Raw genomic sequence first — 138416 nt, forward strand, 5'->3', positions numbered from 1 at the left:
TCTGTCGTCATGGTAATTTCCCTCGCCAACATCTTCCACTTTTAGAATGTGCTGCTTCTCACTAATATTCAGGCAAACTCACAATTCTCTTGCCTTGCCCTTTGATATGCTAAAATGCTTAGGCACATATACCTCCAAAATGAAAAAAAAATCACCATAAACGTTTTCTTAAAATAATGTTATGATAAATACCATTGAAAGGCATTGGAAGAAAAGAATAGATGAACAATATGCTTTTGTGATTACCATGCATGTTTTAAAGAAAACTCAAAAAAGTAAAATAACACCACACTCTACTTTTCTATGTGTATAATGAGATAAACACAGGATTACTTTTCTTACTATTTTTCAAATATAATGTAACTCTTGGACTACATTAAATAATATAATAAGAGTTAAGTTTTGGCCAATCTGCAGAAGGACTAACAACCAGAATAAGGACCCATCTCTTCCCAACCCTGCATGCCCTCTTATCCTTTTATGAACCCTTTATATGCCCCATGCCCCCAATAATTTCTTATATGTATGTATAAAACATGTGGCAATGTGACCCTTTTATGAACTCTGGCCAGCTCTTCCTGACTCAGGTGCCACAAGCTGTCCCGGGTCTGCATTTTGTTGAATAGACTCAAGCATTTCACAATATAGACAATAGCTTGATGGCCCCTTTTCTTAAGCCTCGGAGGATCAGGCCACTTAAGAATTGGGTAACCTTTTGGACACTTTAACCACTCATAACAAAGGATATTTCCCCTCTGCGAGGAGAAGGGGACGTCGCCATCCCACCAACAATGATGTTCCCCATCTCAGAAGAATGGATCCACAAGATCCCATCACGAAACCAGTATCGCGGAACTTTTGAACAATGGACTGACTCTGAGGAGCCAGACAGAAATGTTATTTCAAAACTGTATATCAATAGCCAAGTCGGGCTTGAGGGCTTACAGCAATCGCCTAGGGCGCTTTTCAATAGGATCCTATATGAACCACTCACAATCCCATCATTTAGCAACTATTTTCCTTTGTTTTTTCTATTGCCATGCCTCCTTTCACATCATTGGCTGAGCAGCCAAAGCGGGGCTCAGGCTGTCATTGGACAAGCTGCACCAGATCCTGGCCACTCCTCTCAGCTTGCTGACGTTAGGGCTCCCCCCTGACCAATCTGGGGGGAGGGCAAGGGAAATTCAGAGTGGGAAAAGTATAAAATGTGTCATTTTTATGCTGGGACATGGCAGCTCCTCAGCAGATTACTGCATCCGTCATCCTTTTCCAGCTGTAACAGAAATAAATACCTCGATGGCTTCTGCTCCAACTTAGTGAGATTTTTTCTGGAATATTGGCTTCTCTTTTCTTACCAGGCTAAACCCACAGTGGCTTGGATCTCACTAGCCATTCTAAAGTGCTCGACAACATATACACGCGCACACACACACATACTAGGCTTGTCTGATCAAGAAAAAAATTGGTTCTAAACTCGCTTCGTTTCCAGGGGGCGAATTTCTGAGGACTTCCGAAATTTAAGATTTCAAAATTTTGAAATTTACGAAATTTCATTAATTACGAATTGATTCGTTAATGGCGGATGCAATTGCGCAATGCGCTAAAAACACCTCCAAACGGGACAGGGGGAACTTCTGAAGCATCCCTCTCCCTCTGTTGCTGACTGTTGGTGATAAAACTTACAACTAACAGAAACAAATTAAAATAAATTCAGGATTAAATTAAAATACATTAAGTTAGTAAAAATACAAATTAAAATCACTTAAAATTAATAAAATAATAAAATAATAAAATAAATAATAAAATAAAATAATAAAATAATAAAATAAGTAATAAGATAATAAAATATCTCCAGGAGGAGGAGGAGGAGGATGGGGAGGAAAGGTAACGCTGGCACCTTTTCTCTCCTTCTTTCCCGTCTTAATAATTACGAAATAATTATGAAATAATTATGCAAATTTGGAAAAATTGTTTTGATTCTTAATTACTCTTCACACTATTCCTGCATGGCTTGATATTGGATCGTAAGCTAATTTAAATATGAATTAATAACGACTTTAGAAACTAACGAACAAGATCAAACAAGCCTAATAGATACATTTACATATACATACACACATATAATGAGATATCTTAGAGATGGGACTCAAGTCTAAAATATGAAATGCCTTTATCTTTCATGAACACTTTATTGCTTGAAAATGATTTTATACAATATTTGTACTAATTCCAAGCATGAAACAAAGTTTGCTGTTAGAACACAGCCATAAAGCCTGGAAAGCACACAACACCCCAAAGTTTGCATGCATCCAACCACCTGAAACCAAAGTTGACCTTATCACGTGGACAGTTTTTGGAGTATTCTGGATTCCAGACAAGGGATGTTCAATCTGTATTAAATAGAGGGAGGTATTTCTCCTTCGGACAGTGCCATGGCAGGTTACAATGTTAGATGTGATTTTGTGTTTATTTTTATTTTCTGTTTAAGAATTTCTGCAGTCTTAATGAACAGGTTTCAATGAACTATATACCTTTTCCTTCACATCTTCTTTTCGTTTTCTTAAATAATAATCATAAGCTGCTCTGGGAACCTCTTATGGATAAAAGGGCTTCCTACTGACCAGAAAATAATGGCTTCAGATGCTCTGCTGTTATTAATTGCATCTTAATGAGCAGCTCTTCACAGCATGGAAAGTTACTGAATCTCTAAAGTCAGCACAATTAAATATATTACCCTACAACACAAGCCAGTTTATTTGATTTTTTGTCCTCCCTTTCAATTCAATAGGACCCCCAAGGCAATTTACACCAATTAATAATACATCGTCCTCATTGGGACCATGTCTATGACCTCAAAGCACACTGTAGCCAAACCAGTCCTTATTTAAGGGAATGCAACCATCCACATTTTCTTTTTCCACCCTCAGACAGATGTTCTTACTGTAGGTTTCATCCTCTCTTCCTTGAGATTTCAGACGTTTTGACCTGTGCAAGGGCAAGAAAGGAAAGTGCTCAGCAACCGCAATAGATGTGAAGTGATGATAGTGGGATATTCTGTTGCCTGGGTCTGTGAGTCTTAGTTCATCCTCATTGCAAGGGCAGATTTTTTCAGCCTTCAAGGGCAAAGAAGGAGATTGCAGGTAGAAGAGGAGCATGCTTCTCAAATGATAAGGTGGCAATCCTGATTCTAAATAACACATATTTTCTTGCTTTGATAAGGGTAATTCAAAACACGTGCTTAAGATACCATATATCAGGGGTCCTCAAACTAGGCCCAGGGGGCAGATACGGCCCTCCAAGATCATTTACCCGGCCCTCGGTCAGGGTCAACCTAAGTCTGAATTGACATAAAAGCACACAACAACAATCCTATCTCATCAGTCAAAAGCAGGCCCACACTTCCCACTGAAATACTAATAAGTTTGTATTTGTTGAAATTGTTATTCATTTTAATTATTGTATTGTTTTTAAGTGTTTCTTTTTTTGCACTACAAATAAGATATGTGCAGTGTGCATAGGAATTCATTCATTAAAAAAAATATAATCTGGCTCTCCAACAGTTTGAGGGACTGTGACCTGGCCCTCTGTTTAAAAAGTTTAGTTTGAGGACACCTGCCATATATACTCATGTATAGGTCGACCTCGTGGTTTAAGGTCAGCTGTTCTTACCCTAGATCAGTGTTTGTCATTAGCAATGTACTGAATGGGCGCAAATAAATTGAAACTTGTATTGTCGAAGGCTTTCATGGCCAAAATCACTGGGGTGATGTATGGTTTCCAGGCTGTGTTCGAGCAGCATTTTCTCCTGATGTTTTGCCTGCATCTGTGGCTGGCATCTTCAGAGGATCCTTTGTGGAGCGAAAAAGTGGGGTATGAATAATAATAATCGTTGTGGGCTTTGCACTCAAGACTTGTAGCTTGAACCAATACTTCAGGAGGCTCCTTCTTTGGGTTTTTAAACAGAGGCCGGATGGACATCTGTCGGGGGTGCTTTGAATGCGATTTTTCTGCTTCTTGGCAGGGGGTTGGACTGGATAGCCCATGAGGTCTCTTCCAACTCTATCATATGATTCATATACTAGCAAAATATGAGAAATCAGCAATGTTCACAACCAGTGTACAAGGAACTAGAGCGACAACATATATAGTGGTTGCTGGAGCATTAGCCGATGACCCTGGAAACCACAGTTCAAATTCCCATTCAGCCCTGAAAGCCCACTAAATGGCAAGTCACATTCTCTCTGCCTCAATGGAAAGCAAAAGGCAAAAATACCTCTGAACAAGTCAAGACTGACATTTTCTGAAAGGAAACAACCAGGGTTTGAATCCCCACTCAGCCTTGGAAAGCCTGCTTTTCTCCCAATAGCACTTAGTACTTTTTTCAAGTACTTTTTTCATTATTTCAGTACTCCTGTATACATTTTTCTGTATCGCTATGTAATTTAGCCCACCTTCTTCTGAGGCGCTTTCCAGGGGCGTGGCTAAGAGGGGTGAGCGGGGCTCCTGCTCAAGAGCGCGGGGCAGAGCCTCTTCCCTGGTTCAAGATGCAGGGCTGGGAGGGGGAGGTGGGCAGGATTACTAGTTCTGAGGTAGGGCTGAGCTTCTATCTGTCCTGTGGCGCCTGCCAGGACACAGGGGGCGGGGCTAGGTGAGGGGCGGGGCTACCACTTGTCAGGAGCACTCGCCTGGATACAGAGCTGGGATGGGAAGGGTGGGCGGGGTTAGAAATGGTGTGGGCGGGGCTTCTTTTCAAGGGCGCCGAGACAGAGCTGAGATTCTACCCTGGTCCTGCGACACTTGCCAGGACGAAGGGGGCGAGAAGGGGATGGGCGGGGCTTAGTGGGCGGGGCCACTTTCCAAGGGCGCCTAGGCGAGGCAGTCTCTTTGGCCCTGCTAAGGCACGGGGGCGGGGCTAGGGGAGAGGGCGGGGCTCCCACCTCTTACGGCTGGCGTGGGCGGGGCCTCCCTCCAAGAGCCCGAAACAGGGCGCTTGTCCTGAGGCGCCTGTTAGGAGAAAGGGGCGGGACTAGAAGAGGGGGCGTGGCCTCCCTCTAAGAGCCCGAGACAGGACTGAGCCTCTCCTGAGGAGCCTGTTAGGAGGCGGGGCTAGAGGAGGAGGCGGGGCCTGCTTCTAAGAGCCCGGGTTAGGGCTGAGCCTGTACCTCTCCTGAGGCGCCTGTTAGGAGAAAGTGGGCGGGTCTAGAGGAGGGGGCGGGGCCTGCTTCCAAGAGTACGAGACAGGGTTGAGCCTTTCTCCTGAGGCGCTTGTTAGAGCATAGGGGGCGGGGCTAGAGTAGAGGGCGGAGCCTCCTTCCAAGAGACCAAGACAGGGCTGAGCCTCTACCCCTCTCCTGAGGCGGCGCGTGCTAGGACACAGGAGGCGGGGCCAAGGGAGGGGGCGGAGCTTCCTTCCACGAGCCCGAGATAGGACTGAGCCTCTCTCCTGAGGTGCTTGATAGGACATAGGGGGCGGGGCTAGGATAGGGGGCGGGGCCTCCTTCCAAGAGCCCGAGTCAGGGCTGACCCTCTACCTCTCTCTCGAGGCGCCTGTTAGAACACAGGGGGCGTGGCTAGTGGTTGGGGCGGGCTTTCGCCCAAGTTTGCTGTCCTGAGGCATCTGAGCCTTTCCTCCAAGGCTGGGAGACGAGGGGGTAGGCGGGGCTAAGAGGAATGGGCGTGGCCTCTTTCCGAGCGCGCCTATGCGAGGCAGAGTGGCCCGCAGGGGGCGTGGCTTCCACCTGCCAGGGCTGGGTGGGCGTGTCTCCCGCCCCGGGTCCCTCATGGCTGGGCGGGGAGTGGGCGTGGCCCGCACCTGCTGGGGCGAGGAGGACGTGGCTTCCTGTCAAGGCTGCCGGCGCCGCCAGTCATTCAGTCCTGCTTGGAGCTCATCCTGCAGGCAGCGCGGGCGGGAGGGGGGCGCCTGGGAGAGCTCCATCCGAGCCCAGCGCTTCCTTCCAGGCGGGAGGAGGAGGAGGAGGAGGAGGAAGGGAGACGGACGGGCAGAGCAGCTCCTTTCCCTTCCATCGGGGCGGCCGTGCCTCATGCCCGCCTCCTGCCCGAGCCCGGAGAGGGAGCGCGCGTTTGGGTAAGTGAATCCAGGTAGTCCAATGGGATTTAGAAGTTAGTTGTGGTTCTCAGGCAGAAGTCCTACATTGAGTGAGTGTGCAAAATAAGAATCAAGGAGCTGCTCAGAAGTTTTTTTTTAAGTGCTTCAGATATGCAGGATAAGTAAGTCCTCCTGAGTCTGCTCTGAAGTGAGAATAGTTTACTAGGAAAAGGGCACAGTGGTGGGTCTGAGGGATTAATTGAGCAAGGAGAGGCTTAGAGCATAATTAATTCCTCAGCCAGAAATACTCCTTTGCTAATTAGAAAGTCGAGTCTATAGGAGGGAAGAGACAGGTGCATTGTTTGCAAGTATACTTAAATTTAAACACAAAATAAGAACAACAATGAAATAATAATAATAATGCATGTCCTATACTCCTTATATACAAAGCCTAAAGATAATCTTATACACAATATTTTAAATAATTTTTGAGCATGAAACAAAGTTTGTGTACATTTGGACCATCAGAAATTAAAGGTGTCACTATCTTAGCCTTCTGTGTGAACAATTTGGGAGTGTTTTTTTCCATGTCAGGAGCAACCTGAGAAACTGCAAGTCGCTTCTGGTGTGAGAGAATCAGCCGTTTGCAAGGATGTTGCCCAGGGGATGCTGGGATCTTTTGATGTTTTACCATCCTTCTGGGAGGCTTCTCTCATTTCCTGCACAGGGAGCTGGAGCTGACAGAGGGAGCTCATCCACGCTTTCCCTGGATTCGAACCTCCGACCTGTCAGTCTTCAGTCCTGCCAGGCTCCTAATTTGGGAGTATTTGGGGAGTATTTTTAAAAATCCGAAGGGATGCTCAACCTGTACTTCTTTATATATCCTTTTGCTGTATTCGAATTTGAACCAATAGTGCCCTTGACTTTGCTGTTAATAAACACATTCTATACCATTTGAATATCCTTCTCATTGTTTTTCAGGAGACTAAAAGTCAACGACTTTCTGTTTTTCATTTTAGTGCCGCCAATGGTGTATTGTAATATACCAAATTGTAAATATAGGCATGGTTGAGTTAAGGTGAATTGTCTGGATTTGACTGCACTGGGAATTAACTCACCAAAGTGGCTTAAATCCTGATGTTTCACCTTAGCATGACTGGAGAGTTCTTTGAATGACATTCAGAATAGCCAGAAAATATAACAACAACAACAAAAACAACAACAGCAACATGCTTATTTGGAACACAGTTAAAACAGACAGATACAACACTATATGTTGTCGAAGGATTTCATGGCCAGAATCATTGGATTGCTGTGAGTTTTCCGGGATGTATAGCCATGTTCCAGAAGCATTCTCTCTTGACATTTTGTCCAAATCTATGGTAAGCATCCACAGAGGTTGAGGGGTCTGTTCAAAACTAGGCAAGTGGGGTTTATATATCTGTGAAATGTCCAGGATGGGAGAAAGAACTCTTGTCTTCTTGAGGCAAGGGTAAATGTTGCAATTGACTACCTTGATCAGCATTGAATGGCCTTGCAGCTTCAACACAACCTACAAACTATCTACGGACCTACTAAGAAAATCCAACAAATGCTATGTTCAGCAAAGGACAAGAGGGATCTTCTCACCTCTGCAGGAGTCTACTGTATACCTTGCAGCTGTGGACAAGTTTACATAGGGACCACCAAACGCAGCAGCATTGCCCAAACACGAATCAAGGAACATGAAAGGCACTGCAGACTCCTTCAGTCAGAGAAGTCAGCCATAGCAGAGCACCTGGTGAACCTGCCTGGACACAGCATATTATCTGAGAACACAGAAATGCTGGACCACTCTAATAACCACCATGTCAGACTACACAGAGAAGCCATTGAAATCCACAAGCATTTGGATAATTTCAACAGAAAGGAAGAAACAATGAAAATGAACAAAATCTGGCTACCAGTATTAAAAAAAAAAAAAAACTAAAATCAGGAGAGTAAATAAAGAGCAACACCCAAAAACAAGAAAATTCCTAACATAAAACAATCAGGGCCAGCTAACACCTCCCAATAAGGAGTCCCCCAGGCAGGAAGCAGCCAGGCTTTGAAGCTGCAAGGCTATTCAATGCTAATTAAGGTAATCAACTGTAGCATTCGCACTTGCCTCAAACAGACGAGAGTTCTTTCTCCCACCTTGGATATCGCATAAATATATAAACCCCCCTTGCCTAGTCTCCAACAAACCTCAAAACCTCTGAGGATGCTTGCCATAGATGTGGGTGAAACATCAGGAGAGAATGCTTCTGGAACATGGCCATACAGCCTGGAAGACTCACAACAACTTAATACACTATTTATTTATGTATTTTATTGCATTTCTATACCACTCTTCTCACCCCTAGGGGACTGTACAACATGGGAAAATGGCAAAAATTCAATGCTGAAGAAGGATATAAAAGCAATACATAACATAACTAAATCAATAACATATAAATATGAATTAAACGCCATTAAAAACTATAAAAGAAACATAACATGAACATAAAACATATTAAAGATTGCACTGGTCCCATGATTATTCTTTAGCTCAGACATGGGCAAACTTCAGCCCTCTGGGCCAGCTGTTAGGAATTGTAGGAGTTGAAGCCCAAACAGCTGCTTCAGTAATACTATCTCTGCTTGCATAGCCAGATTTTAAGGGGTTTTTTTCTGAACACCAGAGGAAGGGGGCCAATCTGATCTCACTGAGAAGGGAGTTCCACAGCTGAGGGACCACCACCAAGAAGACCCTGTCCCTCATCCCCACCAATCATACCTGTAAAAGCGGCAGGACCAAGAGCAGGACCTCCCCAGGCGATCTTAGTACTGGTTTATAGAGGGAGATACATAAGCTGAGCTGGAACCATTTAGGGCTTTGCAGGCTAAAGTCAGCACTTTGAGTTGTGCTCGGTAGCGGACTGGCAGCCAGTGGAGCCGACGTAACAGGTGTTGTGTGCTTCCTGTACACCGGTCCACTGAGCAGTCTGGCTGCTGCCCGGTTCCTTACTAAAACACATAGTATATTAAAAGGCATATACTACTAAAATACACAATCAATTGTTTCCTTTTGCTGTCAGTAATGTTCAAGGTTATTTTGCTTCATGGAGTCCATGAAGTATCCACATTTGACTTGAGACCATAAAGTAATCGAATTTGAAGAAAATGATAAACAGGCACACAAATATAAATGTACACTGATACACTGTGATTCAAATTCACTGCAAAACAATTGATCGCTGGGTACATTTGTGCATCCATATTTCATAAATCCATATTTTCCAGCACTTAATTAAATGTGTTCTTACTGCAAAGATTTTTTTTAAATGTTTTGAAAGTTTTGGAGATTTTGGGGTTTTTTTAAAAAAAAAATCTATATTGAGCTCAGGCTTAAAGAGCTGGGCATGTTTAGCCTGCAGAAGAGAAGGCTGAGAGCAGTCATGATGGCCATGTATAAATATGGGAGGGAAGTCATAGGGAGGAGAGAGCAAGTTGTTTTCTGCTGTCCTGGAAAGGATGCGGAACAATAGCTTCAAACTACAGGAAAGGAGATTCCACCTGAACATTAAGAAGAACTTCCTGACTGTGAAAGCTGTTCAGCAGTGGAACTCTCTGCCCTGAAGGCTCCTTCTTTGGAGGCTTTTAAGTAGAGGCTGGATGGCCAACAGTTGGGTGTACTTTGAATGTGATTTCCTGCTTCTTGGCAGGGAATTGGATCGGATGGCCCATGGGGTTTCTTCCAACTCTATGATTCTATGAGTACCCAATTAAATAACTTAATGTCTGATCCTATTTCTCTGTCTCTCTTTTTTTTAAAAAGCACAGCCAAGGCACTCCATATGAAGAATAAAAACCCTTGACTCTGTAACCGCACTGCTTCCTTGAACAGTGAAAGAAGAATGAGAGAAGAATCTGTCTGACTCTTAAGATATCGGACCATCGGCCAAAAAGAGCGCAAAATGGCTCAGTGTAAAAACATTGCGGCTCATTTCCTTGAAGAATGGCGCCGGCAGGAACTACCTCTCAGCTGTAAGAAACACCGAAATGTCCGGAAAAAGCAGAGAGTGATACGAATAATGGGACTGTTCCTCGGCGTTGTGGCCGTGAGCACGCTTTCTCTTTCCATTAGTGCCTTTTCTGAGTTGGAAGCATATAGCTCAGAGACAGCCAGCAACGTAGATAGCCAAAAGTTTGCACACACACAGCAGAGGACTCTGTTGGACTTTAAGGATCAGAACCAGAATGGCACCCCGGGTTCATCTGTTTCTATGAAACATGAGGCCGGAGAAGAGAACCACACGGAGGAGCACAAGGGGGAGTATCCCGAAGATCTTTTTTCTCTGGAGGAGAGAAGAAAGGGTGCTGTCATTCTTCATATTTTGGGCATGATTTACATGTTCATAGCCTTAGCCATTGTCTGTGATGAGTTCTTTGTCCCTTCGCTGACAGTCATCACGGAGAAGCTGGCGATTTCTGATGACGTGGCTGGGGCCACCTTCATGGCCGCCGGGGGCTCAGCCCCAGAACTGTTTACTTCTTTGATAGGAGTCTTTATATCCCACAGCAACGTTGGCATCGGGACAATAGTCGGGTCTGCCGTGTTCAATATCCTCTTTGTGATTGGAATGTGTGCTTTATTTTCCAAAGAGATTTTGCACCTGACTTGGTGGCCGCTCTTCCGGGATGTGTCTTTCTACATCATGGACTTGATATTGTTGATTGTCTTCTTTTTGGATAACTTCATCATGTGGTGGGAAAGTTTAACGCTGCTGATTGCTTATATGGTCTATGTGACTTTCATGAAGTTCAACGTGCAAGTCGAAGGAATGGTGAAAGGGCTTTTAAGCAAGAACAAAGTGGAGAAAGTCGCGCCAGAACCTGAAGGAAAGGTTAGTGATCGCATTTGCATGTGTATATGCCCCGCCCCACCCCCCTCCACAATTGTGGCACTTCTGAATTTGTCATTTATGCTTTGATTTGTCTTGGATGTTATTTGTATTGGATATCTTTCTCCCCTACAAATCTCAAAATGATTTGCCAAGTAGAAAGATGTACAAGAAAAAAAATACATGGAGATAAAAACATACAACATCAACAACAATAATAAATGCATTACCCACCTCTCTGTGAGGCTCAAGGCAGGGGTAATATTTATAAAAGAAGTTATGTGTTATAATGTAAGTCATGTAAATAAAGATCTGTATTATCTATAGAATTAAAATACATCCATTTACTGTGTATTTGACCTTTACAGTTTTGATTTAAATCTTCTATCTAGGCCCCTTCCACACAGCTGTATAAAATCCACATTGAACTGGATTACATGGCAGTGTGGAATCAGATAATCCAGTTCAAAGCAGATATTTTGGATTATCTGCCTTGATATTCTGGGATATTCTGGGCTGTGTGGAAGGGCCCTAGGAATCTCCTGGTTCTCCAGTGCAATTCTGTTGATCATAGAGACACTGTGGATAATGTAGGCCCCTTCTACACTGCCATATAATCCAAATTATCAAAGTATCAAATCCACATTACCTGCTTTGAACTGGATTATATGAGTCTACACAGCCATATAATCCAGTTCAAAATAATTAATCTGGATTTTATATGGCAGTGTAGAAGTGGCCTCAGGACCCTTCCACACATCCATATTAATCAGAAAATCAAGGTAGAAAATCCCACAATATTTGCTTTAAACTGGGTTATCTGAATCCACACTGCCATATATTCCAGTTCAAAGCAGATAATGTGGGATTTTATTCAGCTGTGTGGAAGTGACTTTAGAGGTTCTTAAAACACTTTTCTAGATTCTAGTGAAAGCCATCCATAGAGTTATGCTGAAGGACCTAGAGATATCTATAGAAGTGTTCTCTCAACAAATGTATCTTAATATATGTATTTCATAGAAATACATTTTAATATGATGATGTTATTTTAAACTGTTGTGCCTCTCCTCAAACCATGAGGAGAGGTGGATAAGATATACAACAATAATAATTTTAGGAATAATAATCATTATTATTGTTATTAAAAATCACAATTTTAATACTTTTTAATACATAATAGGGAGTTCCCCAAAGAAAAATATATTTGCCCATTAACAAAAAGTCAGCAAAGAAGGAGTTTGCCTATAGTCTCCAGACAGGGAATTCCAGAATGTAAGCACAATCACCACGTAGGCCTTTCTGATATTTTCACTAAATGTGTTTGAAGATACAAGAGAAGACCTGAAGGTCTGAGGCTCATACAGTCCTTTGTGCATACCTGACCCATATAGGACTGGCAGCCCACTGCTTTCGTTGAATAATTGACACCTGGACTTCTGTCTCTGTTTCCTTCTACATACAGGGCCTTTAATGTTGTTTACAGTTGCAAGCAAATTGTTTTAAAAGTCATTAGCTGTTGTGTTGCCAGCAATCGCCTCACAACAGAAAACCGAAATCAAACACCAATTCAGGACAGGATGTACAAAGACACAAGAAACAGGTTGCTCTGTTTTGTGCAGTCGTATACAATACCTTAAAATCACATTGGCACAAGGAGCAGGATTTCGGATAGTGACCTAGGGTGAATCTGCACTGTAGAATTAATGCAGTTTGACACAACTTTAACTTCCATGAGTCAATGCTATCACTGTGCTTATATCAAGGAAGAAGGAGAGGTGCTTGTAAAATTTACCAAGAGTAGTTCGTGCCTTGGTTTTGTGGGAAAGGACGATCATTCCTGTACAGATCAGGTTAACTCTGCCTAGACTGCCAAGCATATTACCCACAGAGTTAAATCCACACAACCCAGACACATTGAGTGCATCCATACTGTAGAATTCATGCAGTTGGAGACCACTTTAATTTCCATGATTCAATGCTCTGTAATAATGGGAGTTGTAGTTTTATAAGGTTTTTAACCACCTCTGCCAAAGGGTGCTGGTGCTTCTCTAAACTACAACTCACAGAATTCCATAGTTTTGAGTATTGGCTGTTATAGTGGTGTCAAACTGCATTAATTCTACAGTGTAGATGCACCGATAGAGTAGCAGGAAGAGAGTTTCCTGACATGCAAAAAGGCTATGAGCTTCAGAGGGCAAGACAGAGTCTCTTCAAAGTGTGCCCGGCATTCACGCTCAAAGCTGATGTCGGATTTATGAACCGGTCACTATATTTTAATTTCTGCAATTTGTACAACACTGGGTGGCAGGTTTTTTTAGCTGATGTGATGGTACAAATTACAGTGGCAACTTAAGAGCTTGTGTGAACTAACCAATACATTGGCATTAGTCATGCAGCAATGATTAAGGAAGACTTAGAGGTGCTTCCTAGAGAATTGCTGCAAACGCATAGGTTTCAGCAATTAATAAATTATTGCACTCATATTGTATATATCTTCCCTGTTTCCCCAACACTCCTTCAGTTCACTTATGATTTATTAGAAAGATGTAGGAGTACAAATAGTAAATCAATATAACATGATAAATTTGCTCAATATTTGCTTTGGTATTTCTTCCTTGATGTTCAGAGTAGCCACTCGTGTTAATCTCACGCAGATCGGAAATTACTTGCAAGAATTATAGTGGCAATAAGGAAGAAGTTCCTCACTCTGTTCCATTGTGGTTATAATATCTCCTTTATATTTAAGAAACAGGAGATACTTCTGTTCAAAGTCCCGCATTTCATCTATTTTGATTCTAAGACACACTTTCCACCTTATAAACATTTCAAAAAATTGAATGCATCTCAGAAACTTGGGTGCACATCAGGTATTTTTTGTTTGTGGGGATGGTAATGAAATTACTTTGCATCTTACAGTTGCTGGTATCTTAGAACTGAAGAAATATAGTATTATGACTCTAGGGGCCCTTCCACACAGACTTATGGCAGAATATCAATGCAGAAAATCCCACATTATCTGAGTGTGGACTCAGCCCCCTCCCACACAACTGAATAAAATTCCACATTTTCTGCTTTGAATAGCATCCCACATTTTCTAGCAGTGTGGACTCAGATAACCCAGTTCAAAGCAGATATTGGGGGGTTTTCTGCCTTGATATTCTGGGATATAGGGCTGTGTGGAAGGGTCCTGTGTCAGCTTCCACCATAGTTGAAATCAGTGCCTTGTAAGCTTTATATATAGGGCCCTTCCACACAGCCATATAACCCAGAATATCAAAGCAGAAAATCCCGCAATATCAAATTGGGATATATATCCCAGTTTAAAGCAGATATTTTGGGATTTTATTCAGTTGTGCAGAAAATCCCACAATATCAAACTGGCATATATATCCCAGTTTAAAGCAGATATTGTGGGATTTTATTCAGTTGTGTGGAAGGGACCTTTTTCATGTCAGGAGCGACTTGAGAAACTGCAAGTTGCTTTTGGTTACCCAGGGGATGCCCGGATTTTTTTTTATGTTTCACCATCCTTGTGGGAGGCTTCTCTCATGTCCCCTCATGGGGAGCTGGAGCTGACAGAGGGAGCTCATCCACACTCTCCCCGGATTCAAACCTGTGACCTGTTGGTCTTCAGTCCTGCCGGCGCAAGGGTTTAACTCACTGCTCCACTGGGGGCTCTGGGAGGGACCATAATAAGCATTGTCTCCAAACCTGGTTAACTTTAAGACTCTGCTACTTCGTATTAACTGTGGTTAAGGCTAGCATACAAGGAATGGGATATTTTTGCCAGAAAGAAGAGGGACCTCCATGATAAAGCACACATTCCTATAGGCCATTATCCTATTCCTTTGCCATGTCTGTGTTACATCTGTAATAGCTCTTTAAAAATAAGTAGCATGGAAAATTCTAATTCATAGAAGTGATCATATTTCAAGAAATAGGAATTATTGAGGAGGGAAAAATATATGGTATTCTCTACGACGACCCATCATGCATTTCAGCAAGATAGTTTCCAAGATAATACTTTGAAACTATCAGTTAAATAGTAACAAATTAACAAATTTCAGCTTCTCCTTTATGCCAGATAAATATTCATAAACACAAATTAATTGATTAATATCTAAGGTTCCTATAGGATTCATTTGTGCAAAAGACAAAGGAATCCTATAGGAACCTTAGATATTGGGGATTTGGGGATTTCCTTTTAGCTGTGCTACTATTTGTTTGATTTTTAACTCCCATGCCTCCCAACTTCAAAAAGTTATTTTAAATGTGCTGGAAGAGAAATTATGGGCTTTGAAGAATTACAAAATTAAATTATGCAAACAGCCTGCAAAATGATGAGGGGACTGGAAGTTATAATTTGTGGCTTCTCAGAATTTTCTGTAGGTCTCCAGAATGTTTGTCCAACTATATATTCCATGCTGGGGTTTTATTTGTTTTGTTTTTTCCCCCTCTGAATTTTTGCTTTAATGCTTCTGATTGAAAAAGGATGATGGCATTGGTTACATAAGGAAGGATGCTCTGAGAATTGAATTCATGACAACAATGGCCTTTGTGTCCATGTTGTGTTGCTTTCATGCAATGTGCCAACTTGGTTTTTCTTCTTGACATGAGAACAGTTTGTGGTGCAATTCCATATAGGCTTCTCCAGATACTCTAAAATCCAGTGGGACTTGCTCCCAAGTAAATGTTTGCTAGGATTGCAACCTCAGGCTACTTTTGTTGCCTCTGGGGAAAAGCATTGCGCACAGGATGGTTTCATAAAGCACTTCACCAGAGTCTTGTGTCATCTGTAGCATGCATTAAATGACTAATCCTAGTGCACATGGACACTGGCTTCTCAAAAGCAATAGAGATTAGAAGCATTGCAGAGGCGGTATTCTTGGTCTTCGGTCAATGAGAAGCCTCATGTTATAGCACCCATAATTGGCTGTAGGTTTTGTCCTATTGCAAAGAAGGGACAGGAGTTAAAGGCAGCTCTCAAAGCAATACTCTAATGCAAAGCCAAAGAGTATTGATTTTCAAAGCAAAGTATTTTCCTCTTTTCTGGTAGTTTACTTACTAATGGAACAAGAGTGTGAATACATTAAGTGCACCATAGAATTAAAATAATTTTCCCAGGGCAATGGTTTTTACCCCCAGGCATTTCTGTTACGCAAGACTAATGAGAAAATTCTCACTCTATCGTGCTGCCTCCAGGTATGCAAAACGAGCTTTAATATTGCTAAGCTGGAAAGTGGTCAGTCAAGGAAACTGTTGTCCCTGGTATTTATCTTTAAGACTTTGTGTTGTAATCTGACAGCAGGTCAAGGGAGTTCTGAGAGGCCTAAATAAAGAAGTGGAGGGCTAAAGGGTTATCCTAGCAACAAATCCCCAATCCTAAACAGTGAAATGTACACAGTTCTACTTCATTTTATTTATTTATTTAAAGGCTCTTTTTGAATCTAAACATTTCTACCTTGAATCTACTCATTGGCTAGAGAACATGGCATCAGCCTGAATGCACTAAACTATGGGGACAGGAGGAATTGATTATGAAGATGCTAGCTCACGAAAGGCAATATCTGAGAGAACATGCTTGAGCATTATGTGATCCGCTGGATATGTCCCATTTACTTTTTTGTTTAGTAGGACCAAGCTTTTCTGATATATTTTAATACAGGGTGGGAATTGTGTGGCATTCCAGATGGTGTTTGAATGCCTCATTCATCATCATTAGCTGTGCTGATTAAAATTATAGGGTTGGATAGGACCACAAGGACCATGCCGTCCAGCCTTTATTATGAAGAAATATACAGTCAAAGCATTCCTGTCAGGTGGCCATCCAACCTGTTTAAAAACTTCCAAAGAAAGAGACATCACCACACTACAAGGCAGCATATACCACTTCCAAATATGTTTTTAATCAGGAGATTCTTTCAAATGTGGAATTGCTTGTTCTGCATTTTGAAACAATTTCTCTATTCTCTAAAGGAGCAGAAAACAATCTTCTTCATCCTCAACCAATGGCTGCTGGTTTTTTAAATTCAGAGTTGTTTCCAGAAAAGCATCTAGAAGAGGAATGGAAATTGTGTGGCCCCTCAGAGTTTGTTGGACCACAAATACTAGCATCCCAATTCAGCATCATCCATGGTGAGGAGTGCAGGGAGTTATGGTCCATCAACATTTGGATAGCTACATGGCTCCTCTCTCCCCAACCCCAAATCTGTGCGATTCAACTTAAACTAGTCAACTTTGGGCATAGTAGTTTGGTAATCTATTGTTATTCATGATGCCCTAGCACAGTGGTTCTCAGCCTGTGGTTCCCCAGGTGTTTTGGCCTACAACTCCCAGAAATCCCAAATAGTTTACCAGCTGTTAGGATTTCTGGGAATTGAAGGCCAAAACATCTGGGGACCCACAGGTTGAGAACCACTGCTCTAGTATCATTGCATTAGCAATAAAAATATTGGTTTTCAGAAGATTTCATTGCATCTGTCAAACACATTTTTGCCAAAATAGCCTTAAAGGCGTTTATAGAAACAGAGGAAAATGGAGACGGGAAATGTATTTCACAACATATGATTAAGTGAGCAGAACAGAAGCAAACAGGAAAGTCAATGGTTCAATTTCAAAAGACAGGAATTTAGAGTAGCTTTATACAGTATTAGAAGTCTGATGTATCTTCCTAGGAGCTGATGTGAGCTGGCAAAGTTGGCATGTCTGCAGTTTGGCAGTTGCCAAAGGATTTTAAGCTCACTGTTGTTTTCCAATTACGTGCCCTGACAAAGAGGCACAATGTGGGTGGTGCAGTGGCAAGTTTTTAACAAAATGGCCTGCCCTTCGTTGCTTTTTTTTTCTGTGTCAAGAGCAACTTGAGAAACTGCAAGTTGCTTCTGGTGTGAAAGAGACCTGTTGGTCAGCAGTCCTGCCAGCACAAGGGTTTAACCCATTGCACCACCAGGGACTCCTCCCTTCATTGCCGATGTGTTAGTGATCAGTTATGCTGTTCTCATTTGATAGACAATGTTGTTTTGTGGGAATCTTTCCAAGAAATTAGCATAGTAGTTTGAGCGTTGGATTATGTTTCTGGAGATCCAGAATCTGAATCCCCACTTGGCAATTAAATTCCAAAGAGCCTGTATCACCATTTCCCCATCCAGGTTTTCAAATCCAGGCAAGAAGCAATGCCGCAAAGGAGAGAGGAGAGGAGAGGAGGTCACTGCTGCTTTTAGCTTCTCCTGGAACACGCTAAGCACTTGCTTTTCATCACTCTATACAGTGAAGCGGATGGTCCCTTTTTTTGATAAAGATTAATGTGTGCCTTAACTTTGTTTTTAAAGTCATCCCTAAGAGGTGTATTGCCTTTTTTGATAAAATTACTTCTGAAAACTGCAGATGGCAAGCCTTGTTTCACCATGTCCCATAACAGGAAGTCTTGTCTTTTCTAGCACAGTGTGCTTACTGAGACATATGCATGACTTTTCTTCATACTTTAAAGATATTATTGTTGAGCAACTTTTTACTTTGCCTTTTTGAAATCCCATCAAAGTCATTATGATTTACCTCCAGTCCATAGGTATGAATATATTGCCAGGAAGTTCCATTGAACTCTCTCGCAGTGTTTCTTAACCTGGGAGTTGGGACCCCTGAAGGGAGTGTCGGGGGGGGGGGGGGCGGTTGGTTGCCAAAGACCATCAGAAAACACAGTGTTTTTCTGTTGGTCATGAGGGTTCTGTGTGGGAAGTTTGACCCAATTCTATAATTTCTGGGGTTCAGAATGTTCTTTGATTGTGGGTGAACTATAAATTACAGCAACTACAACCCCCAAATGTCCTCCAAACTCTTATCAGTGTTCACATTTGGGCGTATTGAGGATTTGTGCCAAGTTTGGTCCAAATCCATTATTGTTTGAGTTCACAGTGATCTCTGGATGTAGGTGAACTACAACTTTGAAACTCAAAGTCAATGCCAAGTTCAGAATGCTCTTTGATTGTAGGTGAACTATAAATCCCAGTAACTACAACCCCCAAATGTTAAGGTCTATTCTTCCCAAATTCTACCAGTGTTCACATTTGGGCATATTGAGGATTTGTGCCAAGTTTGGTCCAGATCCATCATTGTTTGAGTTCACAGTGATCTCTGGATGTAGGTGAACTACAACTCCGAAATTCAAGGTCAATGCCAAGTTCAGAATGCTCTTTGATTGTAGGTTAACTATAAATCCCAGCAACTACAACTCACAAATGACAAAATCAATCCACTCCAACCTTGCCAGTACTTAAATTTGGGCATATTGAGTATTTGTGCCAAATTTGGTCCAGTCAATAAAAATACATCCTGCATATCAGGTATTTACATTGCAATTCATAACTGTAGCAAAATTACAGTTTAGAAATAGCAATGAAAATGATGTTATGGTTCAGGGTCACCACAACATGAAGAACTGTATTAAGGGGTCCCTGCATTAGGAAGGTTGAGAAGCACTTACTTTTGAGTAGATATGCTCATGTACCATAAAACTCATGCAACCCAGTGCTTTCCACATTATTTCTATGCGGATTTACTCACAGATAAAGTACATAGGATTTCAGCCTGACATTTTCTCTCCTTGGTGGAGTCTATACTGCCCAAATCCGCATGTTTCTCTTTCTCTCTTCTGCATGCAATCTTTAATTGTATTGGTGTGTTGAAAAAACGCAGCACTGAAAAATGATATGTGAGCTTCCTTTAATCAATAAGCAACATTTTCTCCCCAAGGTTTCATGTGAATTAAATAACTAGTAAAAGATTACAGCTTAGATGGACACCAGGATTCAACAGACACAAATATTTATATAGTTTTATTTGAAATTAAGTTCAGGTCCTAAATGGGGAGTAAACTCCCAAAGAAGAAATAAACAATTGAAACTTTAGTTTGAAGAAGGCTTCTTTTCCAAAAATAAGATATAGCAATTTGCATTGGACTTTAGAAAAAGGAATTTAGGATAGTTGGCAGGTGATAAAACTTGTGAGCAAAGCTGGTCATGGGAACATACCTACATTATACACAATTGTATGAAATCCTGCTGCAGTATAGCCAGGGAGCCTTTATATCTATCTGTAACTGTGCCCACTGTGAAATCCTTTTCTTACTTTTTTTTACATTTTTCCCAATTGGAAAAGTGACGTCATTACTTGTAACAGTTGTTTTAAAAACAATAATGTATGAGTGATGACGCATTCTCTTTGGGGTCTAATCCATTTCGTAAGCATAATTTTCTTGTGTGTGCTTAGTGTAGTGCATGTGCTAATAAAAGAATCCAACAGCACCTTTGAGACTATCTGAAAAGAAGAAAAATTTGGCATCCATTGTGTGTGTTCACATTACTGGAACTGGATTAGCATTTGTGAATATACTAATTCTAGCAGTTTATGTTTTTTTTAATCTTCCTTTAATGTGTTTTTGTTGTCTTTGTTGTTACGGAAGTGATGTTCAAAGGTTGAAAATGTCCAGAAAGATTGAACCTTTTTTCAACTGGGAGTTTGATTTGTTTGATATTCCCATTCCATAACACAGTTATCCCTGCACATATGTTGGGTTTAGGAGCATAAGACCTCCATAAAAGGGGGGGGGGGGGGTTTACCAAAGTAAGCATCTCTGTAGAAATCTCCCAGCCCTCTGGTGCAACTGCATGGTCAACTGTACTGGACATTAAGCATAGAGCTATGCTGGAGGACCTACAAATGGCCAGAGAAGTATTTTCTCTAGGCATCAGTAGGTCTTCTAGCACACCTCTGAGGTCAGCTTCTGGTAGAAGCTGATCATAACATTTACACTGGAGGACTGAGAAATTCCTAGAGAGATGTTATTAGGCAAATCCATGAATAATCCACAAAGGTGGAACTTCCAAGTGTGAAGAGGTGACTGTGTTACATTTGTCAATTTCTGCTGTTACAGTATGGAAGGCAAAAGGACATTGTTGCCATAGGATGGCATATATCACGTCAGAGGTTGAACATAACTAGTAATGTGGGTGATCTTATTAGGACCTGTAATGTTGCTGTGTTGAGTCTCCATATGGGGTATAAAGAAACGTAATTATGATAATAATAAATAATTGCTGCCAGGGAACCGGCACAGTATAATGGTTTGAGTACTTGATTAAAAAGGAGACCAGATTTGATTCAACCATGGAAAAAACTGGGTGATGTTGTGTGAATCATCGACACTCAGCCCTGGAAACCCCTTAGGGTAGGGGTCCTTAAACTAAGGCCTGCAGACCAAATGCGGCCCTCTAAGGTCATTTACTCAACCCCTTCTCTAAAGTTTAGACTTAGGGTCACCCTTTTTTGTGTGTGTGTCAGGAGCGACTTGAGAAACTGCAGGTTGCCTCTGGTATGAGAGAATTGGCCATCTGCAAGAACATTGCCCAGGGCATGCCTGAATGTTTTACCATCCTATGAGAGGCTTCTCTCGTGTCCCTGCATGAGAAGCTGGAGCTGTCAGACAGGAGCTCACCCCATTCCCCGAATTTGAACTGCTGCCCTTTCAGTCAGCAGTCCTGCCAGCACAAGTATTTAACCCATTGTGCCACCAAGGATCACCCTAATCATCATCATCATCATAATCATCATAAACTTTATTTATATTATGCCCTCTCTCGCCGAGGGGACTCAGGGCGGAGTCCAACAAAAAAGGCAATCATTCAATGCCAAACACATTCATAAATTTTAAAAATACAAGAACAGACTAATCAAATCTCAAAAGGAAACAACAGCCTTTACTACGACAAAATTCAACAAAGATTAAATGATAACATAACCTACCAATTACATTGTATCTTGTATAAAAACGTTAAGCATAAATTATATAAAACACACAACTTGAAGGCACACAACAACAACAATCCTAATTAACTTGGCTCTCTCATCAGCCAAAAGCAGGCCCACACTTCCCATTAAAATACTTTTTAAATATTGTCTTGTTCTTTCATTTTTTTTGTACTACAAATAAAATATGTGCAGTGTACATAGAAATTCGTTCATTTTTTTCAAACTATGGTTTTGCACCCCAAAAGTTTGAGGGACCGTGAACCAGCCAGTTGCCTAAACAGTTTGAGGACTCCTGCCTTAGGGTGAGCATAAGCCTGAAATGACTTGAAGGCACCCAACAGCAGCAATATTGCTGCCAAGAAACAGCAGTGGAATTAGTACTGAATTTCTTCATTGGTCTCAAAGGTGCTGCTGGATTCACTGCTGTCTTTTTTATGCTAAAACAGACTAACAAGGTTATCTGTTTGAAAACTTTCTGCCTAACTATCTGTTGAGAAAGCCAGGGAAACTTTGCTCCTATGTGCCAGGTGTTGGAATCTGTCCCGAATGCCCGGGATAGTGGACTTCTAGGTATGGCTTGGGAAAAGTGCCAAATTCTAAACTGCTTCTCATCTCCAAAGCTGCTTTCCTGCAAACAGCCTGAAAAGTACATAATTTCCGCTGAATAATTCCATCAGAGACCAGATTTCTGTTTCATACAACTCCAGGGTGCCGAAGTTGGAAGCATGAACCGCTCTGCCAGCACTATGTTATATAATGCAGAGTTTAGGAATGGAGCGGCTGGTGTAAACACCTATCATAAGTCTGAAATTCTGACAGGCCTATCCTTATAGAAAGCCTGTGATTAAGTGCTGTTAAAAATAGACATTTCTAGGAAAGTGTTCTGAAGGAGAAGTGTAAGTCTCAGGAGAAAACTCAGTAACTCCAGGAGAAACAAGAATGCTTGATGCTGGTAAATCAAAGATCCAACTTTAGTAAAAGATATGCAGAATGAAGACTCTGAATCCAGTACTTCCATCTAACATAGATGTTGCCAGGTCACCTTAGGTTGCTTATCTCCCCTAATAACTTTCAATTTACTACCATCTCTGACCAGATATTTACAGATATTTTCAGGCTAGGTGTCAGAAATGACTTTTCACAAACATCTTCCAGGCTCCCTATTATCAGAAGGCCTTTAACTCTTACATGCAGGAGAGTAAGAGATAGGCTGAGCACTACTTTAGCCATTATTTTTCCTGGAGGAAAGGTCCCTGAAACTAGGGGTGGTGTCTCAACTGTAGAATTAATGCAGTTTCATCCCACTTTAACTACCATCGCATTGATAGCCTTCTCTGCCAAAGAACGCTGATGACCAAGTGATAACTCTCTGGATCCTATAGCATTGAGCCATGGCAGTTGAAGTGATGTCAAACTGCAATAATTCTATAGTCTACATGCACCTTATTATATATAATTCTGAAGAAATGTAAACATTTCTCTGAGTTTTCTCAAAGAATGGCATCTTAGGGCGCATCTGCAGTATAGAATTAATGCAGTTTGACATCACTTCAACTGCCATGGCTCAATACTATGAAATCAAGGAGTTTTTAGTTTGTGGAGGCACCAACACTCATTGGCAGAAAGTCTAAAGACCTCAAAAAACCACAATTCCCATGATTCTATAGGATTAAGCCATAGCAGTTAAAACAGTATCAAATTGCATTAATTTTACAGAATAGATACACCTTTATTATCTCCTTTCCCATCAGCAGATACTAAGAAACTTCTATGTTTGTATCCTTTCAAGTGAGGAAATGGGAGTCTCACTGTAGGTGTAGGATTGCCATAGGAAGGAATGCATCTCTATGGAGAGGTCTGGGCATGAACTAAAGCTTTCAGTTGTGCTTGTAGCTTTCTTGACAGTTTGCAACCCTATAAACAATGCTTTTGTGCAGCTATCATTGAAAAGAGTGGGTTGTTCCATTATTTGGGCACTTTGCATGGTGTTGGATGGAAATATTTCATAGATACCAGTACAAACCCAACATTAAGGAACAGGGTACAAATCTTGCTCTTCTGAAAGTGACTGTAAAAATATTCACCGATTTCTCTGAGAACAGAACGGATACTTATATCATCTTGTAATCTTCCTTGTGTCCTGCATTAGGAGAAAGCTGGGATATGAATAGATAAATCAATAAATCTTTTAAGGCAGAATGAAGCATCGCTTGGGAAAATATTTTTTTTAATAATTCATCTCCATTAATGGTTCTTTATTGTTGTTACTCATTACAATGTTTGAAAAGCAACTCATGGTGTTGTTATTTTTTATTTCACTTTTATGCAGGAGGACCCTTAGATTTATAAAACTGTGGTATAAAACTTGAAAATACGGTGATGCTAGTGAAATGGGTGTGTTATGCTCCTTTTAGAGCCTAGTCTTGGTATTCTCAGGTAACTGAAATAAAAAATGTTGTATTTACCCGAGTCCAGTGTGCCATCGAATCTAATGCCCACCTAAAATTTCAAACATTGAAACAAAAAAAAAGTATTTGCTGGCAAATGTAATGTACAGTGGCAAAAAGTGCATTCTTTGTAATTTAGCCAAAACTGGTGTGCATTACAATTACAATTAGAACTCTTTCTTTAGAAACAAAAGTTTCAATGCACCAAAGCTCCCAGCAATGGAAAAGAAAACCTTGGGCTGCATGTATGCTGTAGAATGAATCCACTTTAACTGTCCTGGTGCAATGTAATGAAATCAAACTACAAATCCCAGGATTGCATAGCATTGAGCCATGGCAATTAAATTTGAGATGACTTCGCTCAAATAGGACTTCCAGGTGTTCCTGAAGCAGCCTCTCTTTTTGCTTTGGTTCAGCGCTGAGATTACCCTATTACGTGAATCTAATATGCAGTGCACCCATATTTAGGTGAGGTAATTAAGCCAAAAAAAGGTGAGCATTGGATTTGAGTGAATATGGTAACTACACTCCTTGGACTGCATTACCCCTAGGTCAGTGGTTCTCAGCCTGTGGGTCCCCATGTACTTTGGCCTACAACTCCCAGAAATCCCATCCAGTTTACCAGCTATTAGGATTTCTGGGAGTTGAAGACCAAAACATCTAGGAACCCACAGGCTGAGAACCACTGCTTTAGGTTCCAAGAATGGGGAATGTGTGGCCCTTCAGATGTATTTGGACTGGAGTTCCTGTTAGTAGTCGTTTGACTAGCCAATGATGAGAGATCATAGGAGTTTCAATCCCACAGCATCCAGAAAAGCCAAATATTCCCCATTCTAAGGTCAAAAGGACATGTCCTTTCGCATTCTGTTTGATTTTGAAGTGGTTCAAGGTTCAGGACTCACATTGCTTGCAAAGCAGCTTAAAAATATCTCTCTGCTCCAGTCTGATCCAGCTGCAGCTGAAAGTATGCTTTGGCAATTTTACAGTGATCTCAAATGCTGACAAATGTAGAAATATTTTCTTTCCATTATTATTGGAAAGAAATCATTGTTTTTATTGATCAGTTTCATCCATTCTGTTTTATTACATTTTTAAAGGTTTATTTTCTTAAACGGAGAAAGAAGCTAAGCCATAAATAGCTGTGACCTTGAATGACTCTTTTAAGGTGAGGTGTCGGAATAGGCTTAAAAGCCATAGGCTTTGTGGCATTAACAGCTTTTCCGAAGGCAGCATGCTTACATGTAGAAGAGGAGAGGCGGAAAAGGAAGAAAGGAAGAAAGGTCCAACTAGTTCTGCAAGGAAGAAATGTGTGTGTACTTCAAGGAGAGTTTGAATTTCTCATTTTCCAAGAAAAGAAAGGAAAAATAAAGGAGCACTCTAACAGTTTTTGGAGATTATGTAATATCTGAAGCTTTAATGATAAATACAATCAATAAAATATAACAACTAATGGTCATGCTGTCTCATTTCTGGGAAAAGATAATAAGCTTGATAAAGTGGAAGGCAGTAGGAAAAGCAGAAAACCACATTGTAGATGGATTGATTCAGTAAAGGAAGCCACAACAGAGCAATTGAGCAGCAGGTCTTATGGGAGACTCTCATTCATAGGACTGCCGTAAGTCAAAATGAGCTTGATGGCAAATAGTATAACAACAAACCACCACTTCAGTATTTATTGTTCTGAGCCTAGACTGAAGCTAGTGGTATTATGATTAATATTTATTATAGAGCTGAAGTACAGAAATCTGGTGTCAAATCCTGTTTTAAAAGTGTTTAGAGGTGGGAATGCAGCCAGATGTCACTTTCATAAAAATTGCATATCCCTGTAATAGAGCAACACACTTATTTCACATTCCTACTTCAGTTTCATACCCCAAGTAGCCCAAATTTACATATTTTCTATTCCCTTTTCAGTCCCATATTCCAGTTTAATTGTGTTATAACTCTTGTATTCTATCGGGAGTTACCACAGAGTTTCCCCTGCATTTGAGTAATGAAAAGAGGGAGCTGGAGAATACATACTTTGTTGCATGTGGATGGGTGAAATTGTGGGTAGTTCTCCCATCCCACCGTCATATCTGGTAGGAAACGTAATCTTAACAGTTTCTTAACAAGATGTCATTATATATATTCTTAAAAGGAACAAGCTAAGGTCTGATCTTAAGTGTAAATATTTTGGCAAGATCACAAGTCATGTTTTCAGACCCTAAATGCTATGGTTAACACTAGATAGACAACATCACCCTTTTTGGAGGAGAACTTCATGATGTATTTGATGAGCTGTCATAAATAAGAGCTGAAGATGGCTTCCAGGTGGCTGCAAAATGCTCTATAGATTTTTACAGCTGCAACGCAACCACTGAATTCAAATAAGTAGGGAAGTAACAAACCACAATTAATGATTTCCGACAAGATACTTAAATATTCTCCACAGTCTTCCCTCCACATTTGTGGTTTAGGCGTTTGTAGATTTTATTATTCACAGATGTAATTAAAATATTCCCTCTAGGGATTTATAAGGTCCTCCAATATGAATATAGTTGGTTTTCTCTGGTCATGCTGGAGAGAACATCTATCTTGGAATGTTATGTCCTCCAATGAAATTCTGTTGCTTACTTTCAACAGAAATTGACCATAGGTTTGTGTTGGGAGACCTAGAAATACCTGATGTGTTGAGGAGAGAGTTTTGTTCAAGTCCAAACAATAGCTTTTTACCAGCCATGTGGGATATGAGTATGTTTTGCCTAGTTGTGAACAATCACTTTATGCAATCCTTGGGATGGAATCCATTCGCTAATGGATTTTTGGTGTTTCCTCAAAGGAAAGGTCAAGCATGGTTAAATCTTATGGGAATTTTAGCATTCATCTTATTTAGCAGGAGTACACAACTTTTTAGTTTTAACAGATGCATCTATTGTTTGTTTGATTTGGGGGGGGGGGAGGATCAATGCCTCAAATACACTAAGGGTCCCCTTGCATGCACCTATCTCACATTATTCCCACTTGCCCCCATACTGGCCACGGTGGTCCACGCTCTTATTACATCCCGAATAGATTACTGCAACACGCTCTACGTGGGGTTGCCTTTGAAGACTGTTCGGAAACTTCAATTAGTCCAACGGGCGGCGGCTAGATTACTCACCGGAGCATCATACAGGGAGCATACCACCCCCCTGCTATGTCAGCTCCACTGGCTGCCGATCCAGTTCCGAGCACAATTCAAAGTGCTGGTTTTGACCTACAAAACCCTTTACGGTTCTGGCCCAGTGTACCTGTCCGAATGTATCTCCTTCTACGTCCCACCTCGGAGTTTAAGATCTGCTGAGGGGGCCCTGCTCTCGGCCCCACCTTTATCACAAGCGAGACTGGTGGGGACGAGGGGCAGGGCCTTCTTGGTGGTGGCCCCTCGCCTGTGGAATGCACTCCCCAGGGAAATTAGGACATCAACATCCCTCCTCTCCTTCAGGAAGAAGCTGGATGTGGGACCAGGCCTACGGGTAAGCTGGCAGATGGACAAAGACAACCAATAATGACCAGAGTAGGAAAGGACAATGGCAATGCTAAATGGTTTACGGACTTGGATTTGGTGAACACTGACCACAAGATGTTTTTATGGCTGCTAGTATACTGTCTGACTGTTTTAATTAGTTATAACTGTGATATTATGTGGTAAATTTGTGTATTATATATTGCATTGTATGTTGTAATTGTTAGGCATCGAATTGTGCCTTTTGTAAGCCACCCTGAGTCCCCCGTAGGGGGTTGAGAAGGGCAGGGTAGAAGCAACCCAAATAAATAAATAAATAAATAAATATTCGATGCTAAGATAGTTGTTTATCCTTTGCCACTAGATAAGCAGAGATCACAGCTACTGACCTGCCTCAGCTGATCAGTAGGTCTGCAGTAAGTGGGAAACCATTTAAGAAACGTATATGAGTAGGTTCCCAGTAATCCTAACAGCTGGTAAACTGGTTGGGATTTCTGGGAGTTGTAGGCCAAAACACCTGGGGACCCACAGGTTGAGAACCACTGGGGTATTGGTATCATAGTGAATAGGGATGGAAGTCCACAGTGATGGGATGGAGGGATGGGTGTGGGCATGGAGGGAATGCATTGTCTACTGTGTTTGTTACTGACTCTTTATATTGCATGCTATGTTTGTAAATGTATATTACTGTTTTTCCTTTTTTAAAAAAAATAAAAAAATATTTTTTTAAAAGTGGGCAGAATATCATATTTTGGGGTTAAACAGGGAGGTTGTGAGCGTCTGCTATAAAACCTTGGTGAATATTGTGACTTGATAGTTAATATACAGAGAAAGAATGATGGATTGGCGGAAAAAAACAACGAAAACAAATGGGAGAGGATCTGGAATATGTGGGCTGAGTGTAGTAGAGATCCGTTATGGCAGATGGGTTGATCTCTTTGAAGGCTACCAGAAATGCCCAGTTATATAGAGATATTTATTCTGGGCATCTTGCTGTTGTTCAAGACATTTCAAGCATCCCCTTCCCTTCTAGTCAGTTCCAGAAAATGTATTGTGGAAAATGGCAATATCCTCTGGAGCAGATGTTGGGATTGAGGCTGCTGGGTAGAGTCTTATTGTGTGAGCAGAATCCTGCCTGAATAATGTTTGGATTTCATCCACAATATCATAGAGTCTTTCAAGTATAAAAGAAGAATCCATAATATGTTGGCCAGTGTGTAACTCACTGGAAGACACTACAAGGGTCATTCTGTCCAACTGTTCCCCATTTCATTTGTAGGTTGCCCTAAACTTGATGGTATGATTGACTCTTCACATACTCTTTTGTACAGCTGGAAAGCAGGCTTAGTCACCTTAACTTGTACATTCATTTTGTGATTCCATTCAGCCCACACACTATGTCAGACTCTGATCTTTTCTCTCTTTTTCCTTGCTTTGCGGGCATAGTCTTGCATGCTGTTATTTCCAGGTTAACACATGGTGCCATTGATTGATGGAACAATATTTATGGATTGTGCTCCCTCCAAAAGAAGAGAGACATCCCTATTATTGAAAGGCTTGGCACTTCTTTCCTTCTCATATCAAACTGAGGCAGAGTCTTAATTACTATTCAGAGGTACTTTGTGTGCTCTTGAGTGCTTGGTCATGATTCTCAGAAGCTTTCCACTAGGTAGGGAGAGATGCAGTAAAGTAAACACTCTTTTCAGGGCCAGATTTTTTAAAGGTGATTTTTGAGAGAGCTATTGATTTTCACAAATGTCTCACTAGATTTGCTGTTTTCTTTGGAACGGTTTTTATTATTATACCTGAAATAATGAGAATAGAAAACTGCCTAGCTTTGAGTAAGACCCTTGATCCATCTAGCCCAGTGTCCTCTTGTATAACTAGCAATGGCTTTTCTGGGTTTTGAGCAGAATTCTTTCCTAGGCCTGCATGGCTTCCACAACAAATATTGCCTGCATCTTCACTTCTTAGCAATATGGTTTTTATCTATTGATTCTTCATGTGTTTTGAACCTCCACTGCCAGAAATTAGGGATTCTGGGAATTGAACCAGCCTTTCTCATATCCAGGATAACCTAAGCTTTCAGCAACTAAATCAGTTTTCTCTTAGTTTCTTTCCTAGCAACTGTTTTGGATTGCATTTTGAAGCAGGGTATTCTCTTAAAGTTTTTTTTAAAAGAGATTTACAATTCTGTAAACCTCAGGATCTGATGCCTCTTGTTTGTAATTTGCTTCCTTTCATCTGCAATCCTCTTGGTACTCACAATTGAATTTCATTGTTAGGGGAAGTGATGATATGTTTATGATTCTTCATATTATTAATCCAGGTCTGCTCCACAATGCGTGCTTGGTTTCTCCCAAATTATCAAAGCAGTTTGGTAGTCTTTCTCAGGTGTATATTTTGATAATACAATTCTACTTAATAATGCTATCGAAGAAGTAGGTGATATTATTTCTATCAATGTCAACACTAGGAAAGGGATTTGGGTTGGCCTACATGTAATAGCTAACGCAGGCATGGGCAAACTCTGGCTGTTAGGAATTGTGGGAGTTGAAGTCCCACAATTGGAGGGCCCAAGTTTGTCCATGCCTGGACTGCCCTATGTATTTTTATTTGCTGGGCATGCCCTCTGGATGATTTGTGGCTTGGAAGACAATAAACAGCTCCTTAAATAAATAATAACTACTATGTTTTTTGTTGTCCATTGTTGACCCGGTACATTATGCTTGTCTGTACCATGCAGTTAAAGAGAGTCATCTGAAGCAATTTTTAAAATTCAGTTTCAATTATATGCTCTGTCATTCAAGATATAATTTCAATAATCTCCCCTCTCTCTGAAGCAGAATACCAGTAACATATCTAGTAGCTAATTCCTCTGGGCAAAGTTACATAAATCTGCCCTGTGGCTCTAATTCAATATCCCAGATTGTTTTGTACTGCTTCCATAATAGCTCAGGTTGCATTATAGTCAGAAATATCTATTATTGTTGATATGCTCACACAATTTAACTATCCAATGGCTAGAGTGGGCCACTATCCTATGAAATCAGTAAGATTTGTAAACGTTGACTTAGTGGTCTGCAATTGATACATTACATCTACTATAGTTGAAACTAACAGCTGGCTATAGGTTACAGTTTCCTAGCTGTGGATTATACATTTCTTTCATTTTTAGACATATGCTTCACAATAAATATTTCAGGTTTTGAGGAAGAAGTTGCCCTGTATATATAATACATGTAGGTAACAGCATGGAAGGAGGCACCACGGAGGAAGCTGTGTTACTAAATCAAGCCTGTGAAATGAATTTTTCAGTAGTCTAGAGACATCTGACACTTAAGTTCCTTCAGTTGTTTTATAACAGAGTTTACTTCCGCTCTACTAGATTCAAAAGTAGGGCCTTACTTGGTTTGATTTCTGCTTCTTGATCTACATATATCCATGAGCAATCCTGTGGTTTAAGCAAAAGATCATTTGCCAGAACCATCCTTTAGTGTTTTTAACAGCCATCAAGTTGATTAACTTATGGTAACCCCATGAATGAGAGACCTCCAAATTACCCTATTATCAATAGGCAATTAATGCATATTCCAATTGCAACAATTAAAAAAAATATGGAATATATCCTCAATGCATTCTGTGTTCTTCTGATTAGAAAAAAAGTAGAGTTGAAAAAGATGGAAATATTTACACCAAAAATATCAGAATTGAGATTTAGAATGTCAGCACCTTTTGTGAGCCACTTTGGGACCTAATCCAGGAGAAGGACTGCAGGTACATGTCCCGTATATATATGAATGTGCATTTTTAGATATTCCTGTCCTCTCCATGCATTCTCCATTACCTCCCAGAGTCCTGCCATTCTTACCTACTTTAAGCCCCAAACCAACTTCATCCAGATGACATCAGTGGGCACGTTTGGAGAAGCATCTAGCAATCCTCCCCTCCCCCTAAGATGGGCATAATTATTGCAGAAGCACTGAGACTTCTGGATGATCTCCATGGATCCCAACCCTGGTGTCATCATTGTGTATCCAACTGGTGTGTATATGTTTGTGTGTGTGGTAGGGATGTAGCTCGATCATAATCAGTCCTTCTTGCTCATCTTACATCAAGGAATGCTTTTATCAAACAGCTTTAGGAATTTATTGTAAATAGGGCATGGTATATGGGTCTGTGTAATAAAAGGTCCACATCTGTATGCAAAACTGATTGAATCTTGAATTGAAGCTTATGCATATAAGGGAACACTTTTTTGGCCATCCAGGATTTTTTTTCATTCTTTTGCTAAACAACTGTAATTTTAGTTTTGATAGATTTTAAAAGATGGTGCACTTGGCCTTCTCATCTCCCAGCAAGTAACATTCATATAAAGAAACATTTTTAGATTGAGGGGTTTTTTCCCTAGTTCTAAAATCTCTTCTCTCCTCATGTTGCTCTACTTCTAGTCTCCTTAAATCACCCGCCTTCCCTTCTTGTAGAAATGCATGTAATTCCCACCTACCAGTCCCCCAGTTGCTGTTCTTAAAACATCCTGAGAAGTGCCTGGCTGCTTTTCCCCAGAACTCCCCTTTGTTACATTACTACCATACAACCAACCCATTTCTACAGCTTATTGCATTTGATTTTGAAGTTGATCTGGTGTATAACAGTGTCTGAAGATTTGGTTTTATCTTAATAAATATAAAATTCCAAATCACACGAATACAACTCAAATATTTTTAAGAATGTAAATTTGATAGTTGTATTTTGCCATCACATTCAAGTGACAACAGTAGTAGTGGTTGTTGTATGTTGTTATTATTATTGGCTGGTATTCTGTATTGCGATTATGAACTGTAGAGACATGATTATGATATTGCCACAATTTTTAATGTTCCCTAAGCCCATCTTAGCAGCCAGCAGCCACACTGGGTGAAAGAGGTCTATTACGCTATTAAGTTGTTGATCAGCAGGAAGTATAATATTTCTAGTCCTTCTCCAACCAGAAATGAAACTGAGACAATCAGAAGCAGGACCCCTGGCACAATTCTTCATCACAGCATCTCTCATTGGTAGTAGGGCTCCAAAAATATCCATCTCCCTTGTGTTCAAATCAGCAGCTGAACTGACCTCCTCCTCCCAATGCACCTCTTGGTTGTTCAGGTGGGTCTGGTCAGGAGATATTACCTAGGATTGTATGCACTAATGAGAACAATTCTGTTTGGCATTGCATTTCCCCAATCTTCATTGGCCTGTCAGTGACTCCATTAATGCCACACATATCATATTGAGATTGCCATAATTGGTTGCACATTTTCCCCTAGCAAACACTTTCCCCTAGCAAACCTTGCTGTTAGGGGGCAGTCTGCATTTCCAGTCCTTTCTATGACTTTTGAATGCATAGTTGTGGACACTTTTTGTCATTAATGTATTTTCTTGTTTGTGGAGCTGCGCGATTACTAATACACTGATATATAGGTGTCCACATACACTCACCTATATTATGTGTGTGTGTGTGTATCAGAAAGAGCCAATTACTGATGGGAATTCTAGCCAACCAACAACTCCATCCCTAATGTTACAGTGAAATGATGCTGCCAGGAGAACCTAAAAGTTTGGAATTTTTGAAAAACCTTGCAGTAAAAGGCAAGGCTTTTTTAAAAAAAGGCTTAAAGTTCAAAGACAAACATTACAAATGAAATATAATGGATGTTGTATGTCAGGATGACAGTGCCTACAAGGTAGGTATGATTTTTATAGTCTGTGTAGACAAGCCCTGAGTTAAACATAATTAAGTTCCCAATGTAGAACATCAGTGAATAGTAATGTTGAAGAGATTTATCCATCAAGAGTCATATCTGTTATTATTTTCTTATGCTGTATTATTATTTGCAGACACAAGTGCCACTTGGTTTTATTCCTCCTGAATTGCTGCATGAGTTTAGGAGGAGAAAATGTGCCCATGAGTCAGAAGCAGAGATAATTTTCTCGTACACTATTCTCAGAAGTTTGTTTTCCATGCATATGAAACACTTATGATAAAATAAGAAAAGGAAAATATATGCTTTCTGAATAATCATGTATATGCTATTGCAAACTCTAACCATTTATAGCCAACATCCTGCTCTAAAATACCTTCTTTTCATATGATAAAAATGAACAAAGGAAGACATGAAAAGGATGTAATTAGATTATTAATTACTTTAACGCCATGAATTAACACTCAGCTTTTTCACACGACACTGTTGTCGCACTGTGATTAACAGTTACATCCTTTACAATCCTGGAATCTATACTTGGGTGAAGTACTAGAAGAGCTCAATTGCTGAAAATTTTAAATGCCTTAAACTCCGAATCCCAATATTCTGCAGGATGAAATTATGGTAATTAAAGTGGAATCACAGCTCTATAATTGTATGGGGTGAAGTGGCCCATAATTTCCAACCAGGTGCAAATCAGCTGAACATCTAAGAGTGTACAGATACAAAAGCAACAAAAAACCCACTCCTAAAACACTTTGTAGAAAGCATTCCCTCAATTGAATCTATTCAGGCAAATATCCTGCTTTCGGAGGACAGATTACAAGGGAAGAGGGGTTTTCAACACACTAATTTTCAACAGATTGAGGTAAAATCAAAAAATCTTTGCCAGAAGCCAAAAGTAAGGAACTCTTGCAGCTTAATGAAATTAATTCTTTTCTTGACCCAAGGCCCTTGCTGATCCTTCACTCCCCCCGCCCCCTGTTTATTTTTCAAAACTCTGGTTACTTGCACTAGCATAATTGTGAATGTTAAACATATACTGCATCTAAAGTTAAGATATACTATAAAACAGAAAGTTATCTGAAATCATCCTGTGGTAACCTCCAACTATCCCTATTTGGCAGGAACAGTCTCAGTAAGTCCTCTGTTGTACTACTTTTCATCTGCTTTAAAATGTCCCAGTTTCTTCTTGCTCCTTCCACTTTCCCCCTTTGTCCCACCTTCTGCCGGATGTCCTTCCACTTTCCCCCTTTGTCCCTCCATCCACCGATACAGAGGAAGCCTGTTCTGATACAGAGGAAGCCTGTGAGGATGGTAGGGGAATAAATCTCACGGCCCACAGGTCTGTGTGGGGACATGTTCTCAGGTCCTGAGTTTTTTTGGCCTTGATTTAAACCCCGCATTTTTGTACTGTCTGGAAGCGCCCTTAGATAGATAACTTCTAACCGTTGTTAACAAGGAAGCAGAAATGTTTAATAATACTATTGCAGCTGTAGTAAGAGAAATCACATTGTATGTGGAACTAAAGTATTTGGTGCTTGTGATGGAGACATATGCAGAAGCTATGATTTCTGATCTTACTGGTATGCACTCAGGAAGATAGGTGCTATACAAATTGTATGTTGAAGTTGGTCCTTAGGATAACCTAGTGCTAATCGGTTGAGAGTTTTGGAGGTTAGAAGCAGCACTTTGAACTGGGGCAGTGCAACTAATTTTCACTTAACTAGTATCTAGGCCACTTTGCAAAGATTATGGAAAACCCTCAAAGGCAGGCCTACATTGATTAATCTGGTTTGGTGGTAAACAGAGCACGAGTAATGAGACCAGTCTGTCTGCTTCAGCGATGTCCTTAGCAAGTGTACATTCCTCTCTTGCCGCTCTCTGGATTTTTCTGCAACGTTTGTTAGAAGTGTTGTAACCAATATTTTTCTGTACTAAATGCTTGTAATTTTACTTGCTCACATAAAACAGGTGATTACAGCTGGCATATTATTTTTTTATTATATGGAACTACTACTACTTTCACCACCATCATAAAAACTTCATACAAATGCACTTCTAGTAGTCCAACTATGTTTTAGTCCTTTAACGAAATGTCTTCACAGGGTCTTACTTTTAAGCGAGCATACAGGATTAGTTTACAATGTGTGTTCCCTTATTTAGATACAGCAATGGAAAATGTTTTACCATTTAGCAACTAGTCCCCCTCTGTTATGGCCGACTGAAATGTGTGCATGCAAGAATTGTAAACATCCCTATGAGATGAAAAATTCAGCAGCATTTGCAATCCTTTCGGAGTTCCTGCTTGCGATGTTTTGGATTGATTCAAATCGACCCCTGGCAACCAATAATATCAAGTTTAGAATTGTTGACATATGGAGATTTAAAATATCAGCATCAGAGGTGCATTCCTTGTGATTTACATAGGAAGCAAAGTTGCAATTTAGTTATTTCTGCAATTGCAACTTCCATGAATAAGTACACTGCCTGGTTTGGCTGTCAGGAAAGGCTGCATATCTAGTTGGTCAGCTTGTAGATTGCAGCCCTGCAGTCTTTCTCTAATCTCCTTCCTTTACAGAGATCAAAGTATAATAATTTTTTTACATATTGGGCTGAAAGCTGTTCTGATAAAAAATACTAATGTCCCTAATGCAGGATTGACCTCTCTAACCTCCAACCTTAAGTCCCTCGCTTGCTAGCAATAGCAGCTAGGTAGAAAAAGCTGCTCTGCTTAATGCGTGTCAAGGAAGCACATTTGTGCAGTCTCGCAACAGATTTCGTTATTTAAAGAAAGAGTACTTAATATTACAATCCAGCTTAAGGTGCCATCAGTCAACAAAAAACCCAAACTAAACAAAACATTGTGCCACCTGGCATTGCCTAAATTTTTAACCTGGCCATCACAACTCATAAAATCAATGACTGTGAGTTTTATAATTTAGAGTGCAAATTTAGAGTGCAGCTGGGAGACTGAAAAATCAGACTGGGTTTTATTTTCTTCCCATTCCTCTTCTTTTTCCTTTATTAAAACATATTTCCATTCTGCCTTTTTGAACCAAAGTGGTTTAGCTCACAGCCAGAACTCAAAATATAGGTTAAAATCCTAATGTCAACTAAAGATATAAAAGAGTGAATGAGTAAACCATTGACTAAATGAAGTAGTATGAAGCAAAATCAAATGCTGTCAGAGGAAGGAGATGGTTTCACATTTAAAAAACCAACTTAAGATGTCAATAGCAATGCATGAAGCAGAATATTAAAAAACACCTTCAGATGTTTTGATGCTGCCCTTGTCCTGAGCATCTTTCCTCAACTTGATAGTGAGCAGACGCAAAGAAGGGCCTCCAAGAGTGATTTTGAAGTAAAAACCTTGCCTCTTTAGCACAGTTTGTTAGATAGATATTTAGGTGGCTCCTTTACAAACCCGGCTCAAGGTGAACTAATAAGAAAGGCTCAGTAATCTCCGTAATTTATGACTAGGCAACATACATAATAGTGACAGCTAAGGCAAAGCTTTCTGCTGATAGAAATTGGGCTTACAGGAGGTTTGAGATGATAGTAGACAATATGTTTGATTTTTGTTTTTTTCCTCCATCTCTTAATGAGAAATCCATTCTATTGTATCTCACTGCTTTCAGAAATGAACTGCAAGATAACAAGCCTTTCAGAGTAATTGAAAATTGAGTTTAGTTATAGACAGAGTATAGAAACATTGACTCATAGGAGCTTTATTGCCATACAGTACAACCCCCTTATCCATGGATTTGATATCCACAGTTTCACTTAACCATACTGCAGCAATTATCCTACCCTTCTCTGAAGTGTTTATGGGCTTCTCTAGTGATATGTATGTCATACTATACTTCTCTTCCACCTTTATACTGATGCATTCATGTTTTATTGCTCCATAGGAAATGTTCAGATTTCATAATACCCTAAAATGAAACATGGCAAAACATTCTAAAACTTCAAAGGACACAACTCAGGATTATTTTATTCAACTTCCCAGTCTGAAAGATGTTCAGGGTGATGCAACATGTCCACTCCAATTATGAGCCATGGGGCAACAAGCCAAGTTTATTGTATCCCAGCTTGGTGCAAGATAGGGTTAGACATGTCATCCTGAGGCGTCTCATTCTCCTACATTGCATACCTCATTCATTCAGAGTAGCTTCCTCAAGCTTAAGATGGGGTCCGTAAGTCCATATCTTAGGTCACTCATAGCTACCTTTACATAGTTGCAGATGTGATGTAGGATCTCAACCTTTAGGGATATTATAAGACTATGAACAAAATCAACAGCAGATACATACAGTGATGAGTGTAATATAGAAAGTAATCAAGACTATTAATTGGGTAACGTTCTTGATCTAAACAATGTCTCACTTAGCTTTTGTTATCTTCCCATTGGGATTCATGTTGAAGGAAGTACTACTCCCATATCTGGTAAGGATACATTCCCGGACTTCATACAGATATACAATAATAGCAATCCCTATTGAAACAAATGACTTCCAACTCAAGGATATTACTGGAAGACCTTTAAAAAGGGCTAAGAGAGGACATATTTTGTTAATGTGGATAAATGAAACTACAGGGATCATATTGTACATGCCCAAATCCTTTTAAGGACTGATGTCTTGTGAGGTTTTTTTTAACATTAAACAAAATTGCAAAACCCCAGTTTTGAATAAAATCTGAATATGTATACAAAGTATAGTAATAATGAAGGGTATTTTTCCCGTGCAACTATTTACTTTGTATAATATAATAATAGGAAAATCTGTGATGTTATTTGAAATTCTTCTACCAGTTTGACAACAGTGCTAATGATGATGATGATAATAATAATAATAATTAGAACACTTATATCCTGCTAATATTTAAGAATCTTAAGTGTTTTAATTATTATTGGGTTTTTAAAAAATGTATCTACTGTAAGAAAAAATACCTTAAACAGTAGTTAAGTTTAAAAACAAATTTATTTGCCAGGGTTCTTTGGATGTTCAATACAAATATATATATGAGACAGTTCTACAATACATGATAAAAGTTGCAATATTGCTTTATGCACACAAGAGGAAACATTGATTCTTTCAATAGATTAATTGTCTTCTCTAAGGTGTGACTGAGCTGGACAAACTAGCAATTTTGATTAAGGAAAATACAGGAGCAAAATTAAAGCAATATTTTTAATATTTTGCTGCATATTTAAGAGACCATCAGGATGCATCCAAAAATTGTGGTGTGTGTGTGTGTGTGTGTGTGTTTTATAGAAAAATTTAAATGTTCAAAACTTTGCACATGTGCAAATTTGGAGAACATGTTTTATTAAGTCAGTTAGATTGTATCTATACTACCATCTTTCCCATTTCTGTTTTAGAACATACAGGAAAAATTAATATTCCTGGTTCTCCTTGCAAACTAATGTTCAAGTGAACATTAGACCCATTGAAATTAATGAGGCATACAAATCCCATTGGCATCAGTGAGACTGCTTTAGTTGAGAGTGATCAATGAGTGTTATTCATTTCAGTGGATCTGTTCGATTTAAGCTTAACTTTGGATGTAAGTCTTTTGAATTACTTGATAAGATCTCAGCATCAGAATCACTGATGTTAGAAAACCCAGGCTACAGAATGATATGTTCAAGCATTATTTTCAGAATGCATTATGTCAGTCCGAATGACTACACGCTTAGGTCAGATTCCAGAAATATCCAAGACCATTTTGAGTTGAGTTTTGCTCCTTTTTTAAAAGTTACAGGAGACCATGCTAGTCTGTTGCAACCCCAAATCTTGTGGAAAGTATAACAATAAAATCTAATAATTCACAGTAGTAAATTAAAATACATTTAAGGAGGTGTCATGTAGTAACGTGAAGAACAACAAAGCTACAGTTATGGTGATGAGACCAATTGGTTTGTTGGATTTCCGAGCACCTCAATTATCGTATTTAAAACTTCTTTCAAAAACAATTTGCAAGGATATACCTTGATACCATCATGCTGAGATAATAAGAAGTGCTACCTTGTTTTCCAGGTTTCTTACACTCTCAAATTCCATGTTTTCATTTTCCTTAATATGGAGCCATGATGGTGCAATGGGTTAAATCCTTGTGCTGGCTGAACTGCTGACCTGAAGGTCAGTGGTTCAAATCCACAAGATGAGGTGAACTCCCATCTGTCACCTCCAGCTTCCTAAGCAGGGACATGAGAGAAGCTTCCCACATGATGGTAAAACATCTGGACATCCCCTGGGCAATGACTTTGCAGATGGCCAATTCCTTCATACCAGAAGGAACTTGCAATTTCCAAAACTATACTACCATCTATACTACCATCTTTCCCATCTTTGCCAAAACTTTGGTGGAACATTGCTTTGGGCAACAAACTGAAGGGAAAATGAATCCCTAGAGGATACAGATAAATGCTTTGTAACTTTTAACAAATAGCATTTCAATTCAAGATGTACATTATCGGCAAAAAAGTGGTATAACCCTTCTTGATTTGGTATAGGCAGCTATCAAGGGCCATGAACTTTCCTAGTGCTTCAGATGTATTGATTTCCTTTTGCTTTTGTTGTCCTTTGAAGATTTTTGAATTTCATTTCTGACATTTTTATTATTACGTTTTAAAATCTAGTGCCAGTTAGATTTTAGCTTCCTTATTTTGTTGTTGTTGTTGTGTACTTTGTTTCTGTATTTGTTTTATGTTTTGTAAATCATGTTGGGTCCCAGTGCTGGGGAAACAGATGGGATATAAATGGAGTGTGCCTGAGTTGATATTTGGTGCCTTGGAAATGAATTTGAGTGCAACAGGTAGAGAAAGGTTAGTTCAGCCTCAGGTCACCATGTTGAATAAGGCCTCTGTATTAAAAGCAACCCAGTGCTGAGTCAGACTGTTATCTCATGCAGTACAGTGTATATTTATACTGAGTGGCAGTGATCCTGAAGATTGAATGTGAGATCATCGAGGTGCAAAGCACATGTTATATCATTCTCTGAATATGAACATACTGGATGAACCCATGATAAGGATAATCAGGTGAAAAACACACTATCTAACAAATGTAGCATGTGGACAGGGCATCAAGGGCTTGGGCCCTGATCTCAGAGTTGGGTTTCAAGGCCATATTTACATATTCATTTTGTGGCAGCATAGCTTTCAGTGCATTATGTCATGCTCTGAGTCCCTCTGCGGAGATTGAGAAGACCGAGGTACAAAAGTTTTAAATAAATAATGCTCTGTACAAACTTCCTTTCTTGCAGTCTTATGTTGGAGAACTGGAGAGGGACTACATTTCTCGTAATGCCATATTCTCGGTCTGCCAAGATCATGACAGCTCAATTGCTGTGTTTTTAATATGTGACATCAATCCTTAAAAGACCTTCACTTCAACAGGGGTTTGGGAAGGTGTGCATATTAATGAAAATACAGCCTTGGGATCTGGGGATGCTAGCTTGAAATGTTCTGCTGGAATAAACTGAGGCAACATTCCAGATGGTGAATGATTAATGAAATAGGGTCTAATGAGCATGAACTGAAAAGGCTGTCTGGTGCTTACGAGAATTGAAAGAAGAATTTTCTTCTCAAAGGTACCTCAGTTCATCATGTATGAGATTTGTCGTCTTCCACTACACTGACTCCTTGGGTGCAGATTCAGTGACATCTTTGGAGCATGTCTTATTACTAGAGCTCAAATTATGGAAGAAGAAACTTGACCCAGCAGTTGTCCTCTATAGATAGATAATCTGCCTTATCTCTCATGCTACAGAAGGTGTGTGTGGCCTGTCTCAAAAGCAATGAGAATGATTAAAAACATTTCTTTTCTGAACATACATGCAATCCCAGTTTATCCCCTTGCAACTAGGCTCATTTTGTTGGAATACAGCAATTCTCAGTGTTACTGCTGCTCCCCATAACTGTGGAAGAAGTCTTCTGTTGAGGTGTTGTTCAAAGCCCTTGTCGCAGCTGCCTGGACTTTTCCAACTATCCCAAATGATGTCGTTTGAGATGGATTTTGAATTTGGAGAAAGAAATTGCATGGAGCCAAGGCAGGGCTGTACGGTGGGTGGGGAAGTGTGCAGAACAGCCACGTTGTTCTCAGTTCTTGACATTAAAAAACCTTGCTCTATACTCCTTAATTTTCTCCTGTGACAAGACAAGGAACAATGTGCTAACATAACTACCGCTACAAATAATAACAAGAATAACAATGATAAATACAAAGGCACTGACTCAACTGTGGAAGGTCAACCTGAATGCTTCGGTTCCCCCTCCACCTGCTTCAACGCCCACTTTCCTTTCCTGACCCTTCAATACTGTGCAAAAAGTTTATTCTCATTACTTTTGGGACAGACCACATAGGTGAGTTGGATGCAGCAGCTGATCTATCCGTGCTCTTCCCAAACTCTTAAACCATAGGCCCTCAAACTTTCACAGGGGTTAGGAGCACAGAATTCGCAAAAAAAAAATGGAAAATACAAATTAAAAAATGTGTTTTGTAACCTGAAAAAATAGCTTTCTAAGTATTTACCTGGAAGTTGACCATGGAATCATCCTAGAGGGCATATAAAAGCCCAGGGAAGTCCACCAGCATGGCTCCATGGCCAGTTTCCAACAGAAATTGACTATAATGCTGGAGGACACATAGATTCCTAGAGAGAACAAATGATCAAATGCATAAATAAGCAAATATTCAAAAGTTAAACTTGCAAATGTGGAGGGCCAGCTGTAGACAATTGAAGCTGTGTGGTATAGTTATAGATCGTTCTTGTTACTTTCTTTGTAATCCTTTAACATGAATAAATTGGGCATCCTCTCCCCAGCTTCAATGTGGAATGAAACAGTTCTTTAGCAAGGGCAGAGACACTGTCATAATTTTGTTGTTATCAAGATTGTTGGCAAGCTAAGCCATTTACACAAACATGCTGTTTTTATGGATAGTTTGCAGTATTACTTTTGGTTGCAACAATAAAATGAGCACATTATCTGCAACTGCTTTAAAATTAGTGTTAAAACATTCACTTTAAGAAACATTATTCTTTAAGACTTCATTATTCTCCTTGAGGCGAAATATTTCCTGGACAATAACTATGGGGTTATATACCGATTTTGCATCTCTGCTTTTCTTCTCTGCTGATCTTTCAGATTTCCCCTGGTTATTGTATCTTCTTCCTTTGCTGAAAATATCAATAAGAATTAATGTAGGAATTATATTAAAGTGCTACATAGATAAAGCAACCGCAGTACTTCCTGAGTCAACCCCATTGGTGATCCCAGCCCATTAGGAATCTTATAACAAACTGAATAACAGCATCATGCTGTTATTCAGTTTATTATATTATATGCTTCCTGTCACACTACATACTAATGCCAGTTTGTTATACTACTATATGTTAAAGCCAATTGAGTCCAAAAGGATGCTTTGAATTCTAACGGGAGAACAGTATTATTCCCTTTTGACAGCGATATTCCCCTTTTCCCCAAAATGCCAATGGAAGTCTTTCAATACTACCAAAAATATTTGCTCGAAGGAAAAAAGGAGAGCATGACTGTGTGTCCTTTCTGCCTAAACTTGGTTTTAAACTGAGTGAAAGGAATTATTTCAGTACCATGGAAAGCAACACTCTGCTGTTTCTGCTGTGGCGGTCTCTGCAAAGCCAGAGGCTGCAGGAGATTTTTGTACGTCTCTCCAATAAAATAAAACAAACCCTTCATGCTGATTTCCCCTATTTATGACAACCCAAGCCCCTTGTGTAATTGAAAAAGAGCCAATAGTATGAAGTTCACCTTAGTTCCCTAGTTAAAATGAAGCTGAGTTATGTGTCTATTAAACTATGCTATCTGGTGGGGTATATAATCATCATATGCTCGTTCTGGAAATGCAAAATTATTAACTTTTTCTTTGAAAAGTTTCAAATCATATATACAATTTAGGTGATACATTTCCTGTGTTTTGACTTTTTAACAAATTGGTACCATAGTTTATCTTAAAGACTCTCACATTACAGATTGGCTTTTGCAAATTACAAGAGAACTTCCTCCTGTAATTCCTTAGACGTTAGTAAAAGTTCACCTTTGTAGGATTTAATCTCATACTCCTTTAAATATATCCTCTTTATGGCAATGTGGCACAGCTACTATCAACCAACTATATCAGTAAGGCAATTACATTTTGTCAGAGATTTCTGTGCAATTTTATAAATACACAATAAATTGACTGATTTCCAATTAATTTTTGTGATGCAAATAATTTCCTGCTCTAAATCAGATAGTAGACTGTTTGAGGCACTGCAGTATTTCAAACATCTTAGTTATCCTGTGATTTACTGTTTAGGATCAAAGAAAGAGAACTGAAATAGTGTCCTCATAATACAGCATTTCTTTGATTTTAAGACACCATTGATTGTAAGATGCGTACTAATTTCATTACCACCAACAGGAAAAACCCCTTTATTTGTATATAAAAAACACCCTCAGTTCTAATGCACCTTCTTTTTAGAAATGTTTATATGAGAGGGAGAAGTGCATCTTGGAATTGTAGAAATATATTATATGAGCTCTGGAAATCTATTTCTTTCATAATTCTTATGGTATGCCTTGCAGATTGGGCCAGGGGAAACCAAGGCTGTCAAAAGTCATATTTGAATCAAGGATTTCACTCAAAGTTGTTGATGTGAGCAGCACATCAATATAAGGTAGCTTGTAATACTGATATTTACTTGACTTACAACTAAGCAGTAATCAAAGTGTGCTTTCCATTCTGGCACATTTATTGTACCACCCTGTGCCAGTAAATTGACTTCAGACTTTAATTTCCAAGAGCCACTGTGGTACAGGAATTTGAGTGTTGGATTAGGCACTGGGAGACCAGGGTTCGAATCCTCACACAGCCATGCAACTTCAGTGGGTGATTTTGGCCAAGTAACACTCTCTCGGCCTTAAAGGAAGGCAAAGGACTAATCCCTCTCAACAAATTCTGTCACCAAAACACCTTAGGGTTGCCTGGAGGCACATAACAATCTCCAAAGCAAGCCTGTCAGTCCTTCTGTAGGTTCCCCAAAGCTTGGCATGCTACCTTGTAGATATTTATTTATTAATTTAATTGTTTATCATAACTATTAGGTTATGTTTCTGCTGTGAACTAGAATGAACAAATCTGAATACCTGGAAATAAGACTCAGTATATTCTCTGTGACTTGTGTATAGGGTTGTCCTCTTAAGTTACAATTGTAAAGACATGTGTATAGTGTGTGTGTGTGTATGTGTGTGTGTATTCAATTCCTATGTGGGATTTAAGTGATTACAATGAACATGCAAATTAATCTTCCTTCCGGCCCACGTCTCATATACATCTATATGGAAATAAGGTCCTTTGAAAACAGTGGGACTCACTTCCAAATAAATATTCTCAAGATTGCACTAAAGTCACAGTTGTAGCTCCCTGAAGTATTGGTACATGTAAAGGCTCTAAAATCCTCTTTGTTTTGTAGCCAGATTCACGGGGGAGCAAGTGCAAAGGGAGCATAGCCATACCAGGAAGTTACCTTTCCAAAAACAACTCTGAAGTATTCCATGGCATCATGGGAACCAAATAGTTTAATTGTTCAGTTGTAAAATCCTCAGTAATGAAATGTGCTGAAAAAACTTGCAGAAAGACTATTCCAGCGTTATAACAGGATTTGAATGAACTGCAATTATTTGCTTTTTATCTAAGCCAAAATTCTGAGGCTGTTGTATTTTGTCCATTTCACGGGCGGGGAAGACTTGCTAGAAAAGAAGATAGGGCATAGAGAAGTGGGGTGAAATATCAAAAGATGAAGCCCACGTTCCAAATAGATAGACTCAATCAAAGAAACCACAACAAGGCCAGAGAAGAGCTCTTGAGGGTAAGACAACTTGGAAGTCTCTCATTTATAGAATCGCCATAAGTTGAAGTTGACTTAGTTGACAACAAATAGTGGACTTAAAAGCTGTGGGAAATAGAATCATGCAGTTTCATGGTGTTCATTTTCAGCAACAGGATGTTTTTATGATGCTACATAGGAGTGCTAGCAAATTGACCCTTGCACATGCGGACCATTGTACATCAGGACCGTTTGCTACTGTTATATTATGCATTCTAACAATTCACTAATAGGATTCTTCTGCATCCCTTCTACTTAGCTATGTATGCATAAAACTAAGCACCAAATATTGTGATGGATAATTCTGGCCATAATGTAAAATATTGCTTTTGCCCGAATACTAAAAGCTAATGATAATGCTTGGAAACTCTTCCAGGTTCTTGAGATGAAGCACTTGGTGCAATCTGCTTTTAGAAACCAGTTGAGAGTATAGTTTGGACTTCATTTTGGGATCTGCAACAAATGTTCTTTTACTTTATTTTTATTGAGCAATCTTAGTTTTTGTTTTTATTTCATTGATAAGTGCTTTGGACAAAATTTAGCCTATAAATATTTTAATGAATTGATGCTTGTTCGCAAAATAATGCTAAGTTAAAACCTCATAAACCTACAGTCTTGGATGTGGTTGTTCCTGGAATGTTAAATGCAAACACTTGTCTGTCTGTACCCTTTTAAAAATGTTCTCTGTTAAGAACAAGGAAAGCATGTTTCTGGTAGTAAGGAAGGAAAATACGACTAACTTACCAAAAATTAACAAAACATTTCTGGTCCTCTTTATTGTGACATCTGTAGTTGTTTGGTTAGGTGTGATGAGATGAGAAAGAAGGCAGTAGATCAAAGAAGACTAGATTCCAACTATAATTTGTGGTTTCTATATATTACAAGATGATTGCGTTATTTTGCTTGTTGTACTCAAAAGATACTTACTGTTATTACTCATTAAAGGTAATGATGTATCTGACAAACAAACATATTTATAGTCTAAGTCTGTAACTCAAATGATAGCCCTGTTTCTGTATATATTTGATCTGCTGATTCCAAAAATGGCACCAGTTTTCTGTATCAGTTCTCATTTTTGAGATACATAACATGTGCCATCAATGGATCTTCATCTGCTCACCCTTAGAAAATCATAACCATATCTAACCAACTAGGACTGACGTGGCCTATCCAATGGAATTTTCTGAATCAACACAATAATCCAAGGAACAGGCCTAAAATTCAAGACTACATGATTTTTTTGTTGTTGAGTTGTGTTGAGTTGTGTGGGGCTGCCCTTGAAGACTGCCCGGAAGCTCCAGATGGTCCAGCGCTCGGCAGCCAGGTTGCTAACAGGAGCAGCTCTCAGGGAGCACACCACTCCTCTGTTGAGCCAGCTCCACTGGCTGCCAATTTCCTACCGGGCACAATTCAAGGTGCTGGCACTAGCCTACAAAGCCCTAAACGGTTCCGGCCCCACCTACCTCTCCGAACGCATCTCCTCCTACGAACCGACACGGACATTAAGATCGTCCGGGGAGGCCCTACTCTCGGTTCCGCCTGCGTCGCAGGCGCAGCTGGCGGGAACGAGAGACAGGGCCTTCTCGGTGGTGGCCCCTCGGTTATGGAATGCCCTACCAAGCGACGCGTTTGGCTAATCAGCGCAATTGCACACAGAATGACGGTAAACTGAACATAGGAACGGCATAAGGATATGAGACTGGATCTTGTTTGAGATCGAGGCACTGTATGAATGTTGTGTGTTTGCTGTTGTATATGCTATGTTTTAATTGTTATTGTGTGGTAATTAATTCTGTGTAAACCGCATTGAGTCACCTAATATAGGTTGAGAAACGTGGTATAGAAATAAAGCAAATAAATAAATAAATAATAAATGTCCTAGGCACTGTGCCTAAAATGCCTAATGGATAAGTTGGCCCTGCACTTGGTTAGATAATGCTTCATCAGAACATATGCAGAAATAGCTTTGAACAAGCAAAACAAAAGTAACCTAAACAAATGTTCCAGTCTCTAAATAAAACAATGAATGTTTGTGCAGTACATCTCATTCATCATGGTCTAAATGCTTTGCCAGTATTATACCTGAGGTTCTGGAAGAGAGATGCAAAATCATCTAGAATATCTGCTCTCCTTCTCTAGTTTGAATAACTAAGGTCAACGGCATTGTACGTTGCTGGGTTGTTGTTGTTGTTTTGACTAATTGTCTGTGTGGTCTAAAATGTAAACATCCAGTTATTGTTCCAACTCTTAATGTTGTTTTTGGCATTGTCTGATTCTTTGCTGGTTGTATTCATCATGTGCTACAGCTACAAAACCAAAAACCTTCAATATTCAAATTGAGGGCTTTGATTGTATTCCATAGGTGAACTTATCATGGAGTTTTCTTGGCAGAATTTGTTTGGAGGGGAGTTGTCCTTGCCTTTTTCTGAGTCTCAGACAGCATGAGTTGCCCAAGATCAATTATCCTTGGCTGAGCAAGAATTTGAAGCCTAGTCTCCAGGGTCATAGTCTAGCACTCAAACCATTACATCACACTAGCAGCCTAACATCTTATAAATGAAAGTAGTTGCATTCTGCATTTTCACAGTCAATGCCAAGGGTCGTATTCTTGAAGGTGGAAAATATCACTGCAAAACATAAGAATTTTCACACAACAGCATGTTCATGGCTTGTAAGTAACATGAACAAGAGAAAAGGAAATGAGATGATCCAGAAAGAGAGGTACATCAATCCAGTAATATGCAACAGGGAATTCCTTTTTATTTCAAGGTTTTTCATCTATTGAATAAATCCAGAAAGTCTACATGAAACCTTCTTTTAAAAGTCAAATTCTGTTTTAAATAAATGAAAAGTGTTTTTTTCTAAATCTATGACATATAGAACTGTGTAAAGAGAACAAGTAAATCAACTGAAACAAGCATTTGTGCAGTTCCATTTATTCCACCAAAGAATGTGTAATTAAAATTAGTTTGCAAAGTGGATAGTTGTCCCATTGGAGACATAAAGATATATTTGAGGACAATGTGAGGTCTCAAAAAGAATGATTAGCTGGGTCAATACAGAAATGGTTGGGGAAGCCATGTTTCAGATGTGCTGCAGATCAAAAACTTTATGGGATTAGCCTGATTCCATGCCACATCCCCCCCCCCCCCCCCCGTTTATGTATGGATCAATACCACTCGTATATCTGGCAAAAGTAATTTGAACAATGTGATGATTTTAAATGTAAATATGATGAATGGTTGTCTGCACACAAAAAAATCAAGGGGCGGTTTTTATTATGATGGATATATGGAGATTTCGTTGGAAGTGCATCTGTGCATAGACTGGTATATGAAAAACATGAGTGTGAGCTGGTTGATGCCCTTAGCTCAACTCCTACTATAACCAGAGATTTACTGGGCATCTCTGCCTGAATTTTCTGCCTACAAGTAGCATTCCTTGTACGACTATTGACTGTAGTCATTGGGGAATGGATTCAGGTCTGTCCCTGTTCAAAAGGGATACCATTGGGTTTGGTATATTTCTAGAGAAGTTACATGTTTTGTCATATTTATAGATATGTCTTATATGCTATATTTTATGTGCAGAAGGTCCTTGGGTCTATCCACTAGGTTTTGGTTTCAGGACTCCCCTTCCCTCCGTATATACCAAAATCCGTGGATGCGTACTTTCTATTATATATCATGGCACAGTAAAATGGTATTCCTATTATAAAATAGAAAAGTTATGATCATTACTTTGTCTGTCCCACCCCTCCATTAAAGGCAGTGATCAGCCAAAGGCCAGTTCCAGATGCCGAGGCTGATGGATCTCTAAAACTATATATAGGAAGTGTTCCTAATGATCACTTATTTCAGAACTCTTCTTTTTTCAGAGCTTCATAAATGTTTGTATATATTTCCAAAGTGATACAAGATGCAGAAACCGCTTTCTTAATGATCCATGAATGTTCGCTTTTTCAAACTCACCCACAAGAGAAAACATTTCAGTACTTTGATTTTTGCTGGGGGCTTTTTAAAAATATAAAGGGTTCTTTGAGAAAGATCTATATATTAATGTGCTTAACCAAGCAGGGAAGTGAAGAAAATAGCAGTTAGATTGAATACATGTCTGCAATTGTTTACCAAAAAGTACCAGGTTGTGTAAAATCAAGCATCATTATAGACATTGAACCATTCATGTTATGCTTTGCCATGGAAACAGACCTCCCCTGTTTGTTTCTAGCACAATAATGCTAAACTATTATTTTTCCTTGCAGTAATGATGAAATAAGAGAAGGTTTTCTGTAATTGATGGACAATTGATGTTCTTGTATGGGATAAATAATTTGGTGCAATGTGCAAATTATTTTATAAATGGAGTTTTCAATTCAAATGTTTACACCACTATATAAGGAATGTTATTTAAAGTTATATGATAGGGATGTAGTTTGGCAATTTTCTTCTTGGAGGAAGGGGTGAACAATTTAAGCAGTTTTATTTTCACCACAAGAAGGTCTTCAAAAACTAAAGTATTTAAATTATATTTGCGAATGAGGACTTACTCTCCACAAAACTTGCATTTGACTTTAATAACTTCAATAACTTTATTCTTATACCCCACCACCATCTCCTCAAAAGGATTCAGGATGGCTTACATATGGGAAAAAGGCCCACAAGACACAAAAGCAAAACAATCCATTAAAGCAAAAACATAATTAAAATAAGGACATAGTAAAATATAACAATCCAGATAAAACACAATTAAATAAAACATAAGATATAAAATAGTAGTGTTGAAACTAAAAAAAATGCTCTGCACAAAGCACACTGCTTACAGTGGAGAAAACAACATTTTCTGCACAGAAAATGCTGTGGGTTTTTTGCACAGAAAGAGCTGTTTTCTGTGCAGAAATTAATTTTCCCTAGAAAAAAAAATGAATAAATTTTGCATAAAATAAGTGTTGAGTGAAACAGATTCTCATCAGTGCAGAATTCTTCTTGTCAATAGTACTATGACCCAATGCTCCAAAGAAATGCCTTTCACAAAAAGATTACTATAGGTTCTCACACATTATTAACCAAGTATTCACTTTCCCACACTAACTGTTAAAATACTAATTATTGCAATGATATGTTGATTTAAATTAATACCTAACTTTAAACATAATGTTCTTACATTGTGTTGAAGATAATATCTTATTTCAAAGCAAATTTTTCTAAAGTTCCATGGTGAATCAGAATAAGATAAGCAAAACACCTTCCCCCTGTTCCTCTATAAAGGCCAAGGGAGAAGCAAAATTCCTACCTGGACCCTAAAAGTGATCCTCAAAAGACTGTATTAAATGCCAAGAATCATGGATGATTCAAGAAACTTTGAAAGAAAGTAGAACAGGGCAATGACTTCCTTTTCTTGCTCTGGCCCTTCCTCCACCTCTTACATCAGCACAAAATAGCCTTATTTATTCCCCCCCCCCCCCAATTTAGGAAAAATAAATAAATAAACTTTATTTAATACCCCGCCACCATCTCCCCAATGGGGACTCGGGACAGCTTACATGAAGCCAAGCCCAACAGCATACTACAATAAAGTAAAACCAAAACACAATAACAACACAGTAAAATACATACAACATATCAGTACAAAAACGATAAAGCAAAGTCATACAAAATAACATAACATAACATAACAATGAGTGGGCCGCATGTGCAAGATAAAAACTAAGATACTAAAAGTACTAAAATCAGGATGAGATAGGGATGGAGCAGATTGTTTGTGGAAGAGAAACTCTTAAAGGAATGGGGTCATAAATATATACCTTCATACAGATGGGGAAATATACTCTGGGGACAAAAACCGTTGAGGGGGAACAACTATGTATGATAATATGGCTACTCTCCAAAAGCTCATCGGAAAAAACAGATTTTGAGATCCCTTTTGAAAATTTCTAAGGTGGGGGCCTTCCTAATTTCACCGGGCAATGAGTTCCAGAGTCAGGGGGCCACAGAGGAGAAGGCTCTCTCTCTTGTGCTTACAAGATGAGCCTGTGATAATGGCAAGGGCGAAAGGAGAGCATCCCCTGAGAATCTAAGAGCTCGGGCTGGTTCATGGAGAGAGATCCGGTCACGAAGGTAGGCGGGTCCCAAACAATTTAGGGCTTTGTAGATGATAACCTGCACCTTGAATTGGGACTGGAAGACAAATGGCAGCCAGTGACGTTCCTTAAACAGGGCAGTTGACCTTTCCCTGTAATTCGCCCCAGTTATTAATCTGGCTGCTGCATGTTGAACAAGTTGTAATTTCTGGTCCATCTTCAAGGGTAGCCCCACGTAGAGTGCATTGCAGTAATCCAGTCTAGAGATAACTAAGGCATGGACCACCATGGTCAAGCCAGACTTCACAAGGTATGGTCATAGTTGGCACATGAGTTTTAATTGTACAAAGGCTCTCCCAGCCACCACCAACACCTGCGCATCTAGCTTCAGTGTTGAGTCCAGGAGGACCCCCAAACTATGGACCTGTGACTTCAAGGGGAGTGCGACCCCATCCAGTACAGGTTGCCACCCAATACCCCAGTCAGACAAGCGACTGACCTGGAGGACCTCTGTCTTGTCAGGATTGATCCACAGTTGTTTGTCCTCATCCAGATCGTCACAGTGGCCAGGCACTGGTCCAGTATCTGGGGGGGGGGGCTTCCTTGGAATCTGGTGGAAATGAGTAGTGGAGTTGGGTGTCATCTGCGTAGAGATGGCACTGTACTCCAAAACCCCGGATGATCTCTCCTTAGTGTTTGCCATTTAGACTATCAGCTCCTTAGTGCTTGCCATTTAGATGATACCAAGTTTGGAGTTGGATTCTTTACATTTGAGAAACAGATTATTTTACTATTTGCCAGGTATCTTCAAATATTGCTCCCATCCCTCCTGTGTGGAATGCACTTCCAATGAGGTAGAATAATATGCAAAGTTACACTTCAACAAGACCCCCATATCCATGACAATTATGTATTTGGACATAGCATGGAAATGTGAAATGTTGGATAATAGTGAAGTGTATTGAAATGAACAGCTTCTAGTGGACGCATACCATAGAACTGTGATAGGTCGAACAAATACCTTGGACACGGGTAAGTGCAATCATGGCTTGTGGTTCCATGGATATGGAAGTATCCTTTGTGCAGAGGTGTTTCTCTATGTTGAGGTGTAATCACATATTACAAATAACTTTTCTTGAATGTGACTTTTAGGTGCATACTGAATCCAAAATATTTGTGAAATTCCATTGATTTCAATCCAGAATAAATTGGCGTACAGTATTTATTTTGTATGAGTGAAATAATGTTGGCAGCAATAGTTCTTAGGAAGTGACATCTGTATTCCTGTTTGAGAACAGAAGGCACAGCAAGAACATACAACTGGCAGGCATATAAATTCACTGGATCAAGAACTGGGAGCAAACCATTCCAATGGATTGCAGACAGCAGAAAGGTGGTCAATATGGACTATTCACTATGGACTGTACATGCAGTCCTCCCAGCTCTATATATAGAGAGGGGAGGGAGGGAGGGAGGGAGAGAGAGCACTTTGGACAGCATAGGGAAGGGTTAAGACCCCTGTGGTGTTTATTTTGCTGCCTGTGCCCCTGTTCAAAAGATTTCACCTCATTTTCTGTCCAGGTAATCACTGGATTTTGAAAAAAAATGGCTTGTTGTGGAAACAATAAAGTTTCAATGGAGGTACCTTTTCCCCATGATAACTCTTTCAGGAGTGAATTTCCCTTCTGAGGGGTCGATTTCTCTCACCCCCATTCTTAACTATGAGTCCTTTGTATGTCAGGTGTTTGTAACTTGGGGATTGCCTCTATATAGGAAACTATTTTGCTCGGAGTGCAAATCGGCAAAGATCATAGGAGCCACGACATTAGTTGCATTCTTTATTTATAAAGATGGAATGTATAAGTTATGTCATTTATTTTTAAAGCGTTTTTTTAAAAGAAAAAGAAAATGACAAGCTATTAAAATAAAATTTGGAAAAATGTGGGTGCATCTACACTGTATTAATGCAGCTTGACATCACATTATCTGCCATGGTGCAATGCTATGAAATCATGGGAGTTGTATTTTGATGAGGCACCAGCACTGTCTGGAGTGACAAGAGAAATGCCATCCCTGCTGGTATGAAGAGACAAGTATTCAAAGCTAAATAGCTCCTTTGGACCCATACCAAAATTCAAGGTGCTTTATTTGGTTCCCTTAATAGGTTATAATAGGGTTTAAGGATTGCTACTCTCACAAGCCCTTTTGAGCTTATAATGTATTTGCTTTTAGAAACTTTTAACCCAAGTTACCAAACCTTTTCTCATGCAAATAATCTTCGTGTATGTAGTTTGCTGATTTTTAGGCAAGAGTTCTGCATAATTCCATCAGATCACATTTAGCAATAATCATTGAGGGATTAAGCAAATTACACAGTTATAGCAAAATATTTAACTTGATTTACTTATGAGCATTTTTATTAAAAAAAACTACTAAGTACCCAACTTCCTACATGATAGAGAAAATAGCACTATCAGCAAACTTTGCTGAAGAAAGAGGGACTTGGGTGCCTACATAAAAACCTAACAAGTGACAGGGCTTAGTGCAGCAATGGAAACCATGAGTTCGTATTAATGCAGTGATCCATTAGTACTGGATGTTTGGAGCCTGATTAATCAGTTGAATCAATCAAATCACCTACGTGTGTTTTTAATTCAAGATTGATTCCAAAAATTCCAATTGACACTTGAAAAAGTTTTAAAATCCCACCCCCATATTGAGTAGAAATTAGTACTTTAAAAATAACTAAAGCAGAAATGACATAGGATTACATTAGATAAATTGAAATGACCCACCGTATTCGTGGATTCTACATTGGTGGATTCAACCATCTGATCTGGAATTCAGATCTGGTCTTCTGCCCTACAACCTCATCACATTAGGAAATAAACTGTATCTATCAGTATGCACCCAGTAATTTTTTCTGGTAAAATGCATACTGAATGCAGACAAGATGCATACTGACTCCATCACACCCAAATACTACTATTCTTACCTTCAGAAAATGCTGAAGACTGGCTCCTCTCAATCCATTTGAAATACCCCCTATGTTTTTGAGGTTTTTTTCCCTATTTTTTTTTCTAAATCGGTGTGGTGATGTAGCCTCTAAGCCTCAAAATACGACTCACACAGGATTTGAAAACATACTTGCAGTAAATGCATTCGCCTGATTGCTACCTTTTGGCATGAAATATGGAGTTCTGAGGAACCTAATAAGGACTTTTGAGGAATCTAATAAGGACTTCTCAGGAGTCTATTGTTATGGAAAAAGAAATTGGGCAGATTCCAGTTATTTAAAAAATATGATGGCGATGATGATGATGATGAGGTAAAGGGGTAATTTCTGATTTCCTTAATACAGGAGATCTTTTTCCTTTGACATCCCAAACAGAAATGGTGGCAACTTCCATCATGAAATTCCAGGGCCATGAGACTCCATCCATCAGACACACCCCCTGATGACAAGTCATATCGTTGCATACTGATTTTCTGATCACACACAAAAACTGTAGCAACAAAAAACTGTGTGGTTTTTCAAACACTAAGATTACAATATTGTCTAGAAATACTCTGTTTCTGTGATGTTTTGCAGACGGATTTCAACGGGTTGTTGACTGGTTGGGGTAAACGTCATGTGATTGGAACCATTGGAAATTGTTCTCAATCAGTTTCAGAAATGGAGTATTTCCTAATGTGATGAGGTCTCTAGCCCAATGCATAAAACACTACGCTGGCTCTCTCTCTTTTATGAAAGTTCAAAATTGATCATCACCAATGGGTTTCATGGCTGGATAGGGATTTGAACTCTGTTCTCCAGAGTCATAACCCAGCACTCCAACCACTATACCATACCCATCACTGCCACTGAATTTTGCACTTCCCTTAGCTCTATCTAGGAATTTTGCACAAACTCAGAGCCCTCTGAATGGAGCACTTTTAGTACTCTCCTTGGTACTGTTTTTATTATGTTATGTTTTATTGTGAAATGTTTCTATTTGTTTTTGTTTTTATTTTATTGTGTTATATTTTTAACTCTGTGCTCTCTGGGCTTGTCCCTTTGCAATCTGCCCCGAGTTCCTTCAGGGAGATGGAGGCGGGGTATAAAAATTGTTGTTGTTGTTGTTGTTGTTGTTGTTGGCTTAATGATCTTAATGAGTTAATATTCTGCTTTCATAATAAAATACCTCATACTTCCACCTAAAAACTCCACCCACATGCGACTGGAACCTTCTTCAACAGGATTAATAAAAACCTCAGTATCTTTGTACTGTATCGTGTGACTTGGTTTGTCATATGACAGAGCAAAAGCCACTGTTGAGTCAGGCTTCATCATGCCAGTTTTGAGAGCCTGAATACATATTCTGTTTTCAAGCTTTTCTTGGAAAATGTATATCATATTTGAATCATGTTTTATAAGAGAATGGATGATTAATGAGAAACCATTATTTCCTTCATTAGTGAAATAAGTCATTCCATGAATATGCTATGAGCTTTATACCATGCTTTTGCATTATTTTCATTCTGTTAGGGTGGGGGGCAAGCAAGCAAACAGAGCTTGAAAAAGTTACTTTTTCACCATAGAGTTTCTAACCTCTAGAAGGAAGCAAATATTGTCTTCCCTTCAGATCGCTGACTTGCCGAGCACAGTTATTAGTGTTTCAGAACTAACTCATCCCATCCCCTTGTGACATTTATGCAGGAAGATAACTTTCCCTCACATTGGCATTGCCATGGGAATGTATTATAATGATAACTTGCTTGGCAGTTAATCAGAATGAAGCTGCACAAAGCCTGAGCAGCAAGTTCCTCATTATAGATAAAGTGTTTCACTCCTACTGGGTACTGAAGCTTTGTCTCACATAATTACTGCTAGCTTTTTTATCTCTCAAATAGAATTTTTTTGTGGGGAGGGGGGGTCTCTTTACTTGCTCCTCAGGCATCAAGCAATTCTGCTTTAATCGGGACATAACACAGTTTTCTCCTGGTTTTCTATTTTGATGTTTGTGAATGGTTAATAGGAGATTCTGGAGGTAGCAGCTATTGATCTTGCCAGTTATAAGGAAGCACTGCTTGTTAGGTCATGATCGGTTATGATAGAATCCCATTTTCCTTGTCCAAGCTTTAACACTTTGTTTATTACAGATACATCACTGCACCTTACCAATCTGTGTTTCTCTCCTGTTGCACCAATGCTGCTTTGTCTTCCACTTAGACCAGTGGTTCCCAGCCTGTGGGCCACGGTCCACTGGTGGACTGCGAGACCTAAAATAAGGTCCTTGGCTCTAGATGATTAAATATGGTTTTCTGTGGGAGAGCAGATGGAGACTACTGGATGGCATGTGTTCTGTATCAAAAACTAGAGCTGATGTGGTCTGAATCAATACTCCAAATAACTAAACTGAGCAAAAACTAATTCATAACCCTTTTGGTACTAATGTTGGAGAGTGGTCCCTGGTCAAAGTGGTCCCTGGTCAAAAAAAAGGTTGAGAACCACTGAGTTAGACAAAGTTAGACAAGAAGGAAAAAAGCAAGATAGACTTAACAGGCGTAAATACATTTTGTAAAAGATCAGGGAATTTTTTTAACTTTTTTGTGTCAAAAGCATAATATTAAAAAATTAGTATAAAACCGATAAAATAGAGGGAACACAAGCAGCTAAATAATTTTTGATCAAAAATGGGCAACAGTGGTTGCATTGTCTGTAGCTTTAAAGAGTTCTTCCTCTGTGCATGAGGCAGAGCATTGTGGGCAAGCATAGAGATGCTGAGTTTTTGTTCTGCTCCACAGTCACACAAGGTGGAGGATTCTTCTAGGTAGTGCCATTTTGCCTTTTGAACTGCCCACTCCATTTCTGAGTCTGTTCAGGGACTTCCAAGTTGCCCATTCTTGGTTTGCTCCTGGAGGAAGACCCTCATGGGGGGCCATCCAGTTGGGATTTCCTGGTTTAACTGCCCAGAGGTATAATCTTGCTGTTGCTGGAGGAACATTAAGAGGAGTGGTGGTTTTCATGAATCAGCCTTGATTGACTTATCCAATGTGATTTCTTTACTTCTCGCATCCCCTTCTCTGAGTGGCAAAAAGCAAGAAAGAGAACCTAAAAATCCCCTCTGAATTCTATGATGCCGATTCTGGCTTTTTAAAATGTCTGAGCAGGGAAATGACATCAACATTGGTACTTTTCTCCCTTCAAGAAAAGACCTTGAACTTATCCGTGAGTCATATAAAAGTCTGCAATTTGGGATGCAAAACCTGCCCTCAACTATTTATTTATTTATTTATTTGTCATTTCAGAAGCGAATTGAGGGTACATTTATAATATATTTAAAAACATAAACAAAGTTAAAAACTTGGCGTTATACTAAATGTCCTTTGACCAGAAGCTGGCCACTTGGAGTGTCTCTGGTGGTGTTATAAGAAGGTCCTCCATTGTGCATGTGGCAGGGCTCAGACTGCATTGTAGTACGTGGTCTGTGGTTTACTCTTCTCGACACTCGCATGTCGAGGACTCCACTTTGCAGTCCCATTACTGAAGATTGGCTCTGCACCTTGTGGTGCCAGAGCACAGTATGTTCAGAGCCTTCCAAGTCGCCTAGTATTCTGTGTGCCCGGGGGGGGGGGGGGGGGGGGGGTGGGTGGGTTCTCATCCAGTATCAGCCACTGATTGAGGTTCCAGGTTTTAACCTGACACTTTTGGACTCTCACTTTCTGAGGTGTTCCTGCGAGTATCTCTGTAGATCTTAGGGAGCTATTTTTTGATTTAATGGGTGCTGGCTGATATCTGAACAGAACTTATTCTTGAGGTTAACATATTTATTAGTATATGCCAGTATTTTACATGCAAGAGACCTGAACAGGCATGTATGTGTATGAGATTTTACTTCTGCATGTATTCTTCAGATTGTGATTACGATTTTGATTTATATAGCATTGGAAACCTTGTAAAACACTGAATAGGCAGTTTGTATTTTATCCTGGAAGCTTCAGAAGTCAGATGTTGTATTCTTCCTAGTATACTTATCTGGAGGACATGAATTATAAAAACTGCTAAGTAACCATTAGCAATCAGCTTTTCTTGCCTAAGAAAGGAAATGCACCTCTCTCTTGTACATAAAAATGAAAGCACCCTTTTCTAACATAAGTTTTCTGTATTGAAGTTAGAAACAAAATAGAATTAAGCAGATATAGGAACACGCTTGCATTTGTTCTTTATTTTCTGTGCAAAAGAAATAGTTTCACAGTCTTGTTTATGCTCATATGCCTCTTTTAGCTCCTTAACCCTAAGGATTAAAGTTACTTACTGGAAGAACATTTTTGGATATTTAATCTTCATCTGTAATAAAATGTTGAGTCATTTAATTATGTTATTAAGTATAATGCTATTTGATGATCCAGAGTAGAAAACATTTTAAGTAGGCAGCCATTTTTGTAGACATTATATTTCTTGCTATGTTGGTCAGAATTAAATGTCAGGATCAGAATTAAATGATTAGTATATGATGTACAATGAGGCTCACAGCTATTTGTCAGTGACATGGTATGATGTACGCAATCTATTTTCTTTCTAGTTTGGCAGGGAAAAGTCATGTACATTGTATCTGCATCTAGAGAACAGTTATCCACTCTTAAATACCAGCTGTTGATATTTTACCTTGTTTAATTTGGAACAAACTCAGACCTTGCAATGCACTACATCAACAGTTAGACCACATCAGATAAAATGGTCAAATAAAGTAACTCGAGATATTAATTTGATTTCAGGTTGACTTGGCTGGGACCACAGTAGAAAGAAGAGTCAAGATTGAACAAGTACAGTACAACTCCCGTTACCATGCGGGACCAGTACCCCTACCCACATTTGACAAAATATATCATCTCCCAAGAATTTTCTTAGCCCTTCAGGCAATTCTGTGGTTTACTTCTGCCAGAAGTTACCATAAAGTTTCTAGATCTTCCAGGTTGATGCTATGGTAACATTTGACAGAAGTAATTCATATCCATAGTGTTCACTAGTATCCATAGTTTTCTGTTTCCACTGTAAGTTCAGGAACCTATCCCGTGCTGCTATGGGATTGTAATGTAATGTCTTTTACTGGATTACTATGAGTAGGAAGGTGAGATACACATCTGTTTCCAAGCTAGGAAGCTCTTCATAAGGCATGGAGGTGTAGTTTCCTGTAACAATTTAACCTCTAAAGCCCAAACTAATTGATGAGGAAAGCATGGAGGTGGAGCGTGAAGAAGGGAGATTTCAACCCAACCCCAGTCCATTGTATTGACACATTGTGCCAATACAAATTCCCAAACTCTGGTTCTCTGGGTGTTTTGAACTTCAGATCCCAGAATCTCTGACCATTGACCAAAGTAGCTAAGGGTCCTGGGAGCTGAAATCCAGAGCACCTAGAGGACCAGAGTTTGGGAATCAGTGCTCTGACACTATCTCCATTTCAAGAGAGTTTCCTGAGGCCCTAAATCTGAATGATACTTTAACTTTGCTTTTCAGAATTTCAGGATAATCATAATTCTTTCAAACCATCCCACTTATTTCAGCTTACTTGGAGATCTTTAATTTTACGTAGACCTTCTTTAACATAAATATAGAGTTAGAAGCTTCAAGATATTCAGGTAGAGCTTCTTTCTTGAAGATTTCCATTGACTTATTTCTGTAGATCTGCAATAGCACCTTAGAGAAAGCATGCAAACATGTCTGTTGTGCTGTCTTGACCCTTTGTTCTTAATTCTTGTTTATTAAAATCTTTCTGTGCTTCCGTACCCAATTTATTGTTTTGTTTTCTCTCTCCTTTCTCTCTGTCTCTTTATGCAGACAAACGTTGGAGAAGAGCAGACATTGACGGTAGGCGACAATAAATGTTTTTTTTTTAAAAAAAAAACATCTAGAGGCACCTTGTTTCTAAAATGTATTTGTATGTGACAATATAAGTGCAAATCTGTGTTGTACACTGCCAGATGTGATTCTTTTAAGTGGATGTTTCATAACTGAGGACAGGAGGGTAAGAGAAGGCCACCCATTTGTTATTTAGTAAAATTCATCCAAGGCAGTGGTCCTCAGCCTGTGGGTCCTTAGAGGTTTGGGCCTTCAACTCCCAGAAATCCTAACTGGCTGGTATTTCTGGCAGTTGTAGGCCAAAACTGCTGGGGACCCACAGGTTGAGAACTACTCCAAGGTAAACATAGTCTACGGTAGTTTATGGTACCAACTTGGTTCTCTTAGTTACTCTCTAAGGTGCTCCAAGATCCCTGTGCATACTGATATCCAGACTAACATGTACATTACATAAATTTAACCATAAAGTTAACCATGCCCAGGTTATCTCTCACCAGTTAGAAAATTAACTAAAGTTTAACTGCATGAATCTCTAATGCCCAGATGGGTCCAAGAGTATGCCAAATGGAACCTGTTGTTTTGGAAGGAGTGCAAACAGGTTGGACACAAATTCGTTATATCCAAGAACTATCTGTTTTGTAGTTCCACACTCTTTGATCATTAGGTTTCAGTTTATTGATCTTCTACTAGACAATTTCCACATCTATCAAATATAGAAATTTTTGTAGCATGTGAACATTACTTTTTAAACTAGAGCTCCCAGAATCCCCTAGTGAACCAAAAAGTAACTTTTCCAGGCTCTGGCTTAGTACCTTGACAGTTTTATCTTTCTGGGAGCAATACCATTAGGTTGTCAGCTTACAGATTGCATATTGTTTCAATAGCACAAATGAATTCAATATAGCAGCTTGATATGGGTATTAAAAAAGCAGAGGGATAGAATAGAACCAAGTTCACCAATGCCATCCTCTTCTAAATGAAATTCTTTGACCTGAAATGTGAAAGTCCTGTGGTTTAGGTATGTGTGAGAAGTGTTGCTGCTTTGGAATGCAATGCAATAAATACACTTCCTAAAAGGCATTCAAAATCTCTCCTTTTCCTTCCTGCTGTTTTAGACAAAGCCACGTCTCCAGCGGGGTGGAAGCTCTGCATCTCTGCACAATAGTCTCATGAGGAACAGCATTTTCCAACTTATGATTCACACCCTTGACCCACTTGCTGAAGGTATCACTATAATGACAACAGTTTCCTATCTTGTTTCCTCACTGTGTAGATACTGTTTAAAATTATTTTCAGCAGCTAATACTTCTTCTCCCCTGTTCTCTGTGGACACATTTCATAAGTGCATGTTTCCTGTTAAATCTCAGTAGGACGTGCATGCCTGTAAAACCTTCCCACGCACAAATGTTTATAAAGTGCCTGTTGTAATATAGCCCCTGCTGAAGTCATTCCTCTCCTTTCAGTAGCTTTTAAATAGGTAAATTGAATTGTGCATAAAATGTTTGTATGGAAAGGGCTGTTCTTATAAGGACAAAACTGAGCTTTCCTACAAGTAAAAAATATCTTTTTTTGGAACAAGACTCTCTTTTGAAAATTGTTGCATTCCTCAACAGAATTGAAGTCTTTATATGCAACTGATAACAATGACTCAAATGATTGTTCTGTACTAAAAGTGCAAGGAAAACAGGTTCCACCTCAAAGCTTTTAAATTCCATTATTGAAATGCAAAAGCTCCACAGCAATCTGAACTAACAATTTCACTTCAAATTATAAAAGTTAACATTGCTCAGTATAAGAGGTGAGCGTGCAATTCTGTCATCCTCTTGTTCTATGTTTTGTTCTGTTTTGTCACCATGTCTTTGCCCAAATAAGCCCATTTATTGCTATGTTATATCAAAAACAATTTTAGATCACTTTGAGTTTTTTAAAGTTATGTTTTACTGAAACCATGCACAATTGGTGCTGAAAATACTGATAATATTGACTCTAGAATGGGAATGTTGGCTTTTTATTTTTTTCTTAATAAATCATAAGTGACTGAACAATATTCTTCCACCTCAGGTGAGAAACAAGGCACATGATCAAAAGTTGTGCTTGCATAAAATTCCTGTTTGAAAGCATATCTGGCTTTTAGGCCCAGGTATCTGTGCTAAAGCAGCCTTCTGACATTAGAGCAAATTTCTTATTGGAATAACTCTTGTTAATTACATAAGGTTCAGAGAGACATGCTACTCAATTTCTGTGATATTCTAAAAGGGTTTAGATAAAAAAAAATTGAATTTCAATGTGAGAATGAATACTCAATAATATTATTATCATTGCTAACACAGAGAGAGAGAGTCCCCAGTGGCGCAGTGGGTTAAACTGCTGAGCTGCTGAACTTGCTGACCGAAATGTCGGCGGTTTGAATCCAGGTTGGCAGGAGCTCCCACTGTTAGCCCCAGCTTCTGCCAACATAGCAGTTTGAAAACATGCAAGTGTGAGTAGATCAATAAGTACCGTTCCGACAGGAAGGTAATGGCACTCCATGCAGTCATGCCGATCACAAGACCTTGGAGGCATCTATGGACAATACTGGCTCTTCAGCTTAGAAATGGAGATGAGCACCACTCCCCAGAGTCGGACATGAGTAGACTTCATGTCAAGGAAAAACCTTTACTTAACACAGAGAAATTTTTCTTCAGGTTGGTTGTGAAAATGCCACCATCTTTTTAAAGCTTTCTTAAAAAGACACGAAAGGCATATAGAAAATATTAATAAAAAGAACGATGGATGGAAGGAAGGAAAGAAGGAAGGAAGGAAGGAAGTTGGGTTAAACATTATGACATGATTCCCAACATAAACTACATGTTTATGTTTGGTTCTGAAAGTACTTGGGTCAGTAGATCCTATAGACTTTAACCTCCCATTTGTCAGCTTGGCTACTTAAGCAGTGGTTTTTTTTCTTATCCTGTATATATGTATAATCGCAAACATATGTTGCTTTTTAGCCAATGTAACGAGGCAATGATAAATGGCAGATAAATTCTGTAGTAAAGAAAGCACCACTTCCCTAGACCCATGGATAAGAAAACCCAGATTCACTTTGGATCCACTGCTGGCTGTCCACACAAAGGGTTTTAGGGGTTCAACCAACTTTGCCCCACTTTGGGGAAAGTTGGCAGAAATGCTAGAAACTCCGGAGTATCCCACAGCTTTGGGACAGTCACGACAGGGAGATTGGCTCTGATTTGGAATAATCCACTGTCCAGATGGGATACTGGCGCCATCACCCTTTTCCTTCACCAATCATTGTAAGGTAGTGGTTCTCAACCTGTGGCTCCCTAGATGTTTTGGCCTCCAGCTCCCAAAAATCCTAACAGCTGGACCACTGGCTGGGATTCCTGAGAGTTGTAGGCCAAAACACCTGGGAACCCACTGGTTGAGAACCACTGTTGTAAGCGAAAGGCATGAACAACACCTGTGTCGCTGTTGCCTGTTTCATCCAACCTCCTGGCTGTTGCAAGTGCCCCATTTTGACATAACCAACACTTGATTCTACTGTATTCAACTGTTCTTTTTACCACTGTTCAAGAGGAATATTAACCAGCTGGATACTCTACATTATGAGGAGTAGCTTAGAGAATGTGTTTAGCCTGGAAACGAAAGGTTAAGAGGAGACTTGATAGCCATTTTAAAACTATTTGAATGGATGTTGAATTGATGATGGAGCTCGCTTGTTTTCTGCTGCTCCAGAGACTAGGACATTGAGCAATGGAACAAAACAAAGAGATTCCACCTGAATATTAGAAATAACTTCCTGAATATTAGAAATTGCTGCTTGACAGTTGAGTAATGAATATGCTACTCTAGAGGATGATGGTGTCTCCTTCATTGGAAGTTTTTAGACAAGAGGTTGGAAGATCATGTGTTGGGAGTGTTTGGATCGACTATACCTGCATGACAGAATGGGGATGGTCTGGATGGCCCTTGTGGTCTCTTCCAACTTTATGATTCTGTTATTGACTTATTCTCCAAAATAGACCATAACATACTATACAACTAATTTACAGTAAAAGGGAATAACCCAATAATCTTGTCAAATAATTTCTGTATACAGAATACAAATTCTCAAGGGCAGCCATTGCAACTTATCTCTCCTCAGATGGGATGATTTCACCAGGTTGGTTTCTAAACACATATCCTTCTATAGAAAGATACTGGAGACCTCATTTGAGAAAAAAGATACACCTGCAGGAAGAAAAGCTGCAAATGCAGCTAAATATTCCCTCAAGTATCTGCAAATTCACCCCTTCTTCCGAAGGAAACCTAAAACCTTTCCATCTCAGCTCTTATCAAGTACACAAAGGAGAATCGGACATATCTGTTCTTGTTTTTGCACTATTCATTCTCCTTCAATGTCAATATATTTTTGTTAGAATTCTTTTAAGGTGTACTACCTCAGTATGCATACCAAACTGGGTTTTTAAAAAATGAAAATGTATTAAAATGATAGTGGCTATGCGGGATTGATAGTAGTAAGATAAATAGATTAAAATGAATTTCCACCAGCTAAAATGGTTGCTTTTGTAGGCCATTTAAATGCCCATCGTGATTAAATGGCAAGTGTGGGGGATTACCCTGATGATTACTTCTTTCATTGGGGATTTTGAAGGCATAGGTTTCTGTTTGTAAGTCCAAAATAACAGAAAATTGCATTTTTATCATCTTATCTAATATGAAATGGAAATAAATGGCATTCTAATGGCAGAGATGGTGCTAGTTTATGCAGTGAAAAATGCACTTTTTATCTACTGTAGAATAATAAAGAGGCCTGTGTTATTATATATTTTCAAACAGTTTAGCAGAATTTCCAGGTAGAGCTTAAACTGTGAAATAAAATTGGGAAAATGTTTATAGAGTTTTAATTTTACCTTTACTGTTGGAAGAAAGTTCAGCCTGGGAAAAGAAATTGCCCTCACTTAACTTTGAGCACTATCCATAAAAAATCTGTTTAAAATATGATATTAAATAATAGGCATGTCTCCTCCAACCTTTTTATCCCTTTCTTCCATTAAGATACATTAATTGACTTGAAATCAAAGAAAATAAGGAAGGAAGATATACATTTTCCTTTGTTTGTAAAAATGGATGATTTTCCTGACTTTAACCATTAATCTCAACAGTAACAATGACAAATCACAAATGTTATCAAAACATATAATGAGTGGATCCCACCAAACTTGTCTACCCACTCTATTTATATCCAAGGGCAGAATACTTTTTCCCCCAAATCACTAAACTGTCAAGCTTTATCAAAGATTTTTCATAAAGCAAAGTTATTTTCAGGCATGGTTTCTATAGGGTTTTTTTTCTAAATAGGCAAGACACTTTTCTTGCTGGGAACAAGTGATGGCACCCCACTTCAAACTCAGAGTAGGATACATACAGCAAATATACTCTTGTTCCTTGAGTGCAAAGACTGGGAGCAGCTTGGCATGAACAGGACAGGTTCTTGTTGCTTCTTATGCTGCTTTGCATTTGCAAAAGAAGGGGGGGGGGAGATCATTTTGTGCATTTTGGGAAGCTCTACATGGACTAGTTTGAACACTCCATGTTTAGTATGTTAGCTATGTTAGAAGGAAAGTATTTGGGATAACCAATACCCTACATCATCAGACATAGTTATAACAATGGAGTGGCATCATTATTGGTAACTTCTACCATAACCACCCCCCCCCCCCCAACCTAACTATTAAGGCAGGCAGCATCCCAACCAAGGGGTTTCCTGTGCATTATGGAACAAAGTACAGGCAGTCCCCGGGTTACAGACCATATAAGTTCTGTAGGTCTGTTCTTAAGTTGAGTTTGTTTGTAAATTGGAACAGATAGATATTTACAATGTAACGCCAGCTATTTTTTTAGCCTGAAGGATGAATGTCCCTGTAATGTTTCTTTTGCCATCTGTTCCCCTGTTCAGAAGATTTCACCTCACTTTCTGTCTCTGGGACCTTCCATACAGCCCTATATCTCAGAAAATCAAGGCAGAAAATCCCACAATGTCTGCTTTGCACTGGGTTATCTGAGCACACACTCAGATAATGTGGGATTTTCAGTCTTGATATTCTGGGTTATAGGGCTGTGTAGAAGGACCCTTTGTGACAATTGGATTTTGAAAACTTTGGCATGTTGTGGAAACAAGGATTGGTGAGAAAGCTTCAGTAGAGACAACTTTTCCCCATGATAACTTTTTCAAGAGGGTATTTCCCTTCCCAGGGGGAGATTTCATCTCAATTCTTGTTGTCTCACCACTGTTCTTAACTATGAGTCAGATGTAAGTCAGATGTCTGTAACCCAGAGACTGCCAGTACTAGGAAATAACGACTTTAGTGCTATCCTGTATGAGGGACATGAGACATGAAGCTGGAAAGTGCTCTTGGGGTCCTATCTCACCTTCTTCTCTGAAGTAACCCCATAATGGAGAGAATGGCACACCCGTATATTGAAAGCTATTTTGTTGGGGCACCAGGTCATGTCTGGTTGTTACCTACCATAAATATGAATCCCAAAAGTTGTTAGAGCAATGCTCCATCTTATAATCTCATAAACACTAAACAGCCTTTGTTTTTTAGATGTACAGTAGAATCTGGTTTATCCAATATACACAGGTCGCCAGAACGTTGAATAAGCAAAAATGTTGGATAATAAGGAGGGATTAGGGAAAAGCCTATTAAACATCAAATTATGTTATGATTTTACAAATTAAACACTAAAACATCGTGTTTTGCAACAAATTGACAGAAAAAGCAGTTCAATACTCAGTAACGTTATGTAGTAATTGCTGTATTTACTAATTTAGCACCAAAACATCACAATATATTGAAACAGCTGTGGATCTGGGCAGGAGCCAGACTGTATTGGATATTACAGAACTTTGGATGCATGAAGGTTGGATAAGTGAGACTCCACAGTATTACAGTCCCAGAAGATTTCTGGCAGTACATTCCACCTTAAGGATCCTCCCTTTACATACAAAATAGTGCAATTTAATTCAGGCAGATTTAAAATTTAATTTTACTGAGTGCATTAACCTGGAGTAATTTTCTGATCTAAATTAGAATTCTATGTATTTTAAGGTATAGAGGTACCTTATGCTGTAGGAATGTCTATTAGTATTCCTAGGAAGGTACCCAGACACTCATTCACAAGATTTTGTCCAGCTACAAATACTCGCAGGTAGGGTACTTGCAGGCGGACAAAAATTGGTTCTGTGGAAGACATTATCATACTGATTTATATATCATCCTCGCATCCATCCTTGTTTGCAACAAAAAAGGAGCCAACACGAATTTATGTAATTATTATGGACTAGACAGATAACAGAAATTTGTATCTTTGCCTTATATTTTTATAATAATTCTGCAAAATGTGTTGGGAGCACTAAAGTGTCCCATCTACTTAAATGAAGGTTACTATGTGGAACCTTTTGTTTTTGCCACCCTAAGACTGGGAATCAGCTTCACAAATAGGACTTTTTGTGCTTCTGATGCAAATCCCCAGCCCTAGAAGTTTCTCATTCCTGGTTTAGAGAAAAATGTGATATTGACAATTGCCACAATTTTGAAATATATTAAGGGGAAAAAACTAAAGATCCTAACATCTTCCCCAGTATCTTTACCTAAATGAATATGCAGGTAGAGTAATTTTTGAGAGACAAAAATTGGTTCTGTGGAAGACATTATCTTGCCAATTTATTTTTCATAAGGGTTTAAAGCATGCCATGGTTAGCTGATCCTATGATTTGATTTTCCCCAGGAATGGAGATTTGGAAAAAGCTGATATCTTGCATTATACAGTTAATACAACTGTCAGTTTATGAAAGATTGATAGTGAATTCTCATGAAAGTCAAATTTGGTGCCTCATGTTGAATGTCATGAATGCTGAGTGATACAAGATCCAACTTATGGAGTTGCTGTTGAGGTTGAGAAGAGGAAAATGACTTTGCAACTTGGGACTAAAATAGTTTACCCAGTAGCTTTTCTGCATATGATACATTGCAATGGAGCACAACAACACAAGGTTCTTGATAGTCACAGTAATCTGAATATCATATAGCATGATTTACTGCTAAAATAAATCCAAGATAAATTGGTGTAACAAATAAATTACAAATGCTAATCAGGATATACAATTTGCTTACACTCAAAATGCAAAAATTCTATTTCCTCCACCATGTTCAATTGGAGTACTGAATGTAATTGGTAATCCAACTACAATAAATCTGTCATTGGAAGAAGACTTAAAGTTTTGGGTCTGAATCCTATTGATAGTATCAAAACAACTAGATCAATGGAACCTATATAAATGTTGACTTTATCAAGGGTCCATTAATTGAATGGATATACACTAAACAAACTAATGATGGAATATACCCCTTTGCCTACAGTAACCTTTTGAAAGAGTAGAAGGAGTTATCAAAAGTCACTACCCCAATCTCTTTATTCCAGTGGATGCATCTGCTGGACCCCGAAACTCGTCTTCTTTCCAGCAGGGCGAATCTGACTGTCATCTCTACATAATTTAGTGGAGTAGATTCAGAGCCATGGCATTTTATATGAAATTTAGTGATGATCTCATTGAGCATAATCTCTTCAGCTTTAAATTAATAGCATTGATAATATACCCTTCAGGCCACGAGCCTTGCCAGCAGATTTCATTCATTTTGTTGTAGTGTTTTCTGCTCTGTCATGTTTGGCATGTTTCTATTTGTGTCGTTTCTGTCCATCTGACCTTCCAAATCTGATTAAGAAATGACATTGGCCATTCAATACATCCCGCTCTTAAGTACAGATTTTAATTCAGATGTCATGAGGCATAGCTTGTTCCTTCAGAATGGTCATACTTCAAAGTGTATAATCTTTTCATCCCTCCCCTTCTGTTTTTTTTATTGTTATACTTATTTCATTTATTTGCCCCAGCTATCTTTTTCTTGAAACATAGAGTTGAGTGTTGTTTGGCTTTGGGTTTTTTTTTTGGAGGGGGGGGGGGGTTGCATATTTATTTTGTTCCCTCGCCTTCTCAATTGTTATGCCCCTTTTAGATTTGTCTTGTGAATTCCTTATCCACTTGTCAGGACATTTTTTCGCCTGCAGTTCAGTGATGAGCAAACCATCTTTTGAGACAGGAATAGGCAAAACAGTGGGTTGGCAGTCGAATTTCAGCCTTCGAGATTCACACAGGCTGCCAAAAGTGTTCAGAAAATTTAAAAGAAAATGCTTTAGTTTTGAAAAATGGATAGGTTTTAATGTTAAGTAATACAGGTGACCTGCAAACAATTGAAAAGTTAAGTAATACAGGTGACCTGCAAATAATTGAATTTCTAATCCTGGAGACTTCCAGGATCAGCAGTTTATCTTTAAAAAAAAAGAACAAAATAAATAGGCTAAATGGGTTAAGATGAATTTAAAGACAGCAAGAGCTCTATAGACCACATACAACCTGAGGGCTACACTTTGCCCATCTCTTTCCTTAAATTTGAAGGCACGGTTTGTTGTTGTTAATTGTAATCAAGTTGACTTTGACTTGTAGTGACTACATGAATGAGAGACCTTTCAGGCCATCCTATCATCAACAGCCTTCTTCAGATCTTGCCAACTCAGAGCTGTGGCACCTTGAGTCTATCCTACAGTAGCTTCAAACAACTAAGATATATTCGAAGTAAAGGTCTAGAAACCAAATATTGTAAATACCTTCTTAAAGATCTGGGAATGTTTGTCTTGGAGAAGAGAAAACTGAGAGATTACTCCACAGAATATCTGAAGAGTTGTTCTGTGGAAGACAGAGCAATCTGTAGGGGTAGGACCTGAACCAGTGGGTTCAAATTGCAAGCAAGAAGATTCAAATTATTACAAAGACTGTCCTTGGTGGGAAAAGTTGATTCACCGTGCAATAAGATTGTGGACTCTCCTTCTCCATCCTTGAACTGAAGTTAATGACTGTCACTTAGGAGGTAGTGTTTAGTCATATATGACTGCATCACAGGAGATAGGAGTAGATGTCCTTTATGATTCCTTCCAACCGTATGATTCTATGCATGAAGTGAAATACCCTTTTTGATCTACTTTGTATAGAAGTATGAGAGAGCTTCTTGGAATGAAATGCTTTAATTCCAACACTATTTATACTATACACAAACCACAGTGCAGTTTTTTTTTAGTATATTGTAAATTCCAAAGTTTAGCTTGTACACAATAACTGGACAGCCAACCTACAATGTGATTTAAATTCCAATAATTTTGGTTCAAATTTTGCTTCAAATCCAGTGCACAAGTGAACAACTGATATGTTTTTGTGCATATACACAAGTCTTCCGAATCTGGTGAAGAGTGTAAGATATTTGTGCCCCTGTTGCAGGTTCATATTTTATAGTTTTTTCACATATAGCTTGGAAAAGGCTACTTTATTGGACATGGGCAATAACTGTGCTGCCTTGAGATTCTCATACAAAAAAACAAAACACCTCTTAGCTCTAATTTGAAAAGACAATTATATCAAGAGGATAATCCCCTAGATCAGTGGTTCCCAACCTTCCTAATGCAGCGACCCCTTTATACAGTTCCTTATGTTGTGGTGACCCCCAACCATAAAATTATTTTCGTTGCTACATCATAACTCTAATTTTGCTATTGTTATGAATTATCATGGAAATATCTGATATGCAGGATGTATTTTCATTCACAGGACCAAATTTGGCACAAGTACCCGATACACCCAAATTTGAATACTGGTGGGGTTGGGGGGGATTGATTTTGTCATTCGAGAGTTGTAGTTGCTGGGATTTATAGTTAGCCTACAATCAAAGAGCATTCTGAACTCCACCAACAATGGAATTGAACCAGTCTTGGCATACAGAACTCCCATGACCAACAGAAAATACCGGAAGGGTTTGGTGGGCATTGACCTTGAGTTTGGGAGTTGCAGTTAATCTACTTCCACTGTGGACTCAAACAATGATGGATCTGGACCAAATTTGGCACGAATACTCACTATACCCAAATGTAAACACTGGTGGAGTTTGGGGAAAATACACGTTGATGACATTTGGAAATTGTAATTGCTGGGATTTACAGTTCACCTACAATCAAAGAGCATTCTGAACCCCACCAATGAGAGAATTGGACCAAACTTCCCACACAGAACTCCCGTGACCAAGACAAAATACTGTGTTTTCCAATGGTATTTGGCGACACCCCCCCCCCCCCCCAGGAGTCCCAACCATAAGCTGCCCTTGGGTTATCAGTGATCTCATAGAAAATGATTATAGAATATAGAGAGAAGGTGTTTTTGTTAACATCTAACATAGTTTTATTTGAAAGGTTAAATGATAACTTCCTTGTTTTTGCATATAAATTTTCTGGAAGCCCTCTTAAAAAACAAAAGGATTCCGTCAATAATACTGCAAGGTGGCCTCTTTTTACCATTTGTCTTCCTTTTCAATGCTTTGCTCTTCTTTTTAGTCCTATAGCAAATGTCAGGTCAGTAATATTCATATTGAGTGTCAATCAAGGGCTGGTTATTTTTTAACTTAAAAAATCATTTTAATTTCGTGTTTTAATTATTTTACAAATAAAAATAAACAACAAACAAGAGTTTATAAGTCTTAAATTGAATGAGTAGTCTAGCAACAAAAGAAATGCGGAGGCAAGGCGTGTTTCATTTTAGGAGGAAAAAACAAACATGTCAATTTTGAAGCAGTTAAGATGGGCAACTGCTTCAAAATTGACATGTTTGTTTTTTCCTCCTAAAATGAAACACGTCTTGCCTCCGCATTTCTTTCGTTGTTAGACTACTCAAGAAAGACGGCTTTACACATGGACTTCACCAGATGGTCAGCACCGAAATCAGATTGACTACATCCTTTGCAGCCAAAGGTGGCGGACATCCATCCAGTCGGTGAAAACAAGACCTGGGGCTGACTGTAGCTCAGATCACGAACTTCTTATTGCTCAATTTAAAATAAAACTAAAGAGATCAGGGAAAATACACAGACCAGTTAGATAAGATCTCACTAACATTCCTAGCAAATATACAGTGGAAGTGAAGAACAGATTTGAAGGACTAGATGTAGTAAACAGAGTCCCAAAAGAACTATGGGCAGAAGGCCGCGACATTGTTCAGGAGGTGGCAACAAAGTACGTCCCAAAGAAAAAGAAAACGAAGAAGGCAAAATGGTTGTCTGCTGAGACACTGCAAGTAGCCCAAGAAAGGAGGAAAGCAAAAGGAAACAGTGATAAGGGGAGATATGCCCACTTAAATTCCAGAGGTTAGCCAGAAGAGATAAGGAACTATTTTTAAATAAACAATGCATGGAAGTGGAAGAAGACAACAGAATAGGAAGGACAAGAGATCTCTTCCAGAAAATTAGAAATATTGGAGGTAAATTTCAGGCAAAAATTGGTATGATAAGAAACAAAGATGGCAGGGACCTAACAGAAGCTGAAGAGATCAAGAGAAGGTGGCGAGACTATACAGAAGATCTGTATAGGAAGGATAATAATATCGAGGATAGTTTTGACAGTGTGGTGAATGAATTAGAACCAGACATCCTGAGGAGTGAGGTTGAATGGGCCTTAAGAAGCATTGCTAACAACAAGGCAGCAGGAGACGACGGGATCCCAGCTGAACTGTTTAAAATCTTAAAAGATGATGCTGTCAAGGTGATGCATGCCATATGCCAGCAAATATGGAAAACACAAGAATGGCCATCAGACTGGAAAAAATCAACTTATATCCCCATACCAAAAAAGGGAAATGCGAAAGACTGCTCAAACTTCTGTACAGTGGCCCTTATTTCTCATGCCAGTAAGGTAATGCTCAAGATCCTGCAAGGAAGACTCCAGCAATACATGGAGCGAGAGTTGCCAGATGTTCAAGCTGGGTTTAGAAAAGGCAGAGGAACGAGAGACCAGATTGCCAATATCCGCTGGATAATGGAGAAAGGCAGGGAGTTTCAGAAAACATCTACTTCTGCTTCATTGACTATTCTAAAGCCTTTGACTGTGTGGATCATAATAAATTGTGGCAAGTTCTTGGTGGGATGGGCATACCAAGCCACCTTGTCTCTCTCCTAAGGAATCTGTACAAGGACCAAGTAGCAACAGTCAGAACTGACCACGGAACAACAGACTGGTTCAAGATTGGGAAAGGCGTACGGCAAGGCTGCATACTCTCACCCAACCTTTTTAACTTGTATGCAGAACACATCATGCGATGTGCGGGGCTTGATGAATGCAAGGCTGGGGTGAAAATTGCTGGAAGAAACATTAACAACCTCAGATATGCAGATGACACCACTCTGATGGCTGAAAGCGAGGAGGAGCTGAGGAGCCTTCTAATCAAGGTGAAAGAAGAAAGTGCAAAAGCCGGGTTGCAGCTAAACATCAAAAAAACCAAGATTATGGGAACAAGAATGATTGACAACTGGAAAATAGAGGGAGAAAATGTGGAGGCCGTGACAGACTTTGTATTTCTAGGCGCAAAGATTACTGCAGATGCAGACTGTAGCCAGGAAATCAGAAGACGCTTACTTCTTGGGAGAAGAGCAATGTCCAATCTCGATAAAATAGTAAAGAGCAGAGACATCAGACTGGCAACAAAGATCCACCTAGTCAAAGCCATGGTATTCCCTGTAGTAACCTACGGATGTGAGAGCTGGACCTTAGGGAAGGCTGAGCGAAGGAAGATCGATGCTTTTGAGCTGTGGTGCTGGAGGAAAGTGCTGAGAGTGCCTTGGACTGCGAGAAGATCCAACCAGTCCATCCTCCAGGAAATAAAGCCCGAATGCTCATTGGAGGGAAGGATACTAGAGACAAAGTTGAAGTACTTTGGCCACATCATGAGGAGACAGGAAAGCCTAGAGAAGACAATTATGCTGGGGAAAGTGGAAGGCAAAAGGAAGAGGGGCCGACCAAGAGCAAGATGGATGGATGGCATCCTTGAAGTGACTGGACTGACCTTGAAGGAGCTGGGGGTGGTGACGGCCGACAGGGAGCTCTGGCGTGGGCTGGTCCATGAGGTCACGAAGAGTCGGAGGCGACTGAACGAATGAACAACAACAAGATGGGCAAAAGAGAGATAATATGGAAATGTTCCTGAAGTGAAAGCATTTTTTAAAGAAGAGAGCAGACAAGAACTATTGAAAATAGGTGCAGAACAAAATGATGGATGAATGCTTCTGTAATTACTTTTTAAGTCCTTCCATTAAAAGGAAGGAGAATAGTTACAATAATTCTACTATCCAGTTGTTGTTCTATGCCTCCAAGTTATTTCTAGCTTATAGTGACCTAAGAAAAACCTATTGTGGGGTTTTGTTAGCTAGAGGGGATTTACCTTTGACTTCTCTCTGAGGCTGTGTGTGTTGCTCAAAGTCACCCAGCAGCTCCTAGCAAATGCTTAGAAAGACTGTTGTAATGGAAAATCTAATACAACCTAGTGATCAGGAAGTCACTCTGTGATCAGTTTAATTTTTCATGATTTTTCACATGAGAATTTTTTAATCATTCAGAAGAAAAGTCTAAAAGGGGCTCGCACTCCCATGTCACCTTCCCATTACCTGAACAGTGGATAGTTTTCTTCTAATTGAAAAGTGTTGGTTGCATAATGCATTGCCTTTAGTACTTATGGTTCCAGGATATTACATAAGGCCTTTCTGATGCTTTGGCAAATAGATAGTGCTCCTGGGTGCAAACACTTTTCTTGCCCTGCCCATTAATTACAGTAATAAAATGTTGATATGCAACTTCATATTGTTCCAATTAAAGTTTTGCAAAGCATGTTGGATAAAGAAGGGGTCATATTGTCAAAAATAGGAAAGCTAAAGTTATGTCCCCACGTAATCCCCACATTGTGTTGTAACAGGGCTCATCTACACCAAGCAGTTAGCCCAGTATGAATCTAGGCCAAAGCCTCAGATCCAGCATATGTATGCAAGATCTGAGGCCATTGCCCAAGTGAACTGGTATTGCAGCAGCCTCACAAGGCTGTCACCTCCTTGATATAGTTATTGCTCCTAGTTGGCTATGGATATCCCTCTGAGCACCCAGATGTCATAATCACCTTTCTGTGGGGTGTCCCACACAACCAGCAAGAAGGAGGGGATTGATCTCCCTTTATTCTTGCTGGTCATGTGGGTACCATGTTCTAACATCAACTGCAGTGATAGCAGTGGCCAGGCACTCTGTGGCCAACTAAGGGTGGTGGTGTGGATGACATAGACATGAACCAACCACTTTCCCTGCTCTGATCGGCCCAGAGAAATGGTGATGGTGACAGATTCCATCTGGACACTGGACTGGACCAAATCAGACTCCGATTAAATGTCCATATTGCCCAAAAGCCCCTGGATCAGTGGTTCTCAACCTGTGGATCCCTAGATCTTTTGGCCTTCATCTCCCAGAAACCCTAACAGCTGGTAAACTGGCTGGGATTTCTGAGAGTTGTAGGCCAAAAACACCTGGGGACCCACAGGTTGAGAACCACTGCCCTGGATACTCAAGCAAACTCCATTGTATTTCTTGACTTTGTCTAAAATGGTGCAAAGTCAAGGTAATAAAAAAAAAACCCTGGGATATTTACCATAAGCTGCTGTGCATTGTGAAGACAGCCAGTGGTCCATTCACAGTGATCACAAGCTTTAGGAGGACTGTGAAAACAAAACTGTAGAACTAACTGGAAATTATGCCCAGTCTTGTTTGCTAAATAGAGTGACAGAAGAACAATATATCTGAGGTGCCACTATCTTTGCAAACTTCTGTTTACACTAGTTTGGAATGATGAATGGAGACACGTATTATTCAGTGGGATACAGTGGAGCCCCCGCTGGTGCAATGGGTTAAACCATTGTACCAACAGGACTGAAGACTGACAGGTCAGAGGTTCGAATCCAGGAAGAGCACGAATGAGCTCTGTCTGTCATTTCCAGCTCCCCGTGTGGAGACATGAGAGAAGCCTTCCACAAGGATGGTAAAACATCAAAACATCCCCTGGGCAATGTCCTTGCAGAATTCTTTCACACCAGAAGCGATTTGCAATTTCTCAAGTCACTCCTGACATGAACAAAAAGTGAGCTACACACGGCCCTGATTTGTGATGCCTTAATAAGTTAAAAGAACTGAAAAGAGTGGGAGGCTACACAAAAATCCCATGGAGTATGGAGGAATCATGTTGGGGTGGCAAATTATATAGTTTCTTAATATGCAGGGCTAGGTGCTCAATACAGTTAATGTACAAAACACATTTATTTAGTTATATCTTTTGTTTGCCCAGTAGCAATTTTTTGGGGAGACACATTGCAGCAAGCTAAAATAACACAATGCAAATTGCAGTGCTTTTTTAAAGAAAGATTGTACTGAAAATACATAAAAATAGCAATTAAAATCTAATATGTTTGAGAGAGAAGAAAACGTTTTCCAAGAAAGTTGGCTGAGGCTCCTTGGAAATAATATTCTCAAAATGGGTTGTGACAACTGAAAAGCCTGTTTTGATTATAGCTACCCAACAAACATCCGTCAGCAGGGAGTTCTAACAGAAAATATCTGAAGAAGCATCTGGGCAAAATGTGGGAAATTGACTGGAAACTAGTTCAGCTAGGAAAGGATGGATGCCCCCAGAACGTTTCATTCCCTGTTAGGAACTCTATAGCTACAGGTATTTTGAAGTACAGGCTGCCCTCCACATTTACAGGTTTAATCTCTGTGGGTTTTATTATTTGTTAATTTGATGAATATATTGTCTTCAGGAAGCTCAAGGGCCTCCAGGGCAATTCTCTGGTCAACTTGCTGGACGACCTACAAATTCCTAGAAAAAACACTCTTCCAGCACAATTCTGTGACTGACCTCCAGAATAATTTGACTATGGGGCCATGCTGGAGGACCTGTAGAGTTTCTCAGAGGTGTTCTCTCAGATAAGAATATAGTGGGCTTCTTATTTGCAGTTTTTCCACTTTTGCTCAGGTCCTGCATTTCTAACCCACATGAAAGTGATAAGCCTACTGTAATTGAAATTTTTGAAATGGCTTCAGAAATAGCTGTGTGTGCCATACGTTACAGCGATGTAACCACAAATTGGATGTCACTCCTTGAACATTATTAGAGTAGCGTGAGATTAGATCTACCAGGGAGTGAGTCTTCCAGCTAGACAGAGAATGAGAAAAAAGACATGCTGGTTGGGCATAAGAAACCTTTGTAAAAAAAAAAAAAGAAATGTGGGATGGTCAGGGGCCTTATTAACTGAGTCTTGTATATATTTCAGAATGATGGCAATAGCCATATTGTAATGCCACGTGTCTAAACCTAGTTGTATACTCTGGATCAGAAACATAGAGTGCGAAGGAACCTACATATCACCTAAATCCAAGTTTTAATGGATGGGCACCACTGTGTCACATACCAAAATATACCATATTTACTCAAATGTACTGTGCTATCCATTGTAATGTGCACCTCAGTTTTGAAGATACGCATTACAAAAATATTTGAATATTGCCTACTTTGGAATGGCCGACAAACAAGGGGAAGTCATTCCCTCCATTGGCCTGGTGAAGAGGCAGTGGCTTCCCAACTGAGGTCTCATTCACAATGTCTTCAAAACTGAGGGTGAGATTTTGAAGACCTTGTGAATGAGGCCAGTTGGAAAGTCATCTCTCCTCTGTATGGCCAAGGCTAGCAAGCTCGACATTATTGACATTATCGAATCTAATCGTACCTCACTTTTAGCAATGTAATTTAGCCCAAAAGCTGCACATTACATTCAGTAAATCTCATACTCAATACAGTTTATTGTAATATGCAACTATAACATTGCACAAATGTTGAACATAAAACAGACCTAAGATTGAATTATTCCCTAAGTCCATCTAAATATTACAGTCTGATGGTGTGAACAACGATATTTTGCAAAATCAGCCTGGACTATAGAAGTGATTCTTGTGAAAATCACATAATGTGCTGTTTTGACAACTTTTGTTTGCTGTTCATTGCTGTGAATGTTATTCAAAATATGTGAATGGATGTCAATTATCTTGAATGTCTGCTGGTTCCTTATCTCTGTGTCTTTTACTATGATATTGTAGAGCTTGGATCATATGGAAAGCTAAAATATTATGACACAATGACTGAAGAAGGTAAGAAATATTTTAGAATTTTTGTGTCAGCATTTTTTTACTCTTTAAACCAAATCTATTGCTATCCTTTTCTTCTTTTTGAAGTTTTTTGGTTCCTCTCTGCATGGTTTCACTGACATTTTGTGATGTGTTATCATCCTTCTTAACATTTTTAATACTTCCAAATTTTTTATTAACTTGCATTTCCCATTTTTTTCTTTTACTATCATACAGCAAATGTGTTTTTTCTTTAACATGGCCCACATTTTGACTAATCAATGTATATATATTATACATTTTTTAAAAAATCAATAAAATGTTTTTGTAATTGTTAATAGTAAAATTCAGGAAGAAATTATAAACATTGACTTATTATCTGGGCTATTTATTTATACCTTTTATATGTCACCTTTCTCCTGATGTAGAACCCAAGGTAGCTGAACCCAAGGTAGCTGAAAAAAATATAAAAACAGAAACAGCTGAAACTGGACAATACAATTTCAAACACAAATTTAAAAATCTAGATGTTTTGATCCTGCAAATATGTATTTGAATTGCAGATACCAGTCCCAAAATACAAGGGCCATACTATATTTCAAATACTGTACTCTAGAAAACACTTTTTTGTTATTAGTAGACAAGGTAAAATCAGGAATATAAAATCTTGAGATTTGTTCAATAAATTCCGCAATAATCTCAACTGAAAAAATACCAGTTGGCCCATTAACAGTATTCCCCTTCAAGAATCTTAGTAATGGTTTTTGGTATAATCTGTCATATGAGGACATGGTGTGGTTTTCCAGGTCTAACTTACGTTTTCTATACCCTGATTGCACCAAAATAAAACCAAGGATCTCCTATAGCAGTGATTCCCAAATTCTAGTTTTCCAAGTATTTGGATTCTCAGATGCATCACCTACCTGGGATTCTGGGAGCTGAAGTCCAAAACTCTTGGAAGGCTGGAGGTTAGGAAATGCTGTTCTTCAACACTGTGGGATTCTATTGCACAGGGTGAGACTTAGCAGCCTTCCAGATTTTGTTTGAAAGTTCCCATGACTTCACCATTGACAATGCTGGGTAGGGTTGTTGGGAGTTGCCACCCACCAACATCTGGAATGCCACAATTTGCCCACCCCTGCTATAGCAAATGTATAGAAATTGATGCTCAGATGTCACTCTACTGATAGCATTTGGGGAATTCTGTTTTGACAATTGGTTTGGCTTTGATTATTGTAGTTGCATTTGAATTCAGCTGCCAGATTGCCATTTATTGATTGTTTGGCTAATTAAATCATAAAGCTAATGTTGTGCAGACATGTGAATAACTTTATTTTTGTAGTACATGGAGTAAATCAGCATTTTGCTGTAAAAGAAGATGTACCAAAATGGATGTGGGAGCAAATTTGGCAATGTTTGAAAATTGCTCAGAAACTTCATTTGGTCCAAAGAGCAGACTCCTAACTGGGGCTGACTAGTGAGCATGCAGCAGCTCCACTGGCTGCCAACACATTTACGGGCACAATTCAAAGTGCTGGTTTAGATTTGCCATGTCCTATATGGCTCCGGACCAGGTTATCTGGCCATATCTCTTTCAATTAATCTGGGAGACATCTACAATCAACTGGGGAGAGCCTTCTCTCTGTCCCACCACCCACCCGAGCATATTGGGTGGGAGCACGGGCCTTTTTGGTGGCATCTCCCAGACTGTGGAACTCCCTTCCGAGAGAAACCAGAATGGCCCCAATCGTGCTGGCCTTTCACAAACAGGTCAAGACCTTCCTCTGCCAGCAGGCATTTGGGGAAGGATTGCGGGTGGGATTCAGGGGGTGGGGTGACAACTGTGAGTTTTAAAGGCTATTTTAAGTATGTTTATTTTGATCTGTTTTTATCAAACTGTACTATTCACTTTTTAACTTTTTCATTGCACTTTTTCAATTTAACTAAAGTGTGAGATTGTTAGCCACCTTGAGTCCCCACAGGGAGAAAGGCAGGGTATTAAATAAATAAATAAAATGGTTCCTGGCAGCTTAAGAAAAGCCATTATATCACACCCAACTGTCAACTGTTGCTTCCTCCTGATAAAACATTAATAAAGTAGTAATAGTCGTGCAAATAATGTGTTCAGTCCTTTACCTGAATGGCAGCAGAAGCCTGAATTCCCAACTAGGATGGATTGGAATGGAAAGGACCAGAAATTAAAAGAACAATCAGTGGGATTTGTGTAAGGATTGGCTCAGCATTGGTCCACTTTGGCTTGGACTAAGAGGATTCAGCCTGAACGTCAGTCCCAATAGGAACATTAAGAATGACTTTATTTATTTATTTATTTATTTTCAAATGCTTACTTAAATTCTATTTAAAAGCAGGAAAGAAAATAATACATTATAAATAACTAAAAGATTAAATTAGTTTCCAATTAGTCTTTGCAACTGCATTCTGACATGAAACTTATGTAGAACCAATGCATAACGTAGGCATTTATGCATTGATTCTACATAAGTTTCATGTCAGAATACAGGCAGGCAAATCATTGTTGTAGCTATCACATTTGGTGAATAATTCTTATTGCATGGCATCATGTACCTCCTACTGTATTGAAGAGAGCTGCGATTTTGAAGATGCTCAGCCCAATATGGATACATGATAGCACAGCTGTAGTGAGATAGCGGCTTCATGTGGTCAAGTCCAAAATCCATATCTTGCATGGACAGCAATGGAGTAGAACTGAGAAGTTTGACCCAGAATACAACCTTTAGAATGGAGGGTGTGAATTGAATAGCTTGCTTGCATCCCTCAAAACATTTATGTGGGGTGGACTTATTCTAGCAAGGGGCACACACCTATATTTCTGCTGGGAGAGGGAATCATAAAACAGATTTCCTTACCAGGACACTTCTAGGAGTGATGGTGTCACATTAAAAACAAAGTCAATTTCCTATGGCTTGTTGTTTTTTTCTACAAAAATAGCCCACCATAAAAGATTACAACCCCCCCCCTCCTCCAAAAAAATACAAAAACAAAAGCAGGCTGGTCTTGTCTTTCTCTTGCATTTTCAGAAGTGGTGTGTCTCTGAAGAGCCAGAAAATTGTCCTCTGGAACATACTCATCCCATATTCCTTTTTGCTGTCCAGCCATTTGAAGAAAATAAAAATCACAAAATGACTTTAGAAATATACTTAACTTAGTGATCACAATTTTCATTTCCCAAAAGAAACAGTAAAACTGTGTGGTCCAGCAACTTGATTTTTAAAATATTGTGGTGAGCAAGCATTGACCACACCATGATTCTAACAGCAAAGGAGAATGAATCCGTTTCTGCAGCGCTGATGCTGTATCTTCCATCAGTGTTTTTCTAAACATGCAATCTCAGTGCCTACAGGGCATCAATAGAAATGTTAAAATAAATTTTTAAATTGGAGTGGTATCAGAGAACATTTTGCAAAGTGTGCGAACATTTTGCATCCTTCTTTTAAATATGAATAATGTATAATTGATACAAAGGGCTTGCTGCTGTCCTGCCCTCCCCACATCCGAGCTAAGGTTACAACTGAACTTGGGCTTCTCAGCCATAATTTTATTTCCTACTTCTAGAAGTGACAATTTTCAGGGAGAATCGGGAAGGGGAGGTAGCTGTTTACCCCTCCTCCAGATTCTCCCTTCTTTTTAACCAGGCAAGAACAACTGCTGTTCCTATATTCATCTTACTCAGACAATGTATGTTTAGGAAACACTACTTGATAATACAACAAGGACACCATCTACATTAACCACTGAGGTCAGTATAGAGGCAATTATACTCTGTAGTGTCCAAAAACCACATGGAGCTGATCCGGGGTAACCCAGGGCAAGGCCATCTTAACACAATTTTACTCCACATTAGATAAAGTCGGGGGGGGGGGGGAGAGGTCCAAATTCTGGACACTTCCAAACTCCACCATATGCCAGATCAGTCCAGGATAATGGGTAAATAAAGTGGAGTTTGGCTCTTGGGAACAGCAAATGATATATGGTTCTTTTAATTAAGAGTTAGGACCTATTCGGTGATATTATGCAGTGTGGAATGGATCTGAAATGGGAAGGAAATGTTATATTAGAAAGTGAGGCTTTCCTGTCAACCAGAATGGGAGTGGGGAGCAATAGTATAGTATTTGCAATGTTTGCTCTTAATTGCTGTACTCAGATATATTTTTTCCCTGACATTTTTATGTTAAGCATTTTAAAGGGCAGGTGGTGGCATTTTCACATTACATTGATTTTTCTGCCACATCTATGGATAACCTAGAAGCTTAAAAGATACTTCTGCATTTCCTGCCCCCATGTAATCATAGTTCTTGGAAATCTCCATGCCATACGAGATAAAAGTGAACGTGAGCCTTTCTGTTAGTATGTTTTGCTCTACAAAATTCACCCTATTTGATCCCTTGCTTTTTATTACTACTCCACAGAGAATCATACTTACCTTTTTTGTGGATTCAGTGTTTAGCTATTGCAATAGCACTATAGCAGTATTCAAGGAAAGAAGCAAAGGCATCTGAGTTGCTGTGAATTTTCTGGGCTGTATGGCCATATTCCAGAAAGACTTCTGTCTTCCAGGCAAAGTCGTCTTAATCCTGACTTTTAGTTAGGCTGCATTCATAGCTTGCAAGCTACGAGAACACTAAAAGATCAGCGGAATATGTGTCTTGTGCACCAAAATGTGTTTTTCCTGTACAGCACCTAAACTTTTTTCCAGTTGTAACAGCACAGGGATTTTTTTGAGATATTCCCTCTTAACCAGTGCTCTCCAGACTTTGGTTCTCCGTGTGTCTACGCTTCAGGTCCCAGAATCCCTGATCTTAGGACAAGTTGGCTTGGGCTTCCGGGAGTTGAAAACCAGGGGGATCAAATTTGGGGAATCATTGATCTAGACAACATTAACTAACAACAGAACTAACTTTTGCAACAAAATATTGGTCTATGAATCATCACTTCTCTTTTCCACTATGCCCAATGGCAGTGCCATCTCATGATGATATGCCAGGGGGAAAGGAGCAGCAGTCTATCCATCTTCCTTGGTGTCTGTAGGAGGAACGTGTGCGGCCTTCCACATTTAGTTAACTATAGGATAAGGTTGTAAATCTGCTTTGCTGCAACATGAACAAATGGCTTTGTGTACCTCTGTCACTCTTTTTCTCTGCTCATATGCACTACTTTCAGCATGTGAGGATCTGAATCTATTGTTTTAACTCTGAGTTTTGCACTACATTAAAATAAGATAATAATGGGACTGTTGTATTAATTGTTTCTTTCTCAGTCTCTTTTTCTTGAATAATAATTCTTTGCTTAATTTTTTTTAATATTTGCTATGTTAACTGCTGTTGCAGTGTCTTGTGATAAACACTCGTAATGTAAAGATGTTCAGTGTGTACAAGATTCATTGTTTTGTGTAAAAAGTGTGTGTGTGTACTTTTAAGTCACTTGTCAACAAATTTAATAGAGGTTTTTAAAGGAAAGGACTACTCAGAGGTCATTTTGCCACTTCCTTCCTCTGAAATATAGACTACGGTACCTTGTATTCATTGGTCATCTCCCATCTAATCATTAACTTGGATGGCAGATGGCATGAGATCATGACTCAGCATTTTATATGTGTTTTTAATCTGTTTGATAGATTGTTATGAGCTTTAATTGCTTATATGCTTAGATTGTTTATATTTTTATGATATGTGTTTTATTCTTTGTCTGTACGGCATTGAATTTTTGCCAGATTTGTAAGCCGCCTTGAGTCCCCTCTCAGGTCAAAAAAGGCAGGGGAGAAATGAAGTAAACAAATAATAAATAAATAATTTGGGCTTCCCAAATCAGATGAAATCTAGTGCTGTTAGAATATTTAGACTATTAGATGAATGGCAGCTTTTCAAATTACTCTGAAACATTAATGTTAAAACATGAGCTGTTCTTCTGAACTAATTCGTGATTGAGTTTCAAACTGGATGAGGCAAATTGTATTGCTGGCTATTCCATTTCAGGTACCTTAATTTCATAATATGCTTATACAGGTTGAGCATCTCTTATTCAGAATGCCAAAACCCAAAATTGTTTGCATAGGTGGTTGGGATCGTGACCCTTTTGCTTTCTGATGGTTCAGTGTACACAAACTTGGGTTCATTAATCAAATTATTATTGTATAAAATTACCTTCAGCCAATGTGTATAAGGTATATATAAAACCCCTTTGAATTTGGTTTTTAGATTTGGTTCCCATCTTCAAGAAATCTCATTATGTACATATATGTAAATACAGAGATTCTAAAATCTGGAGGGTGGGATCCAAGACACTTTTATTTTCAAGCATTTTGGATAAGGGATACTCCACTTGTATCTCTTATAAATGGACACATAGCTTCATTCAATCTAGCTGTTCTCTGTACTCCAGAAATTTTTCAGAAAACCAGGAATGATACATTTTCCTACATTGATCTGAATCTTCATTTATCTCAGGATAATCTGTAGGTCAGAAACATGAAGAAAGGGGAAATGGAATTAATATTTCCACCAGTTATTAGAATGGCCATGTACTCCCCATTTCAATATGACTACCTGTATCTATGTCCATTTCCCATATAATTGTAAAAATAATGATATAGCCCAAGAACAAAGAGTTAGGCATATTTGTAGCCAATATTATGACTTCCTATCATATAGCCAGAGTTCCTATTCCCATGGAGATCCCCATTCTCTTCCTTATATTTGCTCTGGCACTTCTAAATGTTAAGGATATACAGCAAGCTGCATGGGAAAGAGACTATCACTACCCCATTCCCATTTTGCTGGTTGAAGCCATTCTGTTGGTGGGGGGTATTAATCGAATGACAACCTTCTAACCAAGTAGAGTATAAAGGCATAGCTGCTTTTGTACTCATACACTCTTGGGTTATAAGACAAACCTGTTTTTTGCATTATTTCAGATGTATACAAAACCTGGTTGACCAAAAGTAGAAAAGAAAAAGAAAGTAAAAATATGGGTATATCCACCATGGGATGGTGTCTTATTTTATTTGACAAAAGGTTTGTGCTAGCTAGATATGAACCTCTGGAACATAACCTGCCATTAAGTCTTTATGGGACATTATTATAGTATTTACCTAGATAGCACTTGATGGCCATACTGCATTTCATCAATTTTAAGATGCCATTGATTGTAAGGTGTACACTAATTTCAGTACCAACAGATAAGAAAAATTCATTAATATATATATTAGATAAGCACCTGTGATTCTCTAATGCATTTCATTTTTAGAGATGTTTATATGGAGGGGAGGGTGTCTCAGAATCAAAGAAATTAGTAGTACTAAAACAGAGAAAAACATTGGACCAGACTCATACAGCCATCATTCAAAAATCATGTTGGCAAGAGTCCAAATTACATAAAGGCCTTCCAGAGTTAAAGAAGTAAATCGATTGACTAAATCATTATTATTTTTAATGTAAAAGAAATTGGTATTTCAGTCCTTTGAAAGCAGTTCTTGGATATGACCCGGTGGGTGTTTGTATGCAAACTTTCAATGTCATTTTTATGGTTTAAAGCAGGGGTCCCCAAACTAAGGCCCATAGGCTGAATGTGACCCGCCAAGACCATTTACCTTGTTTACCTGGCCCCTGCCCTAAACTTTAGACTTAGGATCGCCCTAAGTCTGAAACTATTTGAAGGCACAGAACAATAACAATTCAAATTAACTTGACGATCTCATCAGCCAAAAGCAGGCCCACACTTCCCATTGAAATACTGGTAAGTTTCTGCTGGTTAAAATTGTTCTTCCTTTTAAATTTTGTATTGTTCTTTCATTTTTTACACTACAAATAAGGTATGTGCAGTGTGCATAGGAATCTGTTCATGTTTTTTCAAACTATAGCCTGGGCCCCCAACATTGTTAGGGACCATGTCCCAGTCCTTGACTTAAGAATTTTGGGGACACCTGTTTTAAAGTGACATTTTAGGCTTCAGTGCATTTTGTTCAGTCACATCTATTTCAGATAAACATATATCATATTGAGCTCTCGGTTGCAAAAAATTCCCTATAGACTAGACTCTAGGGGAATAGGAAAAGAAAGTGCTGAGCTATTAATAAAAGTTGGAATGATTCTGACACTTTACTTTGTTCAGAGTTAGTTGGATTTAAATAAACCTGTCCTCCTTACCCAAAAGTGCCGTCCCTCAAAGTTGCACAAACATTTTGTGAAACACAGACGTTCCCAAGCTGTTACTTTTCTAAAAAGGGGTTGGGAGGCAGGTGAGAAGAAGGGCACAGTCTTCTGAAGTTAGAAGAGCTCAGCATGACATACTTTTATGGTGTGAAGTCAGAAGCTGATGCAACGGCCTAGAAATAGCTGTGTTTTAACATGGGTGCTTTCTCCCCCCAGGGAGGTTCAAAGAAAGGGCATCAATTCTTCATAAGATGGCGAAAAAATGTCAAGTGGAGGATGGTGAAAAGCGGAATGGAACTGCTAATCATGCTGGTAAGTGTAAAAGTAGAGTATTGTTTTCTCCATAAGGGAGTTTTAAAAAAGTTTCCTTTTCTGATATATATTTGTATATATACCATGTTATGCTTTACTGGAGAAGAGGTGAAAAATCATATCTCTTTGTTTAGGCTGATGTTTTTACACACCCAGCACAATGGGGATTAGGCATCTTGGTGCCCCTAATATTCCGCTATCTAGATCACAGCCTAAAGAAATAACCAGTGTTCATTTCTCAATTTAAATTTATTTGATGCCATAGGCTAAGATCAAACTATTGGCTCTTTTGCTGTTCATCTATTGATTTGTCTTGATGTGTATCTCCTGAGCAGGAGTCACGCTTCCACCATCCATATTTGTCTTAAAAGCCCACTTAATAACCTCCAAGAATACCCTCTAGAAGAAGGACCACTGGCAATAGTTGATTTTTTTTGTTTCACCCACCCATTGAGACTCTTAGTGTAGTGGTTCTTAACCTGTGGGTCCCCAGGTGTTTTGGCCTAACAGCCAGTTTACTAGCTGTTAGGATTTCTAGTATTTGAAGGCCAAAACATCTGGGGACCCACAGCTTGAGAACCACTGTCTTAATGGGTTGTCTTTGCACTAAACAGCTTAATGGAGTTGGTTAGGAGAGCATCCCAGAACCTTCCGATTCCTTCCCACTTATCACCACAAATGCCCTGTAAAGGGAAAAGAGAGTTATCTTGTATTTTTCAGTGGCCATGAGAATGCCGTCTCCTGCAAAATTTACCCAAGCTTCAATATGTTGGCCATAGTTGTGCCTTGAAAGCAGAATTTCCAAGATTAATGTAAAGATTGGGGACATTGCTTATTTCAAATACCGAGATTTGTTCATCCTCCATAATCACTGGCTATACTGATTGAAAGATCCTGGGAGTTTTAGTCTAAACTAGTAATTTTAATTGTTTGGTTAGAAGCAAAAAAAAGTGACTATTGTAGTAAACTCTCCACTTACTCCACTCCACAAGAGAGAACAAATGCTATTTTTTCACCTAAGAAAGCACCTCTCTAAATCTTTCTAGGTTCTCTATAAAAACTCCACAGTCAACTACCACCAGAAATTGACCATAAGCTAGCACTGGATGTCCTAGATATCCATAGAGAGGTGTTCAGGAATCTCTAGGTCTTCCTAGAATAGTGAGGAGTGGAGTGGAGGAGCTAGAAATTCCTACAGAGAAAATGTATTAATCAAATCCGTCAATCACACTATGTAACAAAATTTGAAACAAAAAATTCTGTTCCTGGTTTGAAAGTGTTATTTCCTGTTTAATTGTATGGCACTTACTTTGAAAGTAGTTGTTATACTCCAGAAACTTTGTTTTTCTGGCTGCCACAAACTGTGTTGTATTGGTTGAGACTCTGTGAGATGTTCATTGAAAAACTAGAGCAAAATGTGCTTCAGGATGTCCTGCAAAAATAAAGTTTTTGCAGTTTAATAAACCTTTCCATGTTTTCATGATAGTGCCAGTTAAGAAATGACATTTATAATCCAGGAACAAAAAGTGTGTTACATAGTGTAATCAAATCCACACACATTACATCCAAAAATGTGAAGGGCCAACTGTATTTTTGACTATTAATTTGACTCAAACTGGTTTTTAAAAGCATGATCAAAAAACTATCTAAACAGATCAGTTTGTTGAATACAGTAAAAATGAGTGATTTGTTCTCACATATATTATTCTCTCCTTTCCTTTCCTTTTTTTCTGGGATATGCTTCAGAAAAAATTGAAGTTGCTGTGACACCTCCAAATGATGGTTCAGGACCACTGCAGAATGGAGCTGCTGTTGGAGCAGATGAGGTTACTGATTTTTCATCCTTTTCCCTCCTCCATTTCTGTTAATTGTATTGATACTTGATTTTATGCTATGCAAAAATCTATTGCAATATACAACAGGTGTTCTTAAAATTATGAACAGTTGCACAGGAAGACATCGAGCACTCAAGATTAACACTCAAAGTCATTCATCGCCAATGTATGCACTATACAATACATGGTAATTGTAAATATTCAAGTTCTCAAATTAGGTGTTGACCACAAGCTCAGATGGATTTTCAAAATGGTGATTATCAATTTGAAGTCACCATGTTTTGGAATACACACACACATATATATATACACACACAGTATACAACACACACACACACATATATTCTGTATACAACTCCAAGGACACAATAACCATGTGCCATTCTAGTTTGGGGATTCTGGAGATTGTAGTCATTGTTTCTGTCGATTGCTGTGGTTTCTTCCAACTCTGGTTCTCTAATGTTGTGAGTCTATAAAAATCTTTTCTTATGACCAAAGGAGGAAAAATCTGTCCATGAGTTAATTTGTCTTGGAGATGAAGGAGAAATCATGATTCCACAGAAAACAGTACAGTCTGATTATAGCACAGGAAATAAACAGACACATATTCTGTTCAATTATCACTTTCCTCTAGTCAAGGGCAAAGTCAGTAACGTTTCCTTTCAGTATACATTTCTAGCATGTTGCCTAGGGAATTATTGACACACCCCCACCACCATTAATAGAAACTGTTTTGGGTGCACTGAGAAAAAAATATTTTCTCCTAAAACTGCAGCCTGTCAGCATTGATTAACAGGGTTGATAAAAGGATATTCTTGCAAGTTCTGCCACTTAACCTACATTCCTTAAACCTAGATATCCTGTTCATGGAGCCATAATGCAAGCAGCAAAGTGGGTTTGTTCTGATATATAAGCAGGAAGTTAGAGGACACTTGTAAAATGTGTGTGCTGAGAAATATAGGGATAGGAGGACAAACAGATAGAAGGTCCTATTCATGATGTTCTGCAGATGCGATATCGCAAATAATTAAATAAAATTATAATTAAAGAAAACCTTTTCTTTGAGTGTTTGTTCTGAAGGAGCCATTGTATATCAGAAGAAGGGGTCATGGAGAAGCAAAAAGGGTGGACTTTTTCAAATGCTGTCTGCTCTTTTTGAATATTATACACTCTCTAAATTAATTGAAGAGCAAACAAGAGTCCATTTAGGGAGAGTATCTCAAGAATATAGTCTCTTGATATATTAAAAGAAGCAAGAATTGTATTCAACATAAACCAGAGTTTATGGAAAAGCTCGTTATGATTTTGAAGATTAATTAAATCAAATAATGTTATGGGACATTTCAAATGAACAATTCTACTGTGGTATAAATCCAAGAAAGGAGAGGCTCAGATTCAAACCTTCACTTGGTCATAAAACTCCTTTGGTGGCCTTCACCAAATTATCTTTCAACCCTGATCTATCTCATGGGCTTGTGAGGATACAATGGTGGGTGGGAAATTACAACTAACTTCATAAAAGAGTGGTAAATAAGTGGGAGCAAATAGTAAAATCCTTGTTTTTCCTTAACAAAAATAATCTACATATGGATCCCATGGCAGAGACAGGGGTGGAGTAAAGCTTGACTACATTTCTAGGAGTCCATGGGCTTTTTTTCCTCCTCTGTATCTGGAAGGGAAAGAGCTAGCTTATCCAACTATTACACAATGTTAACAAAATTTGAAAAATATTATGTTCCTGGTTTGAAGGTGCAATTTTCTGTTTAATTGTGCAGTACTTACTTTGAAAGGAGTTGTTATACTCCAGAAACTTGGTTTTTGTGGCTGCCACAAACTATATTGAATTGGCTGAGATTCTGTGAGATAGTCATTGAAAAACTATATCAAAATGTGCTGCAGGATGTCCCATAAAAACAAGGTTTTTGCAGTTGAATAAACTTTTCCGACATTTTTATGATACAACCAATTAGAAAATTACATTTATAACCTAGGAACTTTGCTTTTGCTGGACATCCTGCAGCAGATTTTGCTATAGTTCTTCAATGAATATCTGATAACGTCTCCACCAATTTAACATAGTTTGTTGCAGTCACAAAACCAAAGTTTCTGGAGTATAACAACTACTTTCAAAGTAAGTACCACACAATTAAAAAGGAAATTACACTAAACCAGGAACATAGTGTAATGATCAATAACCTATGGATATGAGAGGTGGACCATAAAAAAGGCTGAGTGAAGGAAGGTAGAAGCTTATGAACTGTGATGTTGGAGAGTGCCTTGGACAACAAGAAGCTCAAACCAGTCCATACTCCAGGAAATAATGCCCAACTGCTCGCTGGAGAGAAGGATATTAGAGGCAAAGATGAAGACAGGAAAACTTGGAGAAGATAATGATGCTGGGGGAAATGGAAGGAAAAAGGAAGAGGGGCCAACCAAGGGCAAGATGGATGGATGGTATCCTTGAAGTGACTGGCTTGACCTTGAAGGTGGTGGCGATGGCCGGCAGGGATTTCTGGCATGGACTGGTCCATGAGGTCACAAAGAGTCAGAAACAACTTAACAAATAAACAACAACAAAATCTCTTAAGCAAATTGGCAACTCAACTTGAAGGGTTTCCAAGGTACTACCATTTGAGATAACTGCAGTGGTCTCCCAATCATAGGACATATTGAGACAAGCAGTTGTGTCAAGACCTTTCAGCTGCCATTTGCCTAGGGTGCTGCCTGGCTTAAGAGATAGGGTTTCTGGGGAAGTGGAGTACAGCAAATCTCCATAATTGTACTACACCTGACAATGCAGGATCCTGCCTAATTCGTTTAACCAAAAGGGGTTCTTTAAATAGCAATGGAATTTATGATTAGAAGCAAAGCCAATATCAGGCGGTTTGCCCTTTTGATATGTCCAAATAGCTTGCATTTGTTCTCCAAACCATTTCAAGGCAGTCTTCAAAGCATTGAAATAGGGCACAGAGGATACAACCAATACATTTTTCATTAGGATATTATTATATTATTTCGTTGTTTAAAATCATTTCAGTTCCAGTTCAGCTCTTTGATTCCTCAATGGGATTTCCGAGTGTTTAATGTTGTCTGGATCTTGTCCTTAATCTTTATTTTAAAAAGAGAGAGAGAAATCAGAGGAAATGCAAAAGGTCCTAGTCTTGAATTAATTAATGTTCTTCCTGTTGCTCATACCTCAGAAATTATTCAGGAAGAACAGAAGCAAAGGAAAATTCAATTGCATCTCATAGAATATTCAGTCTGTAATTATTTTGGGTTGTGTGTTTTCAAAGCATTCTGAAAACACCTGCAGAGTCAGAAGCTCTAATCTTTGAACAGTGCTGAGCTTGACTTATTTCAAAGAAACTGCACTAAGAAGGAGCCTCAATCACTAAAAATCCATAGATTTGGGCTAAACTATGTAACTACATTATGCTGCCCACTAACAGTTTAATGGTACTCCAAACCTGAAAGTAATATATTTAATAGACATATTCTATAACTTCTGTGAACATCATGCAAAGCAACGTACCTCTTCTTTTCTTTGATATTAAAGCAAATTGTATAGAATTCAAAGTTTGAAGTTCCAGTGAGAAAATAAAGTTTTTAGTTGCTTGTTGACACTCATCTTAAATTATGACCCCAAAAAGTCACAAAGGTAATATAGGGATGAAACAAGCACACATCTGGCTGCACCTGTATATTTTAGATAGCATAGCAATCTAAAAATATCATGGCACTTAATCTTGAGAACCTTATTCCTAGTTTGCTGTCATTCTGAAAATATTATTTCTAGTTTGCAGAATGCAAACCAGATGCAGTTTTGTCAGAGACAAATAATACTTTTTCTGCCCACTCTGTTCAGAATTATAACTTCTCCATTATAATTCAGATTTATTCCAACATTTGTTTATATTTTCTGTACCATCCATTCCATTCCATTCCATTCCAGATTCTCCTTGTAACGGACTCTCCGTTGAATTCTGTTATTGGCATGGATGAAGTACATAATGTACATATGTGGGTCCCAATCTTTATTATTTATTATTTATTTATTTCATGCATTTGTACCCCACCCTTCTCACCCCCGAGGGGGGACTCAGGCAAGCACCATTCGACACCATCACAATCATAAAAACATTCCACAAATTCATTAAAACAAACATTAAAAAACAGTTGTTAAAAACACGTCAGTTAAAATTAAAGTCTGGGTTAGTTCATTGTAACTTCAAATTGCTTGTATCTTCTTCTCACTTGCCTCTATTCAATGATCAAACGCTTGGTCCCACAACCAAGTCTTGAGTTTCCTTCTAAAGAACAGGAGGGAAGTGGCCAGTCTGATGTCCCTGGGGAGGGTATTCTACAGATGAGGGACCACTGCTGAGAAGGCCCTGTCCCTCGTCCCCACCAATCACGTTTGTGACAAGTGGAGGGAAAATGTGACATTTCATTTGTTTAAATGTGGTACAACATTTTAAACAGGAAAATGTTACAGTCTCCTCTTATTTGATTCCATAGGGCAGTACCGACCTCCGTTATTTAGTTGTTGTACCATTACCATGCAATAGGACAATGAAATCATAAAAATACAAATATCTGAAAACAAACACATGATTACAACATATTAAAATAGTGTTGTCAATGCAAATATCAACATGTAGGTGACATTCAAAGCAAAACTGATAACTATGTTAGTTTATGTGGGTGGAGGAGGACCAAGGGAGCAGCTAAAACCCACCAAAATATAAAATAGGCATTCAAACTTTCAACATGCAATATAGATCTAGAGCAGGGCCTCTCAAGATGATCTTAAACTTCATGATGGTTCGTAAGAGGAGATACGACCCCAGATGTTGTTGGATATCTGCGTACTCAGATTTTGGAACCATGTCAGACATAGTTTGTGACCATGGACCTTTAGACATGATGGATTTTTATGGCCCATTGAAAGCATTACATATGTGAGAGGTGCATAAAATGGTCTCAGTTCATCAGGCCATACACTAAGAAAAAACAAAATAAAAATTGGGTTGTTGTGTGTTTTCCGGGTTGTGTTGCATATGCATACATACCATGAGGAAGGTAGGATTGGAGATGTAGTCTGTCCCCATCATGCTTCCCCATCTTCACTGTCAAGTTAATGCAGTTTGAAACCACTTTAACTGCAGTGCTGTGAAATCATGGAAGTTGTAGTTTGGTGAGGCACCAGCAAGCACACTTCGGCAAAAGGAAAAAAGAAAAAGAAAAGGGTAAATCCCTTGTAAAAGTATAGCCCCAGCAATTCCGTACTATTGAGATATGCATTTTTCTCCAAAAGTTGCTATTTGTTGTTTGATGGAAGAATATATTTTATTTTTTCCTTGCTGGTATTAGAATGTTCTGTTCTATAAAATTGCATATTTATAACTTAGCTGTGAATGGAGTTGATAAAAAGAAAAGAAACAAAGACAGGTAGGCTAAGAGGCCTGCAGGAGTTTCTCGGTGAATAGTTTTTTTCAGGTTGACCCCCCAGAACCTTTACATATACATTTTGAAACATAATCAGTTAGCTAGGCAATTAACCAAGTTCAACAGTAATTGTTCCAACCTATGACTTTCCTAAAAATACCATTCAATTTCACGTTAACATTTCCTCCTACTCAGGCGTGCTCCTTTTTTACCAGTTTCTATGGAAACCAAATCAGAAAAGAATTATTTGTGCCTACCATACCAAAGATAATCTTAAGTGAAAAGAAAAGGCACTGTAGATCCAATAAAGAAGACATCCTAAGCCTATATTGTTTTCTTGTGCGATTACTAAACCGCTTATTGAACATCAGCAGCCGAGGATTCAGACTGATATATTAGTCTAAATGGCTAGTTCATTTCAGGAAAAGAAATATCTCCAGCATCTGTCTCCTTTGAGGGATATGTGACCACTTTTGTCAAAGTAACCTGCATTTCACCTCTGAATAGCAGGTCATTTTCCCAATATTATTTGATTCCAAGGGCGTAGAGGCATCCCCCATTTTCTGATGATTTATGTTTCAACGTTCCATTTTACTAACCTTTTTAGTTATGATCAGAACTTTTACATTTAATCGTTTGATCTATTTCATTGTGTTTCCACAAGTTCCCACGCACTCCTGTGACCAAGCACTGAAGTTTTTTTTCAGCAACCATTATACATTTGCAGGTTTTACTGGATTCTACCTTTTGATGATTTCCAGTTTTCAGCAATTTTCTGGTTCCTAACTTGTCAAATAGGCAAGGGGCACCCTATTGAAGTCTATTTGATGATTTTTTGGCTGAGCAAGTGGGAATATGTGCTTCCCTGGAAATAATTTGTGTCCAACTGACAGGTTATGATCATGGCTGTAGATGCAGTACATCTCTTTTGGAAAGACCACAGAAATGTTTAATTTATCATGTAGAAGTTAACCTCATGTATATGTCGAGGGCAGGTTTAGGAGTCAAAATTATGGATTTTGATAGGATCCTTAGATAAGTCAAGGATCATTCCGTGGAAAGGGGAAAACAGCAGTATCAACGAACCATCAAGGACATTAAGATCGTCTGGGGAGGCCCTGCTCTTGGTCCCGCCTTTGTCACAAGTATGATTGGTGGGGACGAGAGACAGAACCTTCTCAACGGTGGCCCCTCGGCTATGTAACGCCCTCCCCAAGGAGATTAGATCGGCTTCTTCGCTCATAATGTTTTGGAAAAAACTCAAGACATGGCTGTTCAAGCAAGCATTTGTAAATATTGAGTAATGGACATAGGAAAATGGAACAACTATACGATGGAATTGGACAATGTTTTTATTGAGGATTTACTGACTTATGTTTTTATTGTTGTTGTTATGATTTTATTGATGTTAATGTTTTAAATTGTATTTGTATTTTGTGGCATTTAATTTTTTCTTGTAAACCGCCTCGAGTCACTGCAAGGTTGAGAGGGGTGGTTTATAATAAAGTAAATAAATAAATAAATATCAATGTCATGGGGGTGCTTTTCCTTCATGGCAGGGAGTTGGACTCAATGGCCAATGTGGTCTCTTCCAACTCTTATGATTTTATTATTTCCCCAGCCAAACATTCAGAAAGACCTGATGTGGGACTATAATCAATGCTTCCTTTAAGTTCTCTTAGGACAAACCAAGCTCTTGTTCGTCACTTAGAGATGGGGTTGGTTCCTTTTTCTATAAGAGTTTTGATATTCACATTGACCCATGGATAAATTAACCCAGGGTTTTTTGGACTGATTTTTGAGCAACATTTCTAGACTTACGCATGAGTATTTAGGGTAAGTTTAAGAGGACAGGACAGGGGTCCTCAAACTTTTTAAGCAGAGGGCCAGGTCACAGTCCCTCAAACTGTTGGAGGGCCGGATTATAATTTGAAAAAAGCATGAATGAATTACTGTGCACACTGCACATATCTTATTTATAGTGCAAAAAAAGAGACTTAAAGCAATACAATAATTAAAATGAAAAACAATTTTAACAAATATAAACTTATTAGTATTTCAATGGGAAGTGTGGGCCTGCTTTTGGCTGATGAGATAGGATTGTTGTTGTTGTTGTTGTTGTTTTGTGTGCTTTCAAGTCGTTTCAGATTTAGGTTGACCCTGAGCGAGGGCCGGGTAAATGATGTTGGAGGGCCGTATCCGGCCCCTGGGCCTTAGTTTGAGGACCCCTGGGACAGGAGGTCAGATATGAAGAACCATCTCACGCACACCAAGCAACAGAGCAAGGCACATTTTCTCTCTGGAGAGGATTGTAGCAATTCTGATTGAATAGAATAAACACAGGCACACTTATCCTATTTTTTTTAGTCATCATTATTGGCTCTCACTAGGTTGATCTGTGTTGCCAGTATTTTTTTCTCCCTAAAGCCACAAGTTTTGGGGCACAGTAAGCTGGAATTACTGGAAATTCTGTGCACAACTCATAACCTGAAACTGCAGTTAACTATGGACAGCCATAGTATGTGGTCACAATATTCAGCATTGCTCTGTGTTTAACTCCACTTCTGCCACTCTCACCAGAATACATCTGTTGTGCTATGGCAAATAATTCACCCCATATGCCAACTGTGACTCATGCATCTACATGTCACTAACTGAATGCTATCCTGTATCTTCTGATTGGTAATGCTTGAATATGAAATGAAGCATGCTGAATGACATCAAAAGCCTATCCAGCAGAAACAGCTGGTGATTTCAAATCCACTCCAGGCTTTACCTTCAAGTTGAATGAGCTATATAATGTGTGGTGCCTATTTGGGGGGTACTTTTCAGTATCTTGGATAGTCACCACAATTCCCACAATGGCCATCTTAGAGTATTAATGTAATATTTTGTAGAATCCCTTATCTGGAATTCTGAGAGATGACATTCTCCAAAATCTAATACTCCGAATGGGTTGCTGGGATTGCTTTCTGATGGCTCAATGTGCACAAACTTCGTTTCATGCTCAATGTTACTATAAACAAATGTGTATAAAATTATCTTCAGATTGTGTATGTAAGGTACATATGAAACAAATTGCATGTTTTTCAAGATCTGCCCAGTATCTTTTTTCCTGTCATGAAATGTTCCTGTCACCGTTTGTACCAGTAGTAGCAGGTCTTACTACAACAATAACCTATTCAATAAATGTGATTGTATTAACATTTTTTGGTATTTTAAAGCCTTTTAGCTATACTGTTCATATAGGTTACATAGGGGGCCCTGGTGCTGCAGTGGGTTAAACCACTGAGCTGCTGAACTTGCTAACCGAAAGGTTGTCAGTTCAAATCCAGGGAGCGGGGTGAGCTCCTGCTGTTAGGCCTAGCTTCTGCTAAACTAGCAGTCAAAAACATACAAGAGTGAGTAGATCAATAGGTAGCGCTCCTGCTGGAAGGCACTCCATGCAGTCATGCTGGCCACATGACCCTGGAGGTGTCAATGGTGGACAACGCCGGCTCTTTGGCTTAGAAATTGAGATGAGCACCACTCTCTAGAGTCGGACACAACTAGACTTAATGTCAGGGGGATCCTTTACCTTTACCTTTATGTTACATATTTTAGAAAGATGATTATTTTAGTGTAAACATCAGTAAGCTTTTATAGTAGGTTATGGCTGCTGTCATGAATTGCGTTTTGTTTATTATTGCAGTGGCCATTGACACTACTCAAATAAAATCTGACTTGACTTGACGTGAATGTGATTGTAACCATCGTCTTTTTTGCTTTTGCTGCAGGGAGACGAGGATGAAGAGCAGCCTCTTAGCCTGGCATGGCCTGACACCCCGCGCAAGCAACTCACCTACTTGCTGATTTTACCTATTGTTTTTCCATTATGGGCAACCTTACCTGATGTCAGGAAGCCAGTAAGCAACATTTCTTTTTATGTATAAACACAGATATAGGATGGATGACAACTGACTTGACAACAGTACATGTAAAAGGGATCAAGGAGTCTTAATAGACCACTTGCTGAACATGCGTCAACAGTATGATGTGGCAGCGAAAAAGCCAATGCTATTCTACACTGCAATGATTTGAGTTTAATAGCTAGATCAAGGGAAGTAATAGTATCACTGTGTTTGACTTTGGTCAGACCTCACCTGGAACACTGTGTCCAATTCGAGTAACCACAGCTCAGGAGGGATATTGACAATCTGGAATATGTCCAGAGAAGGGCAACCAAAATGGCAAAAGGTCTGGAAGCCAAGCCCTACAAGGAGCAACTTGGGGAGCTGGATGTGTTTAGCTTGGAGACAGGCCCATAGCCAGGATTTTGATTTGGGGGGGCAGGGGGCGGGGCGGGCTGAGTTTGATTCGGTGGGGGGGGGGGCTGAGTCTTAGTGAAAGAGGGTCTACCCTAGCAAACCTGTTGTATTGTTACCCCAATACCCCCATGCATATGGGATATATTGAGTATGGTGATCAGATCATGATATGAATAAACATAACAGTTGAAATAATGCACCAGTAAGGCCTTCCCGCAGACCACCATAAGAATTTGGGGGGGGGGGGGCTGAAGCCCCTCAAGCCCCCCCCCCCCCCCCCCCCCCGGCTACATGCCTGCTAGGAGATAATGTTGAGAGGGGACGTGAAAGCCATGTTTAACTATTGGAAAGGATGTCATATTGAGGAGGGAGCAAGCTGCTCCAGAGACTAAGACACAGATTCAAAGTACAAGAAATAGATTCCACTTAAACATTAGGAGCCCCCGGTGGAGCAGTGGGTTAAACCACTGAGCTGTTGAGCTTGCTGATTGAAAGGTCACAGGTTCAAATCCGGGAAGCGGCGTGAGCTTCCGCTGTCAGCCCCAGCTTCTGCCAACCTAGCAGTTCAAAAACATGTAAATGTGAGTAGATCAATAGGTACTGCTTTGCCAGGAAAGTAACAGTGCTTCGAGTAGTCATGCCGGCCACATGACTTTGTCTACAGACAACGCCAGCTCTTCAGCTTGGAAATGGAGATGAGCAGCACACCCCAAAGTCGGACATGACTGGACTTAATATCAGGGGAAAACCTTTACCTTTACCTAAACATTAGGGAAAACTTCCTGACAGTGAGAACTTAATATGCTGTCTTGAAGTGTGGTGGATTCTCTTTCTCTTGAGGTCTTTAAACAGAGGCTGGATGGCCATCTGTCAGATGTAATTTGATTGTGTACCCCTGTAGGACAGAAGGGATTGGAAAGGGGGTGGTCTTTTCCACCTCTATGATTCTGTGATTCGAAGGGGCAATCTGGAAAGATAATTGTCTAGCTATGCACAGTAAGTTTGGAAATGCCCTCCTTGCATTTCTGATGTTATCCAGTTGAACCTGTTACCACAAAAAGCCTGGTATAAAAATGTATGCTTGCTAGTTGATATTCGCAGTATTGGAGGTGCAATGGGCATGAAGGCCATTTTCAGCTCAAAGTATTATTTCTTTCTTTTTAAAGAGCAGATCTCACCTAGTGATTCTCAAGGTGTATTCAATGATTTGGTATCCATTAATAATACATGCATAGTTTCTCAGCCCCTACTAAGCAGCTTTGTGGATCAAATAAGTGACACGAGCACCATGGTAGATGACATTTGGTTTGGGCCGTTGGAGGTCTTGGCTGGTGACAATAACTATGCATATATTGCCATTTGCCTACATAAATATTTCATAGCAGCATATAAATTGTGGTATTAATAGTTATTTTGAGCTGATACCTGCAGGTTCTTCTTTAGATGTCTGTATGGATAAGATTCCTCAGGCACCTAGTGTCTTGTGAGGGTTTCAGATTTCTCATCCACTTTCATTTCTATGCTCATTTTGTTTTCCATAGCAAAAGCAAACCCGCTTTCTAAGAAAAAGAGCATATTTTAACATTTTCATTAGGGTTTTCCTCTATGCAAATTGCAGCTTTAACAATGTTATTAACTGCCTTCAAGTCAATCTTGACTTATGGTAATCCCATAAATGAGAGATCTCTAAGTCTCCATGAATGAGAGACCTCTAAGAAGACTTAGGGCCATCGCTTCCTTGAGTAAGTCCAGCCATCCAAAATGCGTCTTGCTTCTTTTCCTATTGCCTTCCATTTTACCAAGTGTGATCATCTTTTCTAGTGACTTCCTCTCTCATCATATGGCCAAAATAATGCAGTCTTAGTTTAGTCTTCTAAGGCCTGAATTGTTCTAGGCTCTTTTTAATTGTTTTTAAGCAGTCCACAATATCTGCAGAACTCTTCTCCAGCAGCACATCTCAAATGAGTTGATTCTCTTCCTCCCAATTATTTTCACTCTCCGTTTTTCACAACTATACAAAGAAACCAGAAATATAGTGGCACAGGCAATCTTAATTATTAGTATTCAGTGATATATCTTGTAGGATCTTTTCTGGTTTCTTCATAGATGCTCTTCCAAGTCTTCCTGACAGCAGTCTCCTTTCTAATTAATTATTGAGCCAAGATATAGAAAAAGTGAACTATTTCAGTGCCCTCGTCTTCTACTTTATGTAAATCGACTATGGATGGTATTTTTGTTTACTTACTGCCTTAAGTGTTGCTGTGTTTATTTGCTGTCTTTTATTTGTTGTCTGTAGTGTAACTTCAGTATTGTTACTAATATTTCTTTGGGAGCTACTAGGCGCCATGCAAGCCCAAAGAGTTAATGCAGGATGCAACACAGCCAGAGCTAAGCACTTGTAAGTCGCACTGATTTCAGCCAGTGCATGTGCTTACCTCTCTCCCCCTAAGATCTTAAGTGTATAATCTTTGGTCAGATCACACCCACGGTCTCTGCAGAAAAGGTGACAATAATTGACAGAGAAGTCAAAGATAGGCAAGTCACTATGTCTGCTTACATAAGAGGCTTTTGTCATTCAATCCCCCTGTTTCATTAACAAAATTTTGGAAGAAGTCTTACAAAATAGCCCTCCCATGTTGACCTACAGCCTCCCAAATCTTTTTTCTTGCCAAGAAAGGTGGGAAAAACAGACACTAATGATATAAAGATAGAGTTGTTGCATAATGTTGTTTGAATGCAAGGGCTAGACACACTAAAGGCACCAGATATTGTCCTCTCTTGGGTGCTAAGCAAGGTCAGCCTCAATTAGTACTTGGGTGGGGGACTGCCAATCGTATACTAGGTGCCGTAGGCTATATTTCAGAGAAGGGAGCTGGCTAAATCATCTCTGAGTTTTCCTTGCCTTAGAAAACCCCGTGAAATTAATAGCAGATGACTTGAAGGCACATATACACATGATGCTAAAAAAAACATAATTAAGGAAAACTCAATTGGTAGATAGACAGTTTATATGGAGCCCCCGGTGTCACAGTGGGTTAAACCGCTGAGCTGCTGAGCTTGTTGACCAAAAGGTTGCAGGTTCAAATCTGGGGAGCAGCATCAGCTTCTGCTGTCAGCCCCAGCTTCTGCCAACCCAGCAGTTTGAAAACATGCAAATGTGAGTAGATCAATAGATACCGCTCCGGTGGGAAGGTAACGGTGCTCCGTGTAGCCATGCCAGACACATGACCTTGGAGGTGTCGACGGACAATGTTGGCTCTTCGGCTTAGAAATGGAGATGAGCACCACACCCCAGAGTCAAACACAACTGGACTTTATGTCAGGGGAAAACTTTTACCTTACATGGATAGAGGTGAACTGGGTGGCCTTGTGGTAAATTGGCAGGGAAAGAGGGAAATAGACAGTCCCTTGAAAGTACAGCACTCTTTATACTAAATAATATTTGTGGAGGCACTGAAGCTTTATAGTTTCATTTTGTGAGCTTTTGTATTACATCAAAACTGAAGTGCCTCTTTGCACACAGGATGAACTGCTGCTAGTATCCCACCTTACAGCTTTATCTTGACATAGATTCAAAGGAAAATGGTGCCTGCAGGTTGCCTCTCCGTATTGTTTTCGCCACTCCAGCCTATTATTTGACTGCTGACCAAGCTTGAACTAGCTTAGCTTAGATGACCCTGTTTGTATTTTAAGAGCAGACAGGATCACAGCACAGGCTGATGTCACTGTACAGCTCAGCACATGCGAGATGAGAAGGTTAAACGGTTACAGAAAACTTGTTTTCTCGGCAAGGCTGGTACAAGCCGGTCCCACATAAGGGCAGCAATGTTTCTGTGGGTCTTCTGTGTCTTATTTTTATATATCTCTTTGAGAGATTGTCTCCAATCCTTGTCTTTTGGGAACAAGGCAATATCACTTTAGAAGCCACTGAAGATGATCATTTTGTTCTCTCCCTTCCCATATCACAGAATCACAGAATTCAATGAGACCCCCAAGGGCCTTCCAGTCCAACCCCATTCTGCCATGCAAGAACATACAATTAAAGCACTTCTGGCAGATGACCATTAGCCTCTGTTTAAAAAATTCCAAGAAGAAGACTTTCATCATGCTACAAGGCAGTGCATTTGATTGTCAAACAGTTCTTACCATCAATAAATTCTTCCTGATGTTTAAATTGATTTTCTTTTTCTGTAATTTGAATCCATTGATCTGTGTCTTAGTCTCTGGAGCTGCAGAAAACAAGCTGACTGCATCTTCAATATGATCCTTTCAAATATTTAAACATTGTTGTCATGTCTTCTCTTAACCTTCTTTTCCCCAAACTAAACACTTCCCAAAAGGCATTGCTTCCAGATCTTGTTAGCATTAGGTCATGGTAATAATATGCTCTGAGAATCAACTAATGTTTAGTTTCGGAATTCTTTATGTATAATGGGCAGTTATAGGGTTGATATTCCTTATGTGTATTTTTTAAAGCAATGATTCCCAACCTTTTTTTGACCAGGGACCACTCTCCAACACTAGTACCAAAAGGGTTACGAATCAGTTTTTGTTCAGCTTTTGATTCAGTTTGGTTATTTGGGGTGCTGATTCAGAAAATTGCATTGGATAGACCACATCAGCTCTAGTTCCTGATACAGAGCATGTACCATCCAATAGTCCCCATCTGTGGTAGTAGTAATTTTTTGTGGGTAGTCAGCCTCTCCCCTCCTGACATCCCCATTGCCTTGGCACTATAAAAAGGTTTCATGAGACCAGTCACTCTCGTTGCCATGTGGTTTCGAGGCAACTGTATAATAGTGAGGCCATGGACCATATTTTCATTCTTGCGGACCACTGGTGGTATACGGACCACAAGTTTGGAACCACTGTTAAAGCATTGAAAATACTTATGTATATTTTTAGAAATTATCCAATCAGTTCTAATGACCATATTTCTTCAATTGTAAGATGTCATCGATTGTAAAACGCACCCTAATTTCAGTACCACCGCATTTGATTCTAAGACGCACCGCATTTTTAGAGATGTGGTGTGTCTCTAAAGGAGGGAAAGTGAGACAAACAATTGAAGAAACACAGTAATAATTCAAGTGAAATCTAAATCATTTTTATATAACAAACATTTTCCGGAAAGAAAAAAATTGGTGGCCATTTTAGGAAAAATGTTTCTCTCTGTTAAGGACAGTCATCTCCTTTCTGGTAGTATATTTTTATAAACACTTCTATTTCCTTTTTAAATTGATTTTTAATTTAAAATGTGTGCCCAATTTATTAGGGAACTTTCTAATTGATTAATCCGATAGCACTGTGTAACAAAATTTGAAAACAAAATCTGTTCCTAGTTTGAAAGTGTTATTTCCTGTTTAATTGTGTGGTACTTACTTTGAACATCATTGTTATACTCCAAAAACTATGTTGAATTGGTTAAGATTCTATGAGATATTCATTGAAAAACTTTAGCAAAGTGTGCTGCAAGATGTCCTGCAAAACCAAAGGTTTTGCAGTTTAGTAAACTTTTTCCATGTTTTAATGATAGAACCAATTAGGAAATGATGTTTGTAACCCAGGAACAAAAACTGTGTTGCATAGTGTAGCTAAAGATGCTAATGTTAGTTATTAGGGTTGTGTATTTCAGGTGAATCGCTATGCATTTCTGCTTGCTGGGTACTGGAAGCCCCCCATACCCATTTTCCAGTGCCTCCCAAAAATGGGCAGCTGCCAAATGAGCATTTTTGTTCAGCATCCAAAAAAAGGCTCTTGTCGGTTCCATGGGGAACTTATAAGGCTTCCTTTTCCCCTAGGAGACTTCCCTTTCATCCCTTCAAGGGAGCCTGGGTGTCAGCAATGGGGTTAAGAAAGCAAGCACCCTATCCAACCCATATGAGGGAGGGGAAGGGAGGACCTTTCCATATCCTTCATTAAGACCTAGATTTTAAAAAGCATCAGTTACCACTCTTAAGTTTCTGGAACATTTCCCTTCTGTTTATAGAGGAAGAGACTGGGTTTCTTGCTTCTTACAGCTGCTCTACTCTAGAGGAGAGACAAGCATGTGGAATTTCCTTCTCTCCCAGAACTAGGAGGCATTTTAAGGAGACCCAGGGAAGGAAGAACAGTGATTGGGAGTCCGTCAAGCTATCCTCCCTGGACTACCTTTAAAATCCCCTCACTTGTCTGCAAGGCTGCAATCTCATTTTTGTTTGAGGTTTTGCATGCTTAACGTTGTTTATGCTTTCTACTCTAGAGGAGAGGTAGGCTTCTCTTATTGTTTGCTGGGATTACTACTATTAATAATAACCTTTTAGAAGTATTTCCTGAAGGAGAGGAAAGAAAGGCGAAAAAGAAGCTAAAAGGGTGAAAGCCTCCAAACGCACGCACCCCACCCACCATCCCTCAACAGGTCCCCAACTCCCAGTCAGTCCCACTAAATAAAAAGAATCAGAAAAATAGAAAAGATTCAACTGTGATGCTGAATAGGGGAAGAGGAGCCGAGATCAGCTCCTGCTTGCTTTTGTGTCAGGTGGATTTTCATACCGGGAGGGCCCTAACCGTTATGAGCTCCCAAAGTGCCGAAGGAAATGGAGGAAACAAAATCTGTGCACAACTCTATTCGTTATAAGTTATTTTGCCCTAAAATGTAAGACTGAAGTAATATGAATTGTTTGGATGTAGCATTGAGTATCAGCTGTTCTGAGCCCATGTACTCTGGAACTGAATCCAATTGGTGTTGCCAAGATATTTGTTTGGGAGGAAAATAATACTTGTCAGCATGTCCTGTTTCCATGACCACAGCCCCGCTGGCTTGTAATAATGGCAATGCTAGGTTCTCTCCAATGCACTTAATACAAAAAGTCCTATTACAATAGCCCTATATGTCTCCCAGAAGGAAATGTTCAGGAGGAAAATTGCTGATGGATAGTGTCAAGTAATCTCTTCAGGAGCATTTTAAAGAACAGTTTTGTCATTCTCCCTGCCATTACATAGTTATTGCATCTTCCAATTCATCAAAGGACAAATGGTCCAGGGACTTGTTTCAAAAGGGCAGAAGACAATAATGTTCAGTAAAAATCAAGGACCAATTCTCAAATACATTCACGATTACATTGTGGTAAAAATAAATACAGAAGTATTTGTTATGGTTATTTCTAATGGCTTTCAAAGATTTAGGGAGACAGAATGGTAGATTGGTCTGACCAGTATGAGTTTGCAAAAAGCAGACAAATGCCAAATTATATAAGAAATTAGGGTCCATCTATACTGTCATAAAATTAAGTTTGAAACTGCATTATATTACTTACTTAGGCGATTCCTCATTGTCCAAGTATGATGGCCTTCCAAGTGTAGTGTCTTGGCTGTGGATACGTAGTTGACTGTGGAGCCCTATTTTTGACCCGCATGTTCTTCGTGGATACGTAATTGACTGTGGAGCCCTATTTTTGACCCGCATGTTCTTCATGGGCATTGGTCTCCAGGTGTAAGGTGCTCCTGGTCAGGGTTGGCTTGATGCCATTCCTCTTGGCATGTTTCTCCCTTTTGCCCTCCATTTCACAGCACTGCTGGTCACAGCAGACCTCCAGTTAGAGTGCTCAAGGGCCAGAGCTTCCCAGTTCTTGGTGTCTATGCCACAGTTTTTATATAGTAAGTGTCGACTCATACAATGCAATTTAACTGCATTGGACTCCATTAGATGAGTCTCCACTGACCATATAATGTAGTTTCAAACTGCATTATATGATAGTGTAGATGGGGGTCTTAGATGCATCCCAGCCTTTATTCATAGCACCCTTTGGAATTTAAGGTTTCCAAATAGTCCTGAATTGAGTTTCTTTCCAAAGGTATGTAACCATTGAGGATGCATCTACACTGTAGAATCAGTACAGTTTGATGCCACTTTAACGCCCAGGATTCAATACTGTAAAATTTTGGGATTTATAATTTTGTGAGGTATCAGAGCTCTTTGGCAAAGAAGGCTAAAGAACTTGTAAAACTATACACCCATGTTTCCACAACATGTAGTCACTGTTCTGTGATTCCAACTAACGAGCTCAATTTTGAGACCTGTTTAGTGGCTTAACAGTCATATTGTCAATCAGAATTGTACCTCCTCTATTTCATGTATTAAAAGCACTTAAGACAACACTTCACTTTTCCTTAAGACAACACTTCACAGCACTTGCCATTTTAAGAGTGGATTGTGCAGTTGGTGTCCAAAATCTAGAACATTTTAATAATTATTATAGCTACGCACTTGGCTAGAAATTAATTTAGGAAAAAGTATCTGAAAGTGGTCTCCAATGGAAAAAAACTTTTAAGAAGCCATATCACTCATCCTTTCCATTCTTTCTGTCTTTCAGACATCCAAGAAGTTTTTTCCTTTCACATTTTTTGGATCAATCTCTTGGATCGCAGTATTTTCATACCTAATGGTCTGGTGGGCACATCAGGTAAGTTGGAAGTGGATTTGCCCTCATGTTTTGTCTGTGTTCAGTGATTTCAGTCTGAGCTCAACATTGTCTTGCAGGCTAATTGTGGCTATACACATATACAAGAATATATGATACTCAATTTTTCCTCTTGCACACTAAAATCCATGTATGAAGACGTTAAGTCCCATGCTGAACTTCAGACTTTATACGTAGGCATTTCATTTTATACAAAAGTCCCATTCGTTCTTTAAGTTTCTACTTGGCAGTATGGCAGGCATTGAAAGTTTGGGCCCAGGGATGGATAAGTAAGTACTGGGAGTTGGAACTGTTTTTGCTGCTGTTTGAAGTTGTGTTCCAAAGTCTCAACAGTACTATCAAAGCATAGGAAAAAAATAACAATAAAGCAGTACACAGCATAAATCAGACAATAAAGCAGCCAGAAACCTCAGCACTGAAGCCAAACAAAAGATGAATAAAAATTGAGGCATAAAAGGCATCCCGACTTGTCCCAGCGGTGAGCTTTTCCAGAAATGGAGCATCGCTACCAACCAGGCCTCATTCATTTTCCTCGCCTCCAAAAAAGTGAAAATTCAGGAGAAAGACCTCTGAGAACCAACTTTGAATTCAGGCAGGTTCACTGGGGAGAAGACCTAAGAATAGGCCCTTTGAAATAATTCAGTCTTGCTCAGATGTCAGAAAGTTAGTAAGGAAAGTTCTGTCACCAGTTTGGGCACTTGAATTAATCATACCAAGAAAAGAGATGCCCTACATGCATGGAATTCCCTGCCCCTATCCCAAAATTGAGAAAGATTTGCAATGAAGTCTCTTGCTCTTTCTGATTTCATGAACTCTTTGGTGCTTAGGTTGGAGAAACCATTGGCATCAGTGAAGAAATCATGGGCTTGACCATCTTAGCTGCTGGCACATCTATCCCTGACCTCATCACCAGTGTTATTGTGGCACGGAAAGGACTGGGGGACATGGCGGTGTCCAGCTCTGTGGGAAGTAACATCTTTGACATCACAGTGGGGTAAGTACAACCATTAAAAACCACTCTGCTGCAACTAAAGAGCCAGCGTAGGAAGGGTGGTTTGAGTGCTGGACTGCCACTCTGGAGACCAAGATTCAAATCCCCATTTGGACATAGAAACCCACAGCATGATTGAGCAAATTGCACTCAATCAGTCTCAGAGGTAGGCACACTCCATCTTAGCAAATCATGCCAAGGAAACCTTAGGATCACTGTATGTTAAAGTGACTTGAAAACACACAACAATAATAAGAACAGAAATTAAGATACAATGTCATATTTTATTTATAATAAAAATTAAGTATATTTTACTAAGTAAACTCTGTAATAAATTGCAAATATTCATATCAGGACACCAGTAAGTGGTGTGCAATGTACATTGGTACGTAATGCACGTTGATGTGCAATGCATATTAGACAATTTCTCAATTATGCTACATAGTCATGCGACAACAGCCCTGACCAGTGACAATTTCTGCATATGCAACTCGACTTATAAAGATGTAACTCCCATACAGGGTTCCAGCCATTAAATCTTAAGAAAAGGAGGCAGACCCAAGGCATTGATAAACAGCTGGCAGCCCTTTGAGTGGACTCTGACCCACAGGCAACTAATAGTAGTCTCACTACTCTTCTAACAGCTGGAAGAGCTAAATCGAGGAGGATTAAGTATACAAGCTACTACCACACCAGGCTTCAGGCATTTTGCCCATAGGTGTTGTGAATTGAGCTAGCCCTAGCCATGATTAGCACACAGCAGTTTCCAGCATCTTCAGTAAACACTATAGAGACGTATCTGTTACTGCATAGTATCCAACAGTTTGGTATTGTGAAGCAGTACTTTAATAGATCAACTGTGCTAAGAGATAACCGTGAGGAGGAAGTATAAAATTTCTCTGTATAGAAAATCAAGTGATTTTTCTGCTATATCATGTTGGCTATAGATAGCCTTTTTGTCACTGAAAGTACAAACTGCATAGGAAAAGGAACTTCTATTTTCCACCACTTGAACCTTGAATTTGGAATGGAGTGGCCTACAAAATTGCAGAAACTGGCCATCTTTTCAGTGTATTTCAACTGCCAGTTTCACTGTTGATATCTTCTTCAGGAGTTGGAAGTGTTATCTGCGTATCTTGCCTTGTCCCTACTCATTCATAGAAATCAGCACCATCTCTTTATATCGAAATTTTAATGGGTTTCATGTGATATGATTTCAAGTTGTCACCTAGAGTTTTAAACCTACAAGGCCAATTTCAATGGAAGTCCTACCTGGATTTTTTAGTCACCATTAACTGTAGTCCTTTTTATTTCAGTGAGTTAGGGATGGAAAGAACATTCCAAAAGGGATGGAAAACATGTTTCTCAACTGTTGGGAAACTCTGACATGAAAAATTCCGGAATGACAAGGATGTTTGCAGTTTTGAGATTTGTTCTGTGCAGATTGTATTCTGGACATTTTGCACAGAAAACATTTTCGCACAGAAAAGAACAGCTTCTGTGCAGAGAACAGAAATATTATTTTTGTATAGAACATCCTGCTTTCTGTGCAGATTTAATGCAGAATAAAACTTGAATTACCTATGGGCTTTGAAAACTGCAGTTTTTGAAGACTTTCGCACAATGACAAGAAAACTACTGAAATTACTTGTTGCTTAATTCAATAATAAATTTAACCAAATAGGTCTACTTTAAGTAGAACTGGAGTAGTACAAGGAGTCCTCAGGTTATAAACATCTGACTTACATCCAACTCATAGTTAGGAATAGAAGTGAGACAAAAGGAAGTGAGAGAAATTGGCCCCTAGGAAGGGAAGCTCACTCCTGGAAGAGTTATCATGAGGAAACGGTGTCTCAACTGAAGCTTTCACACAAATCCTTGTTTCCACAACAAGCCATTTTTTTTTCAAAATTGAACTATCACAGGACAGAAATAGAGGTGAAACTTCAGGGTACAGACAGCAAAACAAACACCATGGAAGTATTAACCCTTCTTTAGAAATATATATATATGGAGTTACACTTGAAAAAATGTACTTGTTCTGACTTACATATAAATTCAACTTAAGAACAAACCTACATAAGCTATCTTGATCATAACTTGGGACTGCCTGTATTTAATTCACAGTCTGTCTTCTTCAATATTTCCTATGGTCTTTTTCTCCTGCAGGCTCCCTCTCCCGTGGCTCCTCTTTGCTATAATAAACAACTTTGCTCCTGTGGCGGTGAGCAGCAACGGGCTCTTCTGTGCGATTGTCCTCCTCTTCATCATGCTCCTCTTTGTCATTCTCTCTATTGCGATCTGTAAGTGGAACATGAACAAATTCCTGGGCTTCACCATGTTTGGTCTTTACTTTGTGTTCCTGGTTGTCAGCGTCATGTTAGAAGACAGGATCATTGTGTGCCCTGTATCCATTTAACAAGATGACGGTGCTGTTTCTTGAACATGGCAAACCGGAAACAGACAAGAACAGAGAACCTCTCATGCAACCCAAAACAAGCAGTATCTTTAGTACCCTGCATTTAAAACATTGGAGACAAGAGGGGCTGGAATCAGATGTGGACAAGTTCAGCCGATCCATTTCCTGGTGCTGAACAAACATCAAAAAATGGCTGGCTGCTACAGAACATGCTCCTGGGCCAGTTCCACTGCTTATCTGTTGGAGGTATTGTGCATGTATTGTATTACCAATGTTCAGCTTTGTATGTATGCTACACATAGGATCTGTTTCCATATATTTCTTCTCTCTGCCTATATACATGCCACTCGGAGAGAAAGGGAGCAGTATTTATCAACATACAAATGAAATGTGATGTTACCTATTCATACAGGCTGATGGAAGAAGTTATCCTATACTAACAGCACAAGCAACATAGCAGAGGATTGAGCAGGATGGCCCTTGTGGTCTCTTCCAACTCTGTGATTTGATGACCAGAGAAGGCCAATCTTCTGTCTGCAAGCAGTGTTATTTCTATGTTTTCTGCACATGATGTGGAAGGTTTCGAAATTAAGCCTGTAGCTTTGGAAACCAAGGTGTGTTGGTCCCTCAACAAGTAGGGGGATAACGTTTATGGATCCAGATACATTTTTCAAACAATATACAACTCACATTATCTTGCATTCTGTCGTTTCGAAATGTAGAGGTGCATGCTCAGCATTACTACAGCCTCAAGTGACTCCTTGCATGTGTGGAGGCATTATTAGAGATCAGATGTCACAGAAATGGGCTTCATGTTGCTTCCTTTACAATATTAATCATGGCGAGAGCCTGCATTTTCAGCTGCGTATTAGAGATGATGAGTAAGCAACCAGTGTCCATGCATGCGTGATCCCACCACATAATCCAATACCACTTGACTTGTTCTGGCTTCCTTGCAGAGCTTCTGCCTTTTTATTCTCCCTATAAACTGACATTTTCCTACAAGGCTATCTGCGATCCTTATAGATAAAACCCACACTAATGATTTGAAGTATCTTCTGCCATCCCCTGATCATCCAAGTAGAAAATGCAGGTACAAAATAAACTCTTTTTACTAGTACAGCAGTAATGTAAGATGATTGAATCATGTTAATGCTACATCCATTAGTGTATTTGCCTCGTCATATGAGAGGCGAAAGTGACTTCCACATAGCTTTTAAAATAAGAATTGAAAATTGCTGCATGAAGGGGACATTCTGTATGGTGCTTCATTTTCTGATATGTGGTACTACAAAGCTTCAGAGTTCTCATATTGCTTAGTCATATTGCCTAGTCTGCTAAATTTTCAAAAAGGTATAATACAGGAAGAAAAAAACATTCTGCAAAAGTCGGATAATGGGCTTTTCTAAAATGGACAGGAAATGCTGAATGGAAACCACATTGGCTCATAGACAGCTTGATCCTGCTCACATGCAAATCAAAGGAAGACAGACCACTCTGGTATCAATGGGGGAAAAGAGATGTTAAATTTGCTACACAGCATTAAATAGATCGCTTTCTCTTACAATATATGGTTTTCTGTGAGCGAGCAGATGGCAACTACCGAATGGCATATGCTCTGTATCAGAAACTAGAGCTGATGTGATTTATCCAATACAATTTTCTGAATCAGCACCCCAAATAAACAAACTGAATTTAAAGTTGACCAAAAACTGATTTGTAACCCTTTTGGTACTGATGTTGGAGAGTTGTCCCTGGTCAAAGTGGTCCCTGGTCAAGTTGTCCCTGGTCAAAAAAAGGTTGGGAAGCACTGGTTTAGAAGGTATGGAGAATGAGGTAGCAAGGAAACACATCAAACTTCAATTGGTCCTCTATATCCATGAATTCAACAAGTTAAAAATATTTCAATTTTTTTTCCAAAAAACAAAGTTTGATTTTGTCTTTTTGTATAAGGGACCCCATTTTATTATATCATTGTATATAATGGGATTTGAGCATTTACAGATTTGAATATCCTTGGGAGGGTCCTGGAACCAAATCCCAGTGAATACCAAGGGACTATTGTGTCATCTCTGCTGCCCTAGTAGTTTCTCTGCAAGTAATTTCTTGTCCACCAGCATCTCAATGATCTAGTCTTTGCTTGTTGATGGCTTCTATGTCGGTGAATACTCTGGGTTTTAATGTAGCCTTTTAAAGGAGCTGTCCATGGTGCCAAATGCTGTCCTCTAAGGTTCAGTACCTTAGGTAGCTTCTTTAAAGTTCAGGCTAGAGTGGGCTCACCACCAACTCCGATTCTGGTTGTTCCCTATAACATCCATTGCTATGAAGAAGTGGCATGATTTTGAGGATACTTAGGACTTTACTAAATACTGAAATCAGGGGTAAGTCTACTGCACTCACACACCTTTCCTATATTGCTCAATGTTTTGGTCATTGCTGCCTGATTCTGCACGTATTTGTTTAGAAATTTGCAACCCAGTTCTTGGTTTATACCTGAAGCCTCTATGTTCAGCAGAACTTCCTACTTTCTAGATAGGAATAGGATTGCAGCCATAAGTACAATCCATAGTAAGTGTGTAAATACTTTCCATGTTCAAATATCTGGATATGAATGTGAACACCCACCATTTGCATTTATGCTTATCAAACAGCCATACCACATGACAAAATTCATATTAGTTGTGTTAGTATTATGGAGAAATATAGAAGAGGTATGGAAAGGGGAAAAAAAGTTAAAATATTCTGATTTATTCAAGCTTCTTGGCAGAGGGTTGGACAGGATGGCCCACGAGGTCTCTTCCAACTATGATTCTATGATTCCATATGTCTATAGAGGTTTTCAAAATGGCTTCTCCTAATCTCTTTTGAAGGCATTACTCCTGTGGAAATTTGTAGTTCAAATTATGGAATGCATAATTCCAGTGTGGTTGTTTTGTATGCAGTATGGTAATTTGGACTACAATCCTAAACATTGGATTGAGGAGATAACATCCCATTGAGCTTGGTGGACATTATTTCTGAGTAAACCTGCACAGAATTTTGCTTAAAAGTCTTACACCAGAAGGGGGTTGCAATTCCTAGCCAGAAAACATCCTCCAGGACTAGCAGAGTAGATATTTTAGATAGGATTTCCAATTTTAAAATCTTAGTATTCTTGCTCAGTAGCTTCTAAAAAGAATAATGTACTGACATTGAGGAAGGATGCACATTTCCTGTTCACCAAGGCAATGTGTTCAGTGGCTAATATGGGTTGCTTGGCCATTCAAAACATATTGCTTTCATCATAAAGATCATGGCCTTCAATACAAACTCATCTCCGCAATAAGAATGTCCAAATTGTATTCAGTGCATCTAGGAAGAAATCATCACACGTCACTTTATAAAGAGCCAAATCCCCAGTAAAATTTGGAGATCTTTCAAAGAGAAGATGATGATTAAGGTTTTAGGATGCATGTCATGGGAAGAAAGGCTGAGGAACAAGGCAGGCATAGCCCTTGACGAAGAAATGAATAAACTAGCTTTGCGAAAACACCATTTGGGGAGACAACTGTGCAGGAAGCAGTGGGGGTGGCTGGTTCTGCAAAAAAAGAAGTGACATTTGGAGGGGACAGAGAACCTTTATGGGAACAAACAGTTCCAGCAAATTACTAGCGCTTCCATTTCACAGAGGTGTTCTTCATTATGCTATGTACGTTCCACCAATTGGTTTCCATATCTCCAACCTTTCTTGCTGTTTCAAACATTACATTGTACTCTTGGATTACTGGGTGTCTGTTGCCAAATAACAGGTTAGTTATCTGGAATCAATATATGGAATCGGAATATGGACAGGTTGGTTAACATTCTGCATTGAGGGACAAAAATATGGAGATGTAAGGTGCATCAAGACTGTAGAATTCATGTGGTTCGATACCACTTTAACTGCCACAGCTCAATGCTATGGAATCATGGGAATTGTAGCTTTACAGCAGGTATGAGCAAACTTTGGCCCTCGAGGTGTTTTGGACTTCAACTCCCACAATTCCTAACAGCCGGTAGGCTGTTAGGAATTGTGGGAGTTGAAGTCCAAAACACCTCGAGGGCCAAAGTTTGCCCATGTCTGCTTTATAGGGTCCTTAGCCCAAGTTACTCACCAAACTGCAGCTCCTAGGATTCCGCAGCATTGTGACATGGCAGTTAAAGTGGTGTCAAACTGCATTCATGCTACAGTGTAGATGCACCCATTATGATGTCTCATCCTGCACTTTCTCACAGCCATTTCAGAGGCAGTGGAGCAGTAAAGTGTGATATGTCCAGCCCTGTTTTTGTTGAAAGAGAGGCCAATGCAGATCTAGCAAGAAGATGAAATTTAGTGCTTTGAGGTTTTTTTGCCACTGTTGATTCCCCAACACTATGTTGTGCTAAAGACTGCTGGTGTCCTGTAGATAACAGGGTGCTTAATTCCTTTTAAAAAAAAATAGGTAGCAGGCTCCACCAACAAATTACAATATGTACAAACTTCATTTCCATAAGCAAACTTCATTTCCATAAGTGCACCCCTTCTTTCTGCTTGGAATATGTTCCTGAACTTACTATTGAAATAGAAACCCATGGATAACAGCGACTCTTACTGAAATGTAAAACACCAGAAGTTACCATAAAATCCCACTGGGGGACTTAGAAAATTTCTAGCTATATCCTCTCTAGGAATTTGCTAGATCCTTCAGTAACACTTTTATGGTAACCTCCAGTGGAAGCATGCCATAAAATCAACTAGAGGACCTATAAAGTTCCTAGAGAAGACATCTTTTGTCAGTGGACTACTGAAACCACAGTTACTGGTTCTGTTACTATGAAGGTCGTACTGTACCTCTTTTACTAAATACCGTATAGCTATTATATTTTAAAATATGAAGATTTAAATATATAGGTAATATTTTTTAAAGAATCTAGTATTCATCTTGAAAGACATTCTATAAAAAGTGATCAAAGTTTATTTTATTTTTTTAAAAAACAAGCCTGACCTGCTATTTTTTATAAAAGACAGCCTTGTTCCATTAGTCTGAGAATTACTTTCCAGTAAGCCATACTCCAAATGCATTACTATTTGTGAAATTGAGCAATTTAGCATTTTTTTTAAAAAAAATCTCTAAAATGATTGGAGTTTTACAGATAACTTAGGGAAATTGTGCATGTCGAAAATGGCTTGTGTCAGAGGGAAAAAGGACATGCACGAAAAAGTTTTATACTGAGCCATATGGTTTTAGCTAGTCTGATATTGGGATGGTGTACACATGTCTTTCTAGCTGATGTTAGACTGCAGCTCCCATCTGTCCTCCTTATTCATCTATCTGGCTCAGATTGATGAGAGTTGCAGTTGAATGACATCTAGAGGGACACTTCTTCTCATTACTGGACTACTCATTGAGGCATCTGCTCCAAAACTCAAAAGATTTTGCCACCAATTACCCACTTTTGTCTTTGGGGAAAGGGGGCTAGTCAATTGCCCAGTGCCTACTGAGTTTTTCCTCAAGGAACACTTGTTCTATCATTATCAGAAATTTGACCAGAAGGAATAGGAGGAATGGGAGAGGACTCCACTTACACAAGTCCCCTTCAAAAAGCAGATGTTTCAGATGCTTCCACGCTTGCCTTCTGCTTGGCCAATGGAGATGCAGTATGGAGCGGGATTCCTAGAAACAGGAAGAGAGGACACGCATGGAGTGACCCCATTGACTGCCACCTGTATCCAACCTAGAGATAATGAAAAGTATTAATGGAGGGATCTCTCCCTTATTATAGCAACCAGGGAAGCATCTTGGAAATCTACTTTTTCTAGATGACTTGAGTAAACAGATTTCTCTTGAGGAAAAACTCAACAAGTGCTGGATGTCTGACTGACCCCCTTTCCCGTATCCCTTGGAGTCTGGTGGAGACTCCTACGTTGGAGGTTTTCAAGCAGAGGCTGGGTGGCCACCTGTCAGGGGTGCTTTGATTGTGTTTTCCTGCATGGCAGGAGGTTGGACTGGATGGTTCTTGTGATGTCTTCCACCTCTATGAGTCTATGAAATGCAGATATTCCAAAAACGGGGAAAAAACCCACAATCTGAAAAACTTCAGATAAGACAGACTCAGTCTGTACCAACATGATATAATAGACTTCTGTATGCTTCAGTGTAGCATAGAACACACCCTTGCAGTACTATACTATACTATACTACACTACACTACACTACACTACACTACACTACACTATACTCCACCATCACTACATTACCATAACCAGACACAAATTAATAATAGCAATATTGAGGTGGGTTTTAGTGCTGATGACATCATTTCACATCTGTTGGTTTGGAGGAACTTCAGAGACTGTTCACAATGTCATTGGTGCTAACTTGAGTCTCAACTATCCTTAGTTTCAGTTAGAGCTTCAAAACGCATAGCATATTATTTTTTCTTGGGTGATCCGTAAATTGAAAACCTGTGAATCTATATTTTGATGCAAACCCCACTGGACTCTTTGGGACTACCAAACATACTGCTAATTCGATTTATAAAGCTGAGAGTTGATTAATCATCCATTTTGTTTCCATCAGTCAGACATTTTTTGTGTTAGAGATTATCCCATATTAATCATTCTATCTAATTAAACTGCTGTATTATGTTTTAACACTTTGTAAACTGGTCAGACTCTGAACTGACTCCAGTACTGAAGCAAAATGATTTATTTGAGTCAACATGCGTACCTCCATGCACAATCTGCCACAATGAATGGTAAAATGAGATATGCCACAGTTTAGAGTCCTCCAGATGTGAAGTGTAATTAATCGCATTCATAATGTCCTATAAAATAAATATCCTAGCCTCCAGTCAGTTCACATAAGTGAGTGGTTTAGTATAGCAATAGAATTCATGGTTACACACACATCCTTGTGCTGTTGATGCTAAATAATTATATAAATAAACTTCCATGTATAGTTGGATGTAGACCAGTTTCAATGCATAGGGTTTAACAGTGGCAGGGAAGATATTAATTGGTTTGCTGAATCATATCAAAGGTCCATCTACATCCTGTATTCAAAAGCTTCTGGAAATTTTTAAGTAGTACATCCAGATGTGGCCACTTTAGGAATTAGTGAATAATACTGCCCGAATCTTATCTGAATTTGCAACAAGCTGAACATAATGGATTGAACCAATACAGCCTAAGTTTTTCATTGACCGCCTACTAAAATTAGTTCCCACTCATCTTGGCCTTGTATAGGCAACTGGTGGAATTGGGATGTGCACAGTTTTCTAGATCAAAATTATGGACTTCTTACATAATAGTAGCATTGGGGGCCATGGTGGCGCAATGGGTTAAACCCCTAAGCTGCAGAACTTGCCAACCAGAATGTTGACAGTTCGAATCCGTGGGATGGTTAGCCCCAGCTTTTCCCACATAGCAGTTCAAAAACATAAAAATGTGAGTAGATCAATAGGTACCACTTCAGTGGGAAGGTAATGGTGCTCCATGCTGTCATGCTGGCTACATGACCTAGGAGGTGTCAACAGACAACGCCAGCTCCTCGGCTTAGACATTGAGATGAACAGCACCTCCCAGAGTATGACTCAACTAGAGCTATTGTCAAGGGGAAACCTTCGCCTTTGGCTTTAGGAGTATCCTGTTAGTGAATCACAACTCACATCTATGGTTGTCATGAATGTAATGTTGAGGTTCCTCCCAAAAAAATCACCTTGTAAGCCACAAAGGCCAGCAACATGGCCATTTCTGTGTTGTGAAGGAAGGAGATAGCTAGAATCACATCCTTCTGTTTTCCTTTGGCTGGATGTCATCTGTAGAGGTGTTACAAGGACTTCCAGAGGTTTCTGCAAAACTTGCCATAGTAATAGCAAAATAGATGGATGTGTTCCTGCTTTGGAAGTACAGAAGTGGACATGTTGTGGAGGCTGAACTGTTTTTGTTGTTGTGTGCCTTCAAGTCATTTCCGACTTATGGCAACCCTAAGGTTCTCTTGGCGAGATTTGTTCTAAGGGGAGGGGGTTGCCTTTGTATTCCTCTGAGACTAGGAGACTATGACTTACCCAAGGTCACCCAATGGGTTTCCATGGCTGAGTGGGGTTTTGAACCCTGGTCTCCAGAATCACTTTCACAAGGTGATTTTTGAGGAGGTAACGTTGGGAAACAGAAGTATGGAGATGCATCTATGTGAGTATTACATCCCCGGTGCAGGAGCTCAGCTGTGATTCTAACAGTTGGATTCAAACAAGCACATTATACATTAGTTCAAGTTTTGGTGTTGCCATCAGAAAAAAATATTGAGAAGGTTTTCAGTGTCACCATTATTCACTATAAGATGATCTGAGAATGCACATATATGTTACTCCACTGCTGTATTTCACAAATGACTTTCTCTAAAATAGACCCACTTAAGTCAATAGAATTTCTCTTGCACAAGCATCCTGTCTGAACTTGTACAAACTTATTGAGCCAGTAAACTTGGAAGGAGCAGGCACTAATGGTGAAAATGTTAATAAAGAGTTACAAATGACAATCAGGTATTATTTTTATGGATTACCTATTTTTTTAAGAACCCCAAAGAATCTAAACCCCCTTGTTTCTGTTTCAAGAGGAATGATTTTATTTTGAGCTGCTAAAATATTTTATTTATGTCAAATATATAATATTTTCTAAATGAATTAATATATGCAGTCTCCAAATAATAATATTTTAATTTTGTGTATTTATTGAATGCTGTTCGAGGAATGAAAATGGGGATAATTGAATCACTGTTTTCTCTGTGAATAAAAGTTTGTATATAGTTCAAATGCTCTGTACATAATTGTTGCAGAAATAATTATCTTTTGACTGCGTCTCTTCATTATAAGTACTGAATTATATCTGTGCTTTGTGTACACTTTTTCCACAGAGTTACTCTGTATTAACGGCACCCACTTCTCCTCTTTAATGCATTCTATGTAACCTAAATCTTCTAAATATTGAAAAATAAAATGAACACATTTTAAACAGTGAAACACTTTTTTCCCCTCTCTTTTGTCTGCTTTCCAAAGTACTTCTCTGTAACTCCCGTTTGGAAGGGAAAGAATTGAACACGAGTCTGGTTTCCTGGACAGCAGTCCTTTGTTTCTTATGACCTGTCTCAACGCCTGATGTCTTTTAGTTATGAGAAAGAATGCATCACTCCATTTAAATTGGTAGAGCTCCAATTTGCTCCGCAGCAAATTTGGCCCTGGCTATTTTTGGATTGAAAGCCGCTTAGCCGCAAGAAAGTCACAAGCTGACATGCCCTCTTTCTGAAATGCCTTCTGTTTCCTGATTCAAGAGGTCCTGTGGTCTCCCCGAACTGACACCCAGCAGCCAAATGCTTTGCAACATATGGACTTCAAAGCCAGGGAGATTTCGCTGCTCAAAGGGAATGCTTTTTATCCATGGTGACTGTGTTTTGACCCAGCAAAAATAAGGATGTTGCCCTTGCCACCAAAACATCTCATTAACGTAAGACCGATTTGGCATCTGCCATCATTAAGCTTAACTCATGACATGCAGCCTGTCTGAGGAACGTCTGCCAGAGATTTTTCCTGGAGGAAAAGTTAATATTTCGTGGAACAGGCAACAAAATGGTAGTACACTTTCCCCATAAGCCAAAAAAAAAAGTACATTTAACAAAAAGGCATCATGTCTCCAAATTGGTAGTCACCTAGCTCAATATCTGGCTGCTGGTGGGAAGACTATATATGGCTCACATTGGATTCAATACCTGCCTTCTTCTTAAGTCTGGGTTTATTCATGGCTGATGCAACAAATGTTATCATAGCTTAGTTGTTCCTTATCTGGAGTTCCTAATTCAAAAATACTTCAACAGCCAAATTGTCCACATGAGTGGTTGAGATAGTGACAACTGTGCTTTTTGATGGTTCGATAAAGCACAAACATCACTTCATGTACAGAATTATTACAAATATTGTACAAAATTACCTTCAGGCTGGGTGGATGAGGTATATAGTAAATAAATGGATCCATTACTAAGATTTCTTATTACACTTATGCAGGCTGTCCCCAAGTTACAGAAAAAATAGTCTAGTGTATTGTCGAAGGCTTTCATGGCTGGAATCACTGGGTTGTTGTAGGTTTTTCGGGCTAAGCTGAATTGTTATGTAAGAGAACAAGTACATTTTTAAGTGTAACTCTATATACAGATATAGATATTTGTAGATATGTATAAGCTTTGGCTAACATAGGGAACGGTTAACACTCCTGTGGTGTTTGTTTTGCTGTCTATGCCCGTTTAGAAGATTTTGCCTGACTTTCTCACTTTGTGAGAATTGGATGTTGAAAAAATTGGCTAGTTGTGAAGACGGATTGGTGAGAAAGCTTCAGTGTAGACATCTTTTTCCCAGGATAATAACTCTTCCAGGTCTGAATTTCTCTTCCGATGGGTAAATATCTCTCACTTCCTATCGTCTCACCCCCATTCTGAACTATGAGTCAGGTGCAAGTTGTATGTTTATAACTTGGGGACTGCCTCTTTATCCCAATGCAAGTGATCCAAAATCCCCCTCCCAAAAAATCCCAAACACTTCTGGTCTAAGAATTTTTGATAAGAAAATCACCAGTGTGTAGTGTGCAGCTCCAAGAAGGAGCCATAGGTTTCACAAGCAGTTGGAACAAATAATTTCTGTGCATCCCTTATGTCTTTCCGTAAGAGCCTAAAGACATGGCTATTTGAGAAGGCATTTAACCAGTGCTAAAAAAATCGGCAATGACAACTGGAACGGAATACGGATTACGAGATTGGTTATGATTCTACGATGAGACGGAGCGGATTGTTTAGTGTAATTATATTGTTGTTGAATTGTTGATATGTTGATATTTCGTTATTGTTTTTTGTAAATTGCCTTTATATGTTGTACACTGCCGTGAGTCGCCCTAGGGCTGAGAATGGCGGTCAACAAATGCAGCAAATAAATAAATAAATAAATAAATAAATAAATAACAATAGAGAGCTAGAGTAGCAATTTCTATTTTCTTATGAGAACTCTACAGATTCATTGAGGCTCTGTCTTCAAATTTCAGTTTTGTATTAAACCATTATAGCAACTGATGCAACAATTAATATAAGGAGGCTTGTTCTGCAGGTTTGGGGGCTTGCCACTCCTCCAGATTTTTCGTGCACACAATACTTTTTTCATCCTTTCCAGAAGCCCCCAAAAGCAACCATTCACTTTTTAAATAGGCTGCAAGACCCCAAGCATTGCTCAAAAGCAATAATTTCCTGTTTCAAAAAATTACTTATGACAAATTTGGGCAGAGGCATTTTTCCCATCCCTTATGGCTTTTGCACAATCCCAGGGAAATAAAATCAATCCCTGGACCTCACAATATATGACCATGTTTGAAGGTTAGTATACTAAGTAATTGACTTCACAAACAACTTCTGCAACAGGAAACTCCCACATTTTACACAGGAAATTTAAAACAACTTTGTGGTCTTTTCCAGCCTGACTTATTTTTAACTATAAATATACAAAAATGAGCAATTTTCTATCCTTTCTTGGCAGCCAACTATCTTAGGGCCCTTCCACACAGCCATATAACCCAAAATATCAAGGCAGATAATCCACAATATTGGCTTTGAACTGGACTATCTGAGTCCACACTGCCGTATAATCCAGTTCAATGTGGATTTTATACAGCTCTATGGAAGATGCCTTGCATTTGGGGCTCTAGGAAATCACAGAAAGGATTACAGTGCTCCCTCACTCATTGCGGGGCTTACGTTCCAGGACCTCCCGCAATAAGTGAAAAACCACGATGTAGGGACGCTCTATTTATTTTAATATGTATACATTATTTTAGTAGTTATACACTATTTTAAGTCTTTATAAACTTAAAATAAAGGGAAGGGAAGGAAAGAAAGGGCCTTCAAGACCGGAGGGATGGAGAGAGGACTGAGGAGGGAAAGCGCCTCAGAGAGTGGCGTTGGCAAAAACCCGCAAAACAGCAAAAATACCGCAATATATATTTTAAATTAATTTTTTTTAAACCGCAAAACAGTGAGTTCGCTAAAAGCAAACCGTGAAGTAGCGAGGGAACACTGTACAGACAGATGTCAATGGAGACGACTATAACCTCTGCAAAACTATGTAAAGGAAGCATGGTCAAAGCCCCATAAAGGCATCACCAGTATGGCTTCCTCCATCCCCATATAGCCCTTAGAACTGAGCAGCTGTTTCCATACATGACACAAAGCCCTGCCCAAAGGATCTCCTCATGGCTACAATTTGGGCAATGCTAAATGAAGAGAACTGCATGGGAAATGGGGGCTTGGTGCCGATGAATCTGCCCAGTCAGTCTCTGTCTGGCTCGTTCAGGTAAAGCTGTCTCACTGGCGCAGAGCCGCTTCTACCTTGCACGCATGCACCTGCACAAGGAGAAGACATGTGCTGCCGCTCTTGTGTGCTCTGCTCACACCAAGCAACCCTTTCTGGCAGAAGCCTGACATCAGCTTCTTTATTTATCCCTAAACCTCTTATATCTGCACCTGATTTAGCCAAGGGCATCTTCCCAATGTGTATCCAATGAGTATGCACTCTTGGGCAAATAGCTGGAGCAGGAGTAGTGTGCATTTCTGTTTGCAGCTGGCTGGTATAGTGGGAGCTGATGGAAAAAAATAGGAATAAATACTGGAAACTTGGAGAAGGATAACAAAGAAAAATGTACTTTTGTTGTCACAGGAAGATTAGCATAGAGGATGAACAACAGAGCTGGACTCAAGGGTCATGTAAAAATATAGGACTCCTGTTTGAATGTTTGCATATTTGTCTATTTCAACCTGTATGCTAATGCTTTTATGTTAAGCCAGTTTGAGTCTCCTTTGGGAGAGATTTTTTTTTTTTTGTTGTGTCAGGAGCGACTTGAGAAACTGCAAGTCGCTTCTGGTGTGAGAGAATTGGCCGTCTGCAAGGACGTTGCCCAGGGGATGCCCGGATGATTTGATGTTTTATCATCCTTGTGGGAGGCTTCTCTCATGTCCCCGCATGAGGAGCTGGAGCTGATAGAAGGAGCTCAACCGCCTCTCCCCGGATTTGAACCTGTGACTTGTCGGTCTTCAGTCCTGCTGGCACAGTGGTTTAACCCACTGTGCCACTGGGGGCTCCATTTTGGGAGAGATAAAGTGGGGTAATAATAATAATAATAATAATAATAATAATAATAATAATAATGACACAATTTGAGGATTTAAAGATCAAACTGCAAAGACTCTGGCACAAGCCGGTCAAGATGGTCCCAGTGGTGATCGGCACACTGGGTGCTATGACTAAAGACCTCGGCCTGCACTTAAACACAATCGGCGCTGACAAGATTACCATCTGCCAGCTGCAGAAGGCCATTTTACTGGGATCTGCACGCATTATTCGCCAATACATCACACAGTCCTAGACACTTGGGAAGTGTCCAAAATGTGATCCAATACAACAGCCAGCAGAGTGATCTTGTCTGCTGTGGACTCATCTTGTTGTGTTTCAAATTATTATTATTATTATTATTATTATTATTATTATTATTATTATTATTTCCATTCCTATTTTTCCTTCCTGTTGTTTTTTTAACATGGAAAAACATGCCATTACACCATGTAACACTATTTTTGTTCCTGTGTTATAAATGTCATTTCCAAATTAGTTCTATCATAAAAACATGGAAAAGACATTCTGCAGCCTATTTTGCTATAATTTTTCAATTAATATCTGATAGACCACTTCGTCACATTTGCTGAATTCTAGTGAGTGCTACACTTAGCCACTGTATTGTGTTTAAGTGCATGCCAAGGTCTTTAGTCATAGTGTGCCGATCACCACTGGGACCACCTTGACTGGCTTGTGCCAGTCTTTGCAGTTTGATCTTTAAATTCTAGTGAGTGCTACACTAAAATTCCAGTGACTGCTACACTAAGTCACTGTATTCATCACATTAGGTTGGGTTCAAGAGCATTCTTTGCATATTTTGCATGGGGGCAGCATTCTTTCTTTGCATGGGGGCAGCATTCTTTTCAAACATTTCAGAAGGTGGTGGGAAAATGGATTTTTGGTAATGATCCAGATGTTTGGCCAGTTCTGTAATGTGATAGCATTTGTTGCTCTCAGATTTAAAATGAAACGTTTCCCTAATTTGGGGAGAGGGGCTTGTGGGAGGAGCCAAAATGCCCACTAACTTTTCCTGAGTTTTTACTTTAAATGCCGCCATCATCATCATCATCATGATGCCATGTCTGCATGCTGTGTAGTCCTGGGGGATCATAGTTTTCCAAGGTCCATACCCTTCTCTTAGTGCATTTACAGTATGGAATGAATGCCCTTGCACCCCCCTTTAAATGCCATGGCTCCTGGGAGTTATAGTTTCCCAAGGTCCATGCCCTTCTCTGGGTGGCATCTACACTGTGGAATGAATGCAGTTGGACCTTACTTTAAATGCCATGTCGCCTTGAGATTGTCTTGGGAATTGCAGTTTCCCTTGGTCCATGAACCTTCTCTGGGTGCATCTACACTATGAAATGAAAGCAGTTCAAACTTATTTTAAATACCATAGCTCCATATTATGCAGTCCTGGGAGTTATAGTTTTCCAGGAGAGGGAGGGAGAGTGCATGTTCTCCTGCAGTGAGGGCATCGGTTTCCAGGTGGAAGGCGTTCCCAGTGGGGGTTGGCTTGATGCACCTTCCTCTTGGCACTTTTCTCTCTTTCACCCTCCATTTGTGCCTCTTCAAATTCTACAGCACTGCCGATCACAGCTGACCTCCAGCTGGAACACTCAAGGGCCAGGGTTTCCCAGTTCTCTGTGTCTATGCTACAGTTTTTAAGGTTGGCTTTGAGCCCATCTTTGGATCTCTTTTCCTGTCCTCCAACATTCCCTTTATCTATGCATGTGCATTCAGAGGTAAGTCCCACATTTATTTATTTATTTCCCTTACTTATATACTGCTGTTCTCAGCCCGAAGGCGACTCACAGCGGTTCACAACAAATACGAACAGCAAAAATTCAGTGCTACAGTATAGAAACAGTTAACAACCTAACACATTACACAATTAATAAACAGTTACTACAATACCCATTCACTGTTGTCTCGTCATCAAAAACATGTTCCAGATTCGTCATCCATTGTTCCATTCCAGTGTTCATTAACCAATGATTGCACTAATTATTCGAACGCCTGCTCAAACAGCCAGGTCTTCACTTAGTTAGACTTCCTTCAATTCCTCACTGCTATTTCTCTAATCTTCAACTTCCACATTATTCATATGTTCTTTTCCTAGTTGTGTAAACAAAGGATTGCTCCCTTAGATATATTTTTTTTCAACAAGATGGAAGGTTAGATTTGTACAATTCTTCTGCAATGTATATTTTGAAATGTTTGCATTTCATGCAGTTTGAACATTGAAATTTGCTTTGTTTCATGAGTAGGCATGTATGCACTTGTACCACTCCGACCAGCAATCTGCAGCGAGTGCTGCTCTTCAGTCTTGTATGCTTTTCCAACTCCTGCTAGGCCACCATAAGCTCTATCAGAACCTATTTATTGAGTCAGGTTATCGGTTCCTTTTTTAGTCATATTCCCTTCTGCCTCGGATTATTTATATACAAGAGCTGTGTTTATTAAGATCTGGGTTCACAGTGATTGATACACATACATGGCCTATGCCAGGTTTATCAGGACCGTCTTTGTGCCCAAAGTGGGGACAATTGTCCAGTTTTGTCCGTTCCTCCCTACAGTTCAGCTCCTCCTCTGCTGTGTGAAAGCGAGAGAAAAGGTGCTGCAAGAGAAAAGACACAGGCTGGGGATGTCTTGGAATGCCCTGAGAAACCCAAAGGACTAAAGAGAACACAAAAATACCTCTTTGTGACACATTGGCAACTTTCCCATATTTGCTTACTGCTACATAGATCCAGTTTCCACATTTAGCTCAACACTGCCCTCTTGTGGAATGAAGTGTCACAGATACGCGTTGTCGAAAGCTTTCATGGCTAGAATCACTGAGTTGCTGTGAGATTTCCAGACTGTATGGCCATGATCCAGAAGCATTCTCTCCTGACGTTTTGCCCACATCTATGGCAGGCATCCTCAGAGGTTGTAAGGTCTGTTGTAAACTAGGTAAGTGAGGTTTATATATCTGTGGAATGCCCAGGGTGGGAGAAAGAAATCTTGTCTGCTTGAGGCAAGTGTAAATGTTGCAATTGGCCACCTTGATTAGCAATGAATAGCCTCACCTGGCTAACAGTATTAAAAAAAACCTCTAAAATCAGGACAGTAAATAAAGACGAACAGTAAAAAAGGGGGAATTCCTGACATGAAACAATTAGAGCCAGCTAACATCTCCCAACAAAGGATTCCTACAGGCAGGAATCAGCTAGTCTTTGAAGCTGCAAGGTCATTGGATGCTAATTAAGGTGGACAATTGTAACATTCACACTTGTCTCAAGCAGACAACAGTTCTTTCTCCCACCCTGGACATTCCACAGATATATAAACCTCACTTGTCCAGTTTCCAACAGATCTCACAACCTCTGAGGATGCCTAACATAGATGTGGGTGAAACGTCAGGAGAGAATGCTTCTGGGACATGGCCATACAGACTGGAAAACTCACAGCAACTCCCATGCACGGATACATTTCTAAAGAAGGCGAATCAAAAATAATATCTGTTGGTGCAACTGCTGTTATTGCATTGCAGCAAGCGTTTGGAGGTGGGGGTCCGAATAGAAATATGTAAAATGAAGTCCTTTCACATCCTTCCACAGAACACATGAAGCAAAGAACAATACATTTCCACTTCCTTTGAGGCAGGCAGAGGTCAAGATCCTACATGTTCACACAACTCCATATCCTCCTCCTGCTAGAATGGAGACGGAAGACATTGAGATCATAGTCTCAATTTGAGTCTCGGTTTAATCGGGGGAAGAAATGAAGATGTATTCTCAAATGGTGTGCATGTTGCCTTTTCTTTCCCACAGGAGTTGAGGACATCTGGACTTCCAAGGTGCTTTAGGAGTTGCCTCCCTGCTCCCTCCTCTACATATCTCTGGCAGAGAGGAGCAGCCGCCCTTCCCAGGGCCTGACAGCTGCTGAACATAAACGGTTTTTGGGATGGAGTGCAAGGGCAAAAGAATCGCCCTCTGGGCTGCATTCAAAAAGGGACTTACATGCACATAAGCTGCATGTATGCTTATTTAAGTCACGGAAATGCACCGGGTGACCTTGGGTAAACCACATCCTGTCTGCCTCAGAGGAAGGCAAGGACAAACCCCCTCTGAACAAGGCTCAGCAAAAATGGTTAATAGATTTTCCTTAGAAGAAATCAGGATGCAAATACTTTCAAAAAAAACTTTGGGGACCATTAACCATCTACTTGGGAAATCTAAAAATAACAACCTGGTTTCTTTAACTGAATAAAATACATTGAACTGACAAAGAATACAAGTTGAACAACAATTGATGGAATCTTCCAACATTGTTGAGAACACAAGGTGGAATTGCCTCTAACCATGAACATCAATAATAATAATAATAATAATAATAATAATAATAATAATAATAATACCGTTGCTCAGATGATTCATTGGAACTTGTGCCACAAATACCATCTGCCTGCATCAAAGAACTGGTGGGATCACGAGCCAGAAAAAGTTACTCTGGGACTTTTAGAGCACAATACTCCTAACCTCACGGTCGTGCTAAAAGACAAAGTATGGATTGTCGATGTTGCAATCCCAGGTCACAGCAGGACTGAAGAGAAACAACTGGAAAAGATGACATGATATGAGGATTTAAAGATCGAACTGCAAAGATTCTGGCATAAACCAGTAAAGGTGGCTCCAGTGGTGATCAGCACACTGGGTGCAGTGCCTAAAGACCTCGGCCTGTACTTAAACACAATCGGTGCTGATAAGATTACCAGCTTACCAGCTGCAAAAGGCCACCTTACTGGAATCTGCACACATTATTCAATGATACATCACACAGTCCTAGACACTTGGGAAATGTCCAATGTGTGATCCAATACAACAGCCAGCTGTGGACTTATCTTGTGGTGTTTCTAATAATAATAATAATAATAATAATAATAATAATAATAATAATAATAGGTAAGGTAAAGATTTTCCCCTGACATTAAGTCCAGTTGTGTCTGACTCTGGGGGTTGGTGCTCATTTCCATTTTTAAGCCAAAGAGCCGGTGTTGTCCATAGACATCTCCAAGGTCATGTGGTCAGCATGACTGCATGGAGCACTGTTACCTTCCTGCTGGATCCGTACCTAGTGATCTACTCACATTTGCATGTTTTCAAATTGCTAGGTTCGCAGAAGCTGGGGCTAACAGCGAGAGCTCATGCCGCTCCCTGGATTCAAACCTGCAACCTTTCGGTTTGTAAGTTCAGCATGTCAGCGCTTTAACCCACTGTGCCACTGGGGGCTCTAATAATAATAATAATAATAATAATAATAATACCCTTTTCCAAGTCAAAGGAGCCTACTGTCCATAGACATCTCCGATCTTTTTGCATGTCTGCATGGGCCTCTCTTTTACCTTCCCGCCAAGGTGGTACCTATTGATCTACTCACATTGCATGCTTTCGAACTTCTAGGTTGGCAGAAGCTAGGACTGATGGTCAGGAGCTCACCCCGACTCATTGCTTTGATATGTTGACCCTCCAGTCAGCAGCCTTTCCTTTAACTGCTGTGCTACCGCAGCTCCAAGATGCCTATCTTCTTTTCCATTCCTTTTTTTCTTTTTGTAAATAGAACAATATACAGAAAATAAATTTAAAATGATATCTTTTTAAATGGCTGGAACACATATAACACACTCATAAATAAAAAACATAAGGTGCTCTCAAGAGAATGTACCTACTCCTTAGATGGGAACCATGTGGTCTCCAATTGTTGCAGGACAGCCAATCCCAGCAGTCCCCGTCAGAATAATTAATGATGGAGGGTGATGGGACCTACCCTCCAATATGACTGACTGATACTATACAGTTGTAGCACTTAAGTCATGGATCAGTCCTACAGAATCCTATGTTTTGTAATAATTTGGTGGGGTATTTACAAATCTCTGCCAGAGAGCTGTAGAGCTGTAGTTCAGGGAAGTGAGCTAGAGCTCCCTCTAATGGAGAATTAATGGAGAATTAGAATCATAGCAACCATCCAGTCCAAACTTGGGTTGCATTTTTAGGGTAAACCTTGACCCATTTCAGTGAGTGCCCCAATCAGTTTTTTGGTAGTCTTTCGAAATTGGGAGGGCAGATATCTATTTTCGCTCAAGGGTGCCGAAAGATCTGTTTTCTATTGGCTTCCCAGGCTCCCCTTCCTGTCATTTTAGACATTGAAGCTGTTTTACTCTAGAGGAGAGGCACTCAGCTGCAGGCAGGTCCAAGCTTTAAGGAGGCTTACCTGTTTCTACTCTAAAGGAGAGGTGCTCAGCTGCAGGCAGGCGTGCACGTTTTCTGGGCCTGCACGCCACACATGCACACAAAGCAAGGAAGCAACAGGCAAATTTTCATTCTTACTCTAGAGGAGGTGCTCTGCTCCAGGCAGGCTCACATGCTTTCTGGGCCTGCACACTACACACACGCACACACTCCCTTTCCAAGTTCTCATTCTTACTCTAGAGGAAGTGCTCAGTTGCAAGTAGGTGCGCACATTTTCTGGACCTGCACACCACACACACAAGCACTCAATTTTCAATGCAAGGAGGCAACAGGCAAATTCTATTCTTACTCTAGAGGAGATGCTCTGTTGCAGGGAGGCTCATGTGCTTTCTGGGCCTGCATGCCACACACACACACACACACACACACACACTTTCCAAGGCAAGGAGGCATGGAGCACCATGTGCTCACAAAAAGCAGGCAAGAAGCTAGGATCAGCTCTCGCTTGCTTTCGTGTTGAGCTGATTTTTGTACCAGGAGGGGCCTTCCCATTACATGCTCCTGAATGTAACAAAAGTAGCAAAAGAATGGAGAAAACGAAGGAAAACAGTTCCGCACACAACTCTAGTCCAAACCCCTCCATACAGGAATACATTATGAAATCACTCCCTGTAGATAGCTATCCAGCCTCTGCTTAAAAGCCCCCAAGGAAGGACTCCATCCCCTCTGAAGCACCATACTCCACTGTTGAACATCATCAGGAAGTTCTCCCTAATGTTTAGGTGGGATGTCTTTTGCTATAGTTTCCATCCATTGCTCCTGCATTATCCTGGTTATTTTGCTGCTCAGATCCATGAGAAAGGGCACAAGTCTCATAAACCAAAGGCTCTGGGCTTAGAATTTCCTGGCTGACAATTTCCTGGCTGACATTCACGAAGAGTGATCTAGGAGAGAGGCAGGCAATTGTAAGCCTCTTCCAACGCGCAAGGGAAATTGCAGCTCTTGGGATAGCAATAGTTATTTGACAGCTCTTCAATAAGTTATCTTAAAGGAAAAATTCTTGGTGGTGGCAGGACTGGTGGAAAGCTAAGGACTGCATACCACACATGCCATGTGCGCACCTACACTAGTGCAGGAAAGAAGGATTTTGCATGGAAGGAACTTTTAAACGGGGGAGAGTTGTATGGCTGAACCTAAATCTGGGTTGGGGAAAGTAAAACACCTTAGATGGGGTAGGGCTTCAACTCATTTCTCAATGTTGGCTATGCTAGGGGTGCTGCTTATATTCCAACTTCCCAACCAGGAACTCAAGGTTTCTCCTGAAATTCTGAAATAAATCCATTCATGTTAGCTGTTTTACTGAGAACCATAAAACTAATTGGTTCCACTGTAGCCACATTAGTAACACATGATTTTGAAAAAGCAATTAGGGTGTATTATAAATGGCCACCCTTCAAATTAATCCCCTTCAAGTAACAAATAAATTAATTGTTATCGAATGTGTTAATATAGATGGCATTTCATGGTTTAAATCAGGGGTCCTCAAACTTTTTAAACAGAGGGCCAGGTCACAGTCCCTCAAACTGTTGGAGGGCCAGATTATAATTTGAAAAAAAAATGAATTAATTCATATGCGCACTGCACATATCTTATTTGTGGTGCAAAACCACTTAAAAACAATACAATAATTAAAATGAAGAACAATTTTAGCAAATATAAACTTATTAGTATTTCAATGGGAAGTGTGAGCCTTCTTTTGGCTGATGAGATAGGATTATTGTTATTGTTGTGTGCTTTCAAGTCATTTCAGACTTAGGTTGACCCTGAGTGAGGGCCGGGCAAATGACCTTGGAGGGCTGCATCCGGCCCCCGGGCCTTAGTTTGAGGACCCCTGGTTTAAATGATAACTTTTTTAAAGCACTGCCAAATGAATTAGGAGAAACAAATTTGTTTTTTAATTAGTAATTTCCAAGCTTTGTCTATAACAGTGTGGGAAGCATGAAGTCCATCAGGTGTGATGGGACTTCAGCTCCAAGAAACCCTTGATAGCATAGACCAGCCATGGGCAAACTTGGGCCTTCCAGGTGTTTTGGACTTCAACTCCCACAAGTCCGAACAGCCTCGTGCCCTTTGCTTTTTTCCCTCAGCCACTTAAGCTGCTTAAGAACACTTTTCCTCTGATAGATACCTACATAAAAACTCCAACCATCACCCGTTAAAAATGAAGCACCAGTAAAGCCCTGGCAGACTGTGCAAAATGAATCTGTGAACTCCACCTCCTTCAAGATGAACTGAACAACCAAAACTGGGCTTTTCAAGCCAATGGATACTCCACCTCAGACATCAGAAGAGCTGCAAGACCGAGATCAAGCCACAAGAGTCAAGACAAAGATCCACCCAGAGGAAAAGTGTTCTTGCCATACATCAAGGGAACCACTGACTGCATAGGGAAGCTGATGAGGAAACACAACCTACAAACTATCTACAGACCCACTAAGAAAATCCAACAAATGCTATGTTCAGCAAAGGACAAGAGGAATCCTCTCACCTCTGCAAGTGTCTACCATATACCATGCAGCTGTGGACAAGTCTACATAGGGACCAACAAACGCAGCATTGCCCAAGCACGAATCAAGGCACCTGATGAACCAACCAGAGCACCTGATGAACCAACTTGGACACAGCATATTATTTGAGAACACAGAAATGCTGGACTACTCTCACAACCACCATATCAGGTTACACAAAGAAGCCATCAAAATCCACAAGCATGTGGACATTTTCAACAGAAAGGAGGAACCCATGAAAATGAACAAAACCAGTATTTACAACACTTTAAAATTATAACAGTAAATAAAGAACAAAACTCAAACACAGCAGAACTCCAGACAAGAAACAATCAGAGACAGCTAATCACTTCTCAACAAAGGATTTCCCCAGGCAAGCACAAGCTACACCTAAAACCTGTCAGGCCATCAAATGCTAATCAAGGTGGCCAACTGAAACATTCACACCTAGCTCCAACAGACAAGGGTTCTTTCCCTCACCCTGGACTTTCCACAGATATATAAACCCCATTTTCCTAGTTTCTAACAACCTCTGAGGATGCCTGCCATAGATGCAGGCAAAACATCAGGAGAGAATGCTTCTAGAACATGGCCATACAGCTCAAAAAACCTACAACAATCTAGTGATTCCGGCCGTTAAAGCCTTCAACAATACATTGGGAGAAACTTTCTTGGCACTCTCCAGGAGTCTTTAAAATGAATAATGTTCACTGAAAACTGACATTTAGAAACATGGATGTGCGAGTATATAGCTCAGCAGTCTGAAGCCACGGCAGAGGAGTCATAAAAGTTTCCATGTGCAAACATATCCATCTGTTTGGGCCTTCAAATTCCATATGGCTCGGTTAACTCATAAATAAATATGTACGTATTTGTATCAACCTCCATAATAAAAAAATATTGCAGCTGTTCTCCAGACTTTAACATCCCCACCTGTGCTGCAGATGTGATAACTGTATATAAAAATACACAGAAAATAGATCAGTCAATCTGAAACTACATTTCATTCCCATTTTGTTCAATGATTTGGTACATCCTGAAAGAACAGACACATAAAGGTCTGGCATCATATCAGAACTGTCCGTCTTCCAGCAACAATGATGGCATATCTGTATGATACTGCTTCAGAAATAAAGTTTCATTACTTTGGGCAGGTGATATAATTGCCAGTATCCTTCCCCACCCTCAACAGAAAGACCTATTTTGATAGTTTTGATTCTCTTCTGTAAGGAAGAGAATTTTCCTCATTTAAAAACACAACCCTACATTCATCACTGAACACTGTCATCCTTTCCCTTTTGAGTGTTTTGACATTTAAAAATCTCAGCCCTTTGAAAGCTTAAGAAGCATAATATATGCAACTGTGATTCCCAAACACCATCAATCTACAAGCTTTCAAAAACATTGTTGTAACATTATATATCATTCAGTTTTTCAGTACCTACCGTAAAAAGTTACGATTTACAGCATGCGATAAAAACACAAAGGCAGAAAGGAAAACATGAAGATTCACTAAACTCCAGAATGTAAATGGCAGCAGTTCCACAGAGAAAAGCAAAGGATATTTACAAGCTACCAAAATAAATCATTGTGTTTTGTGTCGGCATTCTCTTTGCTCAATGTTTTGTTTTCTGAGAAAGGTATTCAGGTTGATATCTCATATCTGAAATTAGGTAAGGTAGGTAAAGGTTGTCCCCTGACATTCAGTCCTGTCATGTCCGACTCTGGGGGGTGGGGGTGGTGCTCATCTCCATTTCTAAGCCGAAGAGCTGGCATTGTCCATAGACACCTCCAAGGTCATGTGGCCAGCATGGAATGCAGTTATCTTCCCACCTATTGATCTACTTGCATTTGCATTTGCATGTTTTTGAACTGCTAGGTTGGCAGAAGCTGAGCCTAAAAGCGGGACCTCAGGCCACTCCCCAGATTTGAACCCATGACCTTTCGGTTCAGCAGAACAGTGGTTTAACCCACTGCACCACCGGGAGCTCCAGTCTAAAATTACTGGGGCCAGAAGTATGTATGTGTATGTATATAATATGTGAATATATGATGGAGGGAGGAAAGAGGGACGAAAGGATGGAAGGGAAGGATGGTGAGAGAGAGGAGGGCCTGAGGGGCTGCATCCGGCCCCTGGGCCTGGTTTTACCCATATCTGATCTATACTTTAGAATTCACACAATTTGACACTTTTAACTGCTTAGTGCTATGGAATCGGGAGAGTTGTAGTTTTACAAGAGCACAAACTACAAATCTTATGATTCTATAAATATTCAGATGTGACAGCTGAAGTGGGATCAAACTGCATTAATTCGACAGTGTAGCAACACTATGAATTACTTTAATTTAGGATTACTATAGAAGGGAGGAGAGCCACTATTCTGTTAGCAAAGCTATTGAAAGTCTGCTTTCAAGAAGCCACTAAGACCAGAAGGGTCCTAGAATGAGTCCCTCATGTAGTACATAGGCCGACTATAAAAAGAATTGTGAAAAATATAAACCATACAAAACAACATAAGCCTATAGGTAACACAATATAGGCAAATCAGAAACCATATAGTACAGTACAAAATATGGAACAAGGACGACAGCTAGAAAGAACAAAGACCAATAAAAAATTACAGGCAATACCATGTGGCTGTGTTCCAATCAGTTGTTTGGGACCTGTAATCCAACACTAAGGGTGCATCTACACTGAAGAATTAATGCAGTTTGGCACCATCTAAGTGCCATGGCTCACTGTTGTGGACTCCTAGGAATAGAAGCATTACAAGGTCTTTAGCCTTCATTACCAAAGAGGGAAGATGCTTCATCAAACGACAACTTCCAGGATTCCACAGCACTGAGTCACGGCAGCTAAAGTGCTATCAAACTGCATTTATTCTACAGTGTAGATGCACCTTTGGAGAACCACACAACTCCCATCCCTATACCAAGAAGGGCAGAAACCTTGATATATCTTGGATGCTGACAGCTCCTTCAATTTAATGTTTTCTTGGTACTGAACAGCTAGCATGACCTAATAGGGAAACTGCACTGAAGGAGTTTTTGCTGGTCCACAAACCCTCTCTGAAATTGTTTTGTGGCCAAAAAGATTAAAACTTTGACCTTTCTGAGTTCATTTGTTTTGTTGGAAAAGTCCAGGGTTTAGATAGATTAATGCAGCAATCATCTATCAGACTTTTTGGGAAAGCAATTTATCTTTTAATCTTTTTTTCCAAGAACTTTGCTTGCGCATTATTTAACTGTTCCAAATATATTTACAGCTGAGGAGAGATTTTAAAAGCATTAATAGCTTTTTATTTGTTTGTAATTGTCTTGTTTCGATACTTGTTTTAGTTTAATTTCATTTTAATATTTGTCTTTTGTGTTTTGCTTTTGAAGTGTGAAACTCTTTGGATATCAATTCTTATAAAAAGGGTGGAAGAAGGGGAGGAGGAGGAGGAGGAAGGAGTGGGAGGGGAAGGGTAGAAGAGGGAAAGAAAGAGAAGGAGGAGAACAGGAGGAGGAGGAGGAAGAGAAAGAGGAGGAGAAGGAAGGGGAAAGGGAAGGGGAAGAGAGGGATGAGAAGAAGGAAGGGGAATGGGAAGGGAAGAAGAGGAAGACAAAGGAGAGGGAGGGGAAAGGAACAGGGAGGGGAGGGGAAAGAGAAGAAATGGAGGAGGAAGGGGAAAGGGAAGGGGAAGAGAAGGTAGAGAAGGAAGAAGGGAAGAAGAGGAAGGAGAAGAGTAGGAGGAAGGGAAAAGGGAAGGGGAAGAGAAGGAGGAGGAGAAGGGAAGGAGAAGGGACAAAGAGGAAGAAGAGGAGGAGGAAGCAGAGGGGAGGGGAAAAGCAGGGGGAGGAGGGGGAAGAGGAAGAGAAGAAAAGGAGGAGGAAGGGGAAAGGGAAGGAGAAGAGAGGGAGGAGAAGAAGGAAGGGGAAAAGGGAAGAAGAGGAAGGAGGAGAGGAGGAAGGAGAGGGAAGGTAAGATGGAGGGGAAAGGAACAGGAGGAGGGGGAAGAGAAGAAATGGAGGAGGAAGGGGAAAGGGAAGGTGGAGAAGGAAGGAGGAGAGAAGAAGAAGGAGAAGAGGAGGAGGAGGAAGGGAAAAGGGAAGGGGAAGAGAAGGAGGAGGAGACGGGAGGAGGAAGGGAAAGGGAAAGGGAAGAAGAGGGAGAGAAAGAGGAGGAGGAGGAGCAGGGGGAAAGGAAGAGAAGGAGGAGGAGGGGGGAGAAAAAGGGGAAAGGAAAGGAAAAGGGAGAAAACAAAGAAGCCTCCATCATCAGTTCTTTCGCACAGAAGATACAATTTCTTACGAAGAGCATAGCTGGCTCAACATTATTTTTCCTCCTTTCTAAGCATCCCATTTCTTGAAACTGTGGGTAGGATGGTGGAATAAAATTACAACTTACGCATACAATGAAAGGTAAGAAGTAGTGTAGTGACATACATGTTAATAAAAACTAGCAGATGTTTGGTTGTTTCAACAGCACATTAAAAATCAATTGATAGTTTTCTATTTATTCACTTTGAAATATCGACAAGTAGCCATAAATCATGGAAGTAAAACCCAGAAGTGTGGTAAATGAACTAACTTAGTCTTCCAACCTCTGCAGATGTGCATTTTGGTAGATCTGGTCATTCAAAATCTTGGACTGAGCAGAAAATAGCCATGACTTTGGAGATCCTGGAGCCATAACATATAATTATTAGGATTGAGTTGTATGTTCCATGTCCTATATTATAAGGACATGGAGCACAGAACACCATTGGCTTGAAATGACTGCCATTAACCCCAAAGCTGAAGACTTGTTTATCCGTTTGAAGGACTTCCTATCTCAGTTCTTCAGAAGAATAAATCTTTCTAAAATGCACATTGCATGGGATTGCACATGGGAGGTGGCACCCCAATATGTATGTATGGCTTTCAGAAGCTTCAGGAGGGGAAACAGTCTGTTTCCATTTGTTCAGTCTACTGGCACTGCCAAATCTCAATCAAGCAGATGGTGATCCAGTTTCATGCTGAGGTGAAATGATTTTGCAATTGATAGGTGACGGCTATGCCCACAACTCTACACAAAAGCACAAAGGCATGGCTGGCTTCATGGTCCTGGAAAAACACATTATAAGTCAAAGTTGACAATTCTCACTGAAGTTGCTGTACCTGATGCTGCTGCTGTTTGGATGAACAGAGAAGGATAAGTGAGCCTCAATCGTACCTCTGAATGGGTACAAGTGACATTTTCACAATGCAATGGACAAATCTGCCTGGTACTTAAGTAAGATTGCCAACTGACTACCCCTGCTTAATGATTTTGTATTGTGTATACCTAAATTGTTGTAAACCGCTTTGAGTCGCCTAAGGGCTGAGAAGAGCGGTATACAAATAAAGTAAGTAAGTAAATAAATAAATAAATCACTATCTGGTTCCATTTATCCGCATCCACAAGAATATGTCCCTCCAGTCCTTCAGCATTACTCTATGGTGTCCTTGGTTTTCTTCCTTTCAATAAGGTTTATTATTATTCATAGTTCTGTGTATCCTCACGAAATCCTGGAATGTAACCCCATGGATATGGGTGTCATACTATATATATTTATACATACATATATGTAATGGTTTGCCAATTTGCTTTTAAGAAGAGGCCGAACAGGGGTCAATATTGCATTATTATCATCAGCTAATGTCTGCATGTGGGACATGGCAACCCAATCTGAATCAAGATCAAACTGTTATTAGAAATCACAAAAACTAAAACTGTTAAGGGAAAAAATGTGTGAGAGCGAGTTCACCATGTATCAGATGCATTCCTATGGCAGAATGGTTGCTAATCCTAATTCTGAAACAAAATAATTGTGGGAGTAACCCCCACCTACTCCCAGCTTTTCCAATATTTTTACACCCACTTTCCTCCAATATGGTTTAGAAGACTTTTCATTATCACTGTTGATTTCCTTACAAATCTGCGTTAAGTGGAGGGGGGAAAGGCAGTGGAGGTGTAGAAACAACAAAGCAGTTCTATTAAAAGGCTTCTATAACTGCTGTATCCTATGGCTACATCTCCAACTAGCAACAGAAATAATGCACATGTAATACCA

At 39.6% G+C, this 138416-nt stretch overlaps 1 protein-coding gene across 4 annotated transcripts; it reads left to right on the forward strand.

Moving 5' to 3' along the window:
- Positions 1-5852: 5852 nt before the first annotated feature.
- Positions 5853-113939, forward strand: SLC24A2 (solute carrier family 24 member 2). Of its 4 annotated transcripts, none has more exons than XM_060762437.2 (12): positions 5853-6085; positions 9885-10953; positions 59173-59220; positions 60236-60265; positions 61372-61480; positions 78365-78415; positions 86794-86889; positions 88636-88715; positions 97949-98077; positions 106831-106920; positions 107766-107932; positions 110099-113939. In XM_060762437.2, exons 2-12 carry the CDS (start codon positions 10024-10026, stop codon positions 110346-110348), a joined length of 1980 nt encoding a protein of 659 aa, XP_060618420.2. In that variant the 5' UTR covers positions 5853-6085; positions 9885-10023; the 3' UTR covers positions 110349-113939. The 4 variants fall into 4 exon arrangements, with proteins under 4 accessions (XP_060618420.2, XP_060618421.2, XP_060618425.2 ...); XM_060762438.2 differs by having other exon boundaries at positions 9890-10953; XM_060762442.2 differs by lacking the exon at positions 78365-78415.
- Positions 113940-138416: the final 24477 nt, after the last annotated feature.

Source organism: Anolis sagrei, chromosome 2 (assembly GCF_037176765.1).
Source record: "Anolis sagrei isolate rAnoSag1 chromosome 2, rAnoSag1.mat, whole genome shotgun sequence".
Taxonomy (NCBI): Eukaryota; Metazoa; Chordata; class Lepidosauria; order Squamata; family Dactyloidae; genus Anolis; species Anolis sagrei.

Excerpts from the sequence above, each read along its gene's own strand:
- SLC24A2 (XM_060762437.2), top strand. The coding sequence starts at position 10,024 with ATGGCTCAGTGTAAAAACATTGCGGCTCATTTCCTTGAAGAATGGCGC. Across the intron at positions 86,890-88,635 it reads TGGAACTGCTAATCATGCTG|AAAAAATTGAAGTTGCTGTG; the intron begins GTAAGTGTAAAA and ends GATATGCTTCAG. Across the intron at positions 88,716-97,948 it reads CTGCTGTTGGAGCAGATGAG|GGAGACGAGGATGAAGAGCA; the intron begins GTTACTGATTTT and ends CTTTTGCTGCAG.